The following is a 144,179-nucleotide window of genomic DNA, read 5'->3' as shown; positions in this document are numbered from 1 at the left end:
GGTCAACATGGACATAGTAATATACTGTCCGCTCAATATCTTGATAACCCTTTTGCTTGACGGACATCAAACTTAGTACACTGGTACATCTTCAGGAAAAGATGACCCATATTGATTTTGAGGTCAAAAGTCAATTGTTGAACTGGACATAGTAATATCTTGTCTCCTATATTTTAAGAATTATTTGCTTGATTGACACCAAACTTGGTACACTGGTACAGCATAAGGAGTAGATGACCCCTATTGATATTTAGGTCACATGGTCAATTCACTCTTGACATAGGAAGATATTGTCTGCTCAATATTTTGAATTGATGATACTACTATTAAATGGTGTGTGTGTATAACCCTTTTCAATTTTGCACCATGGGGGGCATATGTGTTTTACAAACATCTCTTGTTTTGATTTATAGTGGAATGATAAAAAATGTTTTGTTTGCAAATAAGAAATTTTAGAGACCGAATTTCGCTGTGTTTTGGTGCATAATATGAATGTCTCAGAAAACATGCCTGAACGACTCAGATAGACATCCTAACTTTTTAAATAATATTTTTTTAATGAAAATTGAAAATGTTATTTACGAATAGTTTTTAAATCTACGGATCAAATCTTCAAAAAAAACAAAAACCCTGTCAATTAGAAAAAAGGTATATCAGAGAAATACATGTATATTTTAAACAGAAATGGCAATGAAATGGTGAAAATTCAGAAATATTACGATTTTTCAAATTTGAACCAAGCCGATCGGAATTATAAAAAAAAAGTAGTCAAAGAGAACATTGTAATCAGAACACTACATTCCCTTGATGTAAAATGGATTACAAATCAATTTATAAAAGAAAACTAATTTCTTGACGAAAAGTGACTACAATTTAGCAACAAAATGATTATTTTAGCAATTTCTATCAATTTTGATTGGGATCGGCACTTTTGTTCTCTTATTTGAATATTGTGATATATATATATGAAAGGTGAAGATAACGAACAGTAATGAATCTCATAACTCCTATAAGCAATACAAAATAGATAGTTTGGCAAACACGGACCCCTGGACACAACAGAGGTGGGATCAGATGCCTAGGAGGAGTAAGCATCCCCTGTCGACCGGTCAAACCCGCCGCGAGCCCTATATCCTGATCAGGTAAACGGAGTTATTCATAGTCAAAATCAGTGTGCCAGGAACGGCCTAACAATCGGTATGAAACATGCCAGACAGCATTTATAACGACCATAGAATTTGCAAAATGCTGACTTCAATCGACACTGTTGAAACCCCTGTACCATCAACCTGTTTTTCAGTAGCTTACCTCAATTTAAAAACTACTATACACAGAACAAGCTCTTGCGTATCGAATCAGTTGAGAGATATAAACACCATATGCAGGTGATAATGGAATATTGCTACATAAATATGGGAAGTTGACGATAAAGAAGCTGAAATCATCCCGTTTGTCATACAGTTGAGTTGTCAGTTTGCCGTCAATGTCTACTTTCAATAAAATATCTAAGTATGAAGCAGACATGGACGACTCTGTGGTGTATGAAAAATGATATTAACGAAGTGAATTAGAAGTGAATTAGTAGTGAATTAGAAGTGAATTAGTAGTGAATTAGAAGTGAATTAGAAGTGAATTAGTAGTGAATTAGTAGTGAATTAGAAGTAAAATTAGTAGTGAATTAGTGGTGAATTAGTAGTGAATTAGTAGTGAATTAGAAGTGAATTAGTAGTGAATTAGTAGTGAATTAGAAGTGAATTAGTAGTGAATTAGTAGTGAATTAGAAGTTAATTAGTAGTGAATTAGTAGTGAATTAGTAGGGGTTGGCTTTAGTCAGACTGAGAGACACTACAGTGTTCATTTTCCACATTTTAATCAATGAAGTGTTTGTTTTAAATACGTATTGATAAAATTATAAAAATCATATCGATACTGACAATTTTGAACAATTTGGATACATCAATTTAATCTCAACTGGGATTTGAAGATCATCCGGAATTCAAAGGTTTCTTCATGCTAACTCGAACTTCTGAATACTTATAAGTTATGTCACGTGATTTTGAATGACAGGAAAGGTGATGTGTAAAATAAATATCTACATACCACTTAGGGGGTTCACAAGTATGAAATTATTCCCTGATTCATAATTTTAACAGAAACCCTTCCATGTTCCTATTGATCAATGTTTTTACAACTTCCACATGTCGTGTTCAGATAAAAATAGCACTTACTTTTAAAGTAAGGTCGTCGTGGCTAGTTCCAATGTCAGATTTAGAGGGGACCAGGGCCCCACTCCTTTTTTCGCAACAAATTGTTAGTAAAAGTCCAGATTTTGCACCCAAAATGGCTAAATACTTTGGCAAATATTTAATTTTCACATACCCCCTTTGGAAATCCTAGATCCGCCACTGAGTCTTGTGTGCTTTTCTCCTAGCTCTTTGTTTTCCAAGGGTCATACTGACCCCAAAGTAAATTTTAGTTCATATATCAGTTTTATCTCATCCTATTTTGACATCTTTTCTCGTATAATCTGTCAAACTTCTGGATATATTCACTACACCTTCGGTAGCAGGGGACATTTTCGCACTATAGGCCCGGTCAACTCTTTCAAAAAATAGAAATACCCCATATTTGAAGTGATATTACATGCGTAAAAATGTATACAATAATTTTAGGATGCATGTCAAATGTAGCTGAGTGCTTAATAAAAATGTTGATATACAACATGTAGGTGTCACCATGATTCCTAGCACATAGGTGGGTGCAAATACGAAACTAAGACACGTGCCGGTCAGTTGCTTAAGAAATTCCGGTGAAAACATGCAGGGTCCAGCAAAAGGTCTGTAGCTGTGGGGGAAGGTCGATGGCCCCATATGAAAGGTAGATTTTTGAGAAGGGCAGATAGGATTCTTGATTGTGCACAGTGTCTAAATCTCCATGTTTGGTACTGTGATGGTGTGGGGGTGGTGCGGATTAGCCCAAATGAGAGAAAATCAAAGCAAATAAGGGGAACCTGCTCAGAGCATGTTTTGTGCACCAGCACCAGTATTTATAGAATACATGTAATTTAGGGTCATAATTTATTAATTAACTACACTAATATGAAATACAAGTATTGACATAAAAGGGGAATATGATTTTTCATTAGTCTGTCATAATCTGACTTTGATGTATACCCCCTATCCACATGTTTCAGAACCAAAGAAACTGTCACCTGTCACCTTCTCTCATTGGACGACATGCTGCGCTGATTACCGTCTATGCGAATGCGTCTGTAGACCGAAAGGAGGAGACTCGATATTGTGTATAGACCATCAAAAAGTATTAAATTTAACGTTAAAACGATAATTTTAAACTTGAGATAAGTGTGATTTTCGAAAAATTCATGCATTCAACTATGCAACAAAAATTGAGAAAGCGCTGGGAGAAATGTCATTTATGATTTTTGCGCAAAATGAGCTATAGTGTCTCTTTGATAAAATAGACAGTTATCTCACAGAGTACTAATTTGTTGTACGCCCCGTGTGATTGGTTCGCAAAGACATTGTTTAGTCTCGGGATCATCCAAATGGTCTCGGGATTATTCGCGGACCAATCACACGACACGTTATAAAATTGTATACTATGTGACCTTTTTGGCTGCCGGTGGAAGAGAAGAAGCCCTGTCCGATCAATGCACGCAAGATTGTGTCAAATAAAATAGATGAGGTGGGTTTGTAGTTGAAGAGACTTGTAGTATGACATCACCCTGACCTGCCGCTCGCCAAAATTTCTTAGGTAACGCTGTAATTACTTGGAAAATGTGCCCCGAAACGGGGACCCCATGTTTGTTTACAAATTTTTGCTTCATACCTTGTGTATTTTATTGTACCGGTAGAAGGCCAATTTCTAAAGCTTACAAAAAGCATGAAACGATTACATAAATCGAAAGAGGGATGAGATAGATAGGGAATTCACACATTTCAGAGAAATTATTGCCACAAAAAATTATCAAAAGGGGGAATAATATCCATACTTCAGGTGCCTGTGCGTATACAAGTATCTCTTTACTTTTAAATTACATAACAAGGTAAACCTTTAGTTGATATATCTGCAATACTGGGTTATATCCTGATCATTCCATCGATTAATCCTGTGCATGACAGTACATATCTGTTTAGTTTTGATGCATTACTGAAACCTGAACAGCGAAATTTGAATATCAGACTGGTACTTAATTTTGTAGGAGTACAGGATTCTCAGAGGGACGTGGACTATCATTTTAGTTTTTGCAAATGAATTTCACCGCTGTTTTGTGCAAATGGGAAATGAAGTTTGTAAGTTTTCGTTTTTTTCCTTGGCTTACAGATCTTTGATACGGATAAATAAGAAAGAAAGAAATCGCCACAAAATTGCTATGCATATTATGTTTATAAATCACCCTGTTCTCATAACAAAATCGAGAGCCACTGTATCAATTTGGGTCTATCTGTCCGTCAAAATGTCACATTGCTGTTCATCGTATCAACAGTGATATTTCCCGAAGATTCAAGATATAAATAGAATCCTTCGGTAGGATATGTAAAGAGGTGGATTGAAATGCCCCCAATCATTAGCCAATCAGATTACAGCAATTTTAACCAATCAGGACTAATTGAATTAACCAATCAACTTGGAGCAAAGAATATAGATACGGCTGCACGACCTTATTTTGTTATTAACCATATCTAAGTGTGATTAATTGCTGATGGTGTGAACACCGTATCGTATTGTTGAAATGGGTATGAATCGGTCATTTGCTTTTGGTTGCATTTTCTATCACTCTCCCCTACATCATACTCTATCATCGTAGTGGTTTGTGTGGCGTTGGCATTATGTCAGGTCAGAATTTGTCTGCTGACATTGTTCGGGGCTTGATCCTTGGCCGGTGTCAAATGTCTCATGAACACACTTCGTCACATCCAAACTGAATACACTTTCATCCCTACATCACTTACTGACACCCACAACTGTCAGACACTCCTGAAGTAACACCTCTGGTGGTGGGAGTGGCTGACGTTTATACTTTTTAACCTTTAAGGGCTGCTGCAGTTATCAGTCAATTCTGCTGTTATTTCCCGGCTATAACACCTGCCCACCGCCATAAAAATTTATACACCAAAACAGCCAAACATACCATAAACATATCATTTACCTACATTGTATGACAGTTCTAGCTTATACCTTTACCCAAATGATATAGCCATTCAACTAATTCCTTTTAATATACATGTACATTGTAAAAATACAAGAAAAAATGTAAATACTAGCATGCATGTCTTTCCTTACAATAACAAAAATTACAACCAACATTCAAACACTGCATAGATAAGTCCCTAATATTAAAACTTCCCAATTAGGTCTGTTATTCAATCATTATTACTATGTTCAGGCATATCCTGGTTTAAATATAGGATTCAGAATCCCATACCCTGTATCATCAATAAGCGCATGCTCCTCAATAGGATATATTTAAAGCTCTCTGTATTATAGCTTAATTAGACAACATACACTTAAACTATCATTTTTTCTTCAAATAACGCATCGGTGCTAGAGGCCAGCTATCTCTCAAAGACAGTTGTCTAACGCGTCTCCCGTGGCTTTCTCTTAAAGTCATGGCCGTGCGAGCTTGGTCAACTCTACGTTAAACACTTTCGGTCATAAATACATTTGCACACACAACTATCCTTCTGATTTCGGGTGGGTTTCTGCACTGGAGAGGTAGAGGGCTTCATTCCGGACCTTCTTTGCCGCTTCCTCAACACAGTCTCCGAGAAGACCCGTCTTCCCGGTTTTACTGCGGGAGATCCGAGGGTCGATCGGCCACAGATGAAGATTAGCAAGCTATCTTCAAGAAGCCCTTCTCCCGACTATACTGTGGGGATCCGGGGCGATCGACTAGAGGAAGAGGAGATGGACCCATCCACCACTTTCTGGAGGACCCAACCATCCCCAGATATTCAAGAAGACCCGTCCCCGTTCCCAGGGGATCCGAGGGACGACCACCATCGTCGCCTCCCCGCAACAAAACTAGTGTAGCAGGGCCCCTACTGGGCAGTTTCTTCACCATCGTCGTCATTCTGTTATTCTGTTCACTTGATTCTCTGAGAGTGAACGTAAAGCCGGGGCTGGTCTAGGAACAGTGTCGGAAAGCAACAGAATTGTTCAGCTATCCACTCAGTTCCAGGGTAAGGTTCTGTGCCTGTGTTACTATGCTTTACATCTATTGTCTTGGTGACTTTGAGCAATAGTGTCTTGATGAATTTTGCATAGTGTGATTTTAGCAATAGTGTCTTGGTGACTTTTGCATAGAATTAGGGAATTGTGGTGGTTAGGTTTCGGTAATTGTGGGCTGTGTCGGTGAACAACAGACTTGTTAGTTTTTACCGAAGCAGTAGTTTATTATAAGATAGGGTCTATTTTATATTTGCGATCTAATAGTGTATTTTGTTTATCATCGTTATTTAGTTCTTGAATCATTATCCAAAATAGAACCGAGGAAAACGATATACATATATTCTGGGTCTTAGTCAGTTACCCGGTTGAGGTTTTTCCATTATATTTGTTATCATTGATCTGGTGTCGTCTGCTGAGAAAAATTCTAAGTTTTGTTGCGATTTAACTTGATTCTTAGGAAGGAAACCTAAGCGGACCCAATTAGTAATTTAAAATGAGTTGTTTGATTGTGTAGTTCATTACAGAAACTTAGAGGTACATCTTGGTACGAGTTCTATATAAGTCGTCCAACTTTATGTTTCATATCCGGGAAACAATTGTTAAAGTGAACGCAATGTCCTCTGGTGTAATAACGAGACATAAAATGACGGTTGCAATGAAGCATAATAGGATTAGTATGAAAAGCGGAGCCACAGATTGAATATCGATGAAATTAAGATTGTCAGGATATAGCAAATGCAAGATGGCAATAAAGTGTTATGGAATAAAGGATGTCACATATATTATAATCAAAGATGTATATAAGAATGAAGCAAGACGAAAGCAAATGGAAATTTTATAATGTAAAATGGAATTAAGGATGTCATGATGTAAATTGGAAATATTAAAAATAGAAATTGAAGTGATTTAAGGTATCATACAATTAAAAATGTCATAGTAAAAATGAAAGTTAGAATAAAGAATACAAGAAGGATGGGTAGAATTATATCGGTAATTCCCTTCCATAATAAAGGACGAAGTTGTCTCGCATAACTTTAAACGCCACATGTCTACTGCATGTACTGAACTGTGTGTTACTTTTAATGTAGAATTCCTGGAGAAGGCACATTCTTTTCATAGCCCAAGATGTTCTGAGTCAATAGTTGATTGATTCAATGTATATTGTGTGACTTCACTTATATGGAGACGTCACCATTACTGGTTATAATACATGCTTCACCTTTGGACACACACTAGTCATATACAGATCCTGACGCGTGCTACATGTAGTACAATTCTTTTTTTTATTTCCGAAGTTACTGAAGAAATTGTTTGTTTGTTTTTGTATATTTATTGATGATTAAAAAGGAGCATTTTACCGCGTAGGACATGAACAATTAATTTAAAATGAATTGATATTTCTCCCGTTTCCAATATCATTATATTAAAATTATTTCGTGTTTAAACGACATCCAGGAAGAACCGAATAATGTCGAAAAATCAGAACGTGCATGTCATACCAACCGTTTTGTGCAGACTGTTCACAAACGTGCAAACCACGCCTATACTGTTTCATGCAGACCGTTCACGAAGTGGTCACGTGGATACATATACGTAATAAAGCAGGGCATGCAAATTAATCATAGTCCTCTGTGTCTCCGCACATTATTACATGTATGTGTTAATCTCTACTGGCGGGAGAGAAAAAATCGATCATAAGAAGTCGGATAATTTGAAAAAATAATGAACATGCATTTTGGTTTTCGAAAAGCTTGTCTTTGTTTGTAAGACTCATTATTACAACTGTATTTTAAACGAACTTGGCATTGGTTCCACTTTTGGTAATCGTACTTATACTCCAACTGCCCTTTCAAAAGATGAAATTCTTCAAAATCATGCTTCAGTTTTAGACACATGTAATATCCCAGTCAATGGATGGAATGAATATGAGTTACCGTACCTATACTGGATTCCTAAACTACATAAAAACCCTTACAAACAAAGATACATTGCTGGATCCAGTAAGTGCTCTACCAAGCCCCTATCTTTGCTCTTCACGAAAATATTAACAGTTGTGAAGGGGAAATTTCAAACTTACTGTGCGACTACATATGCCAGAAGTGGTGTTAATCAAATGTGGATTCTAAAAAATTCTAAAGATCTTTTAGTAAACTTGAAATCGCAAAACTTTTCCCAAATCAATGACATCAAAACCTATGGCTTTTCAACACTATACACGACCATTCCTCACGATAAATTAAAGACTATACTTTTTGACATCATAGACAAGGTGCTTCTTCAGCAAAAATGGAAAAAGGAAATATTCATATCTAGTGATCAGTCATCCAAAAACTTACTTTGTCAAACACCACTCTGATTCCACGCACAAGTGCTATGAAGTTGAAATAAAAAATATGCTAGAGTTCCTCATTGACAATATCTTCGTGGTCTTTGGTAATCAGGTCTTCCAAAAGTCTGTTGGAATTTCCATGGGCACGGATTGTGCTCCTTTGTTAGCTGACCTGTTTCTATATTCATATGAAGCAGAATTTATTCAAAAACTTCTACGCGAGAGGAAAAATATCTTGCTGTGGCTTTCAATTCGACATTTAGATATATCGACGACCTTTTGTCTATTAACAATAATAACTTTCATTCATATGTCGATTTGATATATCCCTGTGAGCTCGAAATAAAGGACACCACAGAGTCGTCCATTTCTGCTTCATACTTAGATATTTGTTTGAAAGTAGACATTAATGGAAAACTGACAACTCTACTGTATGACAAATGAGATGATTTCAGCTTCTCCATCGTCAACTTCCCATATTTGTGTAGCAATATTCCATGATCACTTGCATATGGTGTTTATATCTCTCAACTGATTCGATATGCAAGAGCTTGTTCTGGGTATAGTCAGTTTTTAAATCGAGCTACTGACAAACAAGTTGATGGTACAGGGGTTTCAACAATCTCGATTAAAGTCAGCATTTCGCAAATTCTATGATCGTTATAACGATCTAGTTCATCAATACAACCTATCATTGGGTCAAATGCTGTCTGACGTGTTTCATACCGATTGTTAAGCCGTTCTTGACACACTGATTTCGACTACAGATAAATCCGTTTAACTGATCAGGATATAGGGCTCACAGCGGGTGTGAACGGTCGACAGGGGATGCTTACTCCTCCTCGGCACCAGATCCGGCCTCTGTTGTGTCCAGGGTCTGTGTTTGTCCAACTATCTATTTTGTATTGCTTGTAGGAGTTATGAGATTGATCACTGTTCGTTATCTTCACCTTTCATTAATCAACATGTGAAAATGCATACCAGGGGATAAAAGATCCTGGGTTAATGTCTTCAAGGTGTGAAGACATTTGGGAAGGGATGGATGTGGTGGTGAGACGTGTTTACTGAAGGTGGCCAGATATAGTTGTTAGAGCACCTGACTAGAGATTTAGGGGGTCCGGGCTCGAATTCCGGCCTGATCCGTTGCATTTTCTCCCTACATGTTATAAATCATATTATTGCGGGGTTTCTTAGGTTTGTTCATTATTTCTTTGTGGGAATTCAGACCAATTTAGAATGAGCTTTATATATAGATGGTTTCATACCAATTAGTTTGGGCATTTACCGTTCTTGATAAGATTCTTAAAGACGTTTTCTTATAACACATGTTAAACTGTGGAATCACATTGTCGCCCCACTTTGGCCACGAAAACCATAATTTTGAACAAATTGGAATTATATATATATATATATATATATATATATATATATATATATATATATATGTGTGTGTGTGTGTGTGTGTGTGTGTGTGTGAAAAGTGAAGAACTCATAACTCCTATAAGCAATACAATATAGATAGTTGGGCAAACACGGACCCCTGGACACACCAGAGGTGTATATATCACAGAAAATGTCCCTTTATTTGGATACCCACTTCCGCCCCTACCCGGGGTAGAACTCACGACCTGCGAAACCAAATCTCTTTGCTTTCGATGACGATGGCATTCTCGCCACGCTGTCACACGCTACACGGTCATTGAGAATGGAAATGGGATACATTTATTTAACGTACATTTAAGGCGCTGGTTACATGCTGCTAGGAGATTTGGTTCCGCAGGTCGTGAGTTCAACCCCGGGTAGGGGTGGAAGTGGGTATTCAATACTAATAATGACCCAAGAGTTATTGCTGGGTACTTTATAGAGACCATTACTGAATTTTCTGGGTGTCCAACGTTAGTGCGGGGTGACCGAGAAACGGAAAATGTGCTGCTTTGTTTTGTGCCAAATAGTGCAATGTTATCATGTTAATATTGTCATGCGGGACGCATGAGCTTAAGGGGGGAGAAATGAAGCGGTTGAGAGTTACTCCCCTTTGCAGTATTTTGTAAATCAAGAAATCATTGTATATAATTTAATTAACATGTTAATTGATTAAAAGAAATTACAAGAATGAATGTTGTATGTATATAAATAAGATGAAAATGAATGTTTGGTTCAGATGAGCAAAGTAAGCTAAAAAAAATCGGATTCTTGCCTATAGAAAATTATGCTTATTGACGTAAAGATTATTTATATAGGAAAATGGCCGGGGTGCTAGAGAGTGTGAATAGACGTGTTCAACTTGCATTACGGCGAATTATTGTCAGGCTTAAGTACAAAATAGAGACCATAGTCGTGAGAGTCAGAACTAGAGTAAGTAGTTATCATAGTTATACTACTGTTTGACAAGTGGCAAGTGACCAAGTGATCACAGAGAGCCAAATTGACTACAGGTCGTGTGGCTATACTAGTGTTTGCATAAGCCAAGTGGCAAGTGCGGGTGACCAAGTGGCAAGTGCGGGTGACCAAGTGGCAAGCTACCAAGTGGCAAGTGCGGGTGACCAAGTGGCAAGTGCGGGTGACCAAGTGGCAAGCTACCAAGTGGCAAGCTGCCAAGTTGTGTGAGTAAGCCAAGTGGCAATCTGCCAAGTTGTGTGAGTAAGCCAAGTTGTGTGAGTAAGCCAAGTGGCAAGCTGCCAAGTTGTGTGAGTAAGCCAAGTGGCAAGCTGCCAAGTTGTGTGAGTAAGCCAAGTGGCAAGCTGCCAAGTGGCAAGCTGCCAAGTTGTGTGGGTAGCCAAGAGGCAGCACCTTGATTAAAATAGGCATATGTGATTTCTCTTTGTTAATTATAGCACTAGACAAGTGACACAAGCATATCTGTATATTTGAATTTGTTTTACACTAGACAAGTGTCCATTATCTGTATATTTTGCATTCGTTATTATCCTTATAAGACTTGGGCAAAACCAAGTACGATCCCAAGGAGATCGCTCGGGTCTCGCACGTTACAATACTATGCAACACCGGTAGTTAAATACAATGTCATCCGCTATCTACTATAATCATCCTCTTTCGTTACGGTTACTGGCAAGAAATATTTTTCTAATAATCATACTTATACTTTATAATCAATGATGATCTCTCCTTCCTTTGCTTTCTAAATAAAGGTCATTGTCATGCCATCTGCGCAAACGTTAAAACCAGATATACCACGATATTCAATATCAGACTGTGTGAAACACAACTGCGGTGCGCGTGACTTATGTCTATGAGTATTTTCCAAACTACATGTCGATACTGCTATACATGTACGAAGCATGATTTTAGGAAACGGATCTGATTCAAGAAACATCACATCATTAAAATATGAGACTAATGCCTGTGTCACATTACTAGCGGGTACCGGGCGAGGTATAGGTATCGGTGGGGGACCTGTCAAGATCTAACACCGTAGGGACACATTTCCAAGTCTGCCGGGTGATTAGCTCTCCTCATATACCGCCCGCACCTCGGGCGGGACAAGGAAGGCAGCCGTATGTTTACCGGGCGGGGAGCGTATGGAATGATGGTGTTGGTGGCCGCCCGATATCCGTAAGGTTATCGGTAGGTAACCGGGAGGGGTACGTCCGGTACCCATACGGACATCGTACGGACTAGGTACCCCCGTGCGGTCACCGCTCGGACACCTGAGGGGTATCGGATGAAGCCCGGACGATGTCCGTTCTGAGAACATCCGGGTATCGTTCGGTGACCTTTGCCTTTTCATGCGTGTTAAGTGCAATTAAGGCAATTGCAAACTGGTGTATATATACCTATCGTCATCGTCATCATCTCCAACATCATCATCGACGCTGTTGCCATCAACATCGACATGGCCAATCCTCCGAGGCATCTGAGACTGCCTTTCCTACGTCTACAACTCGCTGAAGCACGTGAGCGTTATCTTACGATGGGGTTGACATCGCCAGGATTTAACTCCGCGCTAAAAGCTGCCGGTGGGGTATACGGGCCCTGAATGGCGTGTTCTCACCGCATGGTCCCCGGCCGGACACTTTTCAGATTTTGGCATTCTCAGGCCGCTCAGAACCCGCTACCTAGTCGGATACCTAATCGCAGTGTAATGTGACACAGGTATTAGGATCAGATAACCTCATTTGTTGGACTTTTTATCGTGTTCGAAAATTTGTTTACGTTTCTGATTTTGATTCGATGCAAAAATATTTTGAGCCAAATACGAATACTCGTATCATCGCTATGTTTTACGGACCTGCTGTGTGGACTGATCTATGCAGTGCCGGGGTACCTTTTCGAGATTTACCTACAGTGCCGTTTAAGGAAGTACATACTACTGGTCCTGATAACGATGTCTATTGTAATGGTCACCTTGTTGAATGTGGATCGTTTTCTGGCGCTGTATTTCGGAATCCAGTACTATATACGGGTAACGAATAGAAAAATCAAACTCCTCGTTTTATCGACGCCAATGTTTTGTACTGTGATTACATACCTTACATTTCACAATGAGAAAAGTTCCCTCGGAATATACTGTGGTTCTTTGATTACCTGGAACAATAGCACAGTAAACACCATCGGAAAGTTGTGCTTTGTCATGATTGGAATTTCAAATATTGTCACTTATGTGGGTATTTTGAGAATGTTTAAACATAAAGATCAGCGGGCAATCATTTTGAAGATTTCTTTAATCACAGGGAGCGTGATGTTGCTGTGTACGCCAGGACTTGTCGTTTTTATATTCTTTCCCAACAGATCATTATATTTTTATGCAGTTTTGCCAATTCTTGTTAAAAACGTATTGAATCCTTTCATATATGTTTGGAGGTTTGCAGATTCTCGCTACCAGTTAAAGAAGGCTTTCTGTTTCTGGAATAGGAAAGTCCTGGCAGGGATTGAAGCGGACAGGAAAGATTATTATTCGTCTTATAGAATCGACATTGATACCGTCAATCACACGAACGAGAAACTCAAAACCATCCATTGTTCTGATATAGAAGTCTGCAATGAAGCATCGTCTGAACAACAAGGTATATTTTAAAGTGAATACCAAAGAAAATGAAGGCGCCAATCCCAGTTTTGTAATTCTGTGTCAGGCCAAAATGAAAAATGCCTTTGTTTCCCCATATGCGACAAACCCATTAAAATTCCGCCGCCTGAAATATTTTTAAGGGACCAAATTAGTTTGATATTTGGTTTCATTTCTCTGTAAAATCCTGATTGGAACCAAGAATTTTATTCGAAACAAAATGGCGGATCTAACCAGGTTGAGGATTTGTGCGATCAAAGTGTTCGAATTTATTTTGGAACTTTGTGTGGTAGTACAAATCTATTCTTATTTATTTCTTATGTATTTATTTATTTTTCTTTTGATTATATTTTTGAAAAGTTTAGTAACTTTCGGATTGAGTAGGACTTCTACTGCGCATCGGATAGAGTTGTTTTTCTTATGCGCATTGGATTGAGTTGATATTTTTGTAACACTAAATTTCATTCGTCATTAAGTGTTACCCAATAGTCATGATTCACCTTTAACTATATAAGTTATCTTTCAAACTGAGTATATCAGAGCAGTGTACATTCTACTTCAAAGATCTAGCTGTCCAGGTTTCATCAGGTGCATCTTGTGGTCACTGTCTTATCCTTACACTTATACTTGTACATTTCTACAAAAATAAACAACATAAAGCCGAATCAAGACTTCCCTTGCTGCTCGGTTACATTTGTATTTAAAAACAAATTTTGAAACTTTAAGCTACCATCTGTGTTTTTCTGCCACAACAAAATGTACTGTTGTCACACATATTTCCAACTGCAGGATATTTGAATATTATGTTCTATCCACATGGGAAGACGTCTGATATAAATGTTAAATGAAGGATTCTTTCTACACGAAACTGACACACTATTAGTTCATATTTCTGATAAATGCAACATCTATAGTTTTATACCAGATATCAAATATTTTTATGTGTTGTGAAAAAATTGGTAATTAACGCTGTTTTTTTTTTATTAATCTTGATGAAAGTGTGAACTTCTAATGTTTTGTATAACTGCTGGCGAAGGCAGGAAATCATGCAGGCAGATCCGTATTTTCTGCTATCTTGTCCGGCGGTTTAAAGACATTTCCTGGATTCAAACATGCAAGTGATTCGCATTTCATAGGCAGATGTATTTGTTTATAATTCAAAATACATGAATTGTATTATACATTGAATAGTCAACGTATAACCCATGTTTTACTAATTACAAAATTTTAAAACAAAAACGGTATGTCAAAAGACTTTCATGAAAACATTACACTGGAACCAAAATTAATTTGACTGAAAGAAATTCATTTTATTAACAATTCTAGATTACCTGTGAAACTACTTGATGGTATGACACTAACAAATGTGTAAAGTGCATGTGTATGTAAATTTAACTAAAGTTATGTAAATTTATTAACTTTGATTCAAGTCTTTTAAAATTTGAAACAGAATACATACTCAAGTGTAAAATAAAAGCGTTTTTCATTCCTTGGTATTCATTGTTAGATTTTGCTTGGCTTCTTCAAATCTTTAAAATGGATTGATCCCCCCCCCCCCCCACACACACATATTTTGTTGGTGTTTGATTTGGTGTTTACAAAGTGATAAATGTTTACATATCATACATGTTGTGAAATTGATTTCATAAAATATTTTTGCATAAAAACAAATATACTTGAAGAATATCATTACTGATAAATTGTATAGATGTAGTACTTGTCCTTGATAAATGACGACTAAACACGTGACAATCTGGTTGTTATTGAATACACATATTGTCTGTATGTTCATGTATTTGTGCTTACCAAATCTCAAAAGATTGGTTGTTAAATGGTATTAAATCACTTAATGTTACATGCATTTTCATTGGTTGAAAAGTTAGTGGTATAGAGTATATCCAAGGAAATTTAATCACCGGAACTACTTTCTATTGGAATGTTGGAGATTCCTCTGGATGCTCCGAATTCATATTTCTATTCATAGATTGGGAATCCTGAATAGAAAAAGTTTACAATTCTATAAATCTATATCAATTTACTCAACAAAAAACATATATCAAATATGAATTATAAATAAACTGGAAACAATAGAAGAATTAGATCTTTTAGATGTGTGTTGGGAATTACACCCTGATACACATAGATATACACGGAGAAAGAAAAACCCAAGGAAAATGGCTAGATTGGATTTTTTCTCTCGTATCAAATAGACTTTAACTGCGTTCATGAATTCAATATAGATCCTTGTTACAGAACTGATTATTCTATTAAAAAAATTATCTTTAACGTTTCAAGAATATCAGAGAGGTAAGAGACTATGGAAATTTAATAATTCACTTTTATACGATAAAGAATTTGTTACAAAAGTATAAAAAAAAAAAAAAAAACAAAAAAAAACTATAACTAAAATTAAATCACAATATTGTCTACCAGTATAAAATCCTGAACATGTTTCTAATATTCCTGATAATGAAAAAATTAGTTTCTTCATTAATAATCAATTGTTTTTAGAAGTATTATTAATGGAAATTAGAGGTCAATCAATTTCTCACTCCTCTTTCGTGAAAAAAAACTAGGAACAACAAAGAAAAAAGATCTACAGGTACTAATATCATGTCTTGAGGAAAAAGAAAGTGAAATAGATGCATCTCTAATTGAGGAACTTAAAATAAACAATTAGAAGCTATAAGAATTGAAAAATTAAAAGGTACCATGATAAGATCAAAGGTGGAATGGACTGATGAAGGTGAAAAACTAACAGAATATTTTGTAACTCAGAAAAAAGAAACTATACTAGTAAAATTATACAAAAAATAGAACTGAGGGAGGAGAAATTATTACTAAACAGGATGAATTTTAGAGGGCATATGTGAATTTTATGAAACTTTATACCAGAGTAAAACTGTAAAAGATGATTAACAAAAATGGGAACATGACAATGTATTTGATAACACTAGGAAATTATCAGTAGAAGACATAATGAGACTGGAGAGTGGTATTAGTTGTAATGAGGCAACATACACTCTGAAAAATTTGAATAATAATACAAGTCCAGGAAGTGATGGATATACTACTGAATTTTTATTTTTTTTTTGGAGGGATTTTGGGACATTTTGTTGTCAGATCTTTGAATTATTCTTTTAGAAATGATAATTTATCTGTCACTCAAAGACAAGGTATAATAGTATGTATACTTAAACCTGATAAGCTAAATAAATTGGAGACCGGTTGCATTACTACATGCTGTTTACAAAATTGCCGCAGGGTTATTTGCACACAGAATAAAATCTGTCTTACCAGTACTTATACATGGAGACTAAACAGGTCTTATATTAGGTCAAAATATTGCAGAAAATACTTGATTTATTTATGATATTATGAATTATACAAAATTCAAAAATATCCCTGGATTATTTTTACTTACAGACTTTGAAAAAGCCTTTGATACACTGTCATGGAAATTTATGATACAAGTGTTGGAATTTTTCAATTTTGGTAAATCAATGATTAGTTGGGTAAAAATGTTTACCGCGATATTAGAACAACAATTAACCAAGGTGGGAATTTGTCAAGGTGGTTCAAGAATGGAAGAGGCTTGAGCATCACTGAAGAGACATTATTTGTCGAAATGCGCTTCTGGTGCATCAAAATTGGTACTGTATAAGTTTTATAGTACAAGATATGGTTAAAACTAATTTTACCGAAAACATAAAAAGGATCAAAACTCTATTAAAGCATTGGGAGAGACGAAACCTTACCTCTATGGGTCGTATCACTGTAATTAAGTCACTTGCTATATCTAAACTGGTACATCTCTTTATTGCTTTACCCAATCCATCTAAAGATATTTTTCAACAACTAAATCAGATTCTGTTCGAATTCCTATGGAAGAGTCCTATTTCTAAAATTAAGAAAAGGTTGTCACGCAGAATTATATGAAAAAGGGGAACTTAAAATGATTGATATTGAGAATATCATAGACACCATGAAAATATCCTGGGTTAAAAATACTGAAGTGTTGTGCCAAACGGCAGTCTGTTATGGGTGCAGATATTTATACCAGTCAACTTATTACTTTAGGGTCACTTTATGCTTTACAGAAAGTGGAGAAATCTAAGAATCAGTTTTGGTTTGATGTATTTCAATCTTGGAATAAACTTGTTAATTGTTATGCGCATGATGATAACATCACTCAAGAAAAATTTTCTTCTGCGGAAAACTCCGTTTACCTGATCAGGATATAGGTCTCACGGTGGGTGTGACCGGTCGACAGGGGATGCTTACTCCTCCTAGGCACCTGATACCACCTCTGGTTTGTCTAGGGGTCCGTGTTTGCCCAACTATCTATTTTGTATTGCTTATAGGAGTTATGAGATTGATCACTGTTCGTTATCTTCACCTTTCTTGTAATGTTCTATGGTATAACAAGAACATAAAGGTAAATAATAAAGTAATATTTTTGAAGGCATGGAGTGAGAATGATATCAACTTTCTTAATTCATTATTAGGCAATGATGGAAAAATAATGGAATATGACCAGTTTACATTTATAAATAACAAAGTAAAGACCATTTTGTAAGAATATTTAAAGGGGCGTGGACATGATTTGAGCTGACAATTTTCAAATTATATTTTTCCATTTTTATTGTTTACAATGCTGAACTAAAGAATTTCTAATAATTAACCAAAATTTTAATATCAGTTGTTGAGTTACAAGTGAGATTCAGCACTCACAATTCTTTGTTATGTAAACAAGGCTCGTGCCATGTTTTTGTTTACATTAGATTGCTTAATTGAAAATAGCATGCTGAAAACAAGATGAAATGTACCAAAACACAAGAAAATATTCAATTGTGTTAAGAATCAACATGTAAATTGAAAAAAATATGCTTTAAACGAAACTTTTAGTAGTATATTTAACCATGTAAGCAAAAACATGGCACGAGCCTTGTTTACAATTACAAAGAATTGTGAGCTCTGTATCTCTCATGTACCTTGACAACTGACATCGAAAGTTTTGCAGACCATTAGAAATACCTTAGTTAAGCATTCTAGATATCAAATATGGGAAAATAATATTTGAACATTTTCAGCTCAAATCGTGTCCATGTCCCTTTAAGTGTGACTAAAGTAGTAAACAAAATAATGAAACATTGCAAGATTGATCAACTGAGTAAATTAACAGAACCTTTTATTCCAACACATTCCTCCTAGGCACCTGATCCCACCTGGTATGTCCAGGGGTCCGTGTTTGCCCAACTATCTATTTTGTATTGCTTGTAGGAGTTATGAGATTGATCACTGTTCGTTATCTTCACCTTGCATTTAATTCCTTTGATTTTAGGCAAAAATGGAAATAAAAAAAATAATACTCTAAAATAATGATAATAAAGTAAAACCTACAGCCCAATTAAAATGAAATCAAAGGTTTCAAATTTTACAAGATGAATGGAAAAACATTAATACTAATATATTTTTATTAGTTAAAGAAAGAAAAATACAATGGTTTCAATATCGTGTTAACCATAAGGTATTGACTACTAACACATTCTTAAAATTTATTCACGAGTCAGATACATATCTATGTACATTCTGTAGCCAACAAAGAGAAAAGTATTGAACATCTATTGTGTGAATGTGAACTAGTTCAAATATTTATAAGGAATGTATATGAATGGATCAGTAACGTGTTTTCTTTTGATGTTGTAACTTGTAAAAAGTAACTTGTACATTCTTGGATGTGTTGAGAATGAAAGTAGTAACATTGTTATCAATTACTTTATATATATTGTTGTATATGTCAGAACAAAACACCTGTGTTAAATAGCTTTGAGATGACTTTGTCAAATGTATACAATATACAATTGAAATTAGCTATAAGAAACAACTATGCTGAATTTAAAAAAAACCGGAAGTTATTCGAGCAATTTAGAATACTTTATGAATTTATAATGCTGTATGTATGAATATTGTCAAGTACACAATTTAGTAAATTACATGCAAAAACTGTCATTATATGACTGTCCTATACCTTTAAACTTTGGCCTACGTTTTGTATAAGGATTGTGTAGCCAGAGTTTTGTAACACTTTTCTCATACTGTTTTGTCCTCTTTTCTTCTTTCTTTCTTGTATACATATTGTTTTACCTATAAAATACCCCATATCCAATGGTTAAGTTGGAATGTAGGGGTTTGTAAAAACCTAACCCCCCCCAAAATGCCAATAAACAACATTTACTCACAATCTCTCTCTCTCTCTCTCTCTCTCTCTCTCTCTCTCTCTCTCTCTCTCTATATATATATATATACCCCTTTCAGTAAACTTGAAATTGCGACTTTTCAAAACTTTACACGACCATTCCTCATGATAAATCAAAGACATCATAGACAGTTGCTTCTTCAACAAAAATGGAAAACGGAAATATTCACATCTAGTGATCAGTCATCCAAAAAATTACTTTGTTAAATACCACCCTGATCCCACGCACAAGTACTCTGAAGTTGAAATAAAAAAAATGTTAGTGTTCTTCATTGACAATATCTTCGTGGTCTTTGGAGATAAGGTCTTCCAACAGTCTGTTGGAATTCCCATGGGCACGAATTGTGCTCCTTTGTTAGCTGACCTGTTTCTATATTCATATGAAGCAGAATTTATTCAAAAGCTTCTACGTGAGAAGAAACAAAAATATCTTGCTTTGGCCTTCAATTCGACATTTGGATATAACGACGACGTTTTGTCTATTAACAATAATAACTTTCATTCATATGTCGATTCGATATATCCCTGTGAGCTCGAAATAAAAGACACCACAAAGTCGTCCACTTCTGCTTCATATTTTGATATTTTATTGAAAGTAGACATCAACGGCAATTTGACAACTCAACGGTATGACCAATGGGATGATTTCAGCTTCTCCATCGTCAACTTTCCATATTTATGTAGCAATATTCCATTATCACATGCATAAGGTGTTTATATCTTTGAAATGATTCGATACGCAAGAGCTTGTTCTGCGTATGGTCAGTTTTTAAATCGAGACAAGCTACTGTCAAACAAGTTGATGGTACAGGGGTTTCAACAGTCTAGATTGAAGTCAGCATTTCGCAAATTCTATGGTTGTTATAACGATCTAGTTGGTCAATACAGCCTATCATTGGGTCAAATGCTGTCTGACGTGTTTCATACCGATTGTTAGGTCGTTCTTGGCACACTGATTTTGACTACGAATAACTCCGTTTACCTGATCAGGATATGGGGCTCACGACGGGTGTGACCGGTCGACAGGGGATGCTTACTCCTTCTAGGCACCTGATCCCACCTTTGGTTTGTCCAGGAGTCCGTGTTTCCCAACTATCTATATTGTATTGCTTATATCTTCACCTTTCACACACACACACACACACACACACACACACACACACACACACACACACTTAAGTATGCAAAAATGAAATAAACATGGCTATTTGAGTACAAAAAATAATAACACATCGCGGTCCTCAATTGAAGGTGTGACATAAGGATTATATAGAAAAAAATCTATTTCTGATTGTAATTAACTGCTAGATAAGGATTTTTTTTCTAAAACTTAAGTGTAATGACAAAAAGATAGTATGACTGAAGAATAATATTTTAGTCACTGATTACATTTAATGTGTCCTAAGTGAGGTTTTTCGCAAGCAATGTAGGATCATGATGTAACAAAGTATGCAACTATTAACTAGTCCTCGACTTCTTTAGATCAGGATCAGATTGTCTTTAGTATACCAGCAATTCTTCATCATTAATTTTTATCAATGTTTTCGACAACGAAAAGACAATTAAATATACCTGAAATTACAAGTACAAACCGACGCATGTACATCATTAACTTTTTAATTAACTCTGGACAAAACTGCTTGTTGCTAAATGTACATCAGGTGCCAATAAACAGAACATGTTTTTTATAATTGAACATTGGTATGTCTAGTGTAGTATTTCTATTGAAATGTGGGAGTTTTTTCGCGTGTGATTCCATCTTTTGGAAATCAATTTTGGTGTAAATCAACTTTCAGCTGTTCTTCCACTGCAATTACTTAAATGAGCACAATACTTATTATCAGCCACGTACATGTAGCAACAATGGGTCTGTTCCCTTTTATCGTTACATGCAAAGTTAGCTATTTGTGCAGAGTTCAATCTATAGATAGGCTCCCACTTTTTAAAATAACATTGCCGTAAATTGTGGAAGAAATGTAAAATATAACCGATTAATTGAACTAAAAGATCAATCTTCACAATTAAGGATTTAGAGCATCGTTTTTTCCATTAGTTCACCTTCGTAAACTCAGGTGACCTATTGCAATTGATTGTCGGGCGTCGTCCGTTAGCAAATGACCATTTATAACTTCTTCTTGATAACTTCCATTCCAATTCTTTTCAAATTTGGTATGAAGCATCTTTGGAACAGGGGGGTGGGGGTGGGGGGCTAAATTGTAAATATCAGGATTCCTACATCCCTGAGGCATTAGGGGCGGGACAAAAACTGTAAAAATTGACCAAATCTTAAAACTCTTCTCTACAACCGCATATGTGTAAGAAAAACTAAATGCATAGTGATGTATAGCAGGAAGGCCTGTACCAAAATTGTAAATGATGTGGGGGTTCTGACCTGAATGCTAAACTGAAACTAAATGGATAGTTAGAAAGAGCAGATAGTCCTTTACTAAATTTGTAAATTTGATGATCTCCGGGATAGGGGTTTTGTTATTAGGGTGGGGCCAAATGGTAAGTTAATAAATGTGTGACCAATAGAAATTTTAAACTTATTTTTGATAACTATCATTCTATTTTTTTTTTCAAATTTGGTATTAAGCATCCTTGAAACAAGGGGGACGTACATGTAAATTGTAATTGTCAGGACTCCTGCACCCATGGGGCCTTAGGGGCCGGGCAAAAATTTACCAATATTAAAATGTCTTCTTCTCTACAACTGCACATCTTTAAAAAAAAAACTACATGTATAATGATGTAGAGCAGAAAGGCCTCTAATAAATTGTCAATTTCATGATTCCCGGGGTAGAGGTTCTGATCCCAGGACAGGGTCAAATTTGCTGAATTGTGTTTAGGTGTAAAACGTTTAAATACCATCTTCGCTAGTGGTATTGATACTAAATTGAAACTAAATGGATATCTAGAAAGAGCAGGTAGTCCTTTACCAAACTTGTAAAGGTGTTGCACGTCTCATGTTAATTTCCCTAAAGGTGTTGCATGAAAGATCTATAAAATTAAGTTATTAAAATATATGATAAAACCAATTGGAACTTGTGTCTTAATTCAATCATTTTTGAAAATAATTTTACAAGATGTGTATTGACTAAATTTGCCAAAAATAATTCGAGTTTAAATCAAGCAATAAGCGATTTATTGAGTTTTAGCGTTAAATGGAGAGGTATTCCCGAATTTCAGAAAAACTGCCTCCGTGAAACTAATTAAATTTAGCATGGACATGTTCATCGAGTTTTCCACTAAAAAACTGTCGCTTTGGAATTTTGTTTCACGATTGCATTTTTTTTGTAAATTTCAAAAAATCGAAACGACTTCACTGATATTATTTATGGATAACTGATAGGGTGGTGCTCTGTTTGACACAATTAAACACATAACACGGTTTGAGGAATTAAAATGGTCATTTATTAACTAATAAATGACAAGGTATTATGCCAAAAAATGACATAAAACAGTTAAAAAACATAACACACTAAAAACACAATACTGCAATTCATGCTAAGGAATTGTGACTAAAAGCATTACAAAAATGCCGCAATCCTAAAAACTACCATATAAAAAATCATAAATACAATATTATGACTAGAAAAAAAAACCAAGTTATAAGAGCAGATAATTTGGCAAATTGTATATACAAAAAGTGTCAAAGATGGGGTATCTTCCGCCAGCTATCAAAACTGTAGTTACATGTATTTTCAGCTTTGATATGCCCCTTCCACGACCCTACAAGAATATACACCAAGTAAAAAAATTTTGGGACATCAACAAAAAATACTAGCAATAACGTTCGTGAATGGTGAGACGACTATGAAGTTGGCCTATCTATGAAAGGTGAAGATAATGAACAGTGATCAATCTCATAACTCCTATAAGTAATACAAAATAGATAGGTGGGCAAACACGGACCCCTGGACACACCAGAGGTGGGATCAGGTGCCTAGGAGGAGTACGCATCCTCTGTCGACTGGTCACACCTGTTAAAAAAGATAGATAATATATCTGAAACAGAAGCCTCTGTCTTCATTGCTCAAAGAAAAAATTGAAGTAACGACGTATAGCTGTATACAAGATGCCCAAATAGAATCGTCGTAGATTGGCACGAACTAATAAAAAGTCGAATAACAGCAAAGAAGAGGGTTGATTTACATAAAATGTACCTCAAATGCGTCGTTATTAATATACGGGGATTATAGGGTTATTGAACTTATATTGGTGAATATTGGCACGAGTTGGCTGTGAAAATGCACGAGCTTGCGAGTGCATTTTGACAGCCAACGAGTGCCAATATTCACCTTTATAAGTTCAATAACCCTTTTATTATATATAGCTACAGTATTTAGTTGTTAAATTATATCCCTTTTCACTCAAAATACTCCAAAATAGACGATAATTCATCAATATTGGCATCTAAGGTGAAGGTGTGCAATATCGGCATGCATTTCTTAACTGTTCAATATTTAACCCGTCATTAATGCATGAAGCAAAGTGATTTTGTGAATGGGGACATTATAATTTATGTACAGTAAAAATTTGCTTAAGTAAATATCAAATACCGGCTCTGTCAGATTCGGAGGAACGCCGTCTGCCATTTTGGCTTGTTTACGTCGTTACGGTAACGTCAATATTGAACGCTCATACTCGGAATGTTTCGGGCGCATACAATTTACGCAATGCAAAGTTAGCGTTCAATAAATTCTCAGGATATTGAACGCCAACATTCTCTAGATTTTACGCAGATTTTATAATAGACTATTTATTAGCTATATAATAAACTATATTATTGGTCGTATGGTATCAGGTATCAAGCATCCGTGAAAACATCAAACTAATACCCAAATCTTCCAAACACAATTGTAAACATCGAATAAAAATGGCGAGTGACGCTACCAAGTTGTGCATGCGCAAGTAACAAAAATAATGGGTGGTACATTTATAGACAGTGGCGGTAATCATAAATACAGCATCCATAAATGTTTTATTTTCATAAATATGTATTTTCAACTTCACCTGTACGTTAATTTCCTTCGTAATGTACAAATGTATGTTCTACTGCGTGGTTCAGTGGGTAAGATCATCTACTTTCATATGCAAACATGTTTTCATTTTTAAAACGACCGGGTTCGAATCCCCCACGAAACTACATTTTTTCCATCTATATTTTTTTCGTAATTGAAACACACTTCTGGTTTTTATAAACGTTTCATATCAAATGTTATTACAATATACTGAGTTTGAAATAAACTTCCAACCTGGACACTGTTTAGTTTGTGAATAGGACTCGCAACAAACACGCCGAATACAGCATACAATACCTGTGTGTTTTAATAGTCAAAGTTGCTAACGAGAACTTGCATGTTTTTCTGCTTGAAAGATGTTGACAAAGGCATGGTGCCTTTGTCGAAAAACCGTTGTGAATTTTGCAAAGCTTAGAGAGAAAAACTTTTAAGGCAAACGAGGCAAATAACCGTCAAACAGTTTGAGTGGATAAGATGATATGTATTCCAGTAGCAAATTGCTATGGTGATTCAATGTTTTCAAGTGCATGTACTTCGAATTATGTTGAACTTTATCAATGCGTATTAAACTTCCCATATACATGTATGTGAAGCTTAGGGCCACAATGGTAAACGCGCCCCATAACTTCTGGTGTAAGGGGAGTAACTGCGAAAATGTAGACCATTCTGAGAGCCAAAGGATGACAATAGTCCTATTCGCACCCTGCGACAACTTCATCATGTCAGAAAACCCAGATACAATGCACACTGCTCCAGAGAGGCTGCAATATTCAAACCCTTAACGACGATGGTGTCGAACTCCGGCAGCATATTTTTATCAGTGGACACCACAAGGAGGCTTCAGTGCAACGTTACAACGGCTGTAAAACCTTAGCAATTCACTGGTAAACTGTCAAGCGGAAGATGTAGTACGGCCGAAAGCCGAAAGTCCCGGATAGCGATTTTTGAATGATTTCTCTCTTAATAGTAGATAGCATGACATCCAACTTTTTTTAAAAACAACTTTCCCATTGTTTGTGGTTTGATATGATTTATATCCAATTCATATCGGGGATAGAAAACACGCAAATTGCTGGATATATAATACACCAAACCACAACCATATGGGATCCTATATTTGAAAATAATACAATTTCCTACCTAGATATGAATTCATGATTATTGATATTAGCAGCGCTAGAAACTCCATGGGGCAATCCCATAAATTCCATGTGCCAACCTATGCTTGATTTTGATTTTTACAGTGAACTCATACAATCGACATACAGCTCGTATTGGGTGTGGCCGGTCATCAGGATATCAATGTTTGTTCCTCCTAGGCACCTAATCACACTTCTGGCGTTATAAGAGATCCGAGTTTGCCCTGTTCTCAATTCTGTATTGTAGGGTTGTATAACAAGATCAATAGTCAATAATGATACAACTTAGCTAGACGTCTTTTTAATGAAAATTTCGGACACAGAAATTCCGAACACTCGTCTCACAGAACTACAAATACGTCATTCCATCGATGCGGAACCAACAAAGCAAAATCACACGACAGAAAAGATCTCCTTCCAGTGAAAATAAATCCAGTAACAGTGGCATGTCATACGTTTCAACACAGAACCCCAGAATTCCGAAAGTTTTTCAAATGATAAAAAAATAACCCTCCTATCTTAGAAAACGACCGATACATGAAAAAAAAAAAAGTTTTGGAAACATTCCAAATCACGGGGAGTAAACGACAAAGCTCTTCACTTAAATGTATTCTTAACAGAGCTGTGTACTATGTACAAATTGAGTTGCGCTATGTACTGATACAATGTACAAATTAAGGTGTACTGTACTATTTACTCATACAATGTACAAAATCAGGTGTACCATGTACTCATGCTTTGTATAAATTGAGGTGCGCCATACACTGATACAATGTACAAATTGAGGTGTACCCTGTACTGGTACAATGTACAAATTAAGGTGCACTATGTATACATAAAAAAATCAAAAATCAGATGCACTATGTATTCATACAACGTACAGATTGGGGTGAGATATGCACTTATACAATGTCACTCGTGTCCAAATTTTTCTTCAAATACGGAAGCGTAGCGCATGATGCAAAATTTTCCGTCTTTTTTTTTTTCATGGAATACCTCCATCCAACGAAAAGATAATATATTCATTCCTTATCATTTAAATATGTAAAGCATTGAGTTTGAATGATAAAACATTATATGATTTGAGTTGAATTAACGAGTTATTCTTGGACTACATTCTATGTCATTTCGAGATGGACGTAGTAATTTGTGAATACACAACTTTAAAAAAAACTTAAATCCGTTAGGCCTAATGGCGACTTCCACGAACTGTTGTTTACTGTTGAGCAAACGGGTTTCTTGTGGACTGAAGAATGCAGTTTTGAAAGATGAGTTAGAAGTAAGTCCTGTTGAGAGAAAATTGCGTGGGATGCCAGCACAGGCACTTGTTTCTGTATATAAGTTTTGACGTCTGTATACTAATAATAACACAAGGTACCTAGCTTCAAATGACACCGAATGGCACCCCCTGAGAATGTCGGTCATTTGAGCTTTCAAGGAATTTGCGATGCAAATATATATACTACTGTTCTCTTCTACGATATTTCAGCTAAACAATCATATATGGCATGACTGCATTCATCACCGCTTATCTCCGAAAACTGCAACAATACATGACCCTACCCCTCGATTTCCCGATTTATACCACGAAGTGCTATGTACTGATACCGCGCGGAATAAAAGCGCGATTTTGATTGGCTGTCACGTTCTTCTAAAATTACGTTGGGAAATTTTGGGATTTATTTATAGCACGAAGTAAAAGCATGGTTGACATCGATGACAAACAGAAAAAGGCGCTAGACCTTACAATTAAAGGACACAACGTACTTATCTTAGGCCAAAGTGGCAGAGGGAAGAACTTCATCATTGAAAGAATAAGAAATGCATTAAAATCAACAGGTAAACAGGTAGTTTTGACGGGGACCACTGGTGTGGCATCTCTTAACATCTGTGGGACAACTACGCACTCGTGGTCAGGTATCGCTGATGGCCGATACACTGACCGTGAACTTGTAAATGAAATACTAGCTGATGAACATTTCGAAAAGTTCTTGAGAAGCTCCCCGTACTCAAAACTTTGCACTTGAAAGAAAACTGTCCAGTTATGCTAGTAAAGAATTTAAGTAGTACCCTGGTGAATGGCCTTCAAGGAAGAGTTTTAAGTGTTACCCAAGATGCTGTCACTGTAAAATTTAACAACACAGTAACAGATGTAAAGAAAGAAATCTTCACTATTTATAACTCTGTTGAGGAAAAGATTGCGGCAAGTAGACTGCAAATTCCAATGGTTGTGTCATTTGGTATAACAATACATAAAGCACAAGGCTTGACCATGGACAGAGTTGAGGTTGATTGTTCAAATATTTTTAAAGCAGGCATGTTAGGGGTTGCTATTGGAAGACATCAAGAAAACAGATAAGTTTGTCTATCTCGGTAGCGTGGTTAGCAAAGATGGCGAGACAGACGAGGACATAAAGAGTCGCATCAACAAAGCCCGACATACCTTTATTGTCCTCAGACCAATCTGGAATTCCTCTGCCCTTTCAATCTACAACAAAATCAGATTTTTAACACCAATGTAAAATATGTCCTTCTTTATGGCTCTGAAACTTGGCGAACACCGAAAAACACCCACCCTCAAGCTCCAGACATTCATCCACAGATGTCTCCGACGCCTCATTAACATCAGATGGCCGGGTGTTATTCCAAATTGAGAACTCTGGAATAAGACCAAGAAAGATCCAAGAGACCTGGAAATTAGAAAACGGAAGTGGAGCTGGATTGGTCACACTTTTTGAAAATCCTCGTCAAACGTCACCAAACAAGCTCTTGAATGGAATCCGCAGTGCAAAAGAAAAGTAGGAAGACACAGACAGACCTGGCGCAGATGCGTAAACAAAGAAGTGAAGGCTGCTTGAATGGGCTGAGCTAAAGAGGATCGCCCAAAACCGTGTACGTTGGAAGAGTGTGGTTGCGGCCCTATGCTACCCAGGGTATCCAGAGGATTAAGTAAGTAACAACTCAACTTTATGAGAAATGAGATGATTTCAGCTTCTCGTCAACCTCCCATATCTATGTCGCAATATTCCATTATCATCTGCATGTGGTATTTACATGTATGTCTCTCAATTGATTCGATACGCAAATGCTTGTTCTTTTAAATTAAAGCAGGGTACTGACAAACAGGTTGATGTTACATGGGTCACACATCATCTTATCATTTCTGAAGATGTCATGTTGATTTTAGTCCCGGTTTAAAGTTATACCATTTTTCATGTCATGGTCAAAAATCAATGTCACTAGAATCCCTTGACCTTGATACTAGTTTGTACGCCCTGTTATTTTCTTTTCATTTCCAAAGACCCTAGAACTCCATCTATCATATTTGTTGAGTTATATGCATGGAATTTAGGAATTAATTCCCCCATAAAGTTCTATATTAGACCCCATTCAATCTGAAAACAAAAACAGTTTTGCACAACTATGATATTTGGCCTATCATATCCTTAAACATGAAAAAGTAAAAATAACGAATAGCGATCATTCTTATAACTCCTATAAGGAATACAAAATTAAGAGTGAGCAAACATGGACACCTGGATATACCAGAAGTGGGATCAGGTGCCTAGGAGAAGTAAGCATCCCCTGTTGACCGGTCACATCCGCGTGAGCCCTATATCTTTATCAGGTAAACGGAGTAATTCGATATCAAAATCAGTATGTAAAGAACAATTTTTAAGATTGGATGTATATTGTTTAATGTCCCGTTTGAGAAGTTTTCACTCATATGGAGACGTCGCCATTGCTGGTGAAGGGATACACAATTTAGGTCAATGTTCGGCGCTTAAGGCCTTTGAATGCGGATGGATCTTTATCGTGCCACACCTGCTGTGACACGGAGCCTCGTTCTTATGGTCTCATCCGAAGGACCGCCCCATTTAGTCGCCTTTTACGACAAGCAAGGGGTACTGAGGACCTATTTTAGAAAGAAATAAAGAGAGAGAGAGAGAGAGAGAGAGAGAGAGAGAGAGAGAGAGAGAGGGTCATTTGTGAATGTTCATTGTGGTTTAGTCTAGAGGGAAATTCCTCTACTGTAGTATTTTCGATTTGTTTAAATACGCAATGAAGAACTGATGAGAAGATTTAGAATATGACTAATCATCCATCAAAATACAAGATATTCCTACACACTTAGGAACAGCCAAACAATAAATACCTACAGTACGTTAATAGTCTTAAACAGGGAACACGGTTAAAAGATATGTCTATATTCACACAACTATGTAAATGAATCGATCGTTCTGAAGGAGCGGGACAACACTACTGTACAGACTGGGTACTCGAATTCGACATTGACCCTTCTATAAGTAGGACTGAATTTAAAATCACATTGTCCATCCATTTGGATCTAGTGCTTATTTTTTTAAAAAGAGTTGTTTGTTGTATATCTTTTCCAAAATCTCAAATATTTTATAGCGGATACATTTGCATTCATAGAAATAAATGGTGTCAACGAAAACTTCCTTGTTTAGCCACACTGTAAGAGCAGGCTAGAACTTCGGCGCCATGTTTTCACAATGTCTAAACTTTGCCAATTACTATTTTCTAATAGATCAGAAAATTCATCTGTAGAAATCACATTCCAAAAACTCGTCATATCAATGTGCTAGACCCCTTGATTTTGTTTATGTGAGACTACGGTTATTAGTGGCACACTTTATTTAAGCTGTTAAAAAGTTTCTTCCGGTCAGATCCTGGAAAACGTATAGACCTCGGACTTCCGGTCAGATCCTGGACAACGTATATATCTCGGACTTCCGGTCAGATCCTGGACAACATATAGATCTCGGACTTCCGGTTTGACCTCGGACTTCTCGCTATGAAATCTCTTCAGATCATCATAAAACCTATATCTCAGTATGAATTTTGCTATTCCACACTTTTTCTGTTTTCTGTGCTGGTGTGACTTCCCTATCCTATAAATCTGGTAGACGTTTTCTGTTGTCAATTCCACGGGCAATTAAATCGCATGGGTTCGAATTTACTTTTAAAGAGTACTGTTTAACAATACATTCTATCCTATGTGATATAATTGCCTGTGGTCAATTCTGGTATCTCTGTTTTCAGCAAATATACCATCTGCTGAACATATCAAGTGACATCATATAGTGGCAAAGGGTCTGTTCTATTAGATTAGAAATTTTACCATATTCAAAGATGCTCAAATTTCAAATGCATGCAAAAAAATCTGGATCTTTGCAGAATACAATGTACTCTCTATATGTAGGGTGAGCGATCTTCATGAGGTCGGACGTGTTTTTTTATCGCTCCGACTTTGGTGTTTCGTGTGAACATTGCACTGAACTGGAAATATTTTCGTTGTGAAGTGGTAAAATTGTGAAACACTTACAACAGATTACGTTAGATCAGACTTTTTGATTAAAATGGGAAGGAGTAACAAAAAGGAAAAAAAAGAAGAGTAACCAAAGTAGCAGTGACCAGAGTAGTGCTCACGAGATCAGTACAGCCATCAGTGAAGCAAAAAGTGTCCTGTACGACGCCACTTCGACAGTTATTGAAAATCTACATGCAGTGTCCACCCCAAAGGAATCATCGTTCACACCAATTCTCAATCCAGAACAGTCTTCAAATGGGGATTTCGACATCAGTGTCTACACGGAGGCGACAAACAAGAGGTTAGACTTCATCATAAAAAAGTTAAACACTTTAGATACGATAGTAAAGAAAATAGATACACTTGATACTCGTGTAAATGGAATTGAACAGAGAATCACAAACGTTGAAAAGAATGTGAGGATATTTGAGGAAAATATAAAAGGAAATTTAACTCCGCGAAGGAACAAAGTGTGGAAATGAGTGGAATTAGTGAAATAAAGAACAAAGTGTGGAAATGAGTGGAATTAGTGAAATAAGGGATGCCCTATTAGACCTAAAGTGTCGATCAATGAAACAAAACCTGGTATTCACGGGACTCGGAGGGAAACGAAGGATGAGGATACCGAATCAAAACTGCGTGACTTCCTCTATTAGGAGATTGGAATTGATTCTGACATTCAGTTTGGAAACGTGCACAGATTCGGCAAATTCACCAACGGAAAAAACCGTCCAATAGTTGCGAGATTTCTTTACCACAACGATCTCGTAAATGTGAAAAAGAATGCCTACAAACTTAAGGGAAAGCCCTATGGTATCCACGAACAATATCCTGTTGAAATCGAGGAGCGTAGGGAAAAAATTATTCAGTTCAAAAACGGTTGAAAGAATCCGGGCGGAGGACCAAACTAGTGAGGGATAAACTCTACGTTGATGGAAAAATATACCAAGCGACACACGATGACGCTCTACATCAGGAACCAATGGACATACCGTGCAATAGATCGTATAGTGATGTTACCAGATCCTCGCCCGTTCAGCCATGTCCGAACACTCACACTCCAGAATTATGCAATGTCCAGCGGACGACCAGTAGTGCCATGCTAGCTACAGTTATCCGCAGTGATCCGCGACACGAAGACACTCGTAGCGTGCAGGTAAACCGTACGAGTACATAGGGGTGCGTGGAGAGTGACATTAACATTCTATCATGGAACGTTTGTCGTTCTCTAATTGATAAACTTACAGACAGTGAGTTTGTTTCCTTTATAAGTAGTTACGACCTTATTTGTCTTAGTGAATGTTGGATTAATAGTGATGATGATTTTGATCTTAATGGATTTGAAAAATATGTTTTTCCTAGAAAAAATGTCAAAGGTGGAGGAATTGTTATTTTTCTGTAGAGTTGACTTGGCTTGTTGCATAGCTGTTGTCGAATATATATTCAATAGTATAATTTGGTTAAAAATTGTTTCTAACAACATAAATATTTTTCTAGCTTTTTGTTATTTGCCTCCCGAAAACAGTGTTTTTTTATGAAAAATTTTATGTTGATATTTTCGAAGCCTTAGAAGACTCCATTTGTAAATATAAGTATAACGGTCGCATATATGTTATGGGTGATATGAACTCTAGAACTGGTGAGCGAGATGATTTTATTCATTGTGATGAGATAACTCATATCATGCCCAATGCACCTTTGGTATTGAATTATGAAAATGAAACAAGATTGTGTGACAGAAAAAGCACTGATAAATTTATCAACAACTTTGGAAGAAAACTATTGGAGTTATGTAAGGCTACGGGGCTAAGAATCGTAAATGGTAGGCATGTAGATGATAGTGTCGGTAATGCTACTTTTCTGTTCAAGGGGGAATAGCTTAATAGATTATGTTTTAGCGGAAAGCAATGATTTTGATAGCATTACTGACTTTTCGTCTGGCAAATTCAATATATTTTCTGACCACTCACCAATATGTTTTAAATTATCTAACGTATTGATTTTTTCATCCGACCGTGAACAGGTACATGTGCAAGGTACAGGTAGGACTCTGTAAATCGATCAAGTAGAAAGAAAATAATACTCAACTTGTGTTGAATGATTTAAATAAAAAACATGGTACACTACAGAGTAGGTTAGACGTTCCTTTTACAAATTTACATGATGTTACTAGTTGTATAGGAGAATTTTGTGAAATTATTAATGAATGTGTATTGCCCCACGCTGATGTATTCGAGGTAAAATCCAGAGGCACCCAGGATGACCAGAAAACGAAAACATGTAATAAATATAAGGGAGATAAACCATGGTTTGATGAACACTGTAAAATGTTATTACGTGAATATAGGAATTGCTTGCATGTTTTTAATAAGTCTTACTCAAATAAACATAGGGAAATGCTTGTCAGATCCAAACGTGAATATAAAATGTATGAATATAAAGTTAAACGTCAATATAAAAGACATGAAGGTGATATGTTGCAATATTTGAAAAAAAAATAACCCCAAGCATTTCTATAAGTTATTCTCAAAGAGAAAGAGTAAAAGTGTAAATAGTAATTTGTCAAATTCCGATTGTTATACTCATTTTAGAAATCTTGCTTCCGCCAGTGATCAAACGGTAACTGATGATGTACATGAACATAATGTTAATGGTGTTGAACATGTCTCTGTAGATAGAGGTTATGCTGAATTAGATAGAGAAATTACATGTAATGATATTGAAAATGCTATTAGGAAATTGAAACTAAACAAAAGTTGCAGTGAAGATTATATACTGAATGAAGTTTTTATCAGGTGTAAAGAAATTTTATTGCCTCTCTTGTATACTTTATTTAACAATGTATTTGACAAGGGTTTATATCCTGAGACATGGTCTCGGAGCTGTATTGTACCATTATTCAAAAAGGGTTATGTCAAGGACACTAACAATTACAGAGGTATCTCTCTAGTAAATTGTTTTGGAAAACTTTTTTACGAGTATATTAAATAACAGATTATTAGATTGGGAGAAAGACCATAACATTGTAACAGACGCACAGTATGGATTTAGATCAGGACTTTCTACTGTGGATGCAATATTTGTTTTACAATCTCTTATCAATAGAACATTAAATAGAAAGGAAAAAAAATATATTTTTGCTTTGTAGACTACCAAAAAGCGTTTGATTCTGTAAATAGAACGAGACTGTGGTATAAATTGTTACATCTTGGAATACAAGGAAAATTTGTTAAAATTGTACAGTCTCTTTATAATAATGTGAAGTCCTGTGTAAAGTACGACGGATTTTTAAGTGAATACTTTTGTAATGAAGTGGGTCTTATGCAAGGTGAAGTGTTATCACCTATACTCTTCTCATTGTATGTTAACGTTATTGAAAATAGTTTTTTGAGAGAAAATTGTCCAAGTATTGACATACATCTAATTAATATTGTTCTTCTTATGTACGCTGATGATATGGTTTTGTTGTCTGAAAGCATTGATGGTTTACAGAAAATGTTAAATACTTTATCTAATTACACGAAGGAATGGGATTTGAATGTTAATGTACAGAAAACAAAAATAATGATATTTAGAAATGGCAGTAAAGTTAAGGACAACGAAAAATGGTATTATAATGACGTTCTTATGGATATTGTAAATGAGTTTAATTATTTAGGTATACTTATGTGTTACAATGGTAAATTTTTGAAAACACAAAAACACGTAGCAGAACAAGGTAGAAAAGCATTGTTTGCAATTAATAATAAGTCTTAAAAATCATTGTTTTAATGTAGAAGCAAAATGTTCGGTTTTTGACATGTATGTTGGTAGTGTACTAGCATATGGATCCGAAATATGGGGATTTCATAAAGCCCCAGATGTTGAAAAAGTTCATATTAATTTTTGTAAGAATGTCTTGAATGTAAATAGAAAAACATGTAACAATATGGTCTATTGTGAATTAGGAAGATTACCATTATGTGTTAAGAGAAAATTAAAACTTTTTAAATATTGGATAAAGCTAAAGAACACAGACAATTGTATTTTAAAGGCTTGTTACGAATATAATAATTGTATAATAATAATTGTAATAATAATTGGTTAACTAATATTAAAGAAGAACTGTCAAATCTAGGCTTAAATTACTTATGGAACCACAGAAGGCATCAAGATATTTATAGAATTATTGAGCACAGAATAATAGATATGTACAGGCAAAAAATTATGTATAGTTTTGAAAATTCATTAAAGTGTATGCTGTATAGGCATCTTGTTGACAATTTTTGTATACAGTATTATTTAACAAAACCATTAGACACGTACAGTAAGCAACTTATTACCCGATACAGAACGTCATCACATTCATTATGTATAGAAACGGGTAGACATAATAATGTTCCCAGAAATATGAGAATTTGCAAACAGTGTAGTTTAAATGATATTGAAGATGGATTTCATTTCATTCTAAGATGTCCTTTATATAACGAAATAAGAAAAAAATATATTAAACAATTCTACTATGTAAAACCAAGTGTATATAAACTTATAAAATTACTGTGTGTAAATAACGTTACAGAACTGAGTAATTTAGGTAAATATCTTAAATATGCCACAAAATTACGTAAGGAAAGTGTTGCTAATTAGCACAATAGACTATTATATATCTACTTAATGTACTTTTTGTTAATCAGTATTATAATGTATGAATATATGCATGCATATGATTGCATGTTAAACAAGATCACTTTGGAATGTTATTTAAGTTTATACACTCTCCATATACTGTATGTTGTTATATTTTAAAACTGTATTGTATGTAATTAAGTCCAATGAGCCGCATGGCTCACGGAAATAAAGAAACTGATATTCAGTTATCATTCGATTAATAATATCAACTATCGATTTTCTACAATCGGATATGTTTTGTTGCTGTTCATATATATATATATATATATATATATATATATATATATATATAGTTGCAGTTATGCAACAACACTGCTAAACAAGTAAAAGTGTACAGTTTTGTGGTGTAAAGTTATAAAGTATAGTAATTATGCATTGAAAACAAGTGCTATTGAAAATTTCATAAAACTATTGTAATTTGTATTTATATCTTTTCTGCAATGTAATGCATGGTATCTGTGCTATTGTACTAATGATGGTGCTAATTGTATTGATATGAGTAATAAACTATGAAAACTTTAAAAAAAAAAGTACAAGCGTAAAAAGGCAGAAGTATGATGAACGTACCAACTTTGATATGCATTTGATAGGAATTGTTTTGTTATATGAAGTAATATTGTATACACAATGATTCCCACACCATATATTAAACGAGAGAGAAAGAGATTATTTATTGTTACACACACACACACCCAGAGAGAGAGAGAGAGAGAGAGAGAGAGAGAGAGAGAGAGAGAGAGCAGCAGAGTCGACCTCTCTTCATATTGTAAATGTTCAGTGTACACAGTGTGGCTTATAATTCCGCTGCTGTGGTGAAAAGAAGAGAAAACCGATGAGAAGATTTAGAACATGCTTAATCACCCATCAAAATAAAGGACATTCCTGCAAATTGTGAAACAGCCCAGATATAGAGTAGTTTGTCAATATTTTTAAGCAAGGAACATGTCTGTATTTACAGAACTATTCAATATGTCGGTTGCTCTTACATTTATACGCAGCGACACAATACGTATATCTTGGTAAACTTTTTTCGAGTACCAAGGGATTTGGTGCCGAGCGAAGCGAAGGACCAAATCGAGTGGCGAGAGAAAGTTTAACAACGACACTGCTAAACAAGTAAAAGTGTACAGTTTTGTGGTGTAAAGTTATAAAGTATAGTAATTATGCATTGAAAACAAGTGCTATTGAAAATTTCATAAAACTATTGTAAATTGTATTTATATCTTTTCTGCAATGTAATGCATTGTATCTGTGCTATTGTACTAATGATGGTGCTAATTGTATTGATATGAGTAATAAACTATGAAAACTTAAAAAAAAAAGTACAAGCGTAAAAAGGCAGAAGTATGATGAACGTACCAACCTTGATATGCATTTGATAGGAATTATTTTGTTATATGAAGTAATATTGTATACACAATGATTCCCACACCATATATTAAACAAGAGAGAAAGAGATTATTTATTGTTACACACACACACCCAGAGAGAAAGAGAGAGAGCAGCAGAGTCGAACTCTCTTCATATTGTAAATGTTCAGTGTACACAGTGTGGCTTATAATTCCGCTGCTGTGGTGAAAAGAAGAGAAAACCGATGAGAAGATTCAGAACATGCTTAATCACCCATCAAAATAAAGGGCATTCCTGCAAATTGTGAAACAGCCCAGATATAGAGTAGTTTGTCAATAGTTTTAAGCGAGGAACGTGTCTGTATTTACAGAACTATTCAATTTGTCGGTTGCTCTTACATTTGTACACAGCGGCACAATACGTATATGTTGGTAAACTTTTTTCGAGTACCAAGAGATTTGGTGCCGAGCGAAGCGAAGGACCAAATCGAGTGGCGAGAGAAAAGTTTAACAACATACTTAGTACATGTTTCACGAGAAATGAAAACTCTTTGTGTTCTCAATTTAATTTATTAGAACCCTTCCGTATTCTTTATCCTTTAATCAAGATCACAGCATTTATCTTGATTGGTGCAATTTTGTATTGGCTGGATTTGATAATTTGTGCCCTCAAGGAGAGTTTACCTGTATTCAACAGCCAGGTGAGGGTGCATAGTGAGTAGTTTCCAAGTATCAATAAGTTTTTCGTACACATTCAATTTATCTTCATCCATGTTTGAAGAGTGCCTGCCATGTCTTTTCAAATGGATTTAAGCTAAGAACTTACTAAAACTATTGTTTTGGACATTTTCGGGCATGATTGAAAATACTTGCATGCGTTCCCTAGATATCATTTCTGAAAATGATCTTGAAAACAGACTATTTGGGTGACCAACAAAAACGGATCAGATATGCTGATAGTGATATAAAACTGTCTCCGTGTCTTTTGCATTTGTTTTTGCATTGGTTACCCAACCATGAAACTTGGACTTGAGGTGTACCAAGCTATTTGATACACGCAAAAATCGTTTGTTCGAGGTGTGAAACGTGTACTAATATATAGTTTTAACACACCCGCGTCGTGTGAAAAGAAATCGGTGCGTGTTGTCAACATTGCATCATCATTAGCACCGTACAGATCGTGAAATAGCAATCTCAAGTAAATCTTTTTCTTATATACATGTAAACCAATTTCATTTTTTAAAGATAGAATTACAAAGCTAATTAAAAACTATACATTTAAAGATAAAAGAAACTTTCAAGAAACAATTGATAATATATTGTGTACTGAATCCGCCGTTGATATGATGTGAAGGTATATATCGGGTTTTTAATGAACAGGTATTGTATTCTTCTCTTTAATATATACAGAGGTGTTCCTATAGTCTCTACCAGATAGCCGCGTTATGAAATTTTATGATATACTGTAAATTTTCTGGGACGACTGATTTAATTAGATCCCGTGGACCCTTATATGCGGTCCTAGGAACAAAACATCGCTTATCAAAGAAACTGACTGAAAAAGAAGAAAGAAATAACACTGTATTGATAAGATTTTCAAACTGATTTACACACCTCTTTGCTTCTTGGCAAACAAATGTTACCACATACTTAGATATTTTATTGAAAGTAGACATTAAAGGCAAACTGACAACTCAACTGTGTGACAAGCGGGATGATTTCAGCTTCTCCATCGTCAACTTCCCATATTTATGTAGCAATATTCCATTATCACCTGCATATGGTGTTTATATATCTCAACTAATTCGATATGCAAGAGCTTGTTCTGTGTATAGTCGGTTTTTAAATCGAGGTAAGCTACTGACAAACAAGTTGATGGTACAGGGGTTTCAAGAGTCTCGATTGAAGGCAGCCTTTCGCAAATTCTGTGGTCGTTATAATGATCTAGTTCGTCAATACAACCCATCATTGGGTCAAATGCTGTCTGACGTGTTTCATACCGATTGTTAAGCCGTTCTTGGCACACTAACTTTGACTGCGGATAACTCTGTTTACCTGATCAGGAAATAGGGTTCACGGTGGGTGTGACCGGTCCACAGGGGATGCTTACTCCTCCTAGGCACCTGATACCACCTCTGGTGTATCCAGGGGTCCATGTTTGCCCAACTATCTATTTTGTATTGCTTATAGGAGTTATGAGATTGATCACTGTTCGTTATCTTCACCTTGCATGATTGATCGAAGATGTTTTCTAAGATCTTGATTCTTAAAAATCCATTAAATTCAGATCTGAACTGGATAGAAACGCACGGGGAATATGTGTGTAATATGTTTTAATTTGATGATGTACTCAAGATACAAACATTCCGACAAGGATTTAGAAAATCAATATACACTATTTGATATATGCTGTGATATTTTGATATTTATGATCTTATACTATTTAGTTTTTGACTTCCATAAGTCGTACAAGATAAGATAATAATACATTCATATCTAGTGATTAGTCATCCAAAAAATAATTTTGTTACACACCACTCTGATTCCACGCATAAATTCTCTGAAGTTAAAATAAAAAATATGGTAGAGTTTCTTATTGACAATATCTTCGTGGTCTTTGGAGATCAGGTGTTCCAACAATCTGTTGGAATTCCCATGGGAACGAATTGTGCTCCTTTGTTAGCTGACCTGTTTTTATATTCATATGAAGCAGAATTTATTGAAAAACCTCTACGTGAGAAAAAGAAATCTCTTTTTGTGACCTTCAATTCGACATTTAGATATATCGACGACGTTTTAACTATTAACAATAATTGATATGTCGATTCGCTATATCCCTGTGAACTCAAAATGAAAGACACCACAGAGTTGTCCACTTTTGCTTCATACTTATATATTTTATTGAAAGTAGATATTAACGGCAAACTAACAACTCAACTGTATGACAAACAGGATGATTTCAGCTTCTCCATCGTCAACTTCCCATATTTATGTAGCAATATTCCATTATCACCTGTATTAGTGTTTATATCTCTCAACTGATTCGATACACAGAGCTTGTTCTGCGTATGATCAATTTATAAATCGAGGCAAGCTACTGACAAACAATTTGATGGTACTGGGGTTTCAACAGTCTCGTTTAAAGTCAGCCTTTCGCAAATTATATGGTCGTTATAACGATCTAGTTTGCCAATACAACCTTTCATTAGATCAAATACTGTCTGACGCGGTTCATACCGATTGTTAGACCGTTCTTGACACAGTGGTTTTGACTACGGATAACTCCGTTTACCCGATCAAGATAGAGGGCTCACCGCGGGCGTGACCGGTCGACAGTGGATGCTTACTCCTCCTAGGCACCTGATCCCACCTCTGGTGTGTCCAGGGTCCGTGTTTGCATAGCTATCTATTTTGTATTGTTTATGGGAGTTATGAGATTGATTGCTGTTGGTTATCTTCACCTTTCATATAAAAACAAGATGCGTTTGTAAAACACAAATGCCCCCGATAATAGCCAAGTCCAAAGATGGCCAAAGACAGAAGGACAAATATGTTGGTACCAGAAAGAAAGATCTTGTCACAAGAAATGCTCATGTGCAATATTAAAAACTCTAATATTCACCATTTAGAAGTTATGACCAATGTCAATATTTTAAGAAGTAGGTCAAATGCCAAGGTCAAAAGGTTTAGTACCCAAGTAAAAGTCCTGTCACAAGGAATACTCATGTGAAATATCAAAGCGCAAGCGCTTACTGTTCAAAAGTTATTAGCAAGGTTAAAGTTTCAGACAGAATGACAGACAGGATAAAAACAATGTGCTCCTCGATCTTCGATCTCGGGGGCATAACATGTTTAGAGAGATGGGCCAATTTGATATGCTAAGAGTTTGGAAGTACGGCCTTATGTGATTTAGAAACCTTAAAATCGATATATTTATACATACATATAAAAGCACTGAAAAGGCCACGACACTTTTTATTATCTAAACCTCAAATTTTCGACGCAACCCATGTCTTTATCAATAGACACATATTGCATTAAGAAATATCACAAATCACGAACAAAAAAAAGACCAATATTTTATAATCTACATTGTTAACAAGAATGATACACTGATGTACTGAATTGGGGGAAATGGTTTAGTTGTAAGCGTGTCTACAGACGGTGATGTAGAGAGTTTGTACCATAGTCGGGTCGGGATGGAAATTTTTCTACAGACGATGGTGTAGAGAGTTTGTACCATAGTCGGGTCGGGATGAAAATTTTTCAAAATAATACAAATATATTTACATATAATTTCATACGCGCGAATTACAATTTTCTAATAAATCAAGCAATAAACATTTCTGTCTTCTTCATGTTTGACAAGAACAGGAGTAACGATAATCGTAACCTCTCTCCGGATTTAAATAGGCAAAGTCACGCGGAATGAACCGTCCAACTGGTAAACATGATTTAAAAATAGATATCTGTACAACAACAAAATTCTATTCCTATCGGAAAATTTCAGAAAACACGGACAAAGCTATCCTTAAATTTTCAATTCTCTTTTGGTTATCAGTCATACTTAGTTTTCTAAGGATGAACTCGTCGAAGATAATGTAACTCTATTAAGAGTCAAAATTATTAGAGTTGTATGAATTTCTTTATTTGTATCGTTAAACTCGGATGCACAAAGTGTTTATTTACCTATAGATTGATTGATTGTATCTTGTTTAAATTTTCTCGAGAATTTTTCATGCATATGGAGACGTCACCAAGACCGTTGAAGGGCTTCAAATGTGTGCTTTGAAAATCACTTGATCAAGAGACTTTGCTTACATTGTATGCCTGAACAGCACACTTCACATGGAAAGAACGTTCAGATGATAAAAAGTGCAAAATGTTAGCTCGCTGGTCTCCAAAACTGTCCACTCTTCTATCACATTTTTAGAAATACGTACAACTATACAGTGAAATTCAACAGTGTTTGACATGCATTATGAAAGTATAAACTTGATTGTTCAAAATTTGATTTGTATTTATACAGGCATGTTTCGAATTTCATACTTGGAAATCTGAAGTCATGGAGAGCGAAGGGGAAAACCGTGGCTGCTGTTTTGTGAGAAAGTTTCGAAATTCCCTCAGACGCCATCTTTTATTCATTCTAACCTTATCAGCAGTCATCGTTGGATTTTCCTTGGGATTCGTTGTACGTGAAGTAGAACCTTCTTCGGACACAATACAATGGCTAGGTACGTTTGTGTGTAGTTGTTTTACGGTCCTTTTGAGAAGTGTTGACTCTGTAGGTAACATATAAGACGATAGATAGGTAGACTTCGGTTCATACTTGATTTAGTAGGGTAAATAATGTTGTGTATAATACTCCAACCAATCGTATCCTTCGTTTAAAAACTGACACATGCGCAGATCCTTGCAAGACTGATTTGTTGTTACCACACTGACCTTTGTAAAAGACAGGGTTACTTCGGTAGAGTTCAAATGTCACAATACGTCATATAAGAGTTGAAACTCTCTCCGATTGCAACTCGGGTACCTCGAGTTCGTACTCGGTTATGAACCGAAGTCGTCCCTAGTGGTTCGAGACCCCGCCTTGCAACCGGTAGACCTGGTTTCAATCCAAGTGAAACATAGGAATCGAACATAGATAGTGAATGTTCTTTTGCCATGCGCCCAACTTAAGAAGTAAATATGCGGGGATAGTTGAGACTTGGAACTAGTTCAAATGTGGTAATTAATCAATTTGGTTGATATATTTTTCCAAACAGAACACTGATTCTTATAAAAGTTAAAATTGATTTACTCGAAATTGTGTGTAAAAATTCAGTATGTTCGCCAATAATTAAAAACAATTTAGCCTCCAACCCTCACTTTTTAAAGTTCTATTTTAGATTTAAAGACAAGACCTCAAAAATCATGTGAAATTGTAGAAACTGACATTACTCCTAATATGTCCTTTTAAACTCTCAAATTTGATATCATGAATTTTTCCGTATATCAAGACAGTGCACAATGGTCATTTTTTAAAATTTCCATTACTAGTATTTAACTTTTTTTTACCTGTAGTGTTAGAAGACATGATTACCGGTATGTATCTATTTTATGTAATGATTGTTTTGTGTTGCTTATGTTGTGTTGACATAAACAGACAAATCAAGTTTAATTAGATAAATTTCAAGTGCAAAAAGGTCATCTTTAGAACACTGTAGCTCAATAACAAGCGTTGCGACCCAATCTTTTATTTTTAATTTTCCAACTCTCCTTTTCAATGTAGAAATCAAATATACACTCTCCAAAAAATTGACATTACTCCAAATCTCGGGTGCGAACCTCTTTAAGCCGGGTGAGTTTTTTTTGTTTGTTTTTTTTGAAAGTCCAACATTAAGCTTGGAGGAAAAAATGCGGTAACTGAATATAATATATATAAAATATTGATGACCATACGCGTGGGGAAAACTTAAGCGCTTATGTGACCGCGTAATTAACGTAATTAACTCTGCATGTCTTTTTGGAATTGTATTACTCCGCGCCCTTTCCTCGCTCTGTGGGATTGTATTACTCCGCCCTTTTCTCGCTAAGACGAAAATGACCCACTACCGATTTGCTATTTGCAGAAGAAATTACTCCACTTTTGATTTCACAGATGAAATTCTAAAACAACACTTCTAATTTTGTCTAATTTACTAGAGTTGTTTTAGCATTCTTCAAGTTCAATATCGTACTTACAGATATGTATGCGTAGACAGCTATTTCTTCAAGTTAAATTTCGTACTTACAGGTATGCCTGGAGAACTATTTATGCGGCTGCTGAAAATGATGATAATACCTCTTTTGGTTTGCAGTGTGATACACAGTAAGTTACTGGGGTGCTATGTTGGGAAAAAATGCATAAAGATGTATGCTGCATCCGGAAGTTACAATGTGTAATAGCCGGTTTGCCTTGCCTTCCCATAATGCTCCGCACACGTTTGTAGAGCATCATGGAAAAGCCAGGGAGACAATCTATCTTGTTTACCTATCAGTATGCCAAGTTAGAATCATAATACGTGTTTATTAATGTAAGAAAATATTCGCACAGAACATGAAAAGAATGACATCAGCCTAATCAATTCAGTTAAAACTTTTGGAGCTGATATCAACCGTGTGGCATTGAACGAATGAATAAGAGTTACAGTACATATATTGGATTCCTAAACTTCACTAAAACCCTTACATAAATACATAGGAGGATCCAGTAATTGTTCTACCAAGCCCCTATGTTTTCTCCTCACGAAAATATTACTGCTGTGAAAGAGAACCTTTAAACTATTGCACCAAGCCAAAAGTGGTGTAAATCAAATGCGGATTCTAAAATATTCTAAAGAACTTTTATCAAATTGGAAGTCACAAAACTTTTTCAAATCAACAACATCAAAACGTATGACTTTTCAACACTTTACACGACCTCACGATAAATTAAAGACTAGATTTTTGACCTCATAGAAAGTTGCTTCTGCAATAAAAATTGGGAAAAGGAAATATTCATATCTAGTGGTCAGTCATCCAAGAATTACTCTGATAAACACTACTCTGATTCCACTCACAAGTACTCTGAAGTTTATATCTAAAAGATATTGGAGTTCCTCATTGGCAATATCTTCGTAGTCTTTGGTGATCAGGTCTTCCAACAGCCTGATCATCAAGGAGTACGAAGATATTGTTAGTGAGGAACTCCGGCCTGATCACCAAAGAGTACGAAGATATTGCTAATGAGAAACTCCAGTATCTTTGGTGATCAGGTCATCCTACAGCCTCTCCCGTGGGGATCCGGATTAGAATAGGTCCTCAGCACCCCTTGCTTGTCGTAAGAGGCAACTATATGGGGCCGTCCTTCGGCCGAGCATAGGTCTACATTTGGCATCCCTTCATCTGCAATTGTGACGTATCCATATGAGTGAAAAATTCTCGAGAGGGACGTTAAACAATATTCAATCTATCAATCAATCCAACAGCCTGTTAAAATTCCCACGAATTGTGCTTCTTTGTTAGCTGACCTATTTCTATGTTCTTACGACGCAGAATTTATATAAAAGCTTTTGTTGTAGCCTTCCACTCGACATTCATATATATCGATGGCGTTTTACCTATCAGCAGTAATAACCCCCCCCCCCCCTATGTCGATTCTATACATCCCAGTGAATTTGAAATAAGATACACCACATAATCTTCCACATCTCAATGGGGTGACTTCAGCTTTTCAACTTCCCATATTTATGTAGCAATATTCCATTATCACCTGTATATTAAAGGTGAAGAAAACGAACAGTGATCAATCTCATAACTCCTATACGCAATACAAAATAGATAGTTGGGCAAACACGGACCCCTGGACACACCAGAGGTGGGAGCAGGTGCCTAGGAGGAGTAAGCATCCCCTGTCGACCGGTCACACCCGCCAAGAACGGCCTAACAATCTGTATGAAACACGAGAGACAGCATTTGACCCAATGATAGGTTATATTGACGATAGGTTACATTTTGTATATCTCAATTGATCGATATGCAAGAGCTTGTTCTGCGTATGGTCAGTTTTTACATCGAGGCAGGCTACTGACAACTACATGTGAGTTGATGTTTCAGGGATTTCACCAGTATCTTTGTATGTCAGCATTTCGCATATTTCTTCCTATAACAATCTCTTTTACCAATACAACCCGTTATTAGGTAAAATGCTGTCTGATATGTTTCATACCAGTTCCTTACACCCTGACTTTGACCACAGATTACTCCATTTACCCGATCGAGATAAAGAGGTCACGGCAGGAGTGACCAGTCGACAGGGGATGTTTACTCCTCCTAGGCACCTGATCCCACCTTTGGTTTGTCCAGGGGTCCGTGTTGGCCCTACTTTTATTTTGGTATTGATAGGAATTATGAGATAGATCACTGTTCGTTATCTTCACCTTTTCATTCATGATGCCTGTAGTTTGGCGCGAAATATGAATCTGTTGTGAATGACTATTTCAGGCACGGCTTCTCTTGATCCAAAGTCTAATGGTAAAATCAGCGTTATAGCCTTCACGTACATCCTTCTAACAAACATACTGGGCTGTGTTATAGCTGTAGCACTGTTTTACGTCATCAAACCAGGTAATTCTTTAAAAATACATGTCATCATAAATTGTGTAAAACACCAGAAAGAAGAATTTACACGAGAGTACTATTATGAACGAATGATGAAAATGGCGAAACCGTTTTTCTCATTCAGGCAGTGAAAGTCCCCTCATTAAAGGAAAACCAGATGTATATGAAGCAAATCCCCAGGACATATTTGCAGATTTACTGAGGTGATGTTTGTCGTGTTTAGATGCTGGCATGTTGAATAAGTTACGGTGACTTTCATGGGTGAGCCGAAAATGTTGTATCTGCGGTAAAAGTGCCACAAAGTTAGAGTTATTCAAAGTGTTCTGTCATTAATCAGGACTGTTCATTACGATGTCAACACCTACTGTAGATCCCATCAGAAAGTCCCGCCACTTTTACGTCTCTGATGCTGATCACTTGGCGAAGAAGCAATAACTATTGTTATACACTTTGATTCCCCCCTATAGGACCGTTAAACCAACTCACATTCGTGGTCTATTTACCGGTCAATAGTTCACCTTCCAGTAGTCTTCCCTATTTTCATTGGCTACGCAAGTCACGTGATTCTCTGTCAGCTGCTTTGTTTACGTAATGGCGAGGTTCACCGATTTCACTTATGATAAAATACAGAATTTATTAAATGAAGCACAGAGCAGAGACATGCAAACTGTAATTAATAATTATCAATTCGGATATTAGGTATGTTTTCTTTTAAACTAGTGGGTACGTTGATAAACGTACGCAATTACACTGTCTTCTTAAACGTTCGAAGTAAAGAACCCATACGCATCTAGTAAAACAACTTAAATATAAAGGTGTATAACAGAACAGTTATAGACTGTCCTCAGACAACAGCTGTTTTGTTTGATCCTCGAACGGATCTGTTACTATCAGTCTACGGCTTCGGGCAACAGATCCATTCTCGGGTCAAACAAAACAGTTGTTGTCATCGTCAATAACTATATACTAATTAAAAAACTGAATTATGTTCTTGTTGTTTCGGGAAGTTTCTTGTTTCTGGTGATTAATTGAGTGGTGTTGTTTGCTTCATTTTCCTTGTTTCTGTCATCTGTGTAAAGTTGTACATGCAGAATGTTTATTATTCAATCTTCATTTGTAAACACAGTGAAAAATTCATTTCTTAACTCGATTGAATCATGCCCATATACGTCATTTTTATTCTCAGGCCTAGATAGTCTACGTCATGCTAACGTTTTCTGGTTCAATAGAGGTAGGGTTACGTATCAATTCCTTTGTGGAAAGGGAAGTAAACGCAATCTACAGTTGACAGATTAATCTAGGTACAGTCTCGTTTTTACGGAAAATCTTTGTTCATTTTCAGAAACATCATACCTGACAATATTGTTGAGGCCTCTTTTCGCCAATCGCAGACAAAATATTCGTATGAATCATTAGAGCAGCAGTTATCAGAAAATTCTACTTTCTTGAATGCGTCAACCAATCAAAATCAATCAACAATCCATGTGGTTGGGAAGCTTGTAAAATCAGTTGGCAAGATAGATGGTTCTAATATTCTAGGTAAATTTTAGAGTTAAGAATATAAAAAGTTTGACGGAGTCTTTAAGAGTTCGAATAATATTTCATAGGAAATGTCTTTTTAAAAGGTGAATAAATTTGTAACTGTATTCAGATGTTTAGCATTCAATTAAAGCGCTTATAAGTGAAAGATTAATTATGAACGTTATGTATTTTTAATTTTGTAAGATATTTCACTAAAGTATTTTAAAAAGTTTGCATTCTTTTAAAAAAAAATAAGACACTGAAGGGAATGCTTGATGTAAAAATGAAAAGGTCCAAAGTCGATTTCTATGATGGGATTTAAAAAAGACGTGGCTAATTGTCTAACTCATGGGACTTTTTCTGACTAATTACAACTTGTATGTTTTTGTATGCTTACAATACTTACAGAACACGGGTATTTTCCTCTGATTTACAGAACTGTTAGCAGCATTAATTCCTCTGATTTATAAAACTTTTAGCGGGTCCTGTGTTCCTCTGAATGTTAGAACTAATTAACTAGAACATGTATGCTTTCTTGCTTTTTAGGACTTATAGCAGCCTGTATGTTTCTCGGGACGGCCGCGGGTAAGCTTGGAAAGAAAGCTAAAACGTTTCTTGACTTCTTCGCTGTGAGCACGGAAGTGGTCTTACAAGTCCTTCGCTGGTTTATCTGGTAAGTATGCGTTTCAACCGTTTTGTTGATTTTTTAATATGTTCATGAAAAGTTTGTTTATTAACGAAATGTATACTTCATTATATTCACGTAAGGTGAAGATTGATGGATTTTATATTGTTTAACGTGCTGCTCGAGAATATTTCACTCATATGGAGCCGTCACCATTGCTGGTGAAGGGCTGCAAAATTTAGGTCTATATTCGGTGCTTATGGCCATTGAACAGGAAGAGATCTTTATCGAGCCACTCGTGCTGTGACACGGCACCCAGGTTTTAACGATCTCTTCCAAAGGACCGCCCCATTTCGTCGCCTCTCACGACAAGTAAGGGGTACATAAATATTTTATTGAAAATGAATATTAACGGCAAACTAACATCTCAACTTTATGACAAACGGGATGATTTCAGGATATTACTCTGCGATAATGGAATATTGGTACATAGATATGGGAACCATTATCATCCAAAACTGCCGCGGTGGTCTAGAGGTAGAGCGTTCGCCCACATGCGGAAGGTCGGTGTTCGAATCCCGCCCGCGACAAACCTGTCATTAAAACAAGTAGTGACAGTTCCATCTCCAAACGCTCATCATCAGGTGTGAATGTTACGGGTCCTCGGAGATAACCTTAAAAACGGATGTCTCGTGTCATAGTACGTGTGGCACGTTAAAGAACCCTCACTGCTCAATGGCCGTAAGCGCCGAGCATAGGCCTAAATTTGAAACCCTTCACCAGTCTTGGTGACGTCTCCATATGAGTGAAAAATTCTCGAGAGGGAGAAACCAGTTGATGGTGCAGGGGTTTCAATAGTCTCGTTTAAAATCAGCATTTCACACATTCTATGGTCGTTATAAATAATTTAATCTAGATAAAATCTAGTTTGCCAATAGAACTTAACTTTGGGTCAAATTTTGTCTAACGTGTTTCATACCGATATTTAGGCCGTTCTGAATTGGCACATTGATTTTGACTACAGAATACTCCGTTTCCCTGATCAAGATATTGGGCTCACGATGAGTGTGACCGGTCGACAGAGGATGCTTACTCCTAGGTACCTGATCCCACCTCTGGTATGTCCAGGGATCTGAGTTTGCCCAACTCTCGGTTTTGTATTCCTTATAGGAGATTGATTACTGTTTGTTATCTTCTCCTTTTATACACTGTATCACAAAATTTGTAACAATTATTTATCTCTTTTTTCTTTGATCAATTTATTAGGTTGACCCCACTCGGGATCGCTAGTCTCATCGCAGCCTCAATAGCAGGTACTCGTGACATCAGCGGTACATTTGCTAGCCTAGGTCTCTTTGTCGCCACGGTTACTATCGGAATCGTCCTTCATCAGGCGATATTTCTACCTCTCATCTTATTTCTAACCACCAGAAGGAATCCATATACATACTTTATTAGTATAGGTCGGGCGTGGTTGATAGCATTTGCTGCTACTAGCACGTAAGTGGGTTTAAGAAGCACAAAAGAGAGCTCTCATACTTCCTTTGATAAATAAATGCAGAAAATTTACTCTAAATGCTCCACAATTTGAAACAACCAACGCTAATAGCATTGAGTACTGGCTAGCATTGTCGTGTTAATTTTATTTTACTAGAGCCGTTGCTATTCCTGAGATGCTCAATGCTTGTGAAAATAAAAACAAAGTTAATAAGAGGGTTAGTCGCTTCGTCATTCCCTTTTGCGTTACATTAAACGCTGATGGCAGCGCCCTCTTTATCACAGCAGCTGCCATGTTCATAGCCAACATCACCGGCCAATCATTGACATTTGGGGATGTGGTCGTTATTGGGTAAGAGTAATGTATATTTCTCTTAAAACACCTAACTGCAAATCTTTTTGTAGATAGTGGCTTAAGAATATACCGGTAATTGATTGCTGTAAAATGTATCTATGATTCTGTCTCTACAATGATTTTGCTAAATTATCCAAGCTTAGACGTTACTAAATATCTGTGCGTACAGTAAGAATTTGTTATTTCTGTTTATCTACAAAAATGACTTTTATTTGTTTCTATATTTACAGTATATTGACAGCTACATGTATGTCTATGTTTACAGTTTACTGACGGCTATTTTTGTATTTACAGTTTACTGACAGCTACATGTATGTCTATGTTTACAGTTTACTGACGGCTGTTTTTATATTTACAGTATATTGACGGCTTCATGTATGTCTATGTTTACAGTTTACAGACAGCTGGTTTTAGATTTGCAGTTTACTGACGGCTACATGTGTGTCTATGTTTACAGTTTACTGACAGCTGTTTTTATATTTACAGTATATTGACGGCTACATGTATGTCTATGTTTACAGTTTACTGACGGCTACATGTATGTCTATGTTTACAGTTTACTGACATCTGTTTTTATATTTTCAGTTTACTGACGACTACATGTACGTCAATGTGTATAGTTTACTGACAGCTACATGTATATCTAGTTTACAGTTTACTGACAGCTACATGTAAGTCTATGTTTACAGTTTACTGACGGCTACATGTTAACTTTGTTTACAGATTACTGACGGCTACATACATGTATGTCTATGTTTACAGTTTACTGACGGCTTTTTTATATTTACATTTTACTGACGGCTACATGTATGTCTATGTTTACAGTTTACTGACAGCTGTTTTTATATTTACAGTATATTGACGGCTACATGTATGTCTATGTTTACAGTTTACTGACGGCTACATGTATGTCTATGTTTACAGTTTACTGACGGCTATAGCCATCCTAGCCCTCCCGTCCGTACCTAGCTCCAGTATAGTAACTCTCATCATGATATTGTCCTCGCTGAAGATTCCCGTGGAAGCCGTGTCGCTGTTATTCGCTGTGGAGTGGTTTTTGTATGTGTCACGTTTTATGCACTTGCTTAATATAATTGTTGTATAATGTCGTTAGATTAGAATAAATTGCTTGTTGATTAAATTCATTTTGCTTTAAGCATCTGACAAACGGTCAGCGTTTGGATAATAATATGACGTAGCTCTTTCTTTTAAATCTTTGCGATTATTTCAAGTTGATAAATTGGGTTTTATTTTATTACTGTATGAGATACATTTTTGATTTTGCTACAGGGATCGCATCAGAACCATGTCAAATCTTTTGAGTCACACATTGTGCGCAGCTGTAACTTATCACTTCTGTCCAAAGAACTTTCAGACAGAAGAGGATCCCGAGCAGTTGCAACAGGAAGTGGAAATCGTCGTGTATTCTCCGCACTCGTATAATTCTTGATTTACCTGACATTGGAATGAGATTTCTACCAAAATGTTAATTTCTAGTTGTGTAGAAAATGCGCCTGCGCCTTTATTGCAAGTTGTGACGTCATGTCTTGTTGCATGGAAGGAAATTTCTGGTGATGGTTGATTGATTAAATATTGTTTAACGTCCCTCTCGAGAATATTTCACTCATATGGAGACGTCACCACTGCCGGTGAAGGGCTGCAAAATTTAGACCTTTGCTCGGCGCTTATGGCCATTGAGTAGGGAGGAATCTTTATCGTGCCACACCTGTTGTGACATGGGGCCTCGGTTTTTGTTGTCTCATCCGAAGGACCGCCCCATTTAGTCGCCTCTTACGACAAGCAAGGGGATACTGAGGACCTATTTTAACCCGGATCCCCATGATGGAATGCTTGCTGTAAAATCCTTATGTGATAGGATCTCTGTGCTTTCGTGTTAGGTTAATGAGTAGCTATAGAATAATATATTTTTAAGAATTGCAGTTTATGCAGTTTAGCTACAGAGACCAGGTAATAAACGAAAGATGAAGATAACGAACAGTGATCAATGAAAGGTGAAGATAACGGAACAGTGATCAATGAAAGGTGAAGATAACGAACAGTGATCAATGAAAGGTGAAGATAACGAACAGTGATCAATGAAAGGTGAAGATAACGAACAGTGATCAATCTCATAACTCCTATAAACAATACAAAACAGATAGTTGCGCAAACACGAACCCATGGGTATACCAGAGATGGGGTCAGGTGTCTAAGAGGAATAAGCATACCCTGGCGACCAGTCACACCAACTGTGAGCCCTATATCTTGATCAGGCAAACGGAGTTATCCGTAGTCAAAATCAGTGTGCCAAGAATGGCATAATATGTCAGACAGCACTTGACCCAATGATAGGTTGTATTCATTTGGCAAACTAAATTGTTTTAACGACCATATAATTTGCGAAATGTTGACTTTAAATGAAGTTGTGATTTTTGTCTTGAATCAGCCTTATGGAATTTTACGATCCCTATAGACGGTTAGGTCGACAATCAATCGATTATTCTCGGGCCTTTCCTGCAAGCTGAGAAGTTGTGATTGGTTTACAACATGATCAGCATAACATAGTGTACGTGTTCAGTGTTAGTTATACTAAGATCGTTTTGACTAGGTCCATATTTATTATTTCATGAAGATTTATGATTATATTACTTCAACGAAGGACACCCCCACCAACAATCTGACACATCGCTTAATTTTTAAATCCGATATTCATCTGATATTTTCGATGTTCTTAATTTTTCCGTGATTATAAAGGTCACTGATACGACTTTTGTAATAATTTATTAGCAGTTACTGATATGTACAAACACATGGATAAACACAAAAAAGTTTTTATTTTGGTTGAACATGGTTTGTGATGACACAGATCTTGAAAGGAAGTAAGCAGTTGAAAAATGTCCAATATGTCAGATATCGAATGGTCCGGGGCTGTTCTGGGAAGTTTGCGCCTTATAACTTTAAATTTAAAACATTTTACCGAAATTAGATTGTACACTACCTGACAATATTCAAGAATTCAGGCTACTTTTTACAATATAGCAATTTTTCTGTTTGTCACTCATATAGTGCAATAATGATTTCGAGTATTGCGTTTGACGAGAAAAAAACGATATATATATATATATATATATATATATATATATATATATATATATATATACGTAGCTATTCATTGTACGTGGTCATTATAATGAAGTATGAAATTAGCAATGTGAGAAGGCGGGAGAGGGTTGTTGTCGCTACTGAAATCTGAAATATAATGCGATCACCGCGTGCACCCACTTTAAACAATGTACGTAGTTAAATAACCAGACAACAGAAGTTAATTTAAAATGGTTTATCTAAAGAGAGGGGGAGAAAGATGTACAACTTGTGCGAAGTTATCAGTAACAAATGAAATTATTTCTGAACTATGAGACAAAACAAGGATCGCTAGCAAGTTTTCTGATCCAGTACATATGAGCAGTGTCTCTGAAACAAAGAAACCTCGTATAGACAAAAATCATGAATCCGTTCTGTGATTGTATTCAAATTTTGATTTTCTTTGAGTTAGTTTGCTCGCTTTCATGTAGAGACTTATTCACGTAATTAATCTCTTCCTCAACGGTGTGTGAAATTTATATCGAATCCTGTCAATCTCTCATTGGAACACTTCCTTCCTCTTGTCGGAGCTCTCATTGGAACACTTCCTGTTTTCGGATCTCTCATTGGAGAACTTCTCTTCTCTTGTCGGATCTCTCATTGGAGCACTTCCTTCTTCTTGTCGGATATCTCATTGGAACACTTCCTCTTGCCGATTTCTCATTGGAACACTTCCTCTTGTCGGATCTCTCATTGGAACACTTCTTTTGTCTTGTCGGATCTATCATTGGAACACTTCCTCTTGCCGATTTCTCATTGGAACACTTCATTCCTGAACAACATCGTCTTCGAAGCTTCCAAGTTGCTCAAGCGTTCTGTCATCTGAAATACATACATGTATTAGTTTGACCTATTATAAACAGTAAAGTACAACAATTACGTGCCATCAAAATGACAAATGTTTATTGACTTTTCTCGAAGAGACGGAAAAATAGTCAATAAGTACAATGTATATGAATAAACAGTAGATGGCATAAATCTTAAATGAGGATTTCAAGCTCGTCTCGCATGGAAATTATATCAAACACTGTCAAAGAGACAGATGCTTTACCTTAACGACGATTTTTTGTGCAATGACGTGACCTTGAAGTTTTCGAGCTGAGTGAAGGACGGCATGAATGGAACAGGTAGATGAACAGGTCTCCAGAAAGTTTTTACAGATTTCAACCAAATCGAGCACGTCGTAACGCTGCGCTGCACAAATCAACTCTGGAATGAAATGGGGTACTGATGTTATTAAGGTGGATCGATCCTCATATGACTTATCAATATTAATGGTTAAAAGTGGAAAAACATTATTAATTTCCACTCAATATAGTTTAATTCAATCAATAACCAAAGAAAATGTGTATGTTGCCACCTTTTTAAAAATGTCAGACATACAAAAACAGAAGTATATATCAACATAAAAAAAATCACACATGTTCGTTAAACAAAATAATGAAAATTAATATTTTAAAAAAAACTTGCTGAAATTACAAATTTCAAATGTCAACAGTTTAAGAAAACTGCTAATTGATAGATATATGAATATTAGGGAAATCATTGTGTCATAGACATGCAGTAGAGGAAATTCCAGCATAGGAGTTATTGCCCTTGACAACTTCTTTAAAATTATAAATAATTGATTATCTATGGAAAATAAAAACTTTTTCAGTATCAAAAGTTTACCAATTTTTTTTATTTTATTCAGTAAATGAAATTCCTCTGAAAGATATATTTCTATCATGCGCAAAATTTAATTTAATAAAGATTTTGCAAAAACCTATGACATCACATGATGATCGATCAACCTTAAAGGGAGAATTATATCATTTATATTGTATTTTCTCTAAGGAATGAAGGTATATAGATACTTTTTACTTAATTAACGTTAGCTTTTTCTTTTTTAAACGAGAGTTGGATACTTTTTTTATGTTCTCATATAAAGAAAAAAATGGCTTCTAAAATACTTGGGTGATATAATCATATGTTTTTTGAAGTACCTGCTACTTCATTTGGCTTGATGTCGACACGGCCTGTATGGATGTAGCGGACGATCTTCGTGAAGATACCCACACTAACGTCAGAAATGACCACCATTGGCTTTTGGATAATAAAGTGACGTTTTTTCTTGAACTTTCTGAGTTTGGAAAGTGCATTGTGGAGTTCTTTAGTTGCCTTTAATATCAATTGGTAGAATACTCTAAAAATAGAAGAACATAATTCTGTTTTGATAATAGCGCTTAATACCATCACCAACAACATATGTATATCTATATAGCTTTTTAGACCTACAGGGAAATTCAACAAAAGTTTCATAACTTTTACCTGCTACGCGTAGACAAAATCGCTTTCACACCATGGACAGGAGTAAAATCAGAGCCAACAAAGAAAGTGACGTCACAGAGGTCAGGCATCGTCATAACATAGTTCATCGCCTCACTAACTGTCTCAGTATTGAAATATTTCATCGACTCTTCCTCGTCTTCAGAATCGGAGGATTCCTCATCTGACTTGTCAAACCACGCCCCTTCCTGTTGCCATTCTCCGTCCTCATCGTCTGATTCGCTGGTGCAGGAGTTGGTTGCACTGACGTCACTATCCGTGTCATCATTGTTCGCACGGCGACATTGCCAGCTTTCTGAGACTTTCCAACGAACTCCTTCATCATTAACCTCAGAATTCGAGTCGTATCCGGACGAAAAACCTGTCGTATGAATAGATTTTAAAATCATTATAAATAAATAGTTATAGACATATAACCGCACGTAGGCCTAGATGTGGTTTGAAGGGACCGATTCATGAAGATGTGCTTATAGAGGTTCGCACCTGAGTTCTATTGTATTGTCATTTTTTCTATTATATTTTTAATTTCCACATTGAAAGGGAATTATGAAATTAAAGAGAAAAAACTGGAGTCATAGTGCTTGTTATTGAGCTACAGTGAGAACTTTACTTTTTTGCACTTGAAAATTACGATTCATTTGCTTAAGCACGATTTGTCCATTGATGTCAACACACCACAAGCAAAACAAATCAACCATTACATCAATTTTAAAAATGCATTATCATGTCTGCTAACAGTATAGGTATAAAAAAATGTTTATGCTTGTAGATTGGAAATTAATAATGACCCTTTTGCACTTAAAATATGGAAAATTTATCGAATTTGGTTGATTGGTTTTATATTGTTTAACGTCCCTCTCCAGAATTTTTCACTCATATTACCGGTGAAGGGCTGCATTTAGGCCTATGCTCGGCACTTATGGCGGTTGAGCATGGATGAATCTTTATAGTGCCACACCTGCTGTGACACGGGTCCTCGGTTTTTGCGGTCTCACCCGAAGGACCGCCCCATTTAGTCGTCTCTTACGATAAACAAGGGGTACTGAGTACCTATTCTAAACCGGATCCACACGGGATGGGAGCACAAAATAACGTATTAGGAGTATTGTCAATTTTTAGATTTTTTAAATTGCACTTAAATGCTACAAACTTTGCTATTAAATACAAAATGGAACTTTAAAAGTGGGGGTTGTAGATAAAAAATTTAAATCATTGACAAAAATACTGATTTTTTAATGCAAAAATTTCGGGTAATTTAATTAAGACTTTTATTTTAAGGATTGCTGTTCCGTTTGAAAAATAGATCAACCAAATTAATGACTCTACAACATCTTAATTAGACCCAGATCAACCAAATTAATGACTCTACAACATCTTAATTACACCCAAGGCTCTACTACTGGTATCATAACTTACAAAATTAAAATACACGTCTAGGGGTATAATTATTGATTGGATGAAACAGAAGATGTAAAATTATACAGCTTTAAAACGTTTTGATTAAACAATCCTTCGCCAGAAAATATAGTCCTTTCCAAACTCTTTCAATCCTCCGCAGTTGTGCTCAAAAGCTGAGGATCCAACTTCCTTATAAAGATTTCACAAAAAAAATACATGTACTTTATGACAGTTCATTAGAAAAAGTTTATCGTTTGTGGTGTAAACAAAAATTGAGAAAAATTATTGTTTACAAAGTTTTGAAAATGTATGGTTATCGATTTAAGTTTATGATATACATGTATAGCACATACATGTAGCAAGTAATGTTTAGGTAAATTGTGTCATTTAAAAGTTAAATTTGTTTCTGTGCAAAATAGGACGCTTTAAATTAAAAAAAATAATAATAACAATCTTGTTTGTTATAGCTATAATCTTTCATTAAGAATATGTCAACTTTAAATGAGTTATATTTTTAATGTTTGATATCAAGAATGAAAAAAATATATTGTTTTAAAACACGTGAACCTGTCTCTTTAATACAACATATTTATACATTATTTACATATATATAATATCAAAAGTTATTAAACATATGAAATAGTTATGATATACTACATGTACATTATTATGAAGACAATGTAGAATTGGATGTTATATATTGTATTTTCTACATTAAAAATTATCTCTGAATTAAGAACCTAAACCGGAAATACTATCGACTCTTACCTTCCTGGTGTGTCGAGTGACTTCTTAGCAAAGAAATGGTGGATCCAAACTTATTATGTTCCATAACGACGTGTGGTGTCAATTTCACAGGTACCCGGACCTTACAGTGTTGAGAAATGAATAAAAAACATTTTAACCCTGATCCATTTTATACTATTTTGATGCCATGACAGATATTCAATCAGTTGACAGTGACACAAGCGTTCGTGACGCCGCCGACCGGTCGTTGAGCGGTGTTCATAACTGACGTCCATCGCGTGATTAGCGATTGGCATAAGTCGTTGCTTGATTAGCGATTGACATGATTCATCGCTTGAAGAACGATTGGCATAAGTGGTGGCTTGATTAGCGATTGGCATGATTGGAAATATGTCGTTATTTCAGGATGTAAACCAGCAGAGTACTAAAGTGTCAGATTGTATGAAAAATTCGAATCAGTCTTGATTGAATGTAATTTCATTTTATTTATCTATGTGAATATTGAAAAATATATATTTTGAAATTAATTTATATTTTGATTTTTAGAACTCATTTTTTTTTTACTTAAATGAATAGATAATGTAGGTTTTTATGTCAAATTGAAATTCAGTGGTTTTATCAGGAAATACCATACAAGAAGTATTCAACCAATTATGCTGTATGATAGTAGTGTGAAAGAGTGCGAGATGGTGTGAGAATGTATAAAATGATTAATATGTATCTTCATTACTTTTACGGATGATTATGTGAATATGAAAAAAGAATATTAACTTAAAAAAAGAAAAGAAAGACGATACAATCAAAATACTATAAGGTTTATAACTGACGAAACATTGACATTTAATCATGACATTGTACAGATTATTATATGGGAGTAGGGCGATAAATTTAAATATGACATTGTACAAACTATTACTTGGGAAAACATGTAGATTTATATAAGCTGAGTAAATTTGTTTCCGGATATTTCATGGTGTGCAATTACTGTCCATTGATACAGTGTATTCTTACATGCATATTCAAAAACTAAATACGGTTTTAAAAAATGTAAATAGACATAATAACATTTCTGCCCCCGAGAATGATGATCGGAGTGGTGGTGGGGGGGGGGGGGGCATATGGTTTTAAAGTCTGTTCGCATTACAAATTTGGTGAACTGAGAATTAATTCACAAATGAATTAAAGTCAACTCTTCATATTTCCCATCACGTACTCAGATCCCATCTATACATATATTCAAATCTCATCTTATACATATATTTAGATCCCATCCTTTACATATATTTCTCTGTATATATTCAGATCCCATCCTATACATATATCTAAATCACATCTCTATATATATTCAGATCCCATCTATACATATATTCAGATCCCATCTATACATATACATGTATTCAGATATCTGATTAAGACGTAGGGCTCACGGCGAGTGTGGCCGGTCGACAGGGGATGCTTACTCCTCCTAGGCACCCGGTCCATCCACTGGTGTGTCCAGAGGTCCGTGTTTGCCAAACTATTTTGTATTGCTTATGGGATTTATGAGATTGATCACCGTTCGTTATCTTCACCTTTAGTATTCAGAACAAGACCGCACAGACACTGTGACACAAATATGAATACATAGCGTACAATTGTATCTATTCTCTCAAAATCATATGCAGTTACATATTCAGAAGGAAATGACACGTCAAATCATAAAATGAATTTGCATTGTTTGTCAGAATATGTAAAGAAGAGTTAAACAGTGGTGGATCTAGAAAATTTTCAAAAAAGGGGAAGGGTGCGACTGAAGTTTGTACCGAAAGGGGGAAGGGTGATAAAGACCAAAAATGACCTTTTCAAAAACATTACCAAAGGAGGGGGTGTTGCTCTCCCTCCGTAACCCCCCTCCCCTCTAGATTCTTTACTGGTGCATATCCATCGTTATTTTCATTAAACATGTTGCATTTCCGAAGTCGACGAATGACAACATTCATGAAAAAGCCGGAAAGCAAGCAATACCGTGTGAAGTGTAAACGAATTTTTAATGATTGATGTTATTAAGATAATTACAGCTGGGACTGGGCATTCATCTTACTGCGACCATTTCAACCAATAAGCTAAACAGACGGGATTCCCAATAGTTGTGGAAAACTGCATCCTCCAACAAAATGAAATACGGTTTTACTCGGAATCTGTTTTTCATTCTTTATGAAATTGCTGCCGTCTCATTTTGATAAAGATGTGCATACTTTTATAAATTGCAATATATTGATTATATTTAGTTTGTTCATCATAAATACCTAACGGAAGGTTTAAATTCCATTATTTATCAGGCGACTGAGTGGTCTTGTGGTGATACCACTTAATGATCGCGATATTTTTTATTTAATTTGAACAAATATTATTTTATTGTGTTACAATTGCAAATGGATCGGACATAAGTTCTGAAAATACAAAACAACTCTCTTCATATATACATGGCAATTTGATTCATACATAGTTTCTATAACAATAAGATGATAAGTATACTGAGAAATATTTGATATTAGACAATGACATCGAGCGATGATTTTATATATTTACGGTATATTGATGTACGTTACTAGATCAAAGATGAAATCGACCACTTTGTATAATGAATGTGTAGATAAGAGAGGACGGATATTTATTTTCCTCAGTCCTGAGCAACGCATTACCCTATATCAGAATATGCAGTGTGTTCACAACAGGAAGCTGTGTAAAGGTAGATAATTCATATTATCAATACCAGAAAAGAAATAACGTTAATCATTATCTGCTGTTCTACAAGTATATGCTATATAAAGGACTGTCAATATTACATTGCGGTGGGATAAAGTGCCTTGTCTGTGTCATATTTACACACCTCGTGCCGAACGAAATAATGGGGAGATGATTTGATAACGCTACTATCACATGTAATGCAATTCATAAATTTAGGTCAAGTTTTAAATTGTCTTGTCTTAAAAGTTGGGATTTTCATTATCAACCGCTTTGTGATAGTATTAGAAAGTGCGTATGTGGATATGAGAATTTTTTTTATATCGTTTCTCTTTATTGATTACATATATAATAGTTTTGAATACAAGATTTTAAAAAGTATTTTTTTTTTTTTTTTGCTTTAAGTCTAAATCGTTTTTATTATAAAATACATTTCATTTTTATTCATTATTGATCAGATGTTATTTTGAAATTTACGATTTTGATATTCTTTCTTTTCGTTTTTCTTTCAATTAGTACTCCCTGAAATGGCGGTGTTTGAGATATAAGGACAATTCGTTATGAGCTTTAGGGTATTGATTTAATAAATTTCTGATATGTTAGCTTTTCTGTCAAAAGTTTACATGCTATTACACAATTTTTTTTTATCAAATGGAACGAAATCTAGAAATCATTTTGAAATTTTTAAAGGCCGGGAGTAACCTAGAAAAATTTACACCCCTACAGCAATTAAGCACATATGGCAAGAGGGCAGGGCTTAGCAGTGTTATCAGAACAGCTTGACTCTATACACGTGCTCTGTAGCAGACGATATTTTGAACAGGGAGACTGGCATTATTTATCAAAATAAACTAAAGTTTTCCCGTATTTTTTTTACCACTCTGCTCGATCTGTGAGGCACTTAAGGATATGTTTTTACTTTAACAAAACTTCACCCTAGGAACTACAAAATTAATTCATCATTGTTTTATCCATGTCTTTTAAAACATTTAGTTTTTTTTTATAATATACACAAATATTGGTATATATGATATACTAATACTTATGATTTTCCTCTTGGTACCTTTCAATTATGAGAAGAATTTGGGGGGGGGGGGGGATTGTAGCTGTGCAATGGAGGACATGTGCATTAAAGAATTATTAAGAAACACTTTGTCCATTATGATATTTGGAGACCTACTATCTGTGATTGTCTCTTTTGACATTGTAATGTTCACACGCAAGAGTCCAGATTGAGAGTAATTTTAGAGTGATGATTGATCAATTGGACATTTGTTATCATTGGTGAGAGACAATGGGAGTTACCCAACTGGCCTAGGAGATTGTTGCTTAATCAGACAAACATCATGCTTGACATTATTCGAGAAAAGGTACCAGCAATTCTGCAAAACTCTGAAGCAGCGATCAGACTGAACAGTCCTAATGAGTTATTTTTATAAAGTTAACCAATTTTTTAAAGGAATGTGATTATATATAATTAAAAAATAAAATCTGGATTTAGTAAGTACTTTTTACCACGTTATACAGTGATTTGATTACATGTTTCCTTTGGTGCAATCCCTCTTATCTAGAAAGAAAATCACACCCACAGACTACCAATCTCTAGTTTGAAATACAAATTTAGCCCTGCTTCAGATTTTTGAGGCCAAAATTAAAACTTCATGAGAATTTATATCTAAAATAGATATGGCCAATATATGCACAGTTATGAGGGGAACAAGCATACCCATTTTAAAATTTTAGTACAACAGCTTAATCTTTATTTTTGCAAAATAAGTGCTGCAATCTGAATGTGACCAGAAAATTCATATATTCCACCATTTTCACCGATTGGCTGCTTTTATACCCAATTGCCTATGGAGCGCCAAATTAACATAAACTCAAATAATTGAAGATATCTTCAATTATTTGAAGATATCATCAATTCAATTATTGCTCTCTTTAATTGAATTAATGCGCGCATTAAATCAATTATTGCTCTCATCAAATGAATTAATGCGCGCTTCAATTCAATTATTGCTCTCATCAATTGAGTTAATGCGCGCATCAATTAAATTAATGAGAGCAATAATTGATTTAATGCGCGCATTAATTCAATTATTGCTCTCTTCAATTCAATTGATGCGCGCATTAATTCAATTAACGAGAGCAATAATAGATTTGATGCGCGTATTAATTCAATTATTGCTCTCTTCAATTCATTTGATGAGAGCATCAATTTAGTAGAAATATTGCTCGCAATAATTAATTTAGAGCTCGGTGTAAATAATTTGATGATCTCTTTAATTCAATTGAAGATATCTATAAATCATTTACAATGCTTTTGTATAAGGAATTAATGCGCGCATCAATTCTTTTAAAGAGAGCAACAATTCAATTAAAGATATCATTAATTCAATTGTGGATATGTTGAATTGAAGATATCTTTAATTATATAGTTGCTCTCTCTAAAAGAATTATTGCTCTCTTCAAATGAATTAAAGATATCATTAATTCAATTGAAGAGAGCAATAATTGAATTAATGCGCGCATTAAATCAATTATTGCTCTCATCAAATGAATTAATGCACGCATCAATTCAATTATTGCTCTCATCAATTGATTTAATGCGCGCATTATATCAATTATTGCTCTCTTCAATTGAATTGTATGGCGCATCAATTCAATTGTTGATATCATTAATTCATTTGAAGAGATCATTAATTCAATTAAAGCGCGCATCAAATCAGCTGAAGAATTAATGCTCTCATCAATTCAATTAATGCACGCAATAATTCAGAATTGAAGATATCATTAATTATTTGAAGAGATCTTTAATTCAATTGTTGCGCGCATCAAATGAATTGATGATATCTTCAAATAATTGAAGATATCTTCAATTATTTGAGTTTATGTTAATTTGCCGGCCTTTAAAATTGATGTTATTGAAACTATACAATTAGGTAAAGCGAACTGGAGCAATATTTTTAACTTAAACAATTCCAAAAGATACAAATCTTGAGTAGTTTCAATTTCGAATTAATACTAAAATACTAAAAATGAGATCATTTAGACTTAGAATTAAAAAACAAAAGTTTCATTCATATGATCGTTGTAGTGTAGAAAAGACTTAAGGTTGATCGATCCTCATGTGATGTCATAGGTTTTTTTTGCAAAAATCTTATTAAATTAAACTTTGCGTATGATAGAAATATATCTTTCAAAGGAATTTTATTCACTGGATATAATAAAAAAAAATCTGGTAAACTATTAATACTGAAAAAGTTTATATTTTCCATAGATAACCAATTATTTGTTATTTTAAAAATATTGTCAAGGGCAATAACTCCTATGCTGGAATTTCCTCTACTGGATGTCTAATATACATTGGTTTTCCTAATATCCACAAGTAATCTACACATATTTATGAATTAACAGTTTTTTAAACTGTTGATATTTAAATTTTGTCAATTCAACAAGTTTTTATCTATTTTTATTATTCTGTTTAACGAAAATGTGATTTTCTGATGTTGATGTATACTTTTGTTTTTGTATGTCTGACATCTTTAAAAAGGTGGCAACATATACATTTGCTTTGGTTATTAATTAAATCAAACTATATTGAGTGGAAATTAATAAAGTTTTTCCACTTTTAACCATTAATATTGATAAGTCACATGAGGATGGAGCTACCTTAAGACAAGGTAAGTTATTTTGACAAAGAATGAGTCATATTTAAATTTTTCTCTATTTCTCAATAATACATGTATTTTTATTTATTTAGCATATCAGTATGTATCATAAATACATGAAATATTAAAAACAATAAAAAGTCTGAAGAAAAACAAGGCATCAGGTATGGACAACATCAGTGCAGAAATGCTAAAAGCAGATCCGAAACCAATAGCTGATAAACTTTACGAACTTTTTAATAAGATATGGGCCAACGAAGTACTACCTGCGGACTGGTTAAAGGGTCTTATTGTAAAACTTTCAAAGAAAGGGAATAAAACAGAATGTACAAACTGGCGTGGTGTTACCCTGTTGTCTGTGCCAAACAAAATATTCTGCAAAATCATCTGTATGAGACTCAGTGATGCCATAAATGATATCATCAGGAAAGAACAGGCTGGATTTCGACCAGGTGTAGGATGTATCGACCATATGTTTACATTAAGAAATATCATAGAACAGTGTATTGAGTGGAACAGCAAAGTACACATAAATTTCATTGACTTTGAAAAGGCTTTTGACAGCATACACAGAGAGAGCCTTTGGAAGATACTCAAAACGTATGGATGCCCAGAAAAATTCATTAACATCATCAAAAATTTTACAACAACTTTTCATGCATTGTCATACATAACAACACACTGACAAAGTGGTTTAACATAACAAGTGGAGTACGCCAGGGATGCATTATGTCACATATGCTTTTCTTAATTGCAATCGATTGGGTTATGAGAAGAACTGTTGGGAACAAACGCAGAAGAATAAGATGGACACTGACATCCATGCTAGAAGACAGATTTTGCTGACGACATCGCTTTAATATCATCTACTGCTAACCATCTTCAAAAGAAAACAAACGAACTGAATATAAATGCTAACAAGATCGGCCTTAAGATAAACAAGAAGAAAACAAAGACCATGCAGTTTGTTCCTGCACCACCACAAATAAAATTAGAAAATGAGAACTTGGAAGAAGTAAATGAGTTTACGTACCTTGGAAGCACAATTAGCAAAAACAACGCAACAGAAAAAGACATCACCAGCAGATTATAAAAGGCAAAAGCTTCCTTTCACCAACTTAATAAAATATGGAGGACTAGTAACACCAGCGAAAAGACAAAGATCAGACTATACCAGAGCAATGTCCTATCAGTCTTGCCATATGGTGCAGAATGTTGGAGACTAACGCAAAAAGATAATCAAGATTTACTGGCCCAGGAAAATATCAAACAAAGATCTATATAAAAGAACAGGGCAGAAAGATCTAATCACAATGATTAAACAAATACAGTTTAGATGGCTTGGTCATGTCATCAGAAAAGGAAACGAATCCATTACAAAAACAGCACTTAAATGGACTCCAGCAGAAGGAAAGAGAAGCAGAGGAAGACCTAGAGAGACATGGAGAAGGACTATAGAAAATTATATAAAGAAGATGGGAAAACCTGGAAGGAAGTAGAAAAGATGGCTATGGACAGAAACGAATGGAGGGGTCTGGTATCAGCCTTATGTGCCACCGGGCACGAAGAGGATAGGCAGGCAGGTATGTATCATAAATTTTGACAACTGAAATGCAAGGATTTTCTCTATGCATGTATGACTACATTTTTTTTATCAAAATGATTTTGTGAAATAGAGACAAAACTAATTCGGCATATTTATCGGGAATGCGAATTAATTCAAAATTTATTGAATGATTTTGCTAAATATTGTTTTAGAAATATTCATAACAATGTACAATATATCAAGAAAGAAATCATACTGAGATCATATGAAAATTCAGAAAAATAAAAAAAATCTTATAGTTTTACAAACATCTATAGTGCAAGATTCAACCATAAAATGTTTTCTTTGAATGCGTTGATATTCCCCGTCAAAGATATACATGACACAAGCACATTTATTGATTATAGGAGCGGTAACCAAGCAAACTTTGACGAAGCCAGGGAACACTAGATATGTTTTGTAGTATTTCTCTCTCTCTCTCTCTCTCTCTCTCTCTCTCTCTCTCTCTCTCTCTCTCTCTCTCTCTCTGTTTATTTTTCTCTTACGTTGATAATGTATATGTATATTTTGTTGAGTATGGATTAATTTTCTAAGGTAAGGGCCTCCGTGGCCGAGTGGTGAGAGCATCGGGCTCAAAATCACACGGCCTCTCACCTCTTTCGGCGGTGGTTCGAATCCCGCTCGCGCTGGTAAGTGAGAAAGTTTTCCAGTTTACTTTCGAAAGGTCGGTGATCTCTTCCCTGGTACATTGTATCTGGGTTGTCTCTTCCACCAATAAAAACTGGGCGCCACCAGATAACTGAAAAATTGTTGAGTTTGGCGGAAAACATCAATCAATCAATCAATCAATTTTCCAAGTTAAAGCAATACAAGCTGTAACTGACGGTAATTTTTCAACTATCCAATTATGCACCAAATATAATACCTATAGGTAGAATTAATGTAATCCCAATATTTTAAGAAATATTTCAGCAAAACAAAAAGGGAATATTGTTTGAGAGCATAGAGTGTACGTATAATGAGCGTTTCGTATAAACCGCCATCGCGTCATACATAATGTATACACGGACATGGGAACGATGATTGTCGAACATAATCGGGTTGCTGAGACTGAGGTCATATTCAAAGATGGAAACTGACATGAGTAACTACACGTTTTGTTTGTTTAAAATATTACATCGTTTCATGAATGACTGGAAGTACTATATAAGTGTAAGAAGGTAATGTGTCACTCAAATTAAATTTTCATCGTGAATTTTCTATAAAATTGGCATATTAAACTGTTTACAAATCTAACACGTGTTCAGTGCCTCTCTTTCACTTTTTTCCGAACTGGTGACCTCCAAGGTCAATGCTCCTTGGAGATTACGAGCAGGAATTACTACTGACAGGATGAAAATGATTCACGAATCGACATTTTTTGCTAATTTGACGGATTTATTGCTTCAGATTCACTCTGATTCTATTAGTTATGTATATTCAATCACAAATATGTTTTTTCAAACAGACACACAAGTAATACGGGTATTACTTAAATAGATCCATAAAAATAAGTTATTTTTGTGTCATTATTGAATTGAATACTTTGTTTCCTTTAACCCAAACCTAAAGTTTTAGACTAGCTAGGTACACTGTACGTAAATTATTACTATTTTTTTTTCATTTTGGATGTTAAATGTGTATTAGAAATGTTACATTCTGCATCACAGTCTTTATCAATAAATCCTAGAAACATCAACAAACTGCTTTGCGTCTATGAATTTTCAATACAGATCTAAACCAGTACATACACTGTATATGTACATGTATATCCGTTGACATGTTTTAAATGTAAATTTGATAGGGGTAAGAAGACTAGAAACTTTTATTCAGATTTATGTATATATCACATTTATAGAAGTGACTAGATGTACCAGAATGAGATGTACAATGCTCCGTTTGGAATTAGAAGATTTCAGTAAAGAATTCCTATTTTTTCGTTGGGTAGAGGTATACCACGAAAAAAAAAAGACGGGAAACTACATCATTACGCGCACGATACAAAGTTTCCCGTCTTTTTTCCCGTGGTATAACTCCATCAAACGAAAAAAAAAAAAGAAGATAAATTTATTCCTTATCATTCAAATATTTTAAAACAGCGAGTTTAAATACTAGAAAATGATATGATTTGAGTCGAATCAAAGATTTATTCTTGGACTACATTCTGTCATTTCGAGATGGGCGTAGACATTTGTGCAACTGACTCAACTAAATCCATTAATGGCCACCATTATCGGATTTAGTTGACTTTTTCCACGAACTGTTGAGCAAATAGTTTTCTTGTGACCTGAAAAGAATGAGTGAGAGAAAAGTCCTAGTGAGAGAAAATTGCTGGAATTTTGTTGAGTGGAACTGGGATCAAGTCCAAAGTTCGATGTCGGTTTTAACGGCTGTGCATGCTCATGATGTTGGGTGCGATCAGACCCTACTCTTGCTGGTGGACGAATGAGTGTTATAGAGGTTTTTTTTTTTTTTTTTTTTTTTTTTTTACTTCTACCGGTAAGCCGTAAATGTAGGATGGTCGACACCCGAGAGTCCCACCGGATAGCGATTTTTACGCCCCCTTCAAAGAAGAGGGGTATATTGCTTTGCACCTGTCGGTCGGTAGACCATATGTTGTCCGCTCAATATATTGAAAACCATTCACTTGATCGTAATGATATTTCATATGTACATTGGTTACGAGTAGAAGAGGATCCCTATTGATTTCCAGGTCCAAAGGTCAAAGATCAATCTACTCTGGACACAGGAAGATGCTGTTCGCTCAATATCTCGAGAAACCTTTCCTTGGCACACTGATACATTGTAAGGAGTATATGACCCTCTAATGATTTTGAGGTCACATGATCAAAGGTCAAACTAGACATAGGAATATACTGAACACTCAATGTTTAGATAACCCTTTGCTTAACAGACATCAAACTTGTTACACTGAAACATCTTCAGGAAAACATGAGCCCTATTGATTTTGAGGTCACATGGTCAAAGATCAAACTGGACATAGGAATATATTCTCTGCTCAATATCTTGAGAACCCTTTGCTTGACAGACATCAAACTTGGTACAATGGTACATCGTCAGGAGTAAATGACCCCTTTTGATTTTTGGGTCATATGGTGAAAGGTCAAGGTTCAAAATGGACATAGGAAAATACTGTCTGCTTAATATCTTGAGAACCCTTCACTTGACAGACATCAAACTTGGTTCACTGGTACATCTTAAGGACTAGATGCCTTCTATTGATTTTGAAGTCACATGCTCAAAGGTCAAACTGGACATAGGAATATACTGTCCATTAAATATATTGAGAACCCTTTGTTTGACAGACATCATAAGGAGTAGATGACCCTTATGAAATTTGGGTTCATATGGTCAAAGGCCAAACTGGGCATATTAATATATTATCTCCAATACTTTAAGAATCATTTGCGTGATTGACACCAGACTTGGTACATTGGTACAGCATATGGAGTAGATGACCCCTATTGATTTTTAGGTCACATGGTCAATCCACTCTGGACATAGGAAGATATCGTCTGCTCAATATCTTGAATTATCTTGGCATTACCATCAGTTAAATAATGCATGTGTATAACCCTTTTCAATTTTGCATGGGGGGATATATGTTTTACAAACAGTTCTTGTTCTTGTAATGCCGCATGTAATAACACACAATTTGTAGAGGTTACTGTTTGTAACCTAGGTATAAAAAAAAATTATTAAAAGTTATCTTCCGTTTGATGTGAAAACAAAGACTCGTTTTCCATCATCTTCTGTTCAAAACTGGAACGATTGTTTAATATCCTTCTTCTATAAACAATTTCCATGATTACTGGTGATTGATATAATCATTTTCTGCATACTCCATGTTTTACTCTAACCACAGGTATCTGTATATTCACCTTTCATTTCACCTGCAAGATTTTTTATAGTTAGATTTTTCATTGTGACAGTGACCACTCTTGAGTAGTGCTTATCACATTGCTTGTAAATCTTATCACTTCCTATAACGTTCACTCTCGGTCCCATTGTCATGTCTTGAATTTAAAGCTTTTCTAGATCGCTTTTTAATATTTCTTGTCACATTACTTCTGAATGAAAGGTGAAGATAACGAACAGTGATCAATCTCATAACTCCTATTCTCTTTTTACTTAATAGCATTGTTTAGTGCGTGTGCCTTCGCTGAACGTACATTTAGTACGCTCGGAAAAATGAACATACTGTACATATAAATACGCACAATTATAGCGTTAAGTACCCACGCGCAATGTACATAACTGATAATCATTTAATTTAGATTAATACAATGGAATTGAATACATATGTAAACACAAACCGAATGCTGAATGGTATGGGTTGCTCTACAATTACTAAATAAAATTACACAAATCGTTCTTCAAACCGTAACATCCGCTGTATTGAGTCATCCACAATTGATCAAAACTTTTGGAGATAGTCAATTAAACCTTTCAAAAAAATCAGTGTACATTTGTTAAATAAAATTCGAAACATATACCGAAATAAGACGGATTATTCTATGCCATGAATTCAGTTATGTAAATTGCGCGTGGTTACCTAAAGCTATAACTGTGTGTGTACATGTAAGTGTGCAGTATGTTCATTTTTCCGAGCGTAAAGGAAGATCTATACCTAACACTGGACACACAGCAGTGCTGTGCAGAAAAGTATCTCAGTGTACTTCACACAAAATAAAGTCACAAAAAAATTGTCATGACATATAGATCCATAGATGTATCGCAGAAAAATGTCAAACATGTTATATTTTGTATTTACTACCGCTACCAAGTGTTATTAAGCTGTTATATTTTGTATTTACTACCGCTACCAAGTGTTATTAAGCTGTATACGTGTAAATTGCTTGTCAAATGTTTTTCAAATAATACCTTTATATCATATAAGTCTCCAATTTTTCATATATAGTATTGGTTACGGAAATGTTGTTTTTTATATTGTGACCCTAATGTGCTGAGGCATTTGGCGTAAGAAAACCAATCGTGAGTAAAAATTACTTCGACCAAGTGAAAGATGATCGTTATTTGTTGATGTTTTGTGTGAAACCAGGAAACAAAACATGTATCTAAACGAATCTGTTGATGTTCCACACTTTTGGTCAAATACTGAAGATACTAGGAACGCTTATATATTTCCCAAGCATTTTCCAGGTGAATCCTCTCTAACTACTTTGTATTTCCATGCTATGGGATCTTCCAGGTGAATCCTCTCTAACTACTTTGTATTTCCATGCTATGGGATCTTCCACTTCCGCTGAAGCGATTTATTTTTACGCCAGTGTGTTAGCGCTATGTAATGGCAGCTCCATCTCTGACTTTTTACATTGTAAGGGGCGAGATCAAAAGTTCAATGTCGGACAAAAAACTAAATTCACATGGTTTTCACAAAAGACCCCCACCCCCACCCCTTTAAAACTAAATATTATGAATGTTGAAACTAATCCATTAACAAGTAAAAACATGCGATTATAAATAACACTGTGTATACCTTTTCTACTCTTTATTCGCAACGAAAGTGTACATTAAAACTATCAAATATTCATTAATATGTAATATCATTATGTGGTTTTAACAGCCGCTTGTCTTTTTTTCCACTCAAGAGTAATTGATGTCGGATGACAGAAACATATGGGAGATTTTATCCCCCCTCCCTCGAAATATCTGAATTTAGATTTTTATCAGACATCTATCTTTTGATCTTGCCACTAACCCAGTTTCTCTTTAAGGACATGGTACTTTTGGCGCCAAATTCTGCTCAGCATCCAAATTAAATGATATTCCTTTAAATTTTTCATATGGTGAATGTTTCCTTAAAATGATTATCCTATGTTCTACGCAGCTTTACTTATGTGTAATACATATATAAATATGCATGAAGTATAGTTTACGATAACGTTGTGCCATTTTGATGTTACTTTTTGTGACGTCCATTCTTAGGTATAGATCTTCCTTTACATTATCTATTGTTAGGTACACCGGTTCCTTTACAGTGTCTATTGTTAGGAATAACGGTTCCTTTACAGTGTCTATTGTTAGGTATAACGGTTCCTTTACATTGTATATTGTTAGGTATAACGGTTCCTTTACAGTGTATATTGTTAGGTAGACCGGTTCCTTTACAGTGTCTATTGTAAGGTATAACGGTTCCTTTACAGTGTCTATTGTTAGGTATAACGGTTCCTTTACAGTGTATATTGTTTGATATAACGGTTCCTTTACAGTGTATATTGTTTGATATAACGGTTCCTTTACAGTGTCTATTGTAAGGTATAACGGTTCCTTTACAGTGCCTATTGTTAGGTATAACGGTTCCTTTACAGTGTCTATTGTAAGGTATAACGGTTCCTTTACAGTGTCTATTATTGGGTATAACGGTTCCTTTACAGTGTATATTGTTTGATATAACGGTTCCTTTACAGTGTATATTGTTTGATATAACGGTTCCTTTACAGTGTATATTGTAAGGTATAACGGTTCCTTTACAGTGTCTATTGTTAGGTATAACGGTTCCTTTACAGTGTATATTGTTTGATATAACGGTTCCTTTACATTGTCTATTGTTTGATATAACGGTTCCTTTACAGTGTCTATTGTTTGATATAACGGTTCCTTTACAGTGTCTATTGTTAAGTATAACGGTTCCTTTACAGTGTCTATTGTAAGGTATAACGGTTCCTTTACAGTGTCTATTGTTATGTATAACGGTTCCTTTACAGTGTCTATTGTTAAGTATAACGGTTCCTTTACAGTGTCTTTGGTTTGGTATAACGGTTCCTTTACAGTGTATATTGTTAAGTATAATGATTCCTTTACAGTGTCTATTGTTAGATATAACGGTTCCTTTACAGTGTCTATTGTTAAGTATAACGGTTCCTTTACAGTGTCTATTGTTAGGTATAACGGTTCCTTTACAATGTCTATTGTTTGATATAACGGCTCCTTTACATTGTCTATTGTTACATGTAGTTGTGCATCTTCCTTTACAATGTCTATTGTTTGATATGATTCTGGTTTATCATATATAGATTAATCGTGTTATTTTATGCATATAGTAGTCATGTGGGTTATGAAAAGAACGACAACTCTTATAAGTAATTCCACAACACCCCCTTCTTTTTATTACGAACGACAGATATTATTAGTAGTCCCCCTTTCTTATTACTTTCGGAGCATGCACGTCATTTACTTCCTTTTCTGTCTCAGCATCCAACTTTGGTACAGGCAAAAAATACAATCGTTCAACATCGACGTTCTTTAAGAGAAATAAGTAATCAAACTCAACGGAAAAGATGCTGAGGGCAAAATCTAAACGGACATCGAAATCAAGAAGCCCATACGCTATACAACCGGCGTCCCGTGTGTCTTCAAGAACTGTTTTGGCCATGTGGCGAACAAACCATGATGTAGGACATGCGTCCACAGCGAGACAACCTGCAAGGGTTACTTAGCCTTCATCTAGCGCTTCATCATCGTCGTTGCGGACAACACAAATAGATGGGGGAATCTTTTCAACAGTCGCTCGGTATCAACATTCCCTCTGTACCAGTGAATGCGAGTCCTGTTGCTAATATCGTGTCCGACGCGGAGATGGCATCATCATCGGGGGCATCAATCAATCAAAGTACGGATGCTAATTTCGATATATATATCCCTAGTCCATTTGACAGTGTGGCTTCTCCATTGGGAGCTCATGTCTCCCTGAATCTCAGAGAGAAAATTTGGAACAGTGAATATGTGCATTTAATAAATTATTTCTGCAAGACCCCTGTTCAGAGAATCAAAACCAAATTGTCTTTGAAGGGGGCGTTTTCCTACTCAAACCTAAGAATAAGGAAAGAAAGATAGGAAATTTTTCTCAATGGTTGGATGCATTTGTCATCTATGCATCAATTTACCTTCAAGAACATCCATTACAAGCCATTCCTCTTATAAGATACGTCTCTACAATTAAAAGGGGGCGTCCAGCAATAATTTAGGTTGGTTGGACTATGATGTGCAATTTCGTTTAAAGAAATCTGTTGACGCCTCCCTAAAGCCCCTGTCACATTATAGCGTGTTGTTAGACGTTTGGTTACGTTTTGAAAAAATCCTTCAAATTGACTTTGTGGGTCAACGTTGTTATAACGTTCTTGTAACGCTTGGGTAACGCTCAGCCAACGTTCTCGCAGTGTCAGGCGACGTTTGTGGTCAAAAATAGCAGCAAAACCTAGCATTCTCAGCGCCTTGATAGCGTTCCCATAGCGTTTGGGTAGTGTCTGCCTACCGTCCAGGTAGTGTTTCATTGTTTATGCCAGCGTTATCGACGTTTGCCCAGCGTTTAGCCGACGTTCTTGACGTTTCCACAGCGTCTGTCTAGCGTTCCTATAACGTTCCACTAACGTGTGGAGCGTTTAAATAACGTTCCTGTATTTGCCTAATAGGTACATATATTATACATGCATATTCAGGTATGCACATATAGGGTTACAATAATTTAAATTTTTGGGGGAGGGGGCTAAAGAATTAAAGGACAAAAGTCCATGCCAAAATAAATAAAGCGAAAGGCAAACTTTTTTGATTTCACAGAAATGTTTTTATACAAATAAGTACTTTGTAATGACACACACAATATCACATTTATCATTACTGTTATCTATAAACAAGTCATTGTAAATTACACATACAATATTTCAGTTTTAAAAAAAATTGTCTACCAAAAACTGAAGTTATATTATATTAAGTCCATTCTGCACTGCAATAATAGGGTCCAGCTCTATACCATCCTATCCTGCCAGTCCAGTGTCCCGACTGAGGAGTTTACCCAGAGCTTGATAAGGTTCCTCTGCTTCTTGGCTTCCTTGGTCGCAGTGTTGGAGCATGCAACAATCTGTGTCTCCAGATTATAGCCATTTCTCCAGGCACCAGGCACAAAGTCTTCTTCTGGACCTTCTGCCTGGTCCAGTTGTTGGTTCTGCAGCGTTGGATACCTGACCCTCATCAGGTTGTGAAGGACCAAGCAGGTCTTCACTATCAGCTTCACAGTCTCTGGCTTGTGCTGCATAGTGTCCAGAATCATCTGGAACCTGTTGTCAAGGACTCCAAAGGTGTTCTCCACGACCCTCCTGGCTCTCGATGACCTGTAGTTGAAGATGCGCTCCTCCTGTGATAGACCACGGAGACTGTAGGGCTTCATCATGTAGGCTCTCAGGGCAAAACTTCCTTCCACTCTTCTGGCGCACTGGGGCAGGTCCGCATCTCATCCAGGTACTCGTCCAGTATGGCATGTCAAGACTCTCTTACCACCATTGACTGCATATTGTGAGGTACTCTCCAGCCAAACTTCTGCGAGGCATAGCTGTCACTAAAGGCAAAGTGTCGCAAAGTCATGGCCAGCTTCATACCAGGGTCGATAGCCAGTCTAAAGCGAGTGTTCTTCTTGGTGATCCTGGGTCCAACGCTCTGTCTCAGCTCATCAAACATCTCTGGTGGCATGCGGAGGAAGTTGCGGAAGGAGGCTTGGTCTTCAGCTCTGAGTTCAGCCATCAGCTTTTCATAAACACCAAACTGGGGTCGCCTTCCTATCCAGGGTCCCACCCAGCTCTTTCTCCCTTCCACTTCCTTTTCTTCTTGGACTCTGCCTTGGACATCTTGACCTGGTGCAATGCCAACTGCAGGAGGTTGTTGTGATGCATGAGAGCAGCAACAGAATACTGGTGTTTCTCTTGTTCTGTCATTCTTCTGAGGTCTTCACTCCGTGAAAGTTCCAATAGGGTGGTGGACCCTGCAAGCTCCTTTATATATGGCAAGTAGCTGCCAAACCCCTCCGAACGCTACCAGTAGCTTACAGGCACGTTACAGAGACGTTACAAAGACGATGCAAAAATTCAGAACACTGACTGAGTTAGGAAGACGTTGAAAGAGCGTTACATGAGCGTTAAGAACGCCCGACGAATGCTCTCGAACACTGCGAAACGTTGGTGACACGCTGGACAGACGTTCGACTGACGTTACACAGGCGTTACGCAAGCGTTACCCAAGCGCTTGCCACGCGCCAGACACTCGATCCTGATGGGCGGCGTCCACCTAGCGTCCAGGGAACGTCTTGACTCTCGAGTAACGCCCGCCAACTTTAGCGTATTGTTCTCCTAACGCGTAAGTAGCGTTTTGATAGAACGTCATTAATGTTTGTGCACACCCAAAAATATTTTTCACCCTCAGCGTTTGCCAACATCCCTCGAAGTTCCCCAACGTTTGCCGACGCTTGTCTAATTTTTCTTGTAACTTGTTTCTAACGTTCTGGACGTTCCTTTGCGTTTTGTAACACGTTACTCGAACCCTGGTGAGAACGTCATAGTGCGACAGGGCCTTAAGTTGGGATTCAATTGATACTGAGCGTTGGATGTTTTACATGCAGTCAGTACATTTTAACAAAACCCAGCAATCACTCCAACCAACCATAAGTTTAATCTAAAATTTTATAATTTCAGTTATGAGGGTTCTTGTCAGAAACAATATTGTAAATATCTCCATCAGTGGATTAAATGTAATGCATCCCGCCCATCAATCAACTGTCATAAATTTAGTCAATCTTCTCAAGTTCCCCGGAATCCCCAGACTCGTTCAAATCCAAATAACTATGGTACCAATTTTTTCAGGAACCAGCAACAGCAAAATTCTGGACAACAAAATACCAGGTAGTTTGTGGTATAAGTTATGGGACATTGGGTATTCTCCTATCAAAACTCAAAACTGGGATTTATTACTTAAAATTATCCTTTCAAGCACACAGCAACAACTCTATATCTAATGATTTCAAGAATGGTTTTTCCTTACAGTATTCAGGTTTAAGAAAAAAAGTAGAAGTTAAGAACATGATTTCTGCTCACGAACATGTTTTCGAACTCCAGCAAAAAATATCAAAAGAAGTTGAGCTAGGTAGAGTTTTAGGCCCCTTCCCGTATCCCCCCCCCCCTCCATTTCAAATTTGAGATGTAATCCTATCGGTATTCTCCCTAAAAAAACAAGGTGGGTGGCGAATGATTTCTAATTTGTCATATCCAATTGGTGATAGTATTAATGATCATATTGACGAACCATATTGTTCGGTGTCATATGCTACATTTGATGAAGCTGTGTCATTAATTCAAGTGTTTGGAGTGGGTGCATTAATGGCCAAAATGAATATATCTAGTGCATTCAGGTTATTGCCAGTTTGTCCAGAAGATTTTTGTTTGTTAGGCTTCAAGTTTTTGAATTCATACTACATTGACAAATGTTTGCCAATGGGTTGTTCAATTTCGTGTCCATTATTCGAAATGTTCTCATCATTCATTCATTGGGAGTTGCAGCAAAGATCTAATTCAAGAGGATTAACTCACTATTAGGATGATTTTTTGTTGATAGGAACAGCAAACACTCAAGAATGTAGTTTGTTAATGTCACAATTAGTTGAGGTGGCTGAATTTTTAGGAATCCCAATAGCACCGGAAAAAACTCAAGGTCCGTGTACACGTCTTTGTTTTCTAGGTTTAGGCATTGACACGATATCAAGAACATTATTCATTCATGATGAAAAGGTTAGTGAATTGTTGAAAAAAAAATTCCTGGTCTTGCTTTGCAAAAAAGCTACTCTTAAAGAATTACAGTCATTAGCTGGTTCACTAGCATTTGTAGTCAAGGCTCTACCCTCGGGGAGAACATTTTGTGAGCGTATTTATGGTGCACTAACAGGAGGGAAAAAACCATTTCACTTCATTAGGATTTCAAATGAGATTAGAAAGGATTTAGAAATGTGGATAGAATTTTTGTCAAATCTTAATGGGTTGACAACATTTCCATCTTTGTCTTGGCAGGATGATGACACACTTGAATTTTATACAGATAGTTCAGGTTCTAAGGGATGTAGAGTTATTTTCGATAATGAATGGTGTTCATTGGCCTGGCCTTCACATTGGTCTGATCACATGATCAAAGACATAGTATTTTTGGAATTAGTTCCCATAGTATTAGGGATCCATATTTGGACAGAACAACTCAAATCAAAGAAATAACTGCTTCATATTGACAACCTAGCATCAGTTCACGTCATCAACAAAAAATCGTCAAAAAGTAAAAACGTTATGGTTTTGCTTCGAGCTTTAGTCTTGCATACACTTTGTTTTAATATTCAGGTCAGAGCAACTCATGTGTCAGGAAAATACAACGATATAGCAGATGATCACGTAACTTAAACCACTCATATAACACTTTGCTGTTGAATGTGCTATTTATCGTTTTCAGTGGGCAAGATTTCGTCAGTTGGCCTCATCAGCAGAGAAGTTTCCTTCCCCAATTCCTACTCAATTTTGGGAAATCATCCAGCTACTATAGATCAGCTATTAGAAGAGAACATATCTGAAAATTCCAGTAAAGCTTATAAACAAGGTATTCAGGCATTCATCAATTTTAGGATGCATGCTTCTCTTGATGATTTATGGCCACCCCCTTTAGTTCATGTTGTAAATTTTATAGCTTTTATGAAGGAATCAGGTCTGGCACATACAACAGCAAAGTGTTATATGAGTGGTTTAAGTTACGTGATCAACTTACATGGTTGGGAAAATCCAACTGAATGCTTTTTGGTTCGAAAGTTGTTGGTTGGTTTTAAGAGAACTCGGGAAGTTGTGGATAATAGGCAACCCATTACATTATCTTTGCTTACACAAATAATCAGTCATTCCTGTGTTGACTTACTCTTCGTATGAATCCCAATTATTTCAATCAGCATTCCTTCTTGCATTTTTCGCTTTATTGAGGGTGAGTGAAGTAGTGTCATTGGAAAAAAATCATATTCAAATTTTTGAAGACCAAATCTGTGTTTTAATTCAGTGTTCCAAAACTGACCAACTTGGGAAGGGTCATTCCGTTAGAATAATGAAAAATCTAGATTCTTTGGTGTTGTTTAAAATGTTGCAACAATTTACTGATCTCCGTCGAAGCATTCAAGGGAAACAGTTGTTTGCACATTACAATGCTAAGCCCTTAACTCAATATCAATTTTCATGTATGCTACATAAATCACTGAAATTTCTAGATATACCTAGTAATTCCTACAAATCTAACTCTTTTCTTAATGGTGGGGCAACTTATTTGTACCTCAAGGGTGGTTCAGAACTACAGATTAAACAAATGGGTAGATGGAATTCGTCTGCCTTGAAATCCTATATTAGACCATAAAATTCAATTTCACTTAAACATTTTCAGACTCTGTGTGGATCATTGGTTCATCAATTGTTCACCGGGCACAGCAATATGCAGAAAACACCAATCAGTTAGACCTGGATTTGAAGCAGTTTGCTATTATATGGAATGGTAAAAGGGGGATGGTTTGGGAGAATTTGTCTTCAATTGTTGCAAGAATGTCGAAATCTCATAGCCCTCCATCTATTTTGATTTTACATTGTGGAGGTAATAACAAAGGCGATCCTGAAAATACCCTTAAAGGCATCCAAAAATTCATGAAACGTACGTTAGCACAATTAGGTAAAGATGTGCCAAATACACTAATTGTATGGTCACATTTTACCTCGCGGCAATTGGAGAAAGTCATTGTCAAATTCTGAAGGTGAAAAAGCAAAAAAGAGAATTAAAAGTGCAATTGCAACTTTTGTTCTAAACCAATTTCATGGTGCCTCCACTAAATACCCTGATATTCAGGTATCTTACAAGGGGCTATTTAGAATGGATAGGGTACACTTGTCAGATCTAGGAAATAGTATTCTCATCAACTCTTGGATAAATGCTATCGTGCAATTCGTCACTACATCATATACTGGTGAGTCATGGTCAGTTTTCAGAAATAGTCATCTATCTATCTTAGATTTATATATATCTTGTCAATTATTTTGGTATATCTGGCACACGCACATTATGACATGCATGTGCATATATAAATCTGAGTATCAATTGGTGTACATAGAAGCTATGACATATATATCTATATCTATTTGGTTGATATTGTGTACATGGTACATCCAAGCTAAAACATTATATATCTAGTGAAAGCAAAATTGCCGCCTTTTGGTATTGGCGGATGGTTCCCATGACTCAGTCCTGGGATCCATTTGGCATAATTTTGATTAAAATATTGTATCCGGTGTGTACTGTCTTTTCCAGGCTCATCGGATAAAGATAATATTTTATTTCATAATTGTGTATTTTACATCTGATGTATGCTGCCATATTGTATGTTCGGCGCATTATACATGTATGTATCTATATACATGTATCATATCTTATCTGATGCACATGTATCACATTTGTCCATAGCTCTGTCAGTATCTGTTATATTGCATCTTTGATTAAACGGTCATGACAATATCGCCAAACAAATATAACTTTATTTTTTATCACAAATAATTAGGTCAGAAATCTGTATCAATTTTGTCTGTTGTCTGTTTACTCTGTAATTTGCTAATTATTTAGAACTTAGGTCCTGAAATAACGGTTCCTTTACAGTGTCTATTGTTAGATATAACGGTTCCTTTACAGTTTCTATTGTTAGGTATAACGGTTCCTTTATTTGTTTGATATTCGTAGGATTGGTTAACTATATATCGTTAACCGAATGGTGACTGTATTATCTGCCATAATACTATCCATCTCATTGCGATCCAGCCTCACCCTCCAACACCTCCCAAATGCACCAACGTAGTGAAGTTGAAGTGTGTTGTAGTAACATACATATGCTCCGTATGGGACGTATGGGTTGTCCCATGGTTTAAAAATAAATAAATATAAATAAATAAGGACCATCGTGTACCAACACGTCTAATGACTGTGGTACTGTCTTTTGATGGCCGGACACATACATGTGGTCATATGTCATAAATCATAATCAAATAAAGAAGTAACTTATAAATGATTAATAAAAATGATAAAGAAAATTTAATATAATAATTTTTATTTGATTTGATTTATTTAATATTTATAATAATAATAATTTATGTTTAATATATATATATATATATATTTTTTTATAAATAACAGAATATTTGATATTTATTTGGATTTGGATTTTAATAGAAGGTAATAATTAGTAATATTAGTAACAGGTAATAGTAATAGGGATGTACATGTAGGTATGTATATACATGTGAAATAACTAAAATATATACAGAAAAGAATTAGGGTAGGGTCGCCAAAGAAAATTTTGATAATAGAGTGCTACTAGTTATTAGTTATTAATTATAAATTTTGCCATACAACAATTTTGAGATCGTCATTAGGCAAGAATTTTGAGGTCGTCATCAGGTGCTACACCTCATACCCTGTACCATGTTTCTGTAGCTAGATCCAGCTTATAGCACGACATGGCTCCATAATTCTTATTCGATAGTATGTATTATGTGTATAAAACTGAAGATGCATAATGTAATAATTGGTGAGTTAGTAATAATGTTAAAATTGTATGACAGATAAAATATTAACCATAAGAAGTGGTATACAGTGTCTATTGTTAGGTATGACGGTTCCTTTACAGTGTCTATTGTTAGATATAACGGTTCCTTTACAGTTTCTATTGTTAGGTATAACGGTTCCTTTACATTATCTATTGTTAGGTATAACGGTTCCTTTACAGTGTCTATTATTAGGTAAAACGGTTCCTTTACAGTTTCTATTGTTTGATATAATGGTTCCTTTATGGTATGGTTTGTCGTCATGCGTTATCATACGACCTGTTTTCACTTCCTTGACTATTTTTCAAGGTTGATGAATGTTCTTTAACTCAAACGATATATCTTTTTGCAGACAAGGTGATTCGATGGTTTTAGGGTCTGTCTTGCTGCTGCTACACGGCATATTTCCTTCACTGCGGGTAGTTGCATTCTGATTGAATTCAATATGGTTCCCTTTCGATGTTGAAAATGGTACCGTCCTGCAACAAAATCCATTGACATATTTACATTTTTGATAATGCAATTTGATGTCAATTATAACGACCAAAATCCATGTTTTTTTAAAATGTTATTTAAACATGCTTTGAAATATATTTTACGCACTGATAGCCATCTTGTTCCATATCTGAAAAAAAGATAGTAGAAAGTGTAAGCATTTTTATAACAAACACAACACACATACACACACGTGCGCGCGCGCATATAAATATAACCACTCCTCTAAAACCATACAAAGCGAGAATAGACAGCAGACATGTACACTAGCATATATCACACTATGAAATTAAAATGGTTCTAATACTGTATATATATAATGAAATATACAAACAGGTATGGTCTGATTTAAATTCCTTTGAAGTATTGATAAGATTTAGCTTCGTTTTAAACAGCACTGTTTTCTTCCACCTATGAGAAACATCTCAAAAGGGCAATACAAATTAATCTGAAACAAACGAAAAATGGCCACCTACTTTGTCCATTCATAAAAGAACTACCCGATATTTTCTCATTATAATACTGCAATATTTCGTGATATATATTCAGAAAATATTTTCAGAAATGTATTTACCATTTGGTATATCCTCGGTGTTGCGTGTATTGCTGAAAAATAAATTGTTGTGAACAAGACATGTTTCTAAAACGTATGTTCATTCATATGATAAACACATATTCCCCCTTCTCTCAACTTAAATCCACGTTTAGAAAACGATTACAAATGGTAGGTTGTTCTTTACACACTGATTTTGACTGCGGTTTACTCCATTTACCTGATCGAAATATGGGTTCACGGCCAGGAAGCTTATTCCTCTTATGCACCTAACCCCACCTCTGTATCTCCAGTGGACTGTGTTTGTCCAACTCCTAATTTTGTATTCCTTTCAGGAGTTATGAGATTGATCACTGTTCGTTATCGTCACCTTTTCATAATAAATTTGCGGTAAAGGCAAACGAAGTTTGATGACTAGGGCAAACAGTAATTGTTGTATGCATGCTATAAACCCCAGTTATCAATGACCTTTTGACTTAAAAATCAACAGTGGCCATTTACAAATAATGCCAACGAAGTTTGATGACTAGGGCGAACAACAATTGCTGTATGCATACTATAAAACCCAGTTATCATCGACCTTTTGACTTAAAAATCAACAGACTACATTATTGATGAAGTTTTATTACTATCCAATTAAGCGTTCATCAATCGCAATGAATCATATGAATGCTAGAAAGCCCTTTAAACAATGGAACATCTATAAGACATGACCAACCTGACTATGGTGTTTATAAACAACTGGACGAAATGTTCTCTAATAAAGCTTACCGTCTACCGATCAACCGGCATACAGAACGACAGATATAAATTTTTATTTACGGAGGGACTTAAAAAACGCAACACTAAGTAATTTTTGTCTTATTTTTTATTTCATTGATTTGAAACATGTTCTGGTATATAAGCTTTGATAAATCATATCCATCAATTCAAAACATCATTGCTATTCCCTGAAAGGCTACAAACGAAGTAAAGAGTAGAATTCTATATTTGTTCATTAATATCGAGCATGTCCACCATTAGCGTCTATGACGGCGCGTAGGCGACGTTCTATTGACTGAGGAATGGTCCGAATAGTTCACCGAGGAATATTCACAACGCCCTTCCCAGTTCTTGTTCATTCTGAGCCTGGCGGCTGCACACACGTCTACCAATCACTTCGCCAACATTTTCAATAGGATTAAGGTCTGGAGGCATGGCGGACCAATCAAGGACATTTCATTTCTTTGAAGAAAATTCCATGACAATTTCACAGTGTGTGCGCTTGCTTAGTCCTGCCAAAAAAACCCAGTATGTTGCATTGTCTGTGCTGCTGTATCAATGGTGCCACAGACTGCGGGATGTCTTCCATAGACAGCTGAGCAGTTATATTTCTGTGCCAAACGACCAATCTGGAGCGAAAATGTGCGTCTCAAACCATGACGCTACCTCTTCCAAATATGTTGTTCAAGCACGCAATTGTCTACGTAGCGTTCATACACACGTTGTTAATGTCGTATTAGGCCGTCCCTCATAACTGGCGTTCAATCTTGATTGGTCAGAAAACAAGACCCGCGTGCAATTTGGCGTTGATTTAAAGGCAGTCGCACTCTGTAACAACAATGATTGGGTTTGAGTTGTAAGGTATTATATTGAGATCTAGTGACGATTCAATATTTGAGAAACTATTCTACGGTGAATTGCCCCACCATAGCGCCCAATTGTTTGTCTCCCTGTAGTCGATCTTGACAGTCATAAACGTATTCCACAAGTGGCGTTATCTGTTGACTTTATGTTGTCACAGATAGTCAGCGATGTCTTAGGCGATCATTTGTGGACACTGTTTGGCGATTTTGTCGTATTAATCGTTTTATCTTGCAAGGGTAAATGGTAAATCGCCTAATCCCTTCTCACTAATACCAGGCTGATGTATGAAATTTGCAATACATGTAAGTTTGAAAAAATATCATCATTTTTTATTATTTAGATACAATAAGTGTTATGTTTTTAAAATCCAGCAGTATATAACAAGAGTAAAAAGGTTCATAAGCCTCCTGAGTTACCTTGCTTCTACATAGATGTCAACACCTGTCGCAGTAGCTTAGTGGTAGAGCGTTCGCTTCGTAGCTCGTGACATGACCGCTTCAAACCTAAGACGTCAATATAGGTAGTGATTGCTCCTTCGTCAAACGCTCAGCATTTACAAGTGAGAATCACAGATCTTTCGAATATGACCTTCGAAATGGAGGCACAGTGTCGCAACAGGTATTGGCATATCAAAGACCCTCACTCCTATGGACCTGAACGCTAAGTCTAGGTCTACACTTGTTCACCTACAACTGGTGACGTTGCAATATAAGCGAAATATTCTCAAAGGGACGTAAAACAAACAAAATATAGACTTCGGGCCTCGGTCCAATATCGATGGTCATAATCGTTCATCTACACTAAATAAAGATACTAATAATAATAACTGGACAAATTGTAGACCATAAAAAGAAATAGAAAGAGTTATCTTAAAACCTTCTACATAGAGCTTGAAACTTTTAAAATAAAAGGGAAATATGATTTTTCAATTAGTCTGTCATAATCTGACTTTGATGTATACCCCCTACCCACATGTTTCAGAACCAAAGAAACTGTCCCTTCCACCTGAGTGCTTAGCGAAGTTATAGTAATTTGTCCGTGTTAAACGGCTTAGGTTTGACGCGGCTCCGGAATGGTTGATTGATTGATTTATTGATGTTTTCCGCCACACTCAAAACAATTTTTCAGTTATCTGGTGGCGCCCAGTTTTTATTGGTGGAAGAGAGAACCCAGATACAATGTACCTGGGAAGAGACCACCGACCTTCCGAAAGTAAACTGGGAACCTTCCTCACTTACCGGCGCGAGCGGAATTCGAACCCGCGCCAACAGAGGTGAGAGGTAGTGACATTTTAAGCGAGATGCTATGGCCACTCGGCCACGGATCGAATCTGACACTTCCCAGTACAGCGAACAAGTAAAACGTCACATAGACAACACCAACATTAATATTAGACGACGGTTAAATTTTAATCAAAGGAGTTCACGTTACCCTACAGCTCAAGTAAGGCAAGCTAAACTGCTAAAGTATTAAGCCTGTATTTGGTTTGGCTGATGATTCTAGGAAGTTTTATTTCCCTAATGATATGTTGAAACAAATGGTGTGTGTGTGTGTGTGTGTGTGTGTGTGTGTGTGTGTGTGTGTGTGTGTATGCGCGTGCGCGCGTGTGTGTATATGTGTCTGTGTGTGTGAAACGAATATGAGTTTCCGAGAGAAGATAACGAACAGTGATCATTGACTTCCCATCCATTACCGACCCCAATTCAAGATTTTGACTTATACATATTGTTCCTTCCACGACTCTTCGTCGTCATACATCGCAAGTATTTTAAATGAATACAAGTCAAGTCGATTATCACAGTCAGAATCGAAGTCGCGACCTGGGGTGCCAAAGATTAGAACAAAAACTTACGGACATTAACTCAGCTGGGCAGCAGCATATCTCTGGAATGACCCTCCAGATGACATCAACTAGATGACTTTTTTCAGTCCGCGTACAGAACGGGACACTCTACAGAAACTGCACCAATGAAGGTACACCATGACATCGATGTGCACTTGACCATAACAGTTGCGCTATTCTTGTAATGCTCGACCTCTCTGCGGCTTTCGATGGCATATATCACAATATCCTATTGCAACGTTTGGACAACATGTTTGGTATCACTGGATCTGCATTGAAATGGATTAAATCCTATCTTAGTTATATATATCAACATGTTTCCGTCCGTTCATCATTGCCCGATGCTTCCCTTCGAATGTGGTGTACAGCAAGACTCAGTCCTGGGTCCGAGACTCTACTGTCTTTTTTCAAAACCCTTAGGGGAAGTATTCAGACGTCATGATATGACGTATCATATATACGCTGATGGCACCCAGATCTATATCATCGTTGAACCTGGTGACAATTGGACCGATATGTTTCAAAGACTCTAAAGTTGTTTATCGGACATACGTATGAAGGTAGTTTTCGCACCAAAGCACAGACTTACAGATATGAGAAGTTTTTATCTTGAATTATGTGACTGTGTTGTAATTATAGTGATTCATTTTTCGTAAAACATTTAGGTGTATTCTTTGACAAATCCCTCAAATCCCTTACCATGGAAAAACACCGTCTCTTTATTTCCCGCTCAGTATATGTGAACATTCGCAGAATTGTCTGTATCCGTCCATTTATCAACGATGAAGCATGCAAAACTCTAGTAAACTCGTTAGTTACATCCAGATTAGATTACGGAAATGCATTGGTCTATGGTGTTCTCAACACACCAGAAAACTTTAGAGGGCACAAAACACAGCTGCAAGATCAATAACACGCTAAAACAAATTCGACCACATTACTCCTGTTCTAATAGATCTTTAATGGCTTCCAGTTGAAAACAGAATTCAATATAAGACCGTTCTTCATACTTTCAAATCTCTAAACAAACTATCTCCAGTTTGCATAAAGGATATCCTTACAGTTTACAATCCCACAGGATCACCAAGATCAGAATCACTGCATCTTTTCCAGGTACCTCGGACACGTACGAAAACATATGGGGATCAACGTTTGAATAAGGTCGCATCGAGTTTCTGGAACTCCCTTACTTTTAAACTCTGACAATGTACTTAACTCTCTTGTTTTAAAGCGGATCTCAAAACGAATCTTTTTAGATTAGCTTTTAAATAGTGATTTTTTTTTTACATACTTAACGCTATTACATTACAGCTCTTACAATGCTGTTACAAAAAAACCCACCTTCAGTTGCCCCTTTAGGCAAGCGGAAAATATAGCCTCTGTCAACCAAAGCCCGACTCCTGACCTTCCCGTGGCGGAACTGATTTTACTAACAAGGAGAAGGGGTGAAGGCGAGTCACTGACGCCTTAAAACCAGTAGCTTCGGGTAGATGAGGCTCGTTAAACCTTGGAGGGTAGCTCATCTAGGAGAGGGAAAACTCTGACAAAAAATCCTGGTTGTTGGAACCCATTAGTCGCCCAGACATCCAACAAATGGACAGACTGTGTTCATCAGCCTTGGTTGGCAATCAGTCTAAGAGAAGGAGACTCTGAAATAAAAGCCTCCACTCCTCGTAGGAAATAGAGGTTGTGCATCATAGAACAAACTTAAGTTACAGAAACCGAAACAATAGAAAACACTTTAAATAGATTACGGAATCGACCCAGGAGAGAGCGAATGAAGTGGAGAAATACACCGATGAATCTTCTCTCGCCTAAGACCGCCTCACGAATTGGATGTTGGAATGTGCGTACACTTTATGAAACGGGGAGATCAGCCCAGGTGGCAAGAGAGATGGACAGATATGATCTAGACATATTGGGACTTAACGAAGTTAGATGGACAACATCAGGAAATGTAATGCTAACATCAGGCCACACATTGCTATACTCAGGACCACCAAATGAAAATGATCACCACCACAATGGAGTTGGCATTTTACTCAACAACAAGGCAAAGTCATCACTCATGGAATGGGAACCAGTTAGCGAGAGGATCATCGTTACTCGCTTTATGTCAAAATTCCAGAAAGTGACCATTATACAGTGCTATGCCCCGACAAACGTAGCAGAAGAAAACGATAAAGAAGAATTTTATGATCAACTTCAAAGTGTAATAGAAAATGTAACACCTAGAGACATTTTAATATTGATGGGAGACATGAACGCAAAAGTGGGTAAAGACAACAACGGAAGAGAGTCCATCATGGGGAAAGAAGGCATAGGAACCATCAATGAAAATGGAGAAATGTTTGCAGATTTTTGTGCACAAAACGACCTTGTTATTGGTGGAACAATTTGCGAGGAGATGGAGAAAGAGCTTACAAGATATCAGGGTCTACAGATGTACTGATGTTGGTTCTGATCATGAACTACTGGTGGCAAATTTCAAAATCAAAATATCCAGAGCAGTTAAACAAGGTGGACAGCTGAGCAGACGATACAACTTAGAGAAGCTTAAAGATGGTCAAAACATCAGAGACTTTACTATCAAACTCAGCAATCGTTTTCAAGCCCTTGCAGATGTAGATGATGGTACATTAGAAACGAAATTGCAGAGAATTAAGAACTCTTTTAATACCACTTACGAAGAAGAGCTTGGTTACAACAAGAGACAATACAAGACCTGGTTGTCAAATGAAACAATCGATGCCATCGAGAAAAGAAGAAAAACTAAAATCCAACTTGAACAAGCAAAAACTAGATCCCAGAAAGAGAAGCTTCCAAAAGAATACTCAGATCTGCAGAAAGAAGTTAAAAGAAATGCGAAGCTTGACTAAAGGAAATATATTAACGAACTAGCTACTGAAGCTGAAAATGCCATGATTAGAAATGACACTAAAACTGTTTATAACATTACAAGACAGCTGGCAGGCAGAAAGACCAATACATCAAGACCAATAAGAGACAGAGATGGAAACACCATAACGAAACTGGAAAAACAACTAGAAAGATGGAAAGATTACTTCAACAGCCTTCTAAATGGAGATGAGATTGCCAATAGCCCTGACATTCCTCCAGGTGATGTTCTTGATATTGAAACAACCGCCATTTCTAAAGATGAAATTATCAAGGCAATTCGAAAAATCAAAAACGGTAAAGCTCCAGGACCAGACTATATTCCACCAGAAGTACTGAAAGCAAGCCCTGAAACAACAGCAAATATACTCCACGATCTGTTAAATACTATCTGGACATCTGAGGAAATACCAGAGGACTGGAGAACAAGGTTCATAGTAAAATTGCCAAAGAATGGAGACCTTAGTGATTGTCAAAACTGGAGAGGTATACAACTACTCTCACTACCTAGCAATGTCTTGACACGCATAATTCTTGAAAGAATCAAAGAAACCATCGATAGATGCCTCAGAGATGAACAAGCAGGATTCAGGTGTGGGAGCTCATGTACAGACCAAATAGTCACATTGCGTCTCATCATAGAACAATCTCTCGAATGGCAATCACCACTCTATATCAACTTTGTCGACTTCAAAAAAGCCTTCGACATGCTTGACCGCATAACAATATGGAAAGTTCTGAGACATTATGGTATCCCAGAAAAAAATTGTTAGAATAATACAAGGACTCTATAACAACACCAAATGCCAAGTCATTCACAATTCATCACTGTCACCATTGTTCAACGTGGGCACAGGGGTACGTCAAGGATGTCTATTATCCCCTCTGATCTTCTCTTTTGTCATTGACTGGATAATGAAAACAAGCATGACACCACCCAGGGGTATTCAATGGACACTATCCTCCAAACTAGAAGATCTGGACTTCGCAGATGACGTCAGCTTATTATCACATCTGTTCCAGCATATCCAACTGAAAACAGAGTCACTCCAAACAGTTGCAAGGTCAACAGGGCTTGAATTAAACATCAAAAAGACCAAGTGCCTAAGAATCAATGCACAACATGACTCGCCTGTGATGTTGGAAGGCAACAGCATCCAAGATGTTGATAGCTTCACGTATCTGGGAAGCATAGTCAGCAAAACTGGAGGAGCAGATGAAGACATCAGAAGTAGAATTGAGAAGGCAAGACATGCCTTTGTTACCTTGAGACCAATCTGGAAGAGCAATAACATCAGCCTCAAAACGAAAATCAGAATATTCGAAACCAATGTAAAATCTGTTCTTCTTTACGGATCTGAGACATGGAAAATAACTTTAAAAAACAGAGCATGACCTCCAAGTTTTTATAAACAAATGCCTCAGACAGATATTTAAAATTAGATGGCCTGAGAAAATATCAAACCAGGAATTATGGAGAAGAACAAGCCGAACTCCAATAATAGATACCATTAAAAGAAGAAAATGGCGTTGGATTGGTCATATCCTCAGACGACCACAGAATAACATCATAAGACATGTATTAGAATGGAATCCACAAGGAAAAAGAAAAGGGGGCGCCCAGTAACAACATGGTGAAGAACTTTAAACACAGAGCTCAGGTCGATCCAGATGTCATGGGGAGAAACCAAACAAGCTGCACATGACCGAGACAGATGGAAAACTATTGTTGAGGCCCTATACCCCCTCAGGGGCCAAGAGGAATAAGTCAAGTCAGTTGCTATTTGAACTGTAGTTTTTTTTTTTATTATACTCATGTCTTTTCTATGTACTTAATTATTCCTAACGGTTGTTTAAAATTGTTTTATACGTTTTAGGGTTATCATATCATTACATTAGGCGCTATATATCAATAATAATAATTATACATTTTAATTCCGACAATATGAATATTTTATTCACATGTATGTGCACATCGATTTTATATTATCCTTTCTCTCACATTTGTAATGCGCTTTAGAGAACTAATGTTGAATGGGCGCTATATGAATCTTTTAATTACAATCGAGAAGTCTTAACATTTTCAAAAACGTCTAAAAACTCATTTTTATCAATTAGTGTTTTAGATTCTAATATGTATAAACTGTGACTGTTTGTAATTATCAAACACCTTTTGGCTATCGACCATAATTACAGTGTTTTAATTTGATAATTTTACAGATATATAGGATCTTATGCCATATTGTCATTTATTGCATTCAATTGTGTTTTATGGTTGCATTCCTCTTCTTACCCTTATAAAGCGACTTGAGTAATTTGTTATATATAAGGTGCTATACAAATTTTATTATCATTATTTCATCATCAGGTAAACGAATAACCCGTAGTCAAAATCAGTAAGTAAAGAACGGCGTTACAATTGGTCTGAACCACGTCAGGCATCATTCCATTCCTTCATAGCTTGTATTTGCAAATTGGATCATTATAACGACCATAGAATTTGCAAAACAAAATCTAGAGATATGTATATACAAAGCACTAAAATGACCAACGACACGAACAACCAGCTTGTCAAATTTTCGGGACGACCCGTTCGGACAAACGAAAAGAAATACATAATGTGGCCAATATCAACAGAGAATAATAACAAAAACTACACATAAATACATCTAGCACTACAACTACACTAATCTACAAACGTATTTACAACGCAGACCACATGTTTGTTGGTCTTTAGGCTTGCCAATCAATGTTAAAAGTGGAGCGAATTAGGATATGCCTTATTCGTCCAAAGAGCTGATCCAAAATGTACTAAGTGATAAAAATAGACTTAATTAATTTCAAGTGGAACGAGTTAACCCAATTACGTTACAAATAGTAAAGCTAATTCGTACCCAGAGAGATTCTATTTTAACTATGCATTAAGAATAAATAATTTATAAAAGATAATAAGAAAAAACATCAACACACACAAACAACAACAAAACCAAACAAACAATTAAAAAAACCTAAAAATAAACTATGTAAATGAATGAACACTATAAAATGAAATAACAAATGAACAGAATTTGAGAGAAAGATAATTTAATTAACAAGTTTGAATAAGTAAACAAAGTGGACCAACTCCAAACAAAACCAAAGAATAGGCAGCCTAGGAAATTGAATCAACATCAGACATTCCCGTACTGATCATGCCCATGGGTAGACGTGCAAAAAACATAGAATCACGGAAACTTATAAATGGGTTTTCAATGTAAGTAATCGGTTATGAAGGTCATAGGGGGTGGGCTGATTGTAAACAGAATTGAAAAGAAAAAAATCTGTTAAATAATGGCCATACATGTAGTACCACTGTTAGGGACATGATCAGACGAGTAGGTAGATGAAGCTTAAAATCTAGAAGGGGTTTAGCCCGTATTCATCCTGGTGAAGTCAGTTGGTTTGTTGATACCATGCGGTTGAAATGACTTCAACCTGTGCATCCAGAATTTTTCCTTCTGCTTTCTTTCTGTATCTGACCAACTAGGGTCATGATCAATAACCACTACTGTCATGTCCTCCCATCGGTGGTTATTGCCATTGAAATGTGTTGCTACTGGCAAATCTTTTTTGGTTCTGATGGAGGACCAGTGGTTGTTGACCCGTCTGCGAAGGTCTGTTGTTTCTCCTGTGTACTGCTTCTGGCAGACATCGTGACTGATTAGATAGATGCAGTTATTGGTTTTGCAGGAAAAGTTTCCCAATATTTTATAACTGCGACCCGTGATAGGACTGCTGAAACCCTCAGTGTCTGAGCTATATTTGCATAATTGACATCTGAGGTCTGAACATGTTTTGAAACCTCCATTGGGTAAAGGGTTATCCAGTTTGGTCCTTACTAGCATGTCCTTCAGGTTTCTGGGGCGTCTAAAGGATGCCATCGGTGGTTCCTTAAAAACACCAGCCATTCGTTTGTTGGCATGCAGAATGGGCAGGTGTTTTTTCAGAATACCGTTGATGTTCTTGAGGGCGGGATGATACGTAATGACCAATGGAACCCTGTCATTCTGAGGTTTTTCTTTATACTGGAGGAGGGACTGTCGGTCCTGTAGTGACATCTCATCAATCGCGGATTGTACCTTGCAAGGATCATATCCTCTGTTAGTGAGATGAGTTTTGAGGATTGTTCCTTGTTCTTGGAAAATAGAAGGAGTAGAGCAGATGCGGCGGATTCGCGTAGCTAAACCCTTAGGCACACCTTCGAAAGTGTGGGGTGGATGACAACTAGATGTCATAAGGTATAAATGAGAGTCAGTGGGTTTGGTGTGGAGATTAAACTCAATTTCCCCGTTTCTAAATATGGCTGTGGTATCCAAAAAAGTGTTATTTGAGGTGGAAATTTCCACAGTAAACTTGATGGAATTATGGAAAGAGTTTGCCATCTCGATAAAATCGCCCAGGCTTTCACGACCGTTAACCCACTTCAACTCAATGTCATCTATAAAACGTAGCCAACTAAGGGGTTTAACTGGTGAATAATGTAGAAGTCTACGTTCCGGTCTCCTCATAAAGATGTTGGCATACGATGGTGCCATTTTTGTTCCCATAGCTGTGCCACTTCTTTGCAGGTAGTGTTCACCATTGAATATGAAGTTATTGAACTTGAGGACATGTTCAAGAAGCTGAATGAGTGATTCAGTTGAAGGACATTTAATTACCCTATTGTTCCAAACCTCTCTACACGCCTCGATACCCTCGTCATGTGGAATGTTAGTGTAAAGTTAAGTAACATCCATGGTCACAAGGAGGGTATGGTCTGGCAGGCCCGATGAGGGTGTTTTATTAAGGTAATCAGTGGTGTACTTCAAGTATGATGGTAAATCTTCTACGTGCTAACGGAGATGTAAATCAATGAATTCAGAGATTTTCTCCTTGGGATATCCGATGGCGCTGACTATAGGACGGCATGACATGTCTTTTTGTGAATTTTAGGCAGTAGATAGAATAGTCCTGGTGTACAGTTGTTAGGACAAAGCGCTCCCAAAACATTGTCACCGATCTCGCCCTTGCTGTACATTTGTTGGAGGGTTTCGGTGATCTTGGTAGAGAACTCTTCGGTGGGGTCAGACTGTAACTTTTTGTAAAAGCGTTCGTCTGAGAGCTGTCTATGAGCCTCGTTTGGGTACTTGTCTTTGTTCATAAAAACAACAGTAGAACCTTTGTCTGCTTTTTTAATGACAATATTATCCCGATTTTTTAATGTTTGCAATGCCGACCTTTCGTCTTTGCTAAGATTATCTCGGGTTAAATCCGGCTTTAAAAGGATTTTGTTTATTTCTTCCTCGACCGCCTCAATGTAAGACTCCAAAGCTCCACATTTGCCTGGAGGTGGTTCCCAGGTGCTTTTGGGTCTGTAGAGAGGATGCTTCTCTAAAATGTCAATTGCATCTTGAGATGGAGAGGCGCTGTTATCTTTGGAGTCCTTGCAGGAGAAATGTTCCTTAAGCCGTAGTCGGCAGAAGAATGCTCTAGTGTCCTCTCTTATTTGTTGATCATTGACTTCACGTGAAGTAGGGCAGAAATTGAGGCCCTTGGAAAGAAGTGAAGTCTCAGAATTCGAGAGAGTGATACTGGAAATATTCAAAACCGGGCATATGTCAGTAGAGTTTTTGTCGTTAATAGTGATGGTTTTCCTTCGTTTGAAGCGTCTAGAGCGAGTCTTCTTGGTGGTAGTAGAAGATCGTTCAGTATGGTATGTTCAATATATATATATATATATATATATATATATATATATATATATGTATATATATAAAGTGGGATAAATCTCCGGTATAATCTTCTAGAGTGCTCGACGTGGCCGCACGGAGCTACATAAATTGATGATCAGATGGAGTTCAATCACATAACATTTATTTCTGTACAGGCTGTTTCGTAAGGGGATGGTTTCCCCTCACTCGTCGGGAGAAAAATGACATCTGCGATATATGTAAAACTTATACGGTACCAATTTTGATTCACCAGATGCGCATTTCGACAAATAATGTCTCTTCAGTGATGCTCAACCGAAATGTTTGAAATCCGAAATAACTATGAAAAGTTTTAGAGCTAAATATAGCCTATATATATATATATATATATATATATATATATATATATATATATATATATATATCTTAATCTTACATGTAGCATGGACTTATCGTTAAGTTTAGTGTGCTCAATGTGCAAAATTTCACTTACGGTAATAAATATTTGTTTTACTAGTATTCTCAAGTTTTTCTTAGGCCGATTATAATCATTTACGACTACATAGCTTGGCAAACATTACAATTTCGGAACGTAGTTCAATGATGAAATATTATCAATCACATTGGAGTACCGTGATTTGTTTTCATTTCTATCTTGAACATAAGAATTCAAATATTCATACTCACTTCTCATTTGCTTTAAATCCGCAGGATTTGGAGCCTGTGAAAGAGAGATAGTTTTAAAAATACAAAATTAAGAAGCGTCATTAACGTAATACAATTTTAGTTTGAAAGAGTGGCACAATAAATATTACCCTACTTATCGTGTTCTTCATATCCAAATACCCAATACAAATTTTGTGGTGTGACCTTGCAAACATGATGTCAGAAAAATATAATTCTGGTTGTGATATCAAATGACTGTATGGTACTGTCTTCGTCTACGCTAAAAATGCATATGTTAAAGGGACTGGTTCACGATTTGTGAACAAAATATTTTTTTATTTTTGATATTAAACATTAAAGTATAACTTATTTAATGTTGACAAAAAGCTATATTTTAACCTTGAATCTGTGTTATGTAAACAAAGACTCGAGTCTTTTTATGTATATAAACAAACCAGTGAAATATTAATTTTATGATATGAATCATCTTAATTTTGCATTGTCACAAATTTTAACTTTTAGATAACCTTTTAGAAAAGCCGTTTTGACTTCAACTAGACTCTAAGCGAGAAACTCGACGTGATACACTGTACCATCTTCCAGAAATAAAAATGCTGAACAAAAATTTAGCATCATACGTGTATTCTTAGTCGTTCTTTTACCATGAATTAAACCCGACTTTGAAAACTAGTGAATTTTGACCAATCTTTAATGTTAATGTTTTAATTTAATGTTTTATTTTGAAAACAATGGTAATTTTATTTTATCTTGACTTTATAAATATCTTCTACATCAGAAATATTCAGTTATAAGCGCTTGCTGTCTGGTGATGAGATCACATCATAAAGCACTGGTATTGCTGGTTGGAGGAGTAGTGACACATGATCACTACTCAAAAAACAACCAGTTATATGAAAAGTGAAGATAACGAACAGGGATCAATCTTATAACTCCTATAAACAATACAAAATAGAGAGTTGGGCAAACACGGACCCCTGGACATATCAGAGATGGGATCAGGAGATTAGGAGGAGTAAGCATCTCCTGTCGACCGGTCACACCCAACGTTAGCCCTATATCCTGATCAGGTAAACGGAGTTATCCGAAGTCAAAATCAGTGTGCCAAGAACGATCTAACAATCAGTATGAGATACGTCAGACAGCATTCGACCCAATGATAGGTTGTATTGGCAAACTAGATCGTTATAACGATCGTATAATTTGCGAAATGCTATCATTCTATATTGGAAGATGTTTCATTAACGAAGAAGAGATAGAATGTTTAGAGTATTCTTTAGAATGTCAAAATAGCGTTCATAAATGATATCTAAACATTTCATTTGCCTAATGGGAAATGCTTCACATTCGCAAGTATTTCCGTACATTACAATCCTGGGTAGTACAATGATCTCAATTCCTTGTGAGTGTCCATTTAAGGAAGATAAAGACATATTACTATTTTCTCTTCATGTTAATTTCAAACAAACAAAGAACTAATCATGATAGTGATAGTAATAGGTGGTTTGTTACCTTTTCTAAACTTCCAGCACACACCAAGAACAATCAGAACTGCTACCAAGAAAACTGCTACAGCAATTGCAACGAACATTCCAGTATTTTCATGGACCACTTCTTTGAGGATTTTAGGTTTAGGTGTGTTAGCAGCAATGACATCCTCATTAGTTGGAGATGAATCGTTTGTTGAAACGTTTTTAAGTTGAATTCCATGTGACGAGTCGGAAGTTACCGTTGATAAAGTTGTCGACCCTTCAACATTGTTTATGAACATGCATATAGATACGATCGTATATATCTTATGAATTCTTACACAATTACCTTTTTGAAAAAAAGACCTTGAAATTCTTTCTTCGAGAGGTTATGTCTAAACTCTAAATAATTGCTGTCACATGCTACAAACATTTTTCTTCTGATGAATTCTATGTAAGTGATAGAATCGGTCAACATAATATTTGAAGTATTAAATAGAGTATTATATAGAATGAAATGAAATAAACACGTTTTCAAAAGGTTAGATCTTTTAAAGGGTTACCTCAAAATATTTATTCAACCCAATGGATTCAAATTAACCGTGACGAAAAATTAATATCAAGAAACGAATATATCATCAATGTTTTGTATGTAACCAGTATTGATTTATTTAAATATTGTCCCTAATGACAAGACCATACTCCAAACCCACCCCCCAGATACTTCTACCGACAGTTGAGTAGAGAATTAGGGACGTACGGAATGTTGTCAATTGACATGTTTCTATGACAGGTTACAGTACCGGTACTATGAAAATATCAATGAATTTGTGATTTAACAGGTGATTGTACGTAAAAGTGTTTCAGCATCAAAACATTTCTAAAGACGACTGAGTACTATTCAATACCATTCAAATCACTGTTGGTTTTCTTCACCTTTTCATTTTTGCTTAATATTGCAGAACCGGAAGTTGGCAACATATTCAGATACACTCCTAGTGGCAAACTATCGACAGAGGCCAAACTCAGGAGTAGATTTAAATCGCTGCGTCGACGGTCAGAGAAATTCAAGACATTTATGATCAAGTATCTTCCTTAAACAATAAAAAAAAATCAAGGAGGCACAAATACGGTCAAGATCCTTAATAAGTTTTAGTTTTGTCATAAAGATTGATATCAGTTCCTTGTCAAAAATCATGCTCGTGCTTTTCCATGGACAGTCCAAATAACCTATACTAGTCATTGAAACCTGAGTAAAGAATTGAAAGTGCTCCAGTCGTAAGAACGATTCGGAAGAAGTAGAAACATGTACAAACTTTGATGTAGATCAAAGAAACACTGATCAAGTTTCATCGTACTAGCAAGGACACATTTGTAGCATGTGTCTTTGACATAAGAAGTCTGCTGCAAATTTTAGAAGTCGGTTAGTATAATAAATTTACAGTTGTGACTTACTTGTATAGAGCGAGTTGACACAGACAACACCGACATCAGGACTAGATGATGAACGTGAGTAGAAGTTTGTTCCACTGATGGTAAAGGTACAGTCACGGATTGATCTCTCGTTACCACCACAGATCAAGTCTCGAATCCAAACAGGTCCTGTTCCGTACAGGTAAGTGCCGTTAGTGACAGCTACCCCACTAGAAGGGAGAAACCCCACAACGTTCAATTAATGGTTTAAATCAAGTGTTCTAACAGATCATGCTGTGAATTCAGGATTAAGGACATGTATGATTATTAGAAGATTTTGAATTACACATTATCAATAGGACAGGCAACTCTTCAATAGGCATTTTTCCCATAGGCATGCACCCCTTTCTGCTGAAGCATTGGACTTAGAGTTATATATCATTACCCTCTTTCTGGACAAATCAAGTTGTGAAGTAAAGAAGAGAACATTTTACCTAGTTTTTGAAAATTTTGGAGCCAAAAATAAAATTCGCATGGGGTTTCCCTTAGAAATGCCCATACAAAACCTTTTTTGTATCCACCAAAACTTTTAAATTTATCACCCAATGAGAATAATTTCCTCATTCGTTTCTTAGAGAGACGTTACGCAATATCCTAATATCACCGAATGCCAAATTACAACGTTTATATCATGTTGCATGCGTTACTGTTACAGATGAAAGGTGAAGATAACGAACAGTGATCAATCTTATAACTCCTATAAACAATACAAAATAGTTGTGCAAACACGAACCCCTGGACACACCAGAGGTGGGATCAGGTGCCTAGCAGGAGTAAGCGTCCCCTGTTGACTGGTTACACCCGCCGTGAGCCCTATATCCTGAACAGGTAAATGGAGCTATCCGCAGTCAAAATCAGTGTGCCAAGAACGGTCTAACGATCGGTATGGAACAGTCAGACAGCATTTGAGCCAATGATAGGTTGTATTGACAGACTAGATCGTTATAACGACCATAGAATTTCCGAAATGCTGACTTAATGGAGACTGTCGAAACCCCTGTACCATCAACCCGTTTGTCAGTATCTTGTCTCGATTTAAAAACTGACCATACGCAGAACGAGCTCTTGTGTATCGAATCAGTTGAGATATATTAACACCATATGCAGGTGATAATGGAATATTGCTACATAATTATTTTTTGAAGTTGACGATGAAGAAGCTGTCATACAGTTGAGTTGTCAGTTTGCCGTAAATGTCTACTTTCGATCAAATATCTAAGTATGAAACAAAAGTGGACGACTCGGTGATGTCTTTATTTCGAGCTTACAGTGATATATCGAATCGACATATGAATGCAAGGTGAAGATAACGAACAGTGATCAATCTCATAACTCCTACAAGCAATACAAAATAGATAGTTGGGCAAACACGGGCCCCTGGACACACCAGAGGTGGGATCAGGTGCCTAGGAGGAGTAAGCATCCCCTGTTGACCGGTCACACCCGCCGTGAGCCCCATATCCTGATCAGGTAAACGGAGTTATCCACAGTCAAAATCAGTGTGCCAAGAACGGCTTATGAAACACGTCAGACAGCATTTGACCCAATGCGAGGTTGTATTGACGAACTAGATCGTTATAACGACCATAGAATTTGCGAAATGCTGACTTCAATCGAGACTGTTGAAATCCCATGAATGAAAGTTTTTGATGATAGACAAAACGTCGTCGAAATATCTAAATGTCGAATTGAAGGCCACAGTAAGAGCTTTTATCTTTCCACGTAGAAGTTTTTGAATAAATTCAGCTTCATATGAATATAAAAGCAGGTCAGCTAACAAAGGAGCACAATTCGTGCCCATGGAAATTCCAACAGACTGTTGGAAGACCTGATCAATAAAGACCTGATCAATAAAGACCACGAAGATATTGTCAATGAGGAACCCTAGCATATTTTTTATTTCAACATCAAAGTACTGTGCGTGTATATATTTTTGGTCGGCAGGATTTGATCACTGTTCGTTATCTTCAACTTTCATTGTCACATTAATGACAAAAATAAGAATCCATACTATTGTTACATCACCCCTAAAACGTTTATAAACGAGTGACAATTCCCTAAAGAATATATAAATGATAATTTCGATGAAATTGATATCGTCGGAAATCAGTCAATATGCTCATGAACAAAGCATTACTGAAGGCTAAATCCATGAAGTCATGGCTTGCAATAGGAAAATTACAATAATCAGAGAAATGAAATACTGTACGTGATATATAGTTCTAATTGGATATCTATCTGATTACCCTTCACTTTGCTGTACATTCTATGAATGAGAATTAAATCTACTTTGCATTCAGATCTCGTTTTCGTAAAATATTTTTGCTCCCAATGTTCTTGGATGCGTTGGGGGGTTTGTTTGGTTGTTTTGTAATCTAGAATACGTACGTTTCAAATCCTAACGAAGCGCAGACGACTCTTGCATTATTGCCTGATGTCCAGCCACTAGATGATGCAACACTTCCCCACACTCCTCCTACTGATACTTCTACACGACCTCGGCCATACTGACCATCGGACAGGCGAACAACAAAGTCATCCAAACCTAGATGATTATGTTAAGCTAATATTATGCCTCGTTCACACGAAGAATTTAATTCGCATTAAACGTAAGTTAATGCGAATTAAATCTGAACCGCGTTCACACGGAGATTTTAATGCGCATTAGTTTACTTCGAATTAAAATTGACGTCGCGATTTAATGCGAATTAAATTTACTTCGCATTAGCTCCGTGTGAACGCTAAGGGAAGCTAATTCGAATTAAATGTAGACGCATGCGTAATGGCCAATTTGGGTCACATGCATCATACCCATAGTCAGCTATATATATTAATGTTAGTTTTGTACGAAAAACTAAGCAAAATGATAATAATCACTAAAAACATGTACAAACAGCATGTCATTAGATAATGTCAGACGTAAATCTGTGCTCTGCATAGGCATACTGAGTAATACATGTGGAAGGAATTGTTTTTAAATACGACAAAAATGTTTTAAAATAGTGATAATATGATTTTATTTTTTACATTTTTTAAAACATATGCCGCTCATTGTTTATACCATATGACGTCACAGTAGACTTATAATACGTTTTAATAATTAAAAATTACGTCATAACAGTAGTCAGCGGAATGGTGAAAAAGACGTTCCGAAGTTTTAAAATTGGGCCCATGAAGAAACGATAGATTGTCTAGATTGAATGCTGGTTGTCGGAGGAAATAACAAGTAATTTCAGTTCTTGGGAACATATAAATAAACACGACAAAAAACTAAATCAGAATTATGTATGTAGGCCTAAATAGCCGCGTTTCGAGTTAGTCCGGAACACCGTTTTTATTCCGCGTTTAGTCGCGTCAAGTCAAAAATGTTCCACAGCGTAACTTCCGGTATTACTGTTTACTATCGAAACATGTACTCCGCCGACGGCTTATTTATTACCTTTGAGTGAATTTGTTGCATTGTACGTTGGAAATGGAAGAAGACATTGATTTCTTCTGCTGGCAAGTTCCAGATTTAAAGAAATATCTCCAAGAAAGAGGCATTCAGTGCAGTTTGAGAAGGAAAATCGAGCTTGTTCGACTTTGTGAATTAGCAAACGAACTTCACTTGGAGGTTTGTCGATAAAACCAAAGAAATGTACAAAATATAATAAACAAATATCAATTGCTTAACCTTTTTAAAGAACTATTGATGATTTTTTTCTGGTATTTACTTCAGGTTCTGACAACAAACGGTGAAAACGAATATGCCGATTTTGACAGAAAACGTAGGTCAGTCACCATTGAATCACAGAGTGTAGTTTTGGAACCAATGAACAAAGTTGAAGACTGGTAATATTTTGCTAGATGTATTTGAGAATTCATCGTACTTTCCATACATTATTCCAAGTAAAATCATGGGATTAAATGTGTGTATATGTGCTTTTGGACCTTCAGCCATATGCAATTCATGGAAAAAGAAAATTTGAAATGTATAATGACCAAAACTAGCATTGATGTATGAAGATTTACACAAACATGTATACATTTCAATAATTACATGCATATACATGTAGTTATAGCTAAATTGCAAAACGAACATGCAAACTTATCAATTTTGATTTTTTTTTCTTGCTAGGAACAAAGATTTATCGAAGATTCCAGATATGGAATCCTTTGATATTTTGGTGTATCTCCTGAATAAGTGTGGATGGAACTCTGATCGTCTTACCAACTACAAGATGGACAACGGGTACCGACTTCACATGGCAAATCATATTGATAATGTGCAAGCATCATATGGATTACACCCAGAATTTATGTATCTGAAATGCACGTGTGTACCAGAAACCAGACAATCTGCAGATCCATATACACCATGGATTTTACTAAGATCATCATCTGGAGAAATAATATCAGCAGGCTGTCCTTGTGTTGCGTATGTACATATACTTCATTTATTTAATTATACCTACTTGTATACACTATATATATATTATATATATATATATATATAATATACATTTTCAGCGTGTACATGTATATTGGGACAATTTATAACTGCAAATAAGAATACCAAAATAATTACTGACTTTATCATTCATATTGAAGCAGCTAGGATAAAAAAGCAAAATAAGTAATCCTCCAATGTTGGATCCTATAATCACCATGATCTTTATTACAGGGATAGTGGAGCGTGTAAGCACTATGTGGCCTTTATATTTTCCTTGTCCAGATTTTGTGAACGACACCAAGACCGAAGTGCAGAAGTCTGTACAGATGTACCTTGCACATGGGACAAACCCAGAAAGGTTACAATGCCTAGTGAAGTAACTGGTATTGACACAAGAATAGACCAGTCAAATCCACTTCCCGTTGTCCCCATACCTGATAACTTTGACCCTAGAGTTCCATTTCAGAGACAAGAAGCAACTCTTCAGAGGGATTTTTACAACCTTTGTAAAGGTACCGATTCTTTCACAAACATTATATAGTGATGACATGGAGAGTGATGACAGTGATAATGAAGAAACTGTAACAATGGAAGAGGTGTTCAAGGAAAAGGGATTTGCAGGTGACATGCATTCTATTACCGAAAAATTAAAAGAGATTTTTGACTCTGAACAGATAGATAAGATCGAGGAAGCTACTAGAGGTCAAAGTGAAAATCCAGAATGGTTTCTTCATAGGAAGGGTAGAATAACCGCATCAATATTTCCTTCTGTAAAGCATTTTAGATTCACTGAATGTCAAGAAAATTATATTTCAAAACAAATTATGGGGAAATCAATACGAATAACCACTCCGTCTATGTCATTTGGTACTATAAATGAACCTATTGCTAGACACCAGTATTTTCAAAGGTATAAGCAATTTCATAAACAAGCAGATATCAGTTTATGTGGATTATTTATAGATCCCAATTTTCCTTATTTAGGGGCATCTCCAGTAGGTAACAGGTACTACTTTTACTAAGGCAATACACATCTAGCAATCGCTCTCACTTACTACAGAAATCTTTCAATAGATGAAATCAACACCACAAAATGTATTTACGATTTTATTTGTATTCCAAGCAGTGGACTTTCATCAATAATTGATAAAAGCATAACTGTAAACAATGTCTTTAGTTACTAGCCTACTAGGCCTAATGTATGTCTAAAATTTCGTCTGCTACAACTTCACCCTGGTCATCGGTGATGCGGAATTGTACCTACTGCTAGACGATGACATTAGGCTTTAGCAAAAAGGTCATTCACAGGATGTATGGCCGATAAGTCGTCAAAGTGCATTAAGACCTACACACCACACTGCTTACGTGCCACAGCAGCAAGTTTATGTCGGGACATCGAAGCGAGGCGTCGTTAAAAACCTATTACAAAAAATTATCGAGTCAAAAGAAGCGTTCAGTGAGCTCATGTTTATCAACAATTACATATCCAAATCCAAACCGTCCCTTACCTTCGTGCAGTTCCACATTCTCTGCGATGTTCAGTTCTTTCCGGAGATTCATCTGAGCTGCGTCCTCGGTCCTGTCTATAAATAATTTGCCTACACCTGACGACTGCCGCCCTGTTCTTCATGTTCCTCCATCTCAGTCTTCTGTTAACTCCGTAATATCCACAGAATATCTTTCAAAGTCGGTCTTCAACGTCTTCACTTTTCAAAAGTCAAAGCGCATCACAACTCTAAGTGTAACACTGCGCATCCCCGTTTAAATCATAATTCCCCCACCCCCTAAAATTAGACATATGGAAGAGTTTTCCATTATATACTCCCGAGTTAATGTATAAGTATATGTTGATATACTTGCTTTCTAGCGTCTTAATAATTAAAACAGTTCTTCATTTTATAGAACTTTGTTTTGTGTTGTCGTCATTTTGAACATCTGTGACGCTTCGTTGTGGACGTCAACAATTTGAAATGTATGGAAACATGTTGTTAACACAATTCAGCAATGTTACCGACCAAAAATGTAAATATAAGTAATAAGGTATCATTTTAAAATATTTATCGGGATATAAATACGGGTTGGTACATGATCAAATTTTCCATAAAGCCCTTCGGGCTTTATGGAATTTGATCACGTGACCAACCCGTATTTATATCCCGATAAATATTTTTAAATGATACCTTATTTCTTAATTAAAATTGACGTCGCGATTTAATGCGAATTAAATTTACTTCGCATTAGCTCCGTGTGAACGCTAAGCGAAGCTAATTCGAATTAAATGTAGATGCATGCGTAATGGCCAATTCTGGTCACATGCATCATACCCATGGTCAGCTATATATATTAATGTTAGTTTTGTACGAAAAACTAAGCAAAATGATAATAATCACTAAAAACATGTACAAACAGCATGTCATTAGATAATGTCAGACGTAAATCTGTGCTCTGCATAGGCATACTGAGTAATACATGTGGAAGGAATTGTTTTTAAATACGACAAAAATGTTTTAAAATAGTGAAAATATGATTTTCTTTTTCATTTTTTAAAACAAATATGCCGCTCATTGTTAATTTTTTATACCATATGACGTCATAGTAGACCTATAATACGTATTGGTAATTAAAAATTACGTCACAACAGTAGTCAGCGGAATGGTGAAAAAGACGTTCCGAAGTTTTAAAATTGGGCCCATGAAGAAACAATATATTGTCTAGATTGAATGCTGGTCGTCAGAGGAAATTACAAGTAATTTCTTAGGAACTTATAAATAAACACGACAAAACTCCTTATGTGTAGATCAGCATGTAAATTGTAAACATGTAGTATACCACATGTATATAGCGTTTTGAACAAAGAATTCTGTATCTACACAATATTCATTAAAATATCTATAAAAATAATTTTCAATAACATAGTCTATTCTTTAATTTATTTCGCGCACCCTATGCATACGAATTTAATGCGCATTAGTTTACTTCGCATTAAATATTACCGCCGTGTGAACGCTATTTAATTCGAATTAATTTAATGCGCATTATTTTACTTCGCATCAAATTTGATGCGAAGTAAAATTTAATGCGCATTCGTGTGAACGAGGCATTAGATGAATGAATTGTGGAAAAATAACCAGTTATTCAATTGAAATACAGTTTCAAGTTCTGTAAATCAGAAAGCCATATTTCATCATTTTTATCTACATGCCAAACCAATGATATCTGATAATGATAATCTAAAATGGTAGCTATGAGGTGGAAATCAAAACATCATAATCTTTCAAATTTCAAGACGTTTTAAACACGTCACGTAGTTTATTTGTATAACGAAAACATTCAAAACCATTCAACAATTATGTTAAAGAAGGTACTAATTATTCTACAGCTTTTTGAACAAATACTTTGTAAATGATTAGTTTTGTAAAATGTCTACATATTCAGTATTGAGATGTAAAATGGAAAACGTAATTACACAAATGAAATTATTTCCTCGTCGCAAAGTAGAATCGGGCAGATATCATGACTTAGGAAGATAAAACTTGTGATAGTTAGTTCAGGAGAAACAGAATGTCCAAAGTATACTGCTCCTAGTCAATGTGATTATCATTAGACCTACAAATCAACTCCTTACTGCATAATGTAATAAAATCACAATTAAAGCATTTCTTGATCTATAAACTTATGTTTATCATACCTTAAAAGTCAAAAATTGAATAACAATTGAAATCATTTGTATTTTATTTTTGATTATCTCTCTAAACAATAAAATATGGGACAAACACTAAGAGGTTCCATTCCTGTAGACGTTACAAGTCTCTTTAATATGCAACAATTCTTATTCATAAAAACGTTTTCTATTATCCCAATGTGTGTGTGAATATTTTGATATGAATGCATTTACTCTGTATATATTATATCCCAATGGGCTGTATGTCTCAATATTTTGATATGAATGCATTCACTGTGTATACATGTATATTAAAATACATACCTGTACATATCAGTCCGGAGAAATACGTAGTCAAGAATCCTTTTTTGTAAGATTTATTACATTGTCCAATTTGTCTTTCGTTTCCACTGCATATTAAATATGAAATCAGTTGCCATCCTGTTTTCCGTGCAAAGTATTTATAGATGAAAACTTTGTAACTATAAAATAAAGGTGATAAAGTATAATTATAAATATTTACATTTTCCCAGGTTTGATAGAATAGCGGGAAAATGTATTCAATGTAAAACTTATACGGTACCAATTTTGATGCACCAGATGCGCATTTCGACAAATAACGTCTCTTCAGTGATGCTCAACTGAAATGTTTGAAGTCCGAAATAACAATGAAGTTTTAGAGCTGTTATAGCCAAATCCAGCGTGCCAAAAATAAGTGGAGTCAAATTCGTCTAAGGATAAGAGCTATGGATGAGGGAGATAATCCTTAATTTTGAAATGAATTTCTAAATTTTATAACAGAAATTAAATATACATGTGTATATAAAGAATGTAATAACCTATAAAGTGGCATGATCCATTCATTGACTTCAGGTATTGACCAACAGAATTGCTTATTAAGGAGAATATTTAAGATCGTGTTTAGTTAAATTATTTATTTCTAGCCGCCGTCCCGCACGGGTTATAAACAAACTTTCATGTAAATGTATTTTTGGGGGGTATTTTATATGGCCCTTTCAACCTCCCTACATCCAAAAGCATTTGGCAACGGGCATAGGTTTTCTGTCATTTGCGAATATTATCGTTTTATCTCTCTCTTTTTTCTGGCCGACCCTGATGTCTTTTTGGAGAAAGTATTACATGTATATAGTAGAGTTACTATATTGTCATGCGACAGTTTTCTTGTCATTTAATCAAAGCTAAAACAATTGGTTTTGTGTGTTATTGGTAATTATATAAGTGTCTGCGGCCTGTACGTACGGCACCAGTGTATTGTATTCATTTTAAAGGAAACAATTTTAATACATCTGTACCATTAAATATAGCTCTTTTGAACGGTACTTTATAAATACATGTATATATGCAAATACAACGAATGAATGCAACTGATTATTTTGTACAGGCCTAGGATTAAAATTCAACTATAAACTTCCGTTGTAATGATATACAGTGAAACCTCTAAAACATGGAGCAGAGGTATAGCAGGTAAAACCTACGTCAGGATTGTCTCTAGTGAATCCATGAACAATTATATAAAAAAAATTCAAACGGTATTCCATTTCTCATTCACTAGCCCTGCTAATGCAATCGCTGCGTCAAACCTAAACCGTAAACATAGGTAATGATTACTCCTCTGCCTGTCTTTCAGATAACCTTCACCAAAGAGGTCCCGTGTTGCGACAGGCGTTGGTACAATAAAGAACCATCGCTACAACGACCATGAGAGTTATGCATAAGTCTAAATAGTCTTAGTCCTTTGTGGCACTTCTTTTGTAATGAAATCATGAAAATATTGTACCTCTACCAAATAGTTATGATGATGACGGAATAACTTAAAGAATTAAAATCATAGGGCCGATGAATACCGCGTACACACACACACACACACACACACACACACACACACACACACACACACACACACACACACATATATATATATATATATATATATATAATTCTCATTACGTAGGAAATCCAAGTTGTCTGCAAGCAACTTTTGCTGCCGCTACGGACCAATAGCTCTGTGACTGCGGGTATATATAGCCATGCAAATTTCCAAGTGACAGACGAAGAGTTCCCTGATGGTGTCCGATGCCATCCACGACACTAAGTTTAAAGGAGTCTGTAATTCACAATGCATGTATTCTACATATCATGACTGAAATACAATAACGTAATCATCGATCCTTTAAAAATATGGTCTACTGTAATAGTTCATTAATTAAAGCTTGAAATAAATTCAGATACTTTATTGACGATTAGCAAACATCAGCCGTGCATCATAAATTGACATCATGTAGCAATATTCCATTATCACTTGCATATGGTGTTTATATCTCTCAACTGATTCGATAGAAAAGAGCTTGTTCTGCGTATGGTCAGTTTTTAAATCTAAGCAGGCTACTGACAAACAAGTTGATGGTGCAGGGGTTCCAACAGTTTCGTTTAAAGGGAAAGGCAACCCTAACCACATTGTTGCTTTTATGAATAAAGTATTACTTACAGATACCGTAAATGAGTCTTTAACAACAAAACTCCTTGCTTAACAATTAAATCAATATTAATCTATCATGTATCTGAAATTACCCGCCGATAAGGGAGCGGCCATCGATGTTTAATTGATGACGTCATACCGTCTGTTCCGGTTTACTTCATCAGTAGTGCTGTAAACATGACAAGTCACGAACAGTTAAGTTTGGGAGCCGTATAGATTTGTTCAGTCGAGTCGCTGACCAGGCAGACGGTCATCATTTCTTCATACAAATGTCTCGAACCTCAACTTGTCATTACGCAAATGATGAATCCACAGTTTACAAGTCTTTTTTTTTCAAATGACGTGGTTGGGTCGGGAATTTCGAGAATTTTTTTTCCGCATCTCTCCTTCGCATTAGTGTAATTAACTGCTTTACAGGAAGGCATCAACCTATTTATTCGTAAGATCTACCACATGCACACACATCTTTGATGATCTAAGAATCTCAATAAAACGGGAACAGATGGTGGGACGTCAAAATTGTTGATTTTTGTGGTCTTGAATACAAAAGAGTTCCACGTCATGGAAGCCGCTATGGATAACTGGAATTTTAATTTTTAACGTTTGCAAATTAGTACTGAAGCTTATCTAGGCCGTATATCAACAGAATAGTATGACAAATCTTTATCATATACTTAATCCTATCATTTATCATGTAAACATCTTTTGGGTTGCCTTCCCCTTTAAAGTCGGCATTTCGCAAATTCTATTGTCATTATAACGATCTAGTTTGTCAATACAACTTATCATTGGGTCAAATGCTGTCTGACGTGTTTCATGCCGATTGTTAGGCCGTTCTTGGCACACTAATTTTGACTACGGATAGCTCCGTTTACCTGATCACGATATAGGGGTTATGGCGGGTGTGACCGGTCGACATGGAATGCTTACTCCTCCCAGGCACCTGATCCCACCTCTGGTATACCCAGGGGTCGGTGTTTGCCTATTCTCGGCTGAGATTCGGCTTGGCTTGATATTTGGACTGACGCCTTCACCGTATCTCGGAGTAGTCCTTCATAATTAATGTCTGGAAATTTACTTTCAGCTTCGGCCGGTTATAGCAGTTAATGTGCACTTAAGTAACACTGCTGTTCGCTTCAAATAAGTTACTTGATTGATTGATTGATGTTTTCCGCCACACTCAACAATTTTTCAGTTATATGGTGGCGCCCAGTGTTTATTGATGGAAGAGAGAACCCAGATACAATGTACCTGGGAAGAGACCACCGACCTTCCGAAAGTAAACTGGGAAACTTTCTCACTTACCGGCGCGAGTGGGATTAAAGTTACTTGAACCCCTGCACCCAATACGTATATACATATATATATATATGACCAATACTTGTTCAAAAACTGTTGAAGTAAGGAGTATTTCCATATATACGGTATACGTTCTCAGTGACCTTAACTTTTACAAAATGATCTTAAAATACTTTTTTACCAAAAGATAAATAACTGTTGAGATGAAGGTTTGCCTCATATAATATATATGTTGAAGTGACCTTAACCTTTACAAACTGACCCATAGAGATATTTGTCTGAGAGTCATTTGCCTGTTACTTATTTATGTCATATATAATCATATAGATTTAAAAACTATTGAAGTAAGCATCTTATTCCTTATATAAGGTATATGTTTGGAATGACCTTAACCCTTCCAAGATGATCATGGTCCAAAATTCCCTGTCCCAAGGAATATTTGTGATAAATTATGATCAATTTCTGATGAAAGGTTTATGAGATATGAACTCGGTCGGATGGGCGGACGGACAGACATGGCAGCGATTATATGCTCCCCCGAAACCGCATAAAACCCTATTACTTTGAAGAAACGTTCCATTATGCTGATCTAAAAGCACTACGACATTTATATAATTTTGCAGAATATCAAATCAAACTATCAATAATGAGTAATATTTTAGTATTTGTCCACTAATGCTTAACTTAATTTGATAATATTTCCACTTTTCAAGATTAGTTGAATTGGAAGAATGAATATAATACAGATTGCTTATTATAGATATGATGATACTCGATGCTTTCTGATGTAACTAAAATGACACCTTGTAACTCACCTTCACACGAAAGATAAGCATAATGTTCTGTTTTGAATGCTCCGTCAATAGTCAAGGAACAATCAAAAACACTTTCTTCTGTGCCCAGACAGGACACCAAGGATGCCCAGCGGCGGCCATATATAGCAGGAAATGCTGTAGAGCCTTCGTAGTAAGCAATGTTTCTGAAGCGATGAATATACTTACAATGTTAACCACATCGTATTTAAAATGTTAAAGCACTCAACACCGCTACCAAAACGGTCGTATACAACGCATCTGATATCAAATGGAATAGTGTTGCTTATGAATCAGCAAAACAGACCATATATATATATATATATATATATATATATATATATATATAACAACACATAGTGACGTCTATTGTAATTGTCTGCATTGCAATATATAATTTGGCATGTTCACGGTGGACCATCGTGACCATGGTGAAAAAATTCAGAAACGCACGAGTCCCAGATTTTTTAAGCGATCGGTCCCTTTATTTTTCTCAAAAACAACATAAATGAGAATTTTCTTTGTTTAAAACAGAACGCACAGACGTATTAAAAAACAGAGTTACTTTTCTCAAACACTCTTTTATTAATCAATATGGGAAGCTTTGATATCTTTTCACCTTGGTAACGCTACATCTTCCATCTTTTCACCCTGCGTTATTTTCATTTTTAAGCAATTCGTAAAAATAAAGACTATTATGAACCCCAATTTAATAAGAAATTGAATGTCTTTTTGTATTCTTATGACACATTATGATGGTTCTTTCTCAAATTATTTCAACCCTTAAATTTAGCTCAAGAAGCAAACATCCCTGCGAATTTTCTTAGTTACACGATATTAAACACAAGTGTTTGAGAAAAGTAACTAATTTCATTCAAAGTGTGGGTCATATTCTATTTCTTAATACGGCTGTGCCTTCCATGCGATATGTTTTAAACAAAGAAAACTCTCATTTATGTTGGTTTTTTTAAAGAAAAATAAGAGACCGATCGCTTAAAAAATCTGGAACTCGTACGTTACTGAATCTTTTCACCATGGTCACGATGGTCCACGGTGATGATTGTGTAAATACTTACGTGGAATAACCGAGCTGACGACAAATAACCTTTGCTTCGTTTGCTCCCACTGGGGACACATAACCTTTTTCTCCTTCTATTGTTAGTTCTATTAAGCCACTTTTACTGTTGTTAGCTTGAACGAGACGCACTTCGGGAGATCCTGTAAAACACACAATTCATATCTAAGCTCTCCTAAAATGTAGAAACCCACACAAGATAATCCAGATTCAAATGGATATTTCGACATTAAAGAAGTCCTACAATCATCGTTTTATTATTTCCAAAACAACTTCTAGAAAATCGATATATGTCATTAAAACTGAATTTCTATCGACATGCGTTTCTTTTGTTGACGTCTACAAAAATCACTATAAAAATCAACCTCTGAAGTTGTTGCACACCTTGTCATAGCAAACACATCCATAATCAGTCGGGAAGGTTTTGTCTGTGACTTCAATATATTGCCTGCATCAGAAGGGCTTAAAGCAAAGCCTTGCCAACAGCCAATTTCATGAAATATTTTGACTTATCAATATTCGTTATAGTGGGTGGGGGTGTGTGCTAAAATGTTGATTGTTGAGCTACATCTATACTACTATGATAAATATATAGGTTCTGGTTTTGGGGCCAAACATGACGGTTAAGTGATATATGGAATTTTTGTGTGTATGCTGTATGTTATTTTTAATTCAGTACAGCTTGAAACTTTCTTAGTTCTATTGATTTCTATTACTCAATTACGGATATGTTCAACGATATCAAAGATATATCTCTAAAATAATGAACGATGTCATAAACTGAATTGTTGCATACATTGATTCATTTGAATATCTTTTGAATTTAATTATTGTATACAATTCTAATTGAATTATTGCGTGCTTGCGTTACTTGAATATATTCATATTATATGTATTCGCGCATTAATTCGTTTCATGATACCGATATCATAAATGATTGATGATACATTCAATCATTTGGAGGATGCATTCCCTGTTGCCCCTACACATAGATCCTCCATTGAAATAATTCAATGGTACAATTTTAGATAGAGCAACAATTCAATTGAAAAAAAGACTTGTTCGAAGTATAAATGTGTTGAATTGCTGACAATGGTTATTCCATGAATAAATTTAATGTATGGTTTAATTAATAGAATTACATTAAGTGCACAGCAATTGAATTGTTGATCTTATTAATGGAATTAATCAAAGGTATCTATAATTCATAGAAGAGATTTTCAGTTGTTAGTAAATGCATAACAATCCAATCGAAGGTATCTCGATTCATTTGAATGCTGTTTGCCGGTTTCTTAGGGGCTTGCTGTACATCCACCATGCCTTCTGACAAATTGCTATGGATGTGCCCTGACAGTAGTAAGTAGTGGAAATAGGATATCGTCTTTTTCAGATCTAAAAATCCACTAATTGAATTTGAAAAGGGGGTAGACAAACTTTGTTGGCTGGTGGATGTAGCTTAAGCAAGCATGGTTACATTGATTATCGATTACAAAGCAGACTTCGTCATATGAGAAGCCCCGGTAGCTGCATATATAGGGATCTTATGAAAGCTTAACCTTTACACGTTTGGATCTTTCAGCTTGGAATAATACTGGTACCCTCACCATCACCTCTCCTTAACAGAACAAACCACCTGATCATATTCAAATATGCGTCAACAAAGATCTGATTGCAATGTATCGATCAATTATCGGGTATCTCAAAGTTGGCTGAACTTGCTCAAATAAAATAATTCTATATGTGATAGCAATTACAGGTGAATATAGTCCACCAAACGTTAGGTAGCTGACTGACGGTTGATCAGATTTTTGGTACATGGTTGGTATCTTACGTTTGTTATAGAAAATACATGAACAAAACAAAAAGTCATTACGTTATGATTATGAACTGAGTAAACGTTTTGAAATAATTTCTTCAGGTAATGTACCTACATGTATACATTTTAATTAACAAAAAATCCATAAACATCCTTGCATATAAAATTGTCAAATAATTCAACTTCAAGAAGAGCAAATAAATAAATATCTACCGGTACAAATAACAGCAGCCGCCTTAGTCGTCTCTATTTGTCCCGAAACAAACAGTCTGCAGTCAAACAACGTGGGTTCGCTTCCAGTACAACTCGCTCTTGAAAGCCATTGGTGGGAAATCTCTTGATTAAAAATTCCTGATTTAACAGCGAAACTAAAGCGACTGCGAAAAAAAATTATAGGACTACAGTCAATAGGAATATGATGCAACATAGCTTTTATGAAGACGTTTTCAATGTATAGAAGATAATGATAGTACAAGGAGTTTTGATTCCTGATGTGAAAAAAATGTGGTTTTAAAAAGATACTTTCTAAATACATTTCATATGATTGCATCAAAAACATTTATATTTAGTACAAAATATACAATATAATAATACAATATATAGAATATTATAGTGTGGTGACATCCTAACGAAAATCATACTGAATTCATATTGAAAGCTGTATGATCTTATGTTTATGTATTACTTTTGTACATAATTACTTTACAGCAAATTGATTATTTTTCAAGTTATTAACCGTTCCTTAATTACATGCTTAAAAACATTTGCATGTTAAAAAAAGAGTGAGAAAATTATTTACAAAGTAAAGATACCTGTATATAACTCTGTTTTTGTTTGATAGTTTGCGCAGGAGGGGATGAAAGAGGGGTGTCCCTCTAGAGCGAGACTTCAAGAGGGTTTTATGGCTCTAGAGTGAGTCTTCCCCCTGGGGGTAAGGATTATTCTAGAGTAAGTCTGCTGGGGGAAAGGCTCACTCTAGAGCGAGACTACCGGGGGAAGGCTCACTCTAAAGCCAGACTTCCGCAGGGGGAAGGATCACTCTAGAGCCAGACTTCCGGGGGGAAGTCTCACTATGGGGGGAAGTCTGGTTCTATAACACCGGCAAAAATATTCACGTCTTTTCCCCCCATACCTTCCTTCAAAAATTGAAGAAAACAGTCTAAATCCCTTCAACTGACATCTAGTACACCCTTAAACGACACAAAACAGACTAATGCAGAGTTATTTACAAGCCGTTAATGTGATAATTGGTTTTTTAGTCAATTAAATCTAATCTGTGTATGAAATGCCTAACAACTGTTTGCAAACCTTCTCGCTCGAGGTCGCACATGACGTCACAGATAATGGCGTGTAGAATATGGAAGAAAATATGCATATTGCAAGATTTGAATTTCATCGCTTTCAAACTAAAAAAAAACTACGCAAACTGTTTTATTTAAAACACATGTAAAGTAGTTTTGGGCATTAAATGAATGAATTTTGCTGAAAAAAATTAAAACGTTTAGAAACATGCGATGTGTCCTTTAAGGAATACAAAATAATGAGTTGGGCTAACACGGACAAATGGATATACCAGAGGTGTGGTCAGGTGACTAGGAGGAGCAAGCATCCCCTGTCTACCGGTCACACCCGCCATGAGCCCTATATCTTTTTCAGGTAAAAGGAGTAATCCGTAGTCAAATATAGTGTGCCAAGAACAGCCTAACAATCGGCATGAAACTTTTATTTTATACTTTAATGTTTATCATAATAATCCCGATTTGTATACATTTGAGGGGGGTGAACAGCCCTTATTTTATTTTGTACATCCATGGAATCAGGTCCACATTTAAGATATATTGATGTTTTGTTTTATTTATCGTAATTGAGGGATATTTGTGAGAAATTATTTCACATCAGTTCTTACCTCGGTATCTGTAAATGTCTACAAACGGATTTAGCTCCATTATTATCCCAGTTTGTTGGATCTATAGTTCCCCACGTGTCCGCCAAAAATACTTCCACAACACCCTGTGTACTGTTATTTCCTGTGAGTCTTATGGTAAAACTTTCCCTATCTTAAAAGATACACACGTTTGGAAGTTTCGCAAATACAAAAGAAAGAACACTCCTATCACATAGTTCTGAATCGGTACATCCTGTATAGTAGGATGCTATGTTATATTACATACCCTGGCAAATAAGACCAGCGTCTTTTACGTGAACATCTAAATATCCATAGATGGACAAGGGGCATTCTAATATATTTCGTTCGCTTCCTGTACATTTGAACTCTTGTATCCACAATCGGTCACCCAAAGGTCCGAAATATTCCGACGTTACAGCCAACGCCTTCGTTCTGTGTAGACAGTGCGAAAACAATTCATTATGTTAAGCCACATCAAATAAATAATCATGTTGACTGTAAAGGAATACATGTGGTCAATAGTCTAGATTTTGTAAAAGAAGTACTATCATAATATTACATGTATGTTATAAACGAATCCAAGTGAATTTTGGAGACAAGGATTCAATTTTCTAAAACATTTATTAAGTTTCTATAATATATATTTGTGTTGCTTCAAATGATAGCTTTAAAACGAGCGCGAAATGTAGACTTTCATGAGTTACTTACGAAATCAAGCCAAGCTGTCGACACGCCACAATTGCCTCTTTTTCTCCCCAGTTATCTGCATTAAGTGTTCCCCATTCGTTGTCCAGGAAAACCCGCAAAGTTCCGTATGAACTCCCATTGTATATTTCGAGTAAATCATTGCTGAATTCTGCAGAAGGGAAACCATCAATCCCATATAAATAAGTCCTACTTTTCCACAGAGAGAGAGGGGGAGATAAGAGAGAGGGGGAGATAAGAGAGAGAGAATACCTGTGCAGATAACCCCCGCTTCCTGTCTTGGAGAGAGATGTTTTGCCATGACGTCAACATTGCAGCTTAAAATCTGCACATCTGAAGAACAGGATCCCCCTACTTTTAACCAGGTCAGTGTGGACGACGTCCCATAAAGACTGCTGGTGACAGCGAATCCGTTTCGTCTAAAAACGATCACATGTATGGAATATTTTATAGGTATAAAAAGACTATTTTCTTATTATCAGTTTGACTATGTTGTATTTCATCATAATTACATGTGTATAATAGAATAATTTCAAACGTTTTCATTTGCTGAGATACAACAAACTAGAAAAATTGGGATAGTTATGTTGTTCACGTGCACGCGCCTTCGAGGTGAATATTACATTTGATTTATATATCAACATCAAATTGGAAGGGATGAAGTGACACAACTATAAGCTAATGGTATGTCGAATCGACATATGAATGAAAATGTTAATAAATAAAGAGTCGTCGATATGTCTAAATGCCCAGTTGAAGGCAACAGCAAAAGATTTTTTCTTCTCATTTAGAAGTTTTTGAATAAATGTTCCCTCGTAAGAATATTAAAACAGGTCAGCCAGTAAAGGATCACAATCCGTGCCCATGGGGACTCCAACAGACTGTTGGAAGACCTGTTCACCAAAGACTGCGAAGATATTGTCGATTAGGAACTACAGCATCATTTCAATATCAAGTTCAGAGTACTTGTGCGTAGAATCAGAGTGGTGTTTAACAAAGTAATTTTGAATGACTGATAACTAGATATGAATACTTCCTTTTTCCATTTTATTGAAGAAGCAACTATCTATGAGCTCAAAACATCTGGTCTTTAATCTACTGTGAAGAACGGTCGTCACGACCGGGTCGTGTAAGGTTTTGTAAAGTCATTCATGTTTTTAAAATTTAAAAGAATTTTTTAGAATCCACATTTGATATACACCACTTCTGGTTTATATTGTGGCACAATACGTTTGAAGTTTCTCCTTCACAGCAGTTACTATTTTCGTGAGGAGAAGAAATACGGGCTTGGAAGATCCATTAATGTATTTATGTTTGTAAGCGATTTTGTGAAGTTTGGGTATCAGTATAGGTACAGTATTTCATATCTAATTGTCCCATTGACTAGTACTCTAAGTGGTTTTAAAACTGAAGTGTGATTTTGAAGAATTTTATTATTGAAAAGGAAGTTGGGGTATTATAAGTGGGATTACCAAATATAGAACTAATGCAAAGTTTGTTTAAAATATAGTTGCAATAATAACGCCTATATGTAACTTATTTACCAATACACGAAATGTACTCCGATTAATTGTATAAAGTTATAAACATGAATATTTATCATTATCAGAAATATGTTGACGTGTTTGAATCTAATTTTCTTATCAAATCATGAAATATTTCCGTTGTTTTACATTATATGCAAAGAGTAATGCACAAGCATGGTTCTACTTTCTTTATTAAAATTTTACAAATTTCATGTAGATCTTTTTGGTTCATTATTCTACCTGCAATATTATTAACCTAAAAGAAAGACGTTCACGTATACTGTCCATGCATTTTCACAGCATCGCAGATGCTTTTTAGAAATGAAAAAAAGTAATCAATGCTAAATAGTTTCTAATATATTCGAGTCCAGATATTTATATTTTTCTTCAAGGCAAATTCGATCAAGAAATGAATAACCTAAATCTGCCTGAATGTCCCAATGCAAGCTTAAGAAAAAGTGAGAGGGATTTCTCTTTCTTGAGTACTGATGACATATATATTTAGTAAATTATAATATAATTAGGGTTTGAACGAAACGCAAGGTGACAGTCAACAATTTCACATATAATTTCCGTATATAGTTGCGACTCCATATGAGTGAGAAATTTTCGAGCGGGACGTTAAACAATAAATAACCAACCCATGTAGTTGAAAATAACTATTTCAGTGTCGATATCTGTTACCAAATGTGTTTTTCATAATCTAATTTTTTAAACGTGTTTGAGTATTAGCAGTATCATGACGAAAAAATAATGCTTATTTAATTTTTTTTTTAAAAGCTACCAATCATATATGCAGCATATGCATTCAGCGAAAACCATGCATACCTTCCAATGAATAAAAATATAATGATTCTAATGAAAGACGGAGATAACGAACAATGATCAATCTCGTAACTCCTATTAGCAATACAAAACAGAGAGTTGGGTAAACACAGACCCCTGGATATACATGTACATGTATCAGACGTGGGATCAGGTGCATAGGAGGAGTAAGCATCCCCTGTCACACCCGCCATGAGCCCTATATCTTGATCAGGTAAACGGAGTTATCCGTAGTCAAAATCAGTGTGCCAAGAACGGCCTAACAATCAGCATGAAACACGTCAGACAGCATTTGACCCAATGAAAGGTTGTATTTGCAAACTAGATGATGATCAAATAAATAATGTCAAGCGATTTGTAAACGGAAAAAGCACTATGTCTATTCATATTCCGACATTAGATGAGTCCTTTGTATTTAGACTCATCCAATTTGTTTATCATTATTCATGAAGGAGGGAAAGATTACAAATCATGACGATTGTTTTGCTGTTTTCTACCACACTCAACAATTTTTCAGTTATCTGGTGGCGTCCAGTTTTTATTGGTGGAAGGGAAAACCCAGATACAATGTACATGGGAAGATACCACCGTCCTTCCGAAAGTAAACTGGGAAGCTTTCTCACTTACCGGCGCGAGCGGGATTCGAATCCGCTGCGTCAAGCAGAGGTAAGAGGCCGTGTGATTTTGAGCGCGATGTTCTAACCACTCGGCCACGGAGGCCCTCAAAATCATGACAAAAACTGCTTGTTATAGGGTTTCATAATCAGTCAATTGTTCGGGATTACTCGTGACATAAAACAAAGGAAACTGTTAAAACTATTCAGGAAACATTGTCTGTGTATAAAATATTAACTTTTGTATCATAAAATTTCTTTTTGTTGACCATGATAAAAAACCGACCAGATCCAATGACTATTTCACTTCATCCTTTCCAAAGTGATATGGTGAACTCAAAATAAAAGACATCAGAGTCTTCCACATCTGCTTCATCATTTGATATATTATTGAACATAGATGTTATCGACAAACCAACAAATCACCTTTGTGAAAAACTAGATAACTTCATCTTCCCCGTCGTCAACTTCCCATATCTATTAGCAATACTCCATTGCCACCTGCATATGGTGTTTATGTCTCTCAGCTGATTCTATACGCAAGAGAATTTTCTGCACATGATCAGTTTTTAAATTGAGGCAAGCTACTGATAAAATATCCTGATGTTACAGGGGTTTGAACAGCCTCATTTAAATTCAGCAATGCGCAAACTCTGGGGTCCTTACAAATATCTGATTTACAGATACAACCTGTCATTGGGTCAATTGTTGTCTGACATGTTGCATACCAATTGTCGTGTCGTTCTTTACTTACTTAAATTTTGACTACGGATTACTCAGTCATGTATGATCAAGATAGATAGCCCATCGCGGATGTGGCCGGTTAACAGGGGATGCTTACCCATCCTAGTCATTTGATCTCACCTCTGATGTGTCCAGGGATCCGTGTTTGTCATACTCTTAATATTGGATTTTGTGTGGTAATGATGAAATTGATCGATGTTCGTTATGTTCACCTTTTCATGATTGATGATAATTTTGGTCGTTTAATGAACACTCACGTCGCTATTCAATTTTGACTTAGTCTGGCGTTATTATTGTAAAAGGTGATTTCTATCACAAACAAGTGTAACAATTGTTGAATTTTAGTAGCATTGAACCCATCTAAATATTACCAATCATTCAGCGTTTGGTAAGTTCTAAACGTTGGTTTCAATGTTTTAAAATTGATTGATACCGGTATATTAAACATAATTTCGCGTCTTTATTTACCTTCCGTTAGGTCTTACACTCTAACTGCACACAAAATCCCAACAGGTTATCGTTTTGAAGGTTCTACAACCAGTTTGATGTTTTAAATCATTCAATCACATGCTTCAAAACGTTGACATTTTTAAGGTTACTACGATACCTAACCTACCCGATAAATACAATATTCACAAAGCTCTCTGAGAATGTATTGACCTCAATACTGTTTAGATGTTCATCATGCACAGCTAAGTTACATTGCCGTATTGACAGGAGTACAGTATAGTGGATGCATATATTGGGAAAGAATTATCCACAACGACATTACCCTTGCAATCCAATCTGATTACACACGATGGTTGCTTTAGAATGTGTCCAAGTACTGGCGTCGATACCTCCCCATATACCGTCTAAGAGAACTTCCACTCTGCCTGCTGAACTTCCATTGTAAAGGCGAATACTAAGATTGTCATAATCTATAGAAAAACAAGAAGGGGTCTCTGTCAACAAGTCGTTTCATCAACATAACCATGTATGAAAGAAGGAACAATCTGTACAAACCACACACGTTAAAAAAATAAAAATGTTCATCATTCATACTGATTTTACACAATCGGTTAACTCTGTTGCTAACTTACCTGTACAAACAACTCCAGCAGATCCCACACCGACCGTACCATACCGCCCTGTAACGTCGTTTGGACATTTGATAAGATCGGTTTCAGTTCCGTAGCAATTAACAGATGTCAACCACTCCCAGAAGCTAAATCCAAAAGCGTCATTCACAACCGGTAACGCATGGGAACTAAACAGAAAGCCATTTTGTTAGACAATTTCGTTTTAGTTTACCCAAGAACTCAAAAGATGTTCTCTGTTGAAACCTAGCTTACCTTTTGACATTTATCGGGTTTTTTGTTGTTGTTTTTTTTTTTTTTTTTTTTTTTTGGTTTTTTTTTTTTTTAATACATTTTGTAAAACAAAATAGAAGCAGGTAAATAGGAATACCTAATTCATTCAGTGAGGAATCTTCAAGAAAATTTGTACATAAAGAGATCATTATTTGGTCACCGGATAGAATAGGAAGAAGGCTAAAAACACAAAACTTTTCTCTGTTGATGAACAGCAATATTTCCAAATACAATCATGAATTTTATGTTTGTTTTATTCCTTTCAATGTTATTTTACGTCTAATTCCAGAATTTCTCTTTCATATAGAGACTTCCCAACTAAAGATGAAGTGGCACATATTTTGAAACATGCATAGCACTCAAGGCCGCAGCAGTGAGGGTTCTGTATCGTGCCAATGCTCGCCATGACACAGAATCTCTTTTGTAAGGCCATATATGACAGACACGTCACTTTCGCTTCCCAAAGCGGAAACAGCGGAAACAAAGTGGGAAACAGGCACTACGTTTGTTAAACATCTTAGGTTTGTCAGGACGCGTGGATCAAGAATCGAACCCAGGACCTCCAGGTTGGGAAGAGAGCCACTATACTTTCGTGACTTATTAATGAAATGATCATTTGGTTGGTGCCATATATACTACTCAAAACCAACAGAAGTACAACTCGAAATATATCGATTTTCATTTCTTTGATAACAAATTTTCAATAAACTGAAGCACTTTTCGTTTGGTTCTGAAGCGTTAAGGTTTCATTTCTTATGATTAACATAATCTAAATATTCGTTTTGAATTCATGGATTTCTTTTCTATACTGTATACACCCAGTCAGTGGACTGCTTCGTGAGTTTAAGCTCTCGGTTCGATCCCAGGCTAGAGTCATCAAATAGCTATAGCGATTGTTCTTTCGCCATGCGCTCAGCATTAGAAGTGATAATAACGTCGTGCACGATGAAGAACTGACATGTACATTGTTACATGGACAACCACAGGGGATGCTTACTCCTCCTAGGCACCTGATCCCACCTCTGGTGTGTCCAGGAGTCCGTGTTTGCCCAACTGTCTATTTTGTGTTACTTATGGGAGTTATGAGATTGATCACTGTTCGTTGTCTTCACCTTTCATGGACAACCGTTATTTACTTGATACATATTAATCATGACCTGTTATAACTGACTAGTGACCAATGTGGTGACTAGTGGTGAAAACTTGTATAGGTATTGCTACCCATGCAATCCTATTTATTTACTGATATATACATGAATGAAATACTGAACATGTCAAATGAAGTGTTTAAGGGATTCGTTCGAAGATGGACTCGGTGAGGCACGTGGTTCTTGTCTCTTGTGATATTCAGACAGCATTGACACTTTAGCTGATGAGCATGTGTATTAGAAATCTGAAGAGTTATTACAAAGGTTTTTAGGTGTTTAGGTGTTTACACAGCAATGGCACTTTATCTTATGAACATATGCTATTAGAAATATTAAGAGTACTTACAAAGGTTTCTGTAGATGTTTACAAAGTAATGACGCTGACTTTTTACTCCAAGATTTCTTGTTGATTCCACCCCAGGTTCCGTCTATTAGAATCTCAATCCTGCCGGCTGATGTATTTGATGTAATGCGATACTGTACATCACTGATATCTGCAGAAAAAAATAGCATCATATGATACAACGGTAATTGAGAAAGTTTCCCAGTTTACTTTCGGAAGGTCGGTGGTCTCTTCCCAGGTACATTGTATCTGGGTTCTCTCTTCCACCAATAAAAACTGGGAGCCACCAGATAACTGAAAAATTGTTGAGTGTGGCGGAAGACATCAATCAATCAATAAATCAATCCAATGAAAGTGTTTACAATCTATCTATCTATCTATCTATCTATATATCTATCTATATTGTTATTATAGAAAGCAAAGTGAAGCTATGGACAAATTTATTTTTTGTAGACGGGCAATAACAAACCTAATTAGTGATGTTAGACGGCAAAGACGTGACGCGTTTTATCCAATGACGGAACTCCCGCAGTGGTCTAGAGGTAGAGCGCTCGCCCCGAAGGCGGAAGGTCGGGGTTCGAATCCCGGCCGCGACAGATCTAGACCTACGTCATTAAAACAGGTGGTGACAGTTCCATCGCCAAATGCTAGGTATCAGGTGTGAATGTCACGGGTCCTTGGAGATGACCTCAAAAACAGATGTCGCGTGTCACAGTACGTGTGGCACGCTAAAGAACCACCACTGCTCAACGGTTGAACTCGCCGAGCATAGGCCTAAATTCTAAGCCCTTTACCAGTATTGGTGACGTCTCCATATGAGTGAAAAATTCTCGAGAGGGACGTTAAACAATATACAATCAAACAATCCAATGACGGTTCGTCATCCTAGTCCGAGGCAATACAAATATATTATTTACTCGTCGGAACCCACCGGTTCAGGATGACTTCCGGTTTTAAAAAAAGTCGTCTTGTAAGATATCAAAGACAAATGACATTCAGCGTTAGACATACCTACCTGTACATATCACACCGGCCTTCGGGGCGCTGATGTAGGAAACGCTCCCAGGATCGATATCACAGTCTAGTAACGACTGCTCAGTGCCGGAACAGATTATCTTTTCTACCCACCGCACAGTATGCCGGGAGCCAAACAAACTGTTAGTGACGGGAAGGGACACCGAACTGAAAGAGGAAATGACGTTATATCCGCCAATGGCTATGCAAATTTATGATGATAATTCTGGGATCTGCATTTCATATAAAATTAAAATGAAACAATGTAGCAAGAACTCTGACAGCGTTGTGGGGGATATTTAGTTCTTTTTATATTAAAAAAATAATCTGAAAATTTCTATTTGTTTTCTATTTAAGTGCACTGTGTATTGTTTTATACCCAAATGGATAATTGCTCACTCATGTAAAGGCTCCACCAGCTTTCGATTAAGTATCGCAAATTTTGATCTATGCATGGCGCTTACATCTTGACAAAAAATATAAACTTGAGAACATATGACAAAGGTGAAGTTATGGTCTTTGTTTTGACGTCATGATATAAATGATGAAATTGTAGATCTATCTTAACTTAGAAAAATAAACTTCCGGTTTTTCTGCCTCTAAACACATCAAACTCTCGCGTTGAATTTACATCTCAACACATTGACATGATAACAGGTGATGCGAAATTCCCAATCCCACATTCATACTAATGAAGGATTCTTGAAGTCTGCAATTTCTGCTTTGGATTTACTATTAAGCTGACCAAAAGACATATATACATATTTATAATTACATCTAAACAGGATCTAGATGGGGTTACGTGGGTTACACCTCCATTTAGTGGAATATTTTTTCTAAAAGGTCATTTTTGCAATGTTGGGGTCTTCAATCCCCTTCATTGAAATGGATTCAAACTTGGACTGTAACCTCTTATTGAATTTCTTTGGATCCGCCACTGAAACAGGCATGTCTCATACATTCCTGCTGGTACTTACTATGGAAGTCCAAGTTCCCTACATACTACTGTCGCTTCTTTTCTATCCCAATAAGTGTACGAAGAGTAAAATGGTGAAATAGTCCCCCATACGCCGCCCAATAATATTTCCACATAGCCTCTGTATGCCGTCTCGTTATTAGCTAATCTAACTGAAAACGAGTCCCTGTCTGAAACGAATAATGGCATAATATGTAGCAGCTGTGACACCTTCATTTACATACAATTATAATTATAATTTATCAATTTTATATTATTAATTTGAATAAAAAATTCAACTTTATCAATTTGAAATATGTTTCGAAAACACGCTACCTTGGCAAACAACCCCAAAATTAACTGATGTGAGAAATTCACTGCTGACTTGATGAGCACAATTCTCCAATCTGTCTGTGACACTTGAACATTGCAACGATGTTAACCAAGCTATGCTCGACGACTTTCCATAAAATCCTGAATTTACTGGAAAAGCTTTGGTCGCCGAACTAATTGTCAAGTCAAATTGGAAATAATTTTAAAATCAAGTAAAAGTCATTCGATAAATTTATTTCATCATATGAAAGAACTAAATAAATCTCAGATTGCCATAGTAACGAAATTTAAATACTAAGAAACTTTGATTTACTACGGTAAAATGTAGTACTGATATATAGACATCCACACGAAAGTTTCACCTGGAAGTCCCAATATGACTGCAGATTACCCTAGCTGTTACTGCTGTTTTTCCAGTCACTGTTACATATCCCCATTTACCGTCAATGTACACCTCCACTCTTCCGGAAGTTGGTGTATCGCCATCTGTCAGTCTTATGGGAATAGAATCTTGGAAAGAAAATTTACAAACGTTTGCAGCAAAGATACTAAAAATTCGTTTTACGTACGCTCGAGAATGTGTCACAGAAATTTAGATGTCATCTGATCAACTGTAGATACTATTGTCGATTTCATGGCACCCACCTTCTTTCGCTAATATAAAATTCCGAAAATGCTCAACATTTATCAGCTTGAAAATTGTGTAGTTTTTATAAACCTATTAAACACCTGACTGGAGATGAAGCAGTATACAAAATAACTCTGTGCTACCATTCAAGGGCAGAAGCACATACGTTTTTGTTTTACGTTCTTTTCTAGAATTTCTCACTCGATGAAAGACATCACATGCATTAGCTGAAGTACCGAAGATCTTGTCCTACGCATGACGCTTACGGGCGTAGCAGTAACGGTTCTTTATCATGTCAAAGCCTACCGTAACACGGGACCTCCATGTTTAAGGTAATTTCCGAAAGACCTATGATTTTTGCTTCTAATGCCGGTCTCTTGGAGAAGGGCATGTCACTAACTATGGTAACTGTAGTTTTGACGCGGTACCAGGATCGAGAATTTTATTATTCGCAAAATGGATAAAAGCCAAAAGGAATCAACATATTGACTATACCTTTATTTCTCAAAACAGACGCCATCCAGTATTAATCAGAGGCAGTAGACCATTGGACCTACATTTTTACTATTTTATTTTATGAAGGTGTTTGTTTGAGAAAATACATGTTTGACCCTTCATGTAAAAAAGTAAAACAAAACTGAATACTTTTCGGTGGTACACATTCTATCGTGTACGAAATACGGAATATTTTCCGGTGGTACACATTATACTGAGTATAAGAGGGGGAAGTAAACATCTTTGTAAATTAAAAAGGAACAATTTAGGTGCAGTAATCGGATGTGGCATTAATTTATCCTTTTAAGTCAATTGTTGTGACTGAAAATGTTTACCTGTACATATAACTCCGGCATTATTTGAGTAAGTCCGTTTTTCTCCAAGAACATCGAACGAGCACTGCGAAATATCATTCTCAGAGCCAGTACAATCAGCGTTTGTCATCCAGGACTTCCCCAAGGTTTGTCCATAAAGTCCATTCGTCACGGTCAGGGCTGCTGTCCTAGTAATACACCGGATGAATTGTGCTAACATATCAAGAGCAAATACAATATTGCTGTCAAAAAATAAAACAAAAAAATATAAGTTACCATGGTAAACCCATAGAGCGACAAACGACTCGAGCTACCGCTCGACTCCAGCCGTTAGTTTCTGCTGATCCCCATACGTCTTCAATTTGAATTTCTAATCGTCCAGATATATTGGAACCCCCTACCAGATTCAAACTGGAATTGACGAATGGTGTTGCTGAAAATTTATAAGATATGTTACTTAGAGACACACATCGAAACAATGCGCCGTGTTTTGTAGAAAATGGAAGGAACGAACCTTCATCACAGAAATAGGCGTTTTCTGTAGAACAGCATGTGGTGAAGGAAAATCTACATGATGAAATGGTTGAATGGGAATTACAGAACAAAGAGCTCACACATTTCGTTCCATTTCCAACACCAAACCAAGGGTAGTGTATTCTTCGAAGTCTGTGTGATTAAAAGGCAACAATTCAATTAGTTCATAACCAATATTTTTATATTGGAATGAAAGATGAAGATAACAAACAGTGATCAATCTCATAACTCCTATTAGCAATACAAAATAGAGAGTTGGGCAAACACTGATTCCTGGACATACTAGAGGTGGGATCAGGTGCCTAGGAGGAGTAACCATCCCCTGTCGACCGGTCACACCCGCCATGAGCCCTATATCTTGATAAAGTAAACGGAGTTATCCATAGTCAAAATCAGTGTCCCAAGAACGGCCTAACAATCGGTATGAAATATGTCAGATAGCATATGACCCAACGAATCTTAATTGTTTTTGCGCTTGAGTTGGAAGCTGTTTTGCTATATCATTGTACTTACCAGTGTTCATTTAATCAATTGTATATTCTCTATGTAATACCCTTTGGCCTAAACCCATATTGAACATCATTATCATCCTTTTTAATGTACGATAATGTATACGGTGTTGTGACTAAAACACGAGGAAAGCAACGCCGAGAAACAAAATGGAGTGTTTATCTAATATCCTTGATCAGATGTATGACATTAATTTAATTAGTTCATAGATTCACAATACATGTACAACCTACTTATATACTAATCGGACCTAATTAGTATGCATTATATCTTGAAAAGGGATATTGGTCTTTCCCATTGTTTTTAATGCTCTCAACGAGCGAGAACTGATCGATCGGCGAGGGAAGCTGTACGTTCAATTTTGTAGAATCAGACATAATTCAATGGTTAATTACTCTATTAATAGAAAAGTGAAGATAACAAACAGACATACAGACATACTGGACATACCAGAGGTATACGAATCCCCTATTCACCGGTCGCACCTGCCATGAGCCATCTATTTTGAACAGGTAAACGGAGTAGCCCAAAGTCAAATTCAGTATGTAAAGAATGGCCAAAAAATTGGTATGAAATAGGCCAGACGGCATTTGACCTAATGAAAGGCTGTCCTTTCAAAAGATGAAATTCTTCAATTTCATGCTTCAGAATTAGAATCATTTGATATCCCAGTCAATGAGATGGATGGATATGAGTTACCGTACCTATACTGGATTCCTGAACTTCACAAAAACCCTTACAAACATACATTGCTGAATCCAGCCCCTATGTTTGCTCCTCGCTGTGAAGATGCATTGCAGGATTCAGTAAGTGTTCTACCAAGCCCCTATCTTTGCTCCTCTTGAAAATATTAACAGCTGTGAAGGAGAAAACTTACTGTGCCACAACATATGGCAGAAGTGGTGTAAATCAAATGTGGATTCTAAAGAATTCTTAAGAACTTTTAATAAACTTGAAATCGCATAACTTCTTCTCAAATCAATAACATCAAAACGCGCGGTTTTTCAACACTTTACACGACCATTCATCACGATGAATAGACTAGACTTTTTGTCATCATAGCTTCTTCAACAAAAATGGGAAAAGCAAATATTCATATCCAGTGATCAGCCATCCAAAAAAATATTTTGTTAAAACACCACTCTAATTCCATGCGCAAGTACTCTGAAGTTGAAATAAAAAATATGCTGGAGTTCCTCATTGACAACATCTTCGTTGTCTTTGGTGATCAGGTCTTCCAACAGTCTGTTGGAATTTCCATTGGCAAGAATTGTGCTTCTTTGTTAGCTGACCAGTTTTTATATTTTTATGAAGCAGAATTTATTCAAAATCTTCTATATGAAAAGAAAAATATTTTACTTTGACCTTCAACTCGACATTTAGATATATAAACCCTGAAGCATACTACTACACCACTTGCACGGAACGGTACGAAACTATTCTTGCACGAAACGGTGAACAGTTTGCACGGAACGCTGAAAGGTTTGCACGAAATACTGATCACGTTGTAGGCGTGGCTTGTACGTTTTGTGAACGGTCGTACAAAACGGTAGGCATGTCTTGTGCATTTTGGTTTTTTTGGAATTATTTGGTTCTTCCTGGCGTTAGTTTAAATAAGAAATAATTTAGATATAAAGGTAATATTCTAGATATTAAAAAGGTTGAAAAAGAAATGATAACTAGGAAGAATTGTTTTAGCACATTAAAACTGATGTCTCCCTTCCATTTTTCATAGTTTTTAAAACAACATATTTAAGGATTATCTTTAAAGTAGAAAATTAAGACTTACATGTACGGTACATAACATTCGCCTATCTGTATATGACCTTCAAACAAGGAACGGTGTTGTGAATAAATGATACTTAAATAAACTTGCCAACATACCTTATATCAAAGACCTATGTTAAAAGACAAAAAAGTTATGGTCCAGACAAAAAATGGCTTAAAATGCTATCAATTGACCTTTACATAAAAGGTCAAGGCCAAAGGTAATGGAAAATGGTATGCGACACATTGTCTTATCATGGTATACCCACATACCAAATATCAAAGGCCTATGTCAAAAGACAAACAAAATTATGGCCAGGACAAACTTTGTATGAGATGCGAAAGAAGAAGTAGAATTCACACTAAAACAATATGTTCCCCTTCTGGGAAAGAGAGACAGTCATAATGATCCATTTTGAAATTATTGCTGATATATGACGCGGTAAATTTTACTTCTCGGCTCAATGACATGAACGCGTTGGAATAAAATCAAATATTTTTTTCTATTCGGAAATAATAATAATAAAAAAAGATGCAGAACTTGTATTCGTCATAAAATATTGAGTATTCAACTTTTATTGATTCATTATTGATCCATTGCTCTATTAAATTCATTCAAACTGAAAATGAAATTGTCGCATCTGTTTCGCTATTTTTGTATATTCAATCTGAATACATATGGATTTTGTATATCCTAGGCCTCTTCTCAAAGAATGGATAATTTATATACGTGCATGACAACAGACAAAATGACTTTAAAAACTTCTCGTTAGGCAAAACTGAAACATATTCTTGGGCGGGGAAGGGGTGCATCTAGACATCGTATTAGCTAGTCGATATAAACCTGTCACTTTAGGATAACATTTAACAGCAATGCACAAAACCGTCGCAAGGAAATCAACACTTACTTGCTTTTAATCCATTTTCAACATGCCCCTGTCCCGGGTTTAAATCCCAACTCTGATTAGGTCAGCCTGCTTTTCTCTTAACTGGTCCCCTATTGATCATGTGCGAAACGATTCTTGCATGAAACAGTTTGCATGTAACGCTGAACGGTCTGCACGGAACGGTTAACGGTTTGCACGGAACGAAACGAAACGCTTTGGAGGTGTAGTAGCATGCTTCAGAATCTGTATCGACGACGTTTTATCTATTAACAATAATATTTTTTATTCCTATGTCTATTCGATATATCCCTGTGAACTCGAAATAAGACACCACAGAGTCCTCCACTTCTGCTTCGTACTTAGATATTTTATTGAAAATAAATATTAACTGCAAACTAAAAACTCAACTTTATGGCAAACGGGATGATTTCAGCTTCTCCATCGTCAACTTCCCAATTTATCTAGCAGAAATCCCATTATGACATACATATGGTGTTTATATCTCTCAACAGATTTGATATGCAAGGGCTTGTTCTGTGTATGATCAGTTTTTGAATTGAAGCAAGCTACTGACAAACAAGTTGATGTTACAAGGGTTTCAAAGGTAACGTTTAAATTCAGTATTTCGCAAATTTTATGGTCGTTATGATGAACTACTTTGCCAATATATCCTAAAATTGGGTAAAATGCTGTCTGACGTGATTTATACCGATTGTTAAGCTGTTCCTGGCACACCGATTTTGCTACGAATTACTCCATTTACCTGATCGGGGTATAGGGCCCACAGCGGGTGTGATCGGTCGACATGGGATGCTTACTCGTCCCCGGCACCTGGATCCCACCTCTGGTATATACAAGGGTCCGTGCTTGCCCAACTCTCTATTTTGTATTCCTTAGAGTAGTTATGAAATTGATCATTGTTCGTAATCTTCACCTTTCATTACTAGATAAAACGTCGCCAATATATGTAAATGTCAAGCTGAAGGCCACAGCAAGAGATTTATTATTTCCATGTAGCTCTTGAATAAAATCTGTCTCGCAAGAATGCAAAGCAAAATTAGCTAACAATTCGTGCCCATGGGAATTCTAACAAACTGTTGGAACATTTGATCACTAAAGACTACGATGATATTTTCGATGAGGAACTACTGCAACAGTTAATGATTCCATGAGGAGTAAATATAGGGGCTTGGTAGAACATTTACTGGATCCTTGGTTATAAGGGTTTTAGTGAAATACTGTAAACAATGTACATAAGAAATTTTCTTTTGTTTGTGCATGATTGCTATGTGCATTGATGTAACTTTTACGATCATTTCATGAAAAATATACACCAATTACTTCCACAAAGCGTGCGCTCACCGTTCGCTCACCGTGCGTTGACCGTTCAAGTGGGAAAGAAGATCGTTTCAAGGACTATAGAATTCAGTATACCGTATTCTAGCGTTGAAAAATCAAAGTATGGACTAGCTTCGGCTTCTTCAAATAACACACTCCAAACTTTTGATGAAACAAAGTAAAGTTTTGTGCAAATATGATGTGGACCTAATACGGGATATCGGAACCATTATTTCGGCAAAGTTTTAATATATAGTCTGCTCAACGAGATCACGTTTTCTGCGTTAACTTGGGCAACTTTTCATGAAAAATGTACACTTTACATGTACTATCAGATATAGTGAGTCTAGCGTTGTTTTTAAAAGTTGTTGAGTGGGGAGGAAACGACGAAAAGAGTTTTCGTCACATCTGTATGAAAATTCTTTACGTGTAGCAAGAAAGTAGTTTTGTCGTAAAAAAAAAATCGGGGGTCACAATTCATCGGTTCAACCTTTTGTTTTTGATATTTTACGTGTCTGGAGATTGATGTCCAGGGGTCCGTGTTTGCCCAACTATCTATTTTGTATTGCTTATAGAAGTTATGAAATTGATCACTGTTCGTTATCTTCACCTTTCATGCATAAATTGTGATTATTTTTCATACATCTAAAATTTGTATCATTTCATAGCGGTCGGTTGTTACATGTATATGATGCATCGAGAAGTAAATATCTACATACGGTAGAGGAAATAAACTGAATGCATGGTGATGTAGAGGTCTCTACCCAAATTATAAATTTCATGATCCCCGGGATAGGGATTCTGACCTAACAGCGGGGCCAAACTTAGTGTATAGTGTTTATGTGTAAAAACTTAAATAACTTTTTTAGTGCTATTGATATTAAATGGGAACTAAATGGATACTTACATGTAGAAATAGCAGGTAGTCCTTTACCAAAATTGTAAATTTGATGATCCCATGGGTAGGGGTTTTGTTATCAGGGCGGGGCCAAATTGGTCTGTTATTAAATGTGTGAACAATAGTTGTTTTTTTTTTTTTAACTTTTTCTTGATAAATACCATTCCAATTCTTTTCAAATTTGGTATGAAGCATCTTTGGGACAAGGGGGACATCAATTGTAAATTTTAGGACTCCTGCTTCCCCCCGGGGTCTAGGGGTGGGGCAAAAATTGACCAATTTTAAAAAATCTTCTTCTCTACACCTGCATATATTCAAGAAAAACTAAATGCATAGTAATGTAGAGCAGGAAGGTCTCTACCACCATTGTAACTTTCAGTATCCCAGGGGTAGAGGTTCTGACTCAAGGGTGGGGCCAAACTTGGTATATATATATGTATATGTGCTAAGTATATAAATGATATCTGCTTGAATGCTATTGATACTAAATTCAAACTAAATAGACATTTAGAAGGATCAGGTAGCCCTTTGCCAAAATTGTAAATTTCATGATCCTAGGGAGTAAGGGGTTTGGTTTGAGGGTGGTGCCAAAATCATTATAATGATTTGATGGACTTCTTTAAGTTTACTGATACCGTATAAAATCTAAATGCATATTTATAGCAGGAAATTACGTGTAAAAATGGTTAATTTCGCAACCCTAGGGTTTTGACTCTAGGATGAGTCCAAATTAGTCATATCGTTTAATGTCAATACATATCCTATATTATGTAAAGCCTTTCATCAGTGTATGCACTTTTGAGGGCATTGAAGTATTAAGAACACATCTTGTTTTATGTTGTTGCTGAATATTTGAATTTAGCTCAGATATTCAGAACAGGATTTTTTTTCTAGATTCCATAGCTCTGGAGACTAGTGATACTTTTAACTAGTACTCAGGTGACTGATAAGGCCTGTGGGCCTCTTGTTTGTTTGTTTTTCCTCTTTTCTCTAGGATTGCCACTAACTATCCAAATTAACATCATAATTATAAATTGTCAAACACCTGTGTTAATGTGGTTTAGATAAAAATAGACATAATAAGACATTTGTATATTTATAAAGACTTTTTATTAACATAACTTATGTACTATATATAATGAATCAATATCATGAAAATTAGAATTTGAGTCTCTAAATCGTTATGGGTTCTTTTATCCCTTTTGGGTAATTAGTTGTACCGGTCAAAATGGCTGTGATAGTGAAAGTACAGAGGGATTTAAAATTTTCAGTCAATTGGAGCTATTAAGGACTTCAATTTATGAATTATGGTAAGAAATTCATGTTAGAAATTATATATTATGCTGTACATTCTATGTAAGAGCTTGTTGCAAAGCTCAAACATTTTGTTTTTCTTTTACTCTTTTACTTGTTCAACTTCCAGATATTTGGAAAAATGCTCAAATCACTCCTATCTATGAAAATAAGGGTGACCCTCAGGATGTAAATAGCTATCGGCCAATATCAATAACATCAGTTGTATGTAAAATTTTAGAAACAATTATATTTAAACATTTGTACAATTATTGTCAAGAAAATGATATAATTAACAAATATCAATCTGGGTTTAAACCAGGTAATTCTACAACTAACCAGTTATTTGAAATATATCATACAATTATATCTTGTCTTGATAAAGGCAATGATGTTAGATTTGTTTTCTGTGATATCTCCAAAACATTTGATAGAGTATGGCACATACAATGTAGGTATTTTACATAAATTAAAGCATTATGGTATTTCAGAACAATTTATTAGATCAATTGAAAATTATTTGTCTGATAGAACTCAAAAGGTAGTATTAGATGATTTTTCATCAACCCCTAGACACACCAATTCGGGAGTCCCTCAAGGGTCAGTTTTAGGACCCTTTCTTTTCCTTTTGTTTATTAATGATATCTCTCTAGACATAAGAAACCCTTTAAGACTCTTTGAAGATGATACTTCTCTTTATAGAATAGTCAATTACATGTATGACATTGTCAATTCTGCAAATTCATTGACTATTGATCTTGAAAACATTCATCAGTGGTCTAGTAAATGGGCAGTTGAATTTAATCCAATCAAAACAGTCAATATGGATTTTTGTAGGAACAATATTTCTCATCCTAAGGTAAAATTTGGTCAGCATGGTCCATTTATTCAAAATGTTGAAACTCATAATCACTTGGGAATAATATTCTAGAAAGATGGAAGTTGGAAAAAGCATATACTGTATATCCATGCCAAAGCATGTCAACGATTAAATGTCTTAAGAATGTTAAAGTATCAACTTAAAAGGGATTCATTGATAAAAATTTATTTTTCTTATGTTCGGCCCATCTTTGAATACTCAAATATTGTTTGGGATAATTGTACAGAAAGAGATGCTAATTTCCTTGAAGATGTTCAAGTTGCAGCAGCACGAATAGTTACAGGTTTAAGGGTAAATTCATCAAGATCGATACTTTATAATGAACTTCGATGGGATATCTTAGCAATAATAAGGAAAATACATAAACTTGTGCTATTCTACAAGATAGTTCATGGATTGGCCCCCCAATATTTGCAGGAATTACTTTGGCCATGTATTTTACCTCCTAACTCTTATTCATTAAGAAACCAGGATACTCTAAAATTTAACATTCCAATAGCGAAAACAACTTCGGATATGAACAGCTTTATCCCTTCAACTATAAAATTGTGGAATGACCTACCCTTGAGTATTCGAAGTCTTCCAACACTAATATCTTTCAAGCGTGCCATCAAAAGTATATATTCCATCATTATTAACTATGGCAATCGAAAAGCAAATTTACTGCATTGTCAATAGGGAAATAATGTTAGTAATCTTAATGCTGATTTATTTATAAGCACTTTCTTAGGGAAAATCCTAATTGTGACTTGTGTCAAAATAGTCCTGAAACCACACTTCACTTTTTTCTGAATTGTCCAAAATATTGTACACAAAGACAAATACTGATCTTTAGAACTTATTTTGTATGGTGACAATAATCCCAGTTATAACCAAAATGTTGCAATTTTCAGAATTGCACATGAATTTATTTTGTCTACAAATAGATTTGTTTAATTTTTAAAATCTTTCATTTTCAAAACCACAGAACCAACTTCTTTATATCTTTTTCCTGTGTAGTAAATTCTATATCCATACCTAAATTAGATTTGTCAGTCATACATCAACTGTAAATTATCATAGAAATAGAAACTGTTAAACACATCAATATATATACCGGTAATATTATATTGCTTCATTATCATATATACATGCAATAACTATATCTGTATGACTTTGACCATGTACATATTGGTATGGAGAGGGCTTATATAGGCAACGCCTGTTGTCCAATCCTTTTATGTATTATACATAATAAAATATTGTTTAAATTAAATTAAACATTTTATTTAGTCGTATATTGCCAGGGCCCAGCTAAAAGTCAACGAAAAAAATAAAAGGCATTTCTCCGAATTCATTTCTGCATACATGTATTTTGGGAAGTATACGGACTTTCGGGATGAACTTTGGTAGTAATGTAGATTACTTATGTATGAATATATTGGAATACAAAGTAGAATTTTATACCATTTGGTTTATTGTTTTTACATCGGCTAACTTGAGTACCCTATATTTAGAGTTCTATATCTTTACTCTTTAATAGTAAATTCGACCCCAAGCGATGCAATCGCCAGTGGCAAAATCATGAGAAGCCGTGCTTCTCAAATTTAAATACAGTACCTGTATAACAGGTAACAAAAACGTAAATAGAAAGCAATGTAAAAATATAAACAAAACACACGTGTTCGATAGACACACGTGTAACTATAATAAATACGGGTATTTTCCGTTTAGATCGCCTGCTTTAAACTCTAGACGATGAAAAGGGATTGGGGAATTTTGAAATGGGAATTATCAATATCTGAATGACTTATGATATTGAAAACAATTTTGATCATTTATCCGTATATGTTGTTTTCTATAATTAAATTCAATGTGAAGGATGCATGTTCACTAGAAAAAAGTTATTCATTTCTTATATAAATTAATCTTCCTAATCTAACTTTTACTACCTCCAAACACAATAACGTTTATTTCTATCTGCACGATTGTTTATCATGGTTCTCTTAATTTTACACTGGAAACGAATTTCATTATGGCATATTTGAGAGTAAACGCGACCTATACACCAGTATCAACAAAACCTTTGAACACGAGACGCTTTATCCTCGCTTGAATAGCGATTAGCATTACTTCTGTAAAAAGTTGTTCACAATCAAAAGAATCACCAATTTCGTCTATATCTATAAATCACTGATACTTCTCAATCCTAGACAAGGCAGGTAAGCCATTTGATTTCAAGGTTGAATGAAAGTTCTCCCCTACAGTGTCGTTTAAATGTTCAGCGAGTTTAATGAGGCAATCACCACAATACATAGGGGAAAAGCTTTTTAATAAAGGACACCGTGTATTTCATCAATATGCAAACATCTCCGTATAATGGAGATTCCAGATAGCGTAAATCGTGACTTCCGGGACTAGGACGGGGTCACAAAGATTTTAATATAGATATATAGGATAAAAACATTTCAAGAACCCAAAGGGTATAAGTTGTCTAATTGATGAAAAGGTGAAGATAACGAACAGCGACCAATGAAATTTGAAGATAAAAAAAACAGTGATCAATCTTATAACTCCTATAAAAGGTGATGATAACAAACAGTGATCAATCCCATAACTCCTATAAGCAATACAAAGTAGAGACTTCGGCGAACACGGACCCCTGAATATACCAGTGGTGAATTCAGGTGCCTAGGAGGAGTAAGCATCCCCTGTCGACAGGTCACACTCACCGTCAGCCCCATATCTTGATCAGGTAAACAGAGTAATCCGTAGTCAGAATCAATGTGCTAATAACGGATTAACAATCGGTATGAAACATGTCAGACAGCATTTGACCCAATGATAGGTTGTATTGGCAAACTAGATCGCTATAACGACCATATAATTTGTGATATGATAGGATCCTTTTATGATGTAATTAGTTCTTATTATGACTCTTGTAGCCAAGGTGGGGCTCAATAGGGAATAAGGAAAAAATCTACACTAGAATATAAAGAATTGAATTGATAAACTATATTCTTCACAAAATGAACAACGGGATGAAAGTTCAAAATAGAATATATTATTCAATTTCTGAGAAGAAAACAACCGTCTGTTGCAATCTGATATGTGTATCAAAGTTATGAATGCTTACTTGTTGCAGCCGAGATTGACACGGAGTGCCTTCTCTGTATTCTCCCTATTGCTGTATCTGCTGTCAACGGAACACACCACATACCACGTGCCATTTACCGATACTTCCAGCCTCCCCATATTGTCAAAGACTTCATCCCCCACAAGTCTTACATGTTGTACTGTGAAATTAGGGGAATATCTTAGACAGGAGAAAACACAGCTGAGAATTAAGGTGATGTGTGCACAGGCACACGACCACTGGACCGAACGAGTCTACACCCTCAGCCTTCCCAACACAATGATGATGATTTATAATCTTCAATATGTTATATTTCTCTCTTCATAATCACATTTTAAAGTCATTGTACACTTTCCTGGTGTATGTTGGTTGCTTGGGTAGCGCAGTGGTTAATGCAGTCGCTTGTATGACTTACTAGCGACCCGCGCTCGACTTTGATGATCGACAGAGGGCGCAGAGGTAGCGCTCTCGCTTCTCACCGCTGCGACCCGAGTTCGATACCCGTGACCGTCAGTGGTTGTATGTGAGAGGGTATGGCGGTCGCCCGCTCGGACACGTGGGTTTCCTCCGGGTACTCCGGTTTCCTCCCACATAAATGACCCCCTAGCGCAAACATCCGTGCATCAAAGGACCCCATTGGAAATAAGCTTTCGAGCTTTCGTGGGTTATCCTTGGTATTTATGTATGTATGTTTGTATGTATGTACGTATGTATGTACCGATTAAATATTTATTTATTTAATTAAGAGGCTATATAGTGTTCCCTACGGGTACTCCGGTTTCCTCCCACATGACTCCTACGCGCAACTATCCGAATTGACTAGACGTATTTGTATAAGTTTCTTAATCATCGTAAAGTCAATAGAATTTTTTTAAACCTTGAAAAGAAACAAAGGAATTGAATTAATATTTTAAGATAGAATAAATCGTCAATCAATCTGATATCTTTCAACGCGTTCGATTTTTTAAAGGATTGTTCTTGACAGTTGTAACTAAAAGCAATAATGTATCACATTTCATCAAATAGAATCCAAAAGTAAAACCTTTCAGATTATGAAATAAATCGCCAGCATTAATTATCTTGAGTACACATAGATGGGAGAGAAGGGAGCAGTATACATTGCCCAGTAGGAGGAGGGAGGGGTACACACTGTCCAGTGAGAGGAGGGAAGTGTATACATTGTCCAGTGGGAAGAGGAGGTGTATACACTGTTCAGTGAGAGGAGGGAGGTGTATACACTGTCCAGTGAGAGGAGGGAGGTGTATACACTGTCCAGTGAGAGGAGGGAGGTGTATACACTGTCCAGTGAGAGGAGGGAGGTGTATACATTGTCCAGTGAGAGGAGGGAGGTGTATACACTGTCCAGTGGGAGGAGGGAGGGGTATTCACTGTCCAGTGAGAGGAGGGAGGGGTATACACTGTCCAGTGGGAAGAGGGAGGAGTATACACTGTCCAATGGGAGGAGGGAGGAGTATACACTGTCCAGTGGGAGGAGGGAGGTGTATACACTGTCCAGTGTGAGGGAGGGGTATACACTGTCCAGTGGGAGGAGGGAGGGGCATACACTGTCCAGTGGGAGGAGGGAGTGGTATACAGTGTCCAGTAGGAGGAGGGAGGTGTATACACTGTGCAGTGAGAGGAGGGAGGAGTATACACTGTGCAGTGAGAGGGGGAGGGGTATACACTGTCCAGTGGGAGGAGGGAGGGGTATACACTGTCCAGTGAGAGGAGGGAGGTGTATACACTGTCCAGTGGGAGGAGGGAGGGGTATACATTGTCTATTTGGAGGAGGGAGGGGTATACATGGAATGGGAGGAGGGAGGGTCCAGTCGGGGGGGGGGAGGAGTGTACATTGTCCAGAGGGAGGAGGGAGGGGTATACATTGTCCATTGGGAGGAGGGAGGGGTGTACACTGTCTATTTGGAGGAGGGAGGGGTATTATACATTATTTGGAGAAGGGAGGGGTATAACACTGTATAGTGGTAAGGTGCCTCTAAATGTGTAGGATAATAAGGTGTGTGTGTGTGTGTGTGTGTGTGTGTGTGTGTGTGTGTGTGTGTGTGTTCCTCAAAATGGCACAAAATATTCCATTTTATGTTAAGATTTGAAAACCGAAAGGGGCACGACGTCCTTTAAGTTTTTATTTAGGTCGCTATTAAGTTAATTTTTGAAAAGTTTAATTCTTAAACAATTGCATATATCGTAGAAGTGATACATGTAGGTGAAGGTAATCAGAGAGAGAGACAGAGAGAGAGAGAGAGAGAGAGAGAGAGAGAGAGAGAGAGAGAGAGACTCACCAGTAGTAGTATTTACAATTTCAAAAACTAGAAGGAACAGAAGGATTTGCATTCCAAAACGCAGCATAATTCGTCGATCAGGAAGTGTTTAATGCATCCGATTTCTGATACGGGTACTTACATGCTGGTCATGGTTCATTAAATTCCTTGTTAACCATTTAAAATTGATATCTCATTCGCAAGTGAAAAAACTCTCGTCGTATTTTATTTTAAAGGAACATGCCCGATCTAGTTGATCAGGGATTACTTTCACAAAACTATATGATCTGCCTTAAGATCTTTTATCACTCTGAACAATGCAGTGTTCATGCATGTAGTTTAGCATCTTAACTCAAAAAGAACATTAAAGATCGGTAACACTTATGCATATCATTTCTTTTTGGGAAAACGTGATGGAAGGGTAAATAATATGTTAAAAAAATAAACGAGCAAACTCGTTGACAACCGCTGAGTCTGAGTAAATTGATGTTTGGCATCCAAAATCTTTTGAATGCTTTATGAATTCAAAAATATAACACGAAATGAAATGATGATTTAATCATGAAAAAAACAACAGAATGGATATACGTATTTTTCAAATGCGGAATTTTATTTTTGTATTGTTGGTTGTTTTTTTTTATTGATAATCTTCTCAAAAGGTGAATGACATTATAGACGCCGCGAAGAGAACTTCAAATAAGTGATTGGACTGTTAAACTAACTCTCTATCACTATTAATGTTGCATTGCTTACCGTCTTGGTATGAAAATTCCAAAGCCAAAGGCGGATGGCGCGCCGGGCGACCCCCCCCCCCCCCCGTTTGAATTTTTTTTCATTACCAAAAAAAATTACAAACGCCCACAAAAGAGCAAAATATACGTAGGTAGACGTTATATCTTCATTATCTAAATGAAAAAGAACCCACTCTCTTATTGGCACAATTTTGTTAGCTTCCGGGGGCTTCGCCCCCTGCACCCCCATCAGTGCAAAGCTTCAAGGCAACCCCAGCCTTCTATTGCGCCCCCCCCCCCTCCCCGTTATGAAATTCCTGGATCCGCCACTGAAAGCAGTCATTAAATTTTCCGTTCAAATGAAAACTTCCATGGCACAATATTTTGTCTCCTAAAATTGAAGAGTTCCTATAGTCTGTTTTATCAAATTACTGATACATACATGTGTAATAAAGCTATATATCTCTACCAATCAATTTTCGTGAAATAGGGAGATTATGTGTGTTTGAAGTAACAGGTGCAAGGCGCTGGTCGCCTAGCCTTTTCCCAGGAGTGTCGTGTTAGTTAGTTAGAGAGGAAAGTGAATGTCAGGGGTGTCGTGTGAGTTAGTTAGAGAGGATAGTGAATGTCAGGGGTTTTGAGTTAATTGGTTTGAATGCTTTCTGTTTCTGTTGAATGATCAAGTTTGAGAGATGAAAGTAAGAGTTGATAAATTTTATGTATTTTGCCTGAGAAAAGGTCTTGTGTGAGTGGATTAAATTAGGAGGTACCTCGTGAGAAAGGAGAGATTGGGTTTAACAGTGAAGGTGAAAGCATGTGATTTTTGGATTATGAATTACATATACTTGTGAACGTGGCCTTGTATATATGTAGATTTGTAAAATAAAAAAAAACTTATTGACGTTATGAAACCACAGGGAGGACCTTTGTGACACATGTAGTATTTCCACATACATGTACCTACTTGTACATCGCTAATTTAAACAACAAACTATAGGAACTCTTCAATTTCGGGAGATAAAATATTGCGCCATGAAAGTCTTCATTTGAACGAAAAATTTAGCGATAGTTTATTTTTATGGAATTTACATACTTAGACGGTAAGTAATGCAACATTAATAGTGATACAGAGTTGGTTTAATAGTCAACTAATTTATTTGAAGCGAACAGCAGTGTCATCTAAGTGTACATTAATTGCTAGAACCGGCCGAAGCTGAAAGTAAATATGCAGACATGAATTATGAAGGACTGCTTCGAGATTCGGTGAAGGCGTCAGTCCAAATAGTCAGCCGAGCCGAATCTCAGCCGAGATTAGGGAGATGAAGGAGTGAACGTGTGCTGATTTGAGTTACTCTATTAGGATATTGCCATTACACAACGATATTAATGACCAAATGGAAAGAAATGCTATTGTAACAGAAATTTTCTCATTTTTAAGCCCACGAATTACATGTAGACAATGCTATTATTATTTGCTGATGCAAGATTTATTGAGAGTGCGTGTGCAACTTTTGTACTTACAACTCTATATAGTTATCTATAGTTTGTACACAGGTTTATATATATGTTTACAGTTCGATGAGTTTTAGAAGGCATTGGAAGCACATGTAGAATAATTATATGTGGTGACTAACTTCGTTAACTAGTGTACACTTGGAAGGTAAAGAGAGAGGTACATTATATGTTTACGTGAATCCCTCCCCTCTTTCTTCTACGTCTATGGGTTATTACTGCATCATCAAAATAGAATTTTCATACGAATCTATTTAAATGATAGATTGGCAGTGTAGCCAAACAAAAAACTGAAAACCCAAACAATAATTTAACTTCCCACAACACCCCCCCCCCCCCCCAAACAAACAAAAATCAGGAGCAGTTCAATAAGGAAATGTATCGCAAACTGGTGCGCAAAGAAGTATGAAATACATCAAATGTACCGCAAACTGGTGAGTAAAGAAAGTATGAAATAAATCAAATGTACCGCAAACTGGTGAGTAAAGAACGTATGAAATAAATCAAATGTACCGCAAACTGGTGAGTAAAAAAGTATGAAATACATCAAATGGGATAGCTTTTTTTTAATACATCATACACAGCTTGTAACTTTAAAATAATGACTTTCTTAAATTATACTTGTAGTTCTCTGTTTGACTACTATTGGGGAAGGCATTATGGAAACCTGTGTTCATAAGATAATGAAATCTCTAATGACTAATTTCATTGCCATCAGGTACAATTATATTGGTAATTGAGAATAGCTACCTGTCCAAGACTTCTCTTTGAAGACAAAGTAAGTGGTCTATAGTTGTATCGAAAGTTTATTCAGACAGGGGCCTCCGTGGCGGAGTGGTTAGCAAGAAGAAAAAAATCCTTGCTCACTTATCTCTTGCGATATTTAACAATTTGGATAATGTCATAATCTTTAATGAGTCTATTCACTTATTTAGAAAAATATTTTGGAGAAAAATATATTCTGGAAATAAAAACAAAAGTGTATAAGTAACAGTAAGTACTTTTTCAGAGAGTGTTTGAAGAAACCGTGCAACAACAGATTCCTCCAACAAGGGGATAGAGATCACTATAAATGTGTAATGCCAGGGACAGAAATGGAGGACAAAAAAAAAAGCGAACTAAAAAGAAAAGGAGGGAAGAGACTGAGAGAGATGTTGAACAGATTGAAATTTGAAATGGACTAATAAAAGAATATAACTTTAAATTTCATAATCTCTCTCTCTCTCTCTCTCTCTCTCTCTCTCTCTCTCTCTCACACACACACACACACACACACACACACACACACACACACACACACATCTTAAGTACTTTTGTATGGTCGTAGTAGCTGTGATACTATATTGATATATTTATGTCTCCCCTCTTCCAGGTGGAGACATATTGTTTTTATGGATTGGAAACTATGTACAATGCTTCATTGACATTTATAGATGTACATATTGGTGGAACGGGAAGATCCAATCATTTTCCTAAAAATTATAGTGGATCTAAGAGGGGTGGAGGATGTAAAATAACTTGTGAACACTTCTCCTATATGGCTTATCTTATAGATTTGAAGCTTTGTACAATGCTTCATTGCCATTTGTAGATGTGCATATTTTCGAGGCATTGCAGATTAATAAAATGATTGATCTTGTGCCAAATATCATAAAAATTGGCGAATGATTGTGACGTCCTTATCTAAAAACG

The 144,179-nt window shown here is 36.0% G+C and overlaps 4 protein-coding genes, 1 long non-coding RNA gene and 1 pseudogene across 6 annotated transcripts; 2 read left to right on the top strand and 4 right to left on the bottom strand.

Annotated features, from left to right (window-relative positions):
- Positions 1-42,383: 42,383 nt before the first annotated feature.
- On the top strand, positions 42,384-52,044 carry LOC125648070 (excitatory amino acid transporter-like). Its single transcript, XM_048874982.2, has 10 exons — positions 42,384-42,552; positions 44,097-44,171; positions 46,325-46,447; positions 46,566-46,644; positions 47,784-47,980; positions 48,509-48,635; positions 49,854-50,087; positions 50,242-50,436; positions 51,364-51,498; positions 51,730-52,044. The coding sequence occupies exons 1-10, from the start codon at positions 42,384-42,386 to the stop codon at positions 51,887-51,889; spliced, it is 1,494 nt and encodes a 497-aa protein (XP_048730939.2). The 3' UTR covers positions 51,890-52,044.
- Positions 52,045-54,268: 2,224 nt separating this feature from the next.
- On the bottom strand, positions 54,269-58,138 carry LOC125647323 (serine-enriched protein-like). The gene is made up of 5 exons (XM_048874003.2): positions 58,075-58,138; positions 55,891-56,269; positions 55,566-55,765; positions 54,632-54,789; positions 54,269-54,402 (listed from the first exon to the last, which is right to left on the bottom strand). Exons 1-5 carry the CDS (start codon positions 58,136-58,138, stop codon positions 54,334-54,336), a joined length of 870 nt encoding a protein of 289 aa, XP_048729960.2. The 3' UTR covers positions 54,269-54,333.
- An 18,543-nt stretch (positions 58,139-76,681) lies between these two features.
- LOC125647038 (uncharacterized) lies at positions 76,682-80,212 on the top strand (annotated as a pseudogene).
- A 757-nt stretch (positions 80,213-80,969) lies between these two features.
- LOC125683277 (scavenger receptor cysteine-rich type 1 protein M160-like) lies at positions 80,970-140,372 on the bottom strand. Of its 2 annotated transcripts, XM_048924258.2 has the most exons (28): positions 140,266-140,372; positions 137,969-138,128; positions 127,261-127,412; positions 127,023-127,179; positions 126,768-126,934; positions 125,672-125,819; positions 125,313-125,482; positions 124,999-125,167; positions 124,023-124,189; positions 123,011-123,158; positions 121,247-121,413; positions 120,937-121,084; positions 116,708-116,874; positions 116,459-116,606; positions 116,016-116,182; positions 115,751-115,901; positions 114,058-114,221; positions 112,030-112,171; positions 110,957-111,120; positions 108,314-108,470; positions 106,670-106,827; positions 100,641-100,797; positions 98,235-98,422; positions 96,823-97,059; positions 95,314-95,347; positions 82,552-82,583; positions 82,086-82,107; positions 80,970-81,961 (listed from the first exon to the last, which is right to left on the bottom strand). In XM_048924258.2, the coding sequence occupies exons 1-28, from the start codon at positions 140,330-140,332 to the stop codon at positions 81,787-81,789; spliced, it is 4,083 nt and encodes a 1,360-aa protein (XP_048780215.2). In that variant the 5' UTR covers positions 140,333-140,372; the 3' UTR covers positions 80,970-81,786. The 2 variants fall into 2 exon arrangements, with proteins under 2 accessions (XP_048780215.2, XP_048780216.2); XM_048924259.2 differs by lacking the exons at positions 127,023-127,179; positions 127,261-127,412.
- Positions 83,381-94,520, bottom strand: LOC130046909 (uncharacterized). Its single transcript, XM_056140555.1, has 2 exons — positions 84,219-94,520; positions 83,381-84,120 (listed from the first exon to the last, which is right to left on the bottom strand). Exon 1 carries the CDS (start codon positions 93,481-93,483, stop codon positions 92,305-92,307), a length of 1,179 nt encoding a protein of 392 aa, XP_055996530.1. The 5' UTR covers positions 93,484-94,520; the 3' UTR covers positions 83,381-84,120; positions 84,219-92,304.
- Positions 103,776-104,774, bottom strand: LOC130046912 (uncharacterized). Its single transcript, XR_008795975.1, has 2 exons — positions 104,193-104,774; positions 103,776-104,103 (listed from the first exon to the last, which is right to left on the bottom strand). It is a non-coding gene; the product is annotated as an uncharacterized LOC130046912 (long non-coding RNA).
- Positions 140,373-144,179: the final 3,807 nt, after the last annotated feature.

The sequence above is a fragment of the Ostrea edulis genome, chromosome 6, assembly GCF_947568905.1.
Source record: "Ostrea edulis chromosome 6, xbOstEdul1.1, whole genome shotgun sequence".
NCBI classification, from domain to species: domain Eukaryota; kingdom Metazoa; phylum Mollusca; class Bivalvia; order Ostreida; family Ostreidae; genus Ostrea; species Ostrea edulis.
Note: the sequence above shows the minus strand (reverse complement) of the source record. Positions and strands in the feature narration are given on the sequence as shown.

Coding starts and splice junctions, on each gene's coding strand:
- LOC130046909 (XM_056140555.1), bottom strand. CDS start 93,483: ATGGGAACAAAAATGGCACCATCGTATGCCAACATCTTTATGAGGAGA.
- LOC125647323 (XM_048874003.2), bottom strand. CDS start 58,138: ATGGAACATAATAAGTTTGGATCCACCATTTCTTTGCTAAGAAGTCAC. Junction 56,270..58,074: donor TCACTCGACACACCAGGAAG/GTAAGAGTCGAT, acceptor TTCATACGACAG/GTTTTTCGTCCGGATACGAC. Junction 54,403..54,631: donor CACAAAAAATCGTCGTTAAG/GTAAAGCATCTG, acceptor TATGTATTTCAG/ATGACAGAACGCTTGAGCAA.
- LOC125683277 (XM_048924258.2), bottom strand. CDS start 140,332: ATGCTGCGTTTTGGAATGCAAATCCTTCTGTTCCTTCTAGTTTTTGAA. Junction 116,183..116,458: donor CGACAGCTTGGCTTGATTTC/GTAAGTAACTCA, acceptor CTGTCTACACAG/AACGAAGGCGTTGGCTGTAA. Junction 100,798..106,669: donor CTCCGGACTGATATGTACAG/GTATGTATTTTA, acceptor ATAATCATCTAG/GTTTGGATGACTTTGTTGTT.
- LOC125648070 (XM_048874982.2), top strand. CDS start 42,384: ATGGAGAGCGAAGGGGAAAACCGTGGCTGCTGTTTTGTGAGAAAGTTT. Junction 42,553..44,096: donor GGACACAATACAATGGCTAG/GTACGTTTGTGT, acceptor TCGTACTTACAG/GTATGCCTGGAGAACTATTT. Junction 48,636..49,853: donor GTCCTTCGCTGGTTTATCTG/GTAAGTATGCGT, acceptor TCAATTTATTAG/GTTGACCCCACTCGGGATCG.